General features: G+C 39.0%; 1 protein-coding gene across 1 annotated transcript; it reads left to right on the forward strand.

Annotated features, from left to right (window-relative positions):
* Nucleotides 1-18,295: 18,295 nt before the first annotated feature.
* On the forward strand, nt 18,296-108,696 carry LOC128636572 (major histocompatibility complex class I-related gene protein). The gene is made up of 7 exons (XM_053689567.1): nt 18,296-18,437; nt 22,736-22,999; nt 27,155-27,424; nt 33,065-33,337; nt 53,682-53,770; nt 107,955-108,300; nt 108,629-108,696. Exons 1-7 carry the CDS (start codon nt 18,389-18,391, stop codon nt 108,694-108,696), a joined length of 1,359 nt encoding a protein of 452 aa, XP_053545542.1. The 5' UTR covers nt 18,296-18,388.
* Nucleotides 108,697-144,179: the final 35,483 nt, after the last annotated feature.

A 144,179-nucleotide genomic window follows, 5' to 3' on the forward strand; every position in this document is an offset into this window, starting at 1 on the left:
AGTGGTGCCAGTGTATGTGTGTATCCTCATCCCTAGTGGTGCCAGTGTATGTGTGTATCCTCATCCCTAGAGGTGTCAGTGTATGTGTGTATCCTCATCCCTAGAGGTGCCAGTGTATGTGTGTATCCTCATCCCTAGAGGTGCCAGTGTATGTGTGTATCCTCATCCCTAGAGGTGTCAGTGTATGTGTGTATCCTCATCCCTAGAGGTGTCAGTGTATGTGTGTATCCTCAGCCCTAGAGGTGCCAGTGTATGTGTGTATCCTCAGCCCTAGTGGTGCCAGTGTATGTGTGTATCCTCATCCCTAGTGGTGCCAGTGTATGTGTGTAACCTCATCCCTAGAGGTGTCAGTGTATGTGTGTATCCTCATCCCTAGAGGTGTCAGTGTATGTGTGTATCCTCATCCCTAGAGGTGTCAGTGTATATGTGTATCCTCATCCCTAGAGGTGTCAGTGTATGTGTGTATCCTCATCCCTAGAGGTGTCAGTGTATGTGTGTATCCTCATCCCTAGAGGTGTCAGTGTATGTGTGTATCCTCATCCCTAGAGGTGTCAGTGTATGTGTGTATCCTCATCCCTAGAGGTGTCAGTGTATGTGTGTATCCTCAGCCCTAGAGGTGTCAGTGTATGTGTGTATCCTCATCCCTAGAGGTGTCAGTGTATGTGTGTATCCTCAGCCCTAGAGGTGTCAGTGTATGTGTTTATCCTCATCCCTAGAGGTGTCAGTGTATGTGTGTATCCTCATCCCTAGAGGTGTCAGTGTATGTGTGTATCCTCATCCCTAGAGGTGTCAGTGTATGTGTGTATCCTCATCCCTAGAGGTGTCAGTGTATGTGTGTATCCTCATCCCTAGAGGTGTCAGTGTATGTGTCTATCCTCATCCCTAGAGGTGTCAGTGTATGTGTGTATCCTCATCCCTAGAGGTGTCAGTGTATGTGTGTATCCTCATCCCTAGAGGTGTCAGTGTATGTGTGTATCCTCAGCCCCAGAGGTGTCAGTGTATGTGTGTATCCTCAGCCCTAGAGGTGTCAGTGTATGTGTTACAAAGAGAATGAAGGTGATTAGAAGTAAACTGGAAAGTAGTTTCAAACAATTGTATGTTCTACCTAAATCATGAAAGATAAAATTAGGGTTTCATGTCCCTTTAAGAAATACATTTGCAGTTGCTTTGTAAGGAAGGATAAAAACTAATAGAGAATAATGTGTTACTTAAAGGGATAGGAAAAAACTTGAATGTTTGAGATAGAGCAGGTCATTTTAAGACACTTTTAAATTCACTTCTATTATAAAATGTGTTTTGTTCTCTTAGTATCCCTTATTGAAAATTAATACACACATATCCTACACTAGTTGCTAGCTGATGATTGGTGCCTGCACACTCTTGTGATTGGCTAACTAGATGTGATCAGCTAGCTGCCAGTAGTGCAATGTTGCTCCTTCAGCAAAGGATAACAAGAGAATGAAGCACATTTGATAATAGAAGTAAACTGGAAAGTTGTTTAAAATTGTAAGTTATATCCAAACCATGAAAGAAAAATTTGGGGTTTCCTGTCCCTTTAATTTGTATTTTAGTAGATGAATGTTAATTCATTTTACAACGTTAAAGGAGCATTAAACACAATTTTTTTCTTTCATGTTTCAGATAAAAAATAAATAAAAATTGAACAACTTTACATTTTACTTCTGTTATCTATTTTGCTTTCTTTTTTTGGTATCATTTGAAAAGCATATCTAGGCAGGCTAAGGAGTAGAAATGCACTACTGGTAGCATCTGGTGATTGGTGGCTGCACTTATATGCCTCTTGTCATTGGCTCATTTAATGTGTTCAGTTAGCACCCAGTAGTGCATTGATGCATATCCTTTTACAAAGGATACCAAGAGAATGAAGCAAATTTAATAATAGCAGTAAATGCCTTTGTCGGGTTCATATATGTGTTTCTCTGGCATATCACAGCCAGTGCCTAACCAGCCTCTGACCTCACCGCACGTCACTGAATTAGGGAGCATGTAGGGAGCTTTTTGGGTTAATTTTAGCTTTAGTGTAGTGTAGTAGACAACCCAAAGTATTGATCTAGGCCCATTTTGGTATATTTCCTGCTACCATTTCACCGACAAATGCGATCAAATAAAATAGCAGACATATATGGCTTTGGCGTCGTGTTATATTAATTAGAAGGCCGCTAAATGCCGCTGCGCATAACACGTGTATTATGGCTTGCAGTGAAGGGGTTAATTAGGTAGCTTGTAGGGCGCTTGCAGGGTTAATTTTAGCTTTAGTGTAGAGATTAGCCACCCACCTGATACATCAGACCCCCTGATCCCTCCCAGACAGCTCTCTTCCCTCCCCCACCCCACAATTGTCCCCGCCATCTTAAGAACTGGCATCACTGCAATAACCGGAAAGCGGCTGGAAGCAATCAGGATCACTTCCACCGCTTTCCCAGACGACGTACAGGGTACGTCCTCGGTCGTTAACTGTATTTTTTTAGAGGACGTACCCTGTACGTTGTCGGTCGTTAAGGGGTTAAACAACATTCCAATTTACCTCAATTATCTAATTTGCTTCATTCTTTAGATATCCTTTGTTGAAGAAATAGCAAAGCACATTGGTGAACCAATCACAAAACATTTTCACACTCACTTGATGTTTAAGTTTATTGTGAGACTGCAGAAATTGTTGCCATTACATTGCTAAGACTAAAATGTAGTGCAGAAAACTACAATGTGTAATGCCCCATTAATGACTTATACATACTATGTAGATAATAAACATACTTTAATGCTACTTTAAAAAGGGATAAGAAAGTCAAAATTAATCTTGCATGATTAAGACAGAGCATGTCATTTTCAGATACTTTTAAATTCACTTCTATTTTTAAAATGTGCTTCATTCTCTTGGTATCCCTAGATGAAAAAGAATAATCACATATCCTACACTTGTGGGAGCTAGCTTCTAAATGGTGCCTGCACTCATTTGTCTCTTGTGATTGGCTAACTAGATGTGTTTATCTAGATGACAGTAGTGCAATGCTGTTCCTTCAGCTCAATATACAATAGATTACAAACAGTTACAAGGAAATAGAAATACCTCAAACTGATGTGCAAAATACAATTAACTGATGCTATCTAAAACAAATACTCACCACAAGCTGCATCAGGAACTAGAAGCGATAACAGAAACAGTAATCGCATAGCTATAGCTCCAGGAGTTATGCACAAATATGTTGTAGAATTAAACAAATAAGTAATCTGGAAATTACTAGTGAAAGCAGGAATTCTGCTGATGCAATTTATTGGGACGGCTTAGGATGCCGTTCTGACTTCCTCAGCTGAGTGACAGCTGGACCAGCCAATTAGCATTGCAAGGCATGCTGCGACAGGGTCAGCTCCAGAACAAATGAAATGGGGGGGCATTTTTTTTTCACGAGGGGGCACGCATTTAAAAAGCATGTATGAGAGTCAAAATAAGAGCAGACCTACTGTGGCAGTCCAGGGGTTACATTTATCAGATCTCTAGCTGTGCAGGAGTTAGATTTGTTTATATTTCTGGAAGTGCAGTGGTTACATGTGTCATATCTCAAGGAGTATAGGGGTTACATTTATAAGATGTCTGGCAGTGCCGCAGCAGTTACATTTACCAGATTTATGGCAGTGCATGGGTTACATTTGTCATATCTCAGGAATGTCTCCCACATATGACACAGCCAGTGGACACTGTTTGCATGTGTAGCTCTACCAATGACCCTACTAATGATCAAATAAGCTTTTATGTGACAATAAGTTTGAGTGCCAAGCAGTACATTACTTGTACAGATATTATTAATGATATTTACCAGCACACACACAGTATATACAGTATGTATATACACACAAATTATATATATATATATATATATACACACATATACATATACACACACATATATATATATATATATATATATATATATACACATATACACATATACATATACACACACATATATATATATATATATATATATATATATATATATATATACACACATACACACAGTGTATATATATATATATAAATATATATATATATATATATATACACACACACACACTGTGTATATATATATATATATATATATATATACATACATACACACGGTATATATGTATATACACACATATATATATATACATACAGTATGTGTGTGTGTATGTATATATATATATATGTATATATATATATATATGTGTGTATATATATATATATATATATATATATATATATATATATAAAATAAAACAACCTTGGGGACAAATAGGAGATATTTTGAAACATGTAAATAATAAACATAAGGCTATTTCACTCATTGTCCCACAGCTACGTTTGAAGTGTGTGTATTTGAGCACCTATAATCTGACACACATTTTACACTGATCACTGCAGATAAAGCAGGCACAATGCACACTTGTTTTGTGTGACCTGCAGTGGGGAAACCAAGGAATTCCCAATTTGCTTCTTTATCTGTGGCTGCCAGGATATAAAGCACAATAGGGAAGGGATACTACTCTCACACACACACATTGGTTATACGGCTGTGTTTTCACAAAATTACTTCTGCCTCCCCTCTCACTGACTGTTAGCTTCTCCCAGCACTTCCTGCAGAGGTCTGATGATGTCATCATCTCACTTCAGCTCTGTAGTAAGTGGACTAGCAGGAGGAGGGGCATTGCAAGCCCTAGGTTAACTGTGAGAGCACCAGCAGGGAAATGCAACTTTATTTGTTATCTGGTTGTAAATAGAGGAGAGTAAAGAGATTAGCTGGGCCCTCCAGTGGCTGCAAATGGTTGATGCGACATTTGGGACCCTGGACGTTTCGTCACTTTTAAAATGTAAAAAAAAAAAATTTTTTTTTTAAAAAAAAAATCACTTATTTTGCCCTGGGGGGCACAGCAATCCATTTGGGGGGGCATTGCCCCCAATGCCCCCCCTTAGAGCCGACCCTGTCCTGCGGTAGGGGAAAAGAAGTTCTTACAGTGTCTTGCTGTGTATCACTGTATCATAACGACAAGTACACACTTGGTCCCTGCCGGGGGGTTGAATTGTAGGCCGTAACCCATGTAATGTTCTGGTAGACTAGATGAAGCTCCAGATCTGAAAAATATTGATATCCCTTGAAAGGGCTCTCTCTGCTGTGCGCTTTAATGGTGCGAGTGATACTTGATGGAGCATTAAAGTCAATTTGGTGAGCATATTAAGGCAATAAGAAGGAGCAGCAAACAATCTAGCGACCTGTCATGGCCACTGCCCGGAAGTTCCCCCAAAACTCAAATGTTTTATTTCATGATTCAGATAGAGCATACAATTTTAAACTATTTTCCAAATTACTTCTATGATCAAATTTTCTTCATTCTCTTGCCAGCAGTGCACTACTGGGAGCTAGCTGAACACATTTGGTGAGCCAATGACATGAGCCATATATGTGAAGCAATCAATCAGCAGCTAGCCTATCTGATTGTACTTTTCAACAAAGGACACCAAGATAACACAGCAAATTAGATGAAAACCCTACCTGAATCATGAATTTAAAATTTTCACTTGACTGTACCATTAAGGCAATAACTGGAGGAACATTTAAAATCAAGGGGTAGATTTCTCATACCCTGTGGGGACATGATTCGCTATAGCGAATCATGTCCGTCCTGCATCACTAAATGCTGACAGCATAAACTGTCGGCATTTAATATTGAACAAGCAGTTCTGGTGACAATGCCACCTCCTGCAGATTTGCGGCCGCTAGCAGGGGGTGTCAATCAACCCGATCGTATATGATTGGGCGGATTGCTGTCTGCTACTTCAGTGGCGGCGGACGAGTTAAGGAGCAGCGGTCTTAACTCCAGTTTCCTGCTTGCGCGGAAAAAGGCCCGTTCGGCCCTTAATATCACGGCCCCCAAGTAAGAATGTGCCTGGCATGGTGAAAATGATCAGTGCTGTTTACTGTACTGCAGCTGGAAAGAAATGCCATACATCTAAGCAGAATAGTCAGACTAACAATTGGTAAGCATTTTACAAAACTCAGAAATGCCATCTATCTAAAACAGAAGCAGTAATATGTAGCTGTGTTAAGCCAGGCTGAGAACAAGTCTATCACACTGTGTATATGTCCCCACAGAAATCAGTGGCCCAAATGAATTTAACCCTTTCAAAATACCAGTTATTTACAAAAGGAAAAATATATAGGGTGACAAGGTTGGCCAACAGTTTGCAATAAAAAGCATTGGGCCGGGCTGATAACGCATGGATTCTATAAAGCAGCTTGTGCACTATATATGTCCCCACAGAAATCAGTGGACTTGAATCCTTTCAATATGCAAGCTACTTATTCAAAACATAAGCAACATTGTGACGTTTGTCATTTGCTTATTGAAATATAACATGATTTTTTTTTTTAAATAAAACGTAAGTTTGTTTAGGGAAAGTGTAATATTTAATTTATGAGGACATTCCAACCAAAATTGGAATCTCCATGAATGCATTTCAGCTTTGAATAGAAGCATATACACGTCTTAGCAACAATGCTTCAAATAAAAGCTATAGCTGTTTCAAAAGTGTATTTAAGTATGCTCTGTGCACCAGCATTTTAAACACAGCGCTTGCTCAGAGAGCTTAAGGTGCTTTTATCATCTGGTAATGACTCAGTTTGTTAATTGCTGACATGATACAAGCCCCACTGGCGCTCTGAGTGGCTGCAGTATTTAAAATGCTGGTGCACTAAGCATATCTAGCTATGCTTCACATGCACATGCAGAGAAAAATGCTACCACTAAAACAGTGATAACTTTACTAGAAGCATTTTTGCCAATACATTTATATTGCAAATGTTTTTATTCAAAGATGTAATACATCTATGTGCATTTAAATGTTGACTGTAATGTCCCTTTAAAATAAAAATAATGACGTATGTTTTGTTTGTCAGCTTTATTTAGAAGATAAGAAGCTAACTTCATCTTCCTATTGCAACTGACGTCACGCGCTACTGCAGCTACACATTCTGTGCAATTAGATAAACGTTCACAGCTGCTCTGTAAGTGAGTGAGATAATACAAGCTACAGGCGTGTGCATGCCTTGCAATGCTAATTCCTCATTCGAATGCTAATTGGCTGGTCCAGCTGTCACTCAGCTGAGGAAGTCAGAACGACATCATAAGCCGTCCCAATAAATTGCATCAGCAGAATTCCTGCTTTCACTAGTAATTTCCAGATTACATATTTGTTTAGTTCTACAACATATTTGTGCATAACTCCTGGAGCTATAGCTATGCGATTACTGTTTCTGTTATCGCTTCTAGTTCCGGATGCAGCTTGTGGTGAGTATTTGTTTTAGATAGCATCAGTTAATTGTATTTTGCACATCAGTTTGAGGTATTTCTATTTCCTTATAACTGTTTGTAAAGTATTGTAAATTGAGCTGAAGGAACAGCATTGAACTACTGTCATCTAGATAAACACATCTGGTTAGCCAATCACAAGAGACAAATGAGTGCAGGCACCATTTAGAAGCTAGCTCCCACAAGTGTAGGATATGTGATTATTCTTTTTCAACTAGGGATACCAAGAGAATGAAGCACATTTAAAAGTGTCTTAAAATGACATGCTCTGTCTTAATCATGCAAGATTAATTTTGTCTTTCTTGTCACTTTAAAGTAGCATTAAAGTATTTTTATTATCTAAATAGTATTTATTAGTCATTAAAGGGACATTACACATCGTAGTTTTCTGCACTACATTTTAGTCTTAGCAATGTAATGGCAACGATTTCTGCAGTCTCACAATAAACTAAAACATCAAGTGAGTGTGAAAATGTTTTGTGATTGGTTCACCAATGTGCTTTGCTATTTATTCAACAAAGGATATCTAAAGAATGAAGCAAATTAGATAATTGAGGTAAATGGAATGTTTTTTTAATTTTGTATCCTCTATCTGAATCATGAAAGGAAAATTTTGTTAATGTCCCACCTGGGTGCTAAGCTGTTTTAAGTTTCTTTTAATTTTTTTAACTACTTTTTTTTTTTTCCTTTCAGACCCACAAGACTTACACTGTTGGAAAGGTCTTGGGGTCTGTGGCTGCTTAGATGCCTGATATACAGGCTTCTAAGCAGCATGCCCCCTGCTCCTATACTTAACATTGTTAATGTTAAATAAAGTTGCACGGTGACATCATCACATCATTGCGCATGACGTCACCGCACATAATGCGAAGCGCCGGCGATGCCTGTCACTATGCAGGCCCGATTTCCGGGGTAGGAGCGGGCGGGAGCCCCAGATCTCCCTCAAGTTGGGAGAGTGCTAGCGACGGCTCAGAGTGGTTAAAGGGACATGAAACCCCAAATTATTCTTTGATGATTTAAACAGAGCATACAATTTTAAAAAGTCTTCAGTTTACTTCTATTCATTCTCATAAAATTCTTTGTTGAGGTGATACCTAGGTAGATAGCGTGCACATGTCTGGAGTGCTAAATGCCATCTAGTGCTTTTGCAAATGAATAACATTCTTGCAAAACAGCTGCTATATCGTTCTGCAGACACGTGCACGCTCCTGAGATTGTTTTCTAACAATGAATACCAAGAAAATTTGATAATAGAGGTATATGGGAAAGTTGTTTAAAATTGCATGCTCTATCTGAATCATAAAAGAAAAATTTGAGGTTTCAGGCCCCTTAAACATTTTATATTACAACCTCAAAGTGTTTACTAGGCTTGTGCATTCATTTAGTTACATATGCAAATTGTTAATAAAAGCACGGATATTCGTTTAGTTTTCAAGAAACAAATATCTGTACGAATACGCCAATTAATTAAAAAAAAAAAGAAGAAATTTTGACTAAATTTATCTGTAGTCATTTGTTTACTTTAAATTACCTTTAGAGGTTAGATATTTTAAGTGCATTGGAGAGCTGCGCTAATTCCGACCCTTCTTCACAAAGCCACGGGCCGTGCTAATCAAAGACTTAGCGTAGCGAATCCCAGAAACTTTTGTGCAGACCCTGGGATCCGACACACTTCACCTCCTTTTAGCGCAGCCTATAGGGCTCTGTGAAGAAGAGTCGGAATTAGCGCAGCTCTCCAACTCTCTAGCTGTAAATATAACGCTACAGGTGAGCTTTTTTACCTGTAGCAAAGGAACATTTATATTTATTTAATCAAAACAAATATTAATTTCCCCCGAATATTCAGTATTTGTTTCATTTTAAACAAAACAAATACTGAATAGTGCAGCAGACGAATATATAAAAAAAAACTAATTTTTCTGAATGTTCGTTCTGAAAGATTCGGATGAACCGAACTTTTCGCTAATGCACAAGTGTACTGTTTACTTTCCCAGGGGCGTATTTTGGCTTAGGCAAACAAGGCACTTGCCTAGGGCAGCAATTGGGGGGGGCAGCACTTTTTTAGTCTCTGGTAGGAGCGGCAGGTGACCTAAAGGGACAGCTAATACCAACATTTGTTATTGTTTAAAAAGATAGATAGATAATGCCCCGACCCTCCGGAGCAATGTTCAGAGTACTTGTTTTCAAAATTATTTCTTAATCAAAGTTAGCATCGAATCTCCTTGCTCTAGTTTAAAAAGTTAAAGTGTGTTGTACATCTAACAACCCTCCCTTAACATGTTTTGCAGTGTAGGTTACGGCTTTCTCAAAAAAAATGCTTTGTTGATGTCAGAGATCAGAGGAGAATAGGCAGACTGGTTCGAGAAAGGCAACAGTAACTCAAATAAACACTTGTTACAAACAAGGTATGCAGAATACCATCTATGAATGCACAACATGTCAAACCTTGAAGCAGATTGGCTACAGCAGTAGAAGACCGCACTTGGTGCCACTCCTGTCAGCTAAGAACAGGAAACTGAGGCTACAATTCGCACAGGATCACCAAAATTGGACAATAGAAGATTGGAAAAATGTTGCCTGGTCTGATGAGTCTCGATTTCAGCTGCGACATTTAGCTGGTAGGGTCAGAATTTGGCGTATACAACATGAAAGCATGGATCCATCCTGCCTTGTATCAACAGTTCAGGCTGATGGTGATTGTGTAATGTTTTGGGGGATATTTTCTTGGCACACTTTGGTCCCTTAGTACCAATTGAGTATCGTTTAAACGCCACAGCCTTCCTGAGTATTGTTGCTGACCATGTCCCTCCCTTTATGACTACAGTATACCCATCTTCTGATGGCTACTTCAAATAATCTCAAACTGGTTTCTTGAACATTACAATGAATTCGCTGTACTGCAATGGCCTCCACAGTCACCAGATCTTAATCCAATAGAGCACCTTTGAAATGTGGTGGAACAGAAGATTTGCATCACGGATGTGCAGCCGACAAATCTGGAGCAACTGTGTGATGCTATCATGTCAATATGGGTCAAAATGTCTGAGGAATGTTTCCAACACCTTGTTGAATTTGTGCCACGAAGAAATAAGCCAGTTCTAAATGGCAAAAGTGGGTCCAACCAGGTACTAGCAAGGTGTACCTAATAAAGTGGCTGGTGTGTGTATATAATTATATATATATATATATATATATATATATATATATATATATATATATATATACAGTATATATATATATATATATATATATATATATATATATATATATATATATATATATATATACAGTCTATATAGATATATTAAGACAATATTTATTTGTATATAGTTGATTTATGAAGAGGGGGAAGAGTAGGGAAAATTATGTCAGAGACACGTGCACGCTCCTAAGCATACCTCCTTGCTTTTCATCAAAAGATACCAACAGAAGGAAGAAAAATAATAGTAGAAGTATTAGAAAGTTGTTTAAAATCACATACTTTGGGGCCTATTTATTATGGTGCGAGCGGACATGATTCGATATTGCTAATCGTGTCTGCTGCACATCGAGCATACGCTGTCGACATTTATCATTGCACCAGCAGTCCTTGTGAGCTGCTGGTGCAATACCGCCCCCTGCAGATTCACGGCTAATCGGCCGCTAGCAGGGGGTGTCAATCAACCCGATCGTATTCGATCGGGTTGATTTCTAGCGATGTCTGTCTGCCTCCTCAGAGCAAGCGGACAGGTTATGGAGCAGCGGTCTTTAGACCACTGCTTCATAACTTGTGTTTCTGGCAAGCCTGAAGGCTCGCCAGAAACATGGGGCATCAAGCTCCGTTCGGAGCTTGATTATACGGCCCCATGATCTGTATCATGACCTGCGTCTAACACTCAGCTTTGACAGCAAAGACTGCAGCCAGGGGCAGAAGGCATCTAACTTCATATGGTAAGGAAGAACTAATAGTTCTCCCTTTACAATATGAAGATGGATCACTGATACCGAAAGTCTAAGGGGATCACTACACTGCATGATTTTTTTTTTTGTTTGTTTTGTTTTTCTAATAAATAAACATTACAAAATAATGAAATGTCTATAACCTGTGTAAGGGCAGACAGCTGCCGGTACCTAATATGGCGGCTATTAGTGAGAGGAGGGAGGGTTAGAGAGTTGTTAGGCAGGGATCAGGTGGGAGGGTTGATGAGGGGTCCATATAGTACAAACAAAAAAACAAAACAAAAGTGCTCTAAAACTGCATACAGGTAGACAAGCCTAAAGGAACTTGCCTTGCTGTTATTTTATATTCCCTCCAATAATATTGGCACCCTCAGTAAATAAGAGCAAAGAAGGCTGTGAAAAAGTGTCTTTATTGTTTAACCTTTTGATCTTTTTGTTTATCATTTTTATTGAGGTTCAGTTCAAGGCATACAAATAAAGACATGTCCTTAGAAAATACAAAGGTAAATCATTGGAAAAACATACACCCAATGTAGCAAGAAAACAAACATTGCAGTTTTTATATGACTTCTTTTGAAGAAAGTATATATAATTTCCCCAACAAACTGTATACCATCTATATGAAATATGGGCCACTTATGGGCACCCTTATGATAAAACATTACAATTCTAAAGAGGGTGTTCTTGGACAATAGGAGACCACTTTTGGGTCTCAGATGGTGAACCTCATTTTTTATTTTACTATATATAGTTAACTCTTCCAAACTAATGAAATATAACAACGCAAGTGCATGATTGGAACAGCCAATAGAATGAGAGCTCAATCCTATTGGCTGATTGGAACAGCCAATAGGATTTTAGCAGCTCTAATTCCTATTGGTTGATTGAAATCTTTCAGTCAATAGGAATGCAAGGGACATCATCTTGGATTGCGTCACTTGCATTGAAGATTCAGTATACGGCGGTGACCGTATGAAGAGGATGCTCTGTGCCGGATGTCTTCAGGAAGGACCCACTCCGGCTGGATGAAGACTTCTTGCCGCCTGGATAAGGACTTTGCTGGCTGTTCCAATAAGCCAATAGGATTTGAGCTCTTATTCTATTGACTGATTGGAACAGCCAATAGAATGAGAGCTCAAATCCTATTGGCTGATTGGAACAGCCAATAGAATGAGAGCTCAAATCCTATTGGCTGATTGGAACAGCCAATAGGATTTTAGCAGCTCTAATTCCTATTGGCTGATTAAAAATTTTCAGCCAATAGGAATGCAAGGGACGCCATCTTGGATTGCGTCACTTGCATTGAAGATTCACTATACGGTGACGACCATATGAAGAGGATGCTCCCCGCCGGATGTCTTCAGGATGGACCCGCTCCACACCGGCTGAATAAAGACAGAAGAGGCCGTCTGGATGAAGACTTCTTGCCGCCTGGATGAGGACTTCGCTGGCTGGATGAAGATAGAAGAGGCTGCCTAGATGAAAACTTCTTGCCGCCTTGATGAGGATCCTTCAAGCGGGACTTCAACAACTGTAAGTAGATTGTCAGGGGTTAGTGTTTGTTTTTTTTAAGGGTTTTTTGGGTGGGTTTTTATTTTAGCTTAGGGTTTGGGCTATTCATAAAAGAGCTGAATGCCCTTTTAAGGGCAAGGCAAAAGAGCTAAATGCCCATACAAATGCCATTTTCAGGGCAATGGTTAGCTTATGTTTTTTAAGATAGTTTTTTTATTGGGGGGGGATTGGGTGGTGGGTTTTACTGTTGGGGGTGTTTGTATTTTTTTTTTTACAGGTAAAAGAGCTGATATCTTTGGGGCAATGCCCCACAAAAGGCCCTTTTAAGGGCTATTGGTAGTTTTTTGTAGGCTAGGTTTTTTTATTTTGGGTGGTCTTTTTTATTTTGATAGGGCTATTAGATTAGGTGTAATTCTTTTTTATTTTTGATAATTTGTTTGTTATTTTTTGTAATGTTAGTTTTTTTATTTTTAGTAATTTTAGTGTTTTGCTTATTTTTTGTAATGTTAGGTTTTAGTATAAGGCAGCTTAGGTTTTATTTCACAGGTAAGTTTGTATTTATTTTAACTAGGTAGTTAGTAAATAGTTAATAACTATTTACTAACTAGTCTACCTAGTTAAAATAAATACAAACTTACCTGTGAAATAAAAATAAAACCTAAGCTAGCTACAATATAACTATCTACAGAAGTGTTTAGCTCTTACCTTTGACTACCTCCAAGTCTGTCACAGTGTATTTATGGTTCAGTGTTTTTAGCTTGCTTTGCAGCCGTCCACCATTCGGACCATGAGCAGGTTCACATTCTCTTGTCAGTATAAGCGGGTGAGTATTGTGCAGTTTGATCTGTACCTCTTATACAGCCGGTAAACCCATGTGCAAAATAGAGGAAGGAACAATTAGCATCTGAATGGCAGCCACTATTGGAGGCACATCAATTCCTGTCACATGAATAGATTGTGGTAAATGGATTGCGGTTTCTGTCTCAGATAGAAATCGCTACTCTTGGTACTCTAGTATTTTAGTCAGCTCCTGAAAACAATGGCTAGTGACTTCTGTAAACATTGCCGAGGGTTCTGCCTGGTCGTTAATGGTCTCTGGGTCCTTGCCACCATCTTGAAGGCCATGTGAGGTGGAGAAATTTTCAAGGAGTTGCGCTATTAATAAGTTCAGTCCTCAGAAAAGATCTTCTAAGATCTCACAGATGCCATCCTCAAACATTTGCAGTACTGCATCCATATCCATTTGTAGATATTTTTTTAATTAAATTACTCATTAAATCAGTTGTCTGGGGGTGGGGGGGGGTGGGGGGGGTTATGAGGCAGCTTAAAACCCACGTCCTTAAAGAAAGTGGTGTAGTTTCACTGAACAACATAAGCTAAAGATACAACTCAAAAAGTCTCTCCCGTACTCCTCCAACGTTGTTTTTAAGTAAATCCTCTATAGTTTAATAAATGGTACATTAAAACAATCTGAGTGTTCTTAGAAAATATATATGAGGATCAGGAGTTCTCCAAAGATGCATCCTGCCGGTTCAGCTCTTCGCTCCGCCCCCCATGCTTTTGTAGATTTTATTATTTTTCAAGTGCTGCTTTATCTGCTTCTTTAATATTGTATCACCTTTTGATATTTTGTTCAAGAAATACACAAAAATACTCTACCCTCATGGATATCACACAATTGCAAACACAACACAGGTTTATCTTAAAAACAATAAAAAAAATATTTGTTCAATATATGTGTGGCACAATTATTGGTACCTTCTTATTCAATATTTTGTGCTACCTCCCTTTTCCAAGATAACAGCTGTGAGTCTTCTCCTATAATGTCTGATGAGGTTGGAGAATACATGGCAAGGGATCTGAGATCATTTGCCCATACAAAATCTCTCCAGATCCTTCAAATCTTGAAGTCGACACTGGTGGACTCTGCTCTTCAGTTCACCCCACAGGTTTTTTACAGGGTTCAAGTCAGGAGAAAGGGATGGCCATGGCAGGACCTTGATTTTGTGGTCAGTAAACCATGTTTGTGTTGATTTTGATGTATGTTTGGATCATTGTCCTGCTGGAAGATTAAACCACGGACCATTTTAAGCTTTCTAAAGCGGCAGTCAGGTGTTAATTTAATATCTGTTGATATTTGATAGAGTTCATGATGCCATGTAGCCTAACAAAATGTCTAGGTCCTCTGGCAGAAAAATAACCCCAAAACTTTAAAGAGCCACCACCATATTTATTAGGCGGCATTAGGTACTTTTCCATATGTCTACCTTTCTGTATGCCCCAAACCTACCTCTGGTGTTTATTGCCAAAAAGCTCTATTTTAGTTTTATCTGACCATAGAACCCGATGCCATTTGAAGTTCCAGTAGTGTCTGGAAAACTGAAGATGCTTGAATTTGTTTTTGGATGAGAGTAGAAGCGTTTATCTTGAAACCCTTCCAAACAACTTGTGAATATATAGGTGACATCGGATTGTAGTTTTGGAGACTTTCTGACACTAAGATGCAATTAACTTCCTCTTCAAAATGCATTGAGACAATATAGACACATGTCCTCTTCCAGGTTGATTAATAACATTTCCAGTTGACTGGAGCTTCTTAAGTTATGCCCTGATGGTGCAAATGGGCATTTGCAATGTTTTTGCCATTTTCTTATAGCCTCTTCCCATTTTGTGAAGCTAAAAAACCTTGTGCCACATATCACATCTATATTCCTTGGTCTTACCCATTGTGATAAATTACTAAGGGAATTTGGCCTATGTGTTACCTCATATTTATAACCCTGTAAAACAGGAAGTCATGGTTGAACAAGTTCCTGTTCCTAGTCACCCAGGTGTTCTAAAAAAAATGTAAAACATCAATAGGAATATATTTCAAACATATTTTTTTCATATGAATTCATAGGGGTGCCAATAATTGTGCCACACATATATTTAACAAAGATTTTTTTTAGGGGGGGGGGGGGGATAAACCAGTGTTGTGTTCGATATCCATGAAAGCAGAGTATTTTTGTGTATTTTTTTAACAAAAGATCAAAAGGTTAAACAATAAAGACAAATTTTCACAGCCTTCTTTGTTCATATTTACCAAGGGTGCCAATATTAGTGGAGGGTACTGTAAATAATTTCAGTGAAACCCAAAGTTTGTGAAAAAGTAAACATTTTTTAATATGATCACATTTGGCAGCAAACGGGTTGCATGAAATATACCAAAATAGGATTAAAAGAATACCTTGGGTTGTCTACTGAACAATATATATATATCTTTGACAGGTAAATAAAAAACCAAAACAAAGTCTCTATTTCTGTTTAAATGGAGTAATGGCAAAAATGGTAAAAAATTATCTGGTAATCTTTCTTTAAAATTCCCGGAAGCAAAATGGTTAAAGGGACATGAAACTTAAATGTTTTATTTCATGATTTAGATAGAGTATAACATCTTAAACTATTTTCCAAATTACTTCTATGATTAAATTTTCTTAATTCTCTTGCCAGCAATGCACTACTGGGAGCTAGCTGAACACATGTGGTGAGCCAATGACATGAGCCATATATGTGAAGCAAGCAATCAGCAGCAAGCTCACTATAGTGTATTGGTGCTCCGGAGCCTATCTGATTGTACTTTTCAACAAAGGACACCAAGATAACAAAGCAAATTAGATGAATACCCTACCTGAATCATGAAAGTTACATTTTCACTTGACTGTACCTTTAAGGCAACAACTGGAGGAACATTTAAAATCAAGGGATAGATTTCTCATACCCCGGGCGGACATGATTCAATATAGCGAATCATGTCCGCCCTGCATCACTAAATGCCGACAGCATAAACTGTCGGCATTTAATATTGCACAAGCAGTTCTGGTGACAATGCCACCCCCTGCAGATTTGCGGCCGCTAGCAGGGGGTGTCAATCAACCCGATCGTATATGATTGGGCGGATTGCTGTCTGCCACCTCAGTGGTGGCGGACGAGTTAAGGAGCAGCGGTCTTAACTCCAGTTTCCTGCTTGCGCGGAAAAAGGCCCGTTCGGCCCTTAATATCACTGCCCCCAAGTATGAATGTGCTTGGCATGGTGAAAATGATCAGTGCTGTTTACTGTACTGCAGCTGGAAAGAAATGCAATACATCTAAGCAGAATAGTCAGACTAACAATTGGTAAGCATTTTACACAACTCAGAAATGCCATCTATCTAAAACAGAAGCAGTAATATGTAGCTGTGTTAAGCCAGGCTGAGAACAAGTCTATCACACTGTGTATATGTCCCCACAGAAATCAGTGGCCCAAATGATTTTAACCCTTTCAAAATACCAGTTATTTACAAAAGGAAAAATATATAGGGTGACAAGGTTGGCCAACACTTTGCAATAAAAAGCATTGGGCCAGGCTGATAACTTATGGATTCTATGAAGCAGCTTGTGCACTATATAAGTCCACACAGAAATCAGTGGACTTGAATCCTTTCAATATGCAAGCTACTTATTTAAAACATAAGCAACATTGTGACGTTTGTCATTTGCTTATTGAAATATAACATGATTTTTTTTTTTAAATAAAACTTAATTTTCTTTAGGTTTAGGGAAAGTGTAATATTTAATTTATGAGGACATTCCAACCAAAATGAGAATCCCCATGAATGCATTTCAGCTTAGAATAGAAGCATATACACGTCTTAGCAACAATGCTTCAAATAAAGCTATAGCTGTTTCAAAAGTGTATTTAAGTATGCACCGTGCACCAGTATTTTAAACACAGTGCTTGCTCAGAGAGCTTAAGTGCTTGTACTATCTGGTAACGACTCGGTTTGTTAATTGCAGACATGATACAAATCTCTACTGGCGCTCTGAGCGGCTGCTGTATTTAAAATACTGGTGCACTGAAAATATCTAGCTATGCTTCACATGCACATGCAGAGAAAAATGTTACTGAGCAGCTGCAGTATTTAAAATGCTGGTGCACTGAGAATATCTAGCTATGCTTCACATGCACATGCAGAGAAAAATGTTACTGAGTAGCTGCAGTATTTAAAATGCTGGTGCACTGAGAGTATCTAGCTATGCTTCACATGCACGTGCAGACACAAATGTTAACACTAAAACAGTGATAACCTTTACTAGAAGCATTTTTGCCAATACATCTATATTACAAATATGTTTCTATTCAGATACAATTCATCTGTGTGCATTTAAATGTTGACTGTAATGTCCCTTTAAAATAAAAAAAATGACGTATGTTTTGTTTGTCAGCTATATTTAGAAGATAAGAAGCTAACTTTAGCTTCCTATTGCAACTGAGGTTTCCCGCCACTGCAGCTACACATTCTTGGCAATTAGATGTTCACAGCTGCTGTCAGTGAGTGAGATAATACAAGCTACTGGCCTGGTCGCAGCATGCCTTGCAATGCTAATTGGCTGGTCCAGCTGTCACTCAGCTGAGGAACTCAGAACGACATCCTAAGCCATCCCAATGAATTGCATCAGCATTAGCAGAATTCCTGCTTTCACTAGTAGCTTTCCGACTACTTATTTGTTTAGTTCTACAACATATTTGTGCATAACTCCTGGAGCTATAGCTATGCGATTACTGTTTCTGTTATCGCTTCTAGTTCCTGATGCAGCTTGTGGTGAGTATTTGTTTTAGATAGCATCAGTAAATTGTATTTTGCACATCAGTTTGAGGTATTTCTATTTCCTTGTAACTGTTTGTAAAGTATTGTAAATTGAGCTGAAGGAACAGCATTGAACTACTGTCATCTAGATAAACACATCTGGTTAGCCAATCACAAGAGACAAATGAGTGCAGGCACCATTTAGAAGCTAGCTCCCACAAGTGTAGGATATGTGATTATTCTTTTTCAACTAGGGATACCAAGAGAATGAAGCACATTTAAAAGTGTCTTAAAATGACATGCTCTGTCTTAATCATGCAAGATTAATTTTGTCTTTCTTGTCCCTTTAAAGTAGCATTAAAGTATTTTTATTATCTACATAGTATTTATAAGTCATTAAAGGGACATTACACATCGTAGTTTTCTGCACTACATTTTAGTCTTAGCAATGTAATGGCAACGATTTCTGCAGTCTCACAATAAACTAAAACATCAAGTGAGTGTGAAAATGTTTTGTGATTGGTTCACCAATGTGCTTTGCTATTTCTTCAACAAAGGATATCTAAAGAATGAAGCAAATTAGATAATTGAGGTAAATGGAATGTTTTTTTAATTTTGTATCCTCTATCTGAATCATGAAAGGAAAATTTTGTTATTGTCCCACCTGGGTGCTAAGCTGTTTTAAGTTTTTTTTAATTTTTTTAACTACTTTTTTTTTTTTCCTTTCAGACCCACACGACTTACACTGTTGGAAAGGTTTTGGGGTCTGTGGCTGCTTAGATGCCTGATATACAGGCTTCTAAGCAGCATGCCCCCTGCTCCTATACTTAACATTGTTAATGTTAAATAAAGTTGCACGGTGACATCATCACGTCATTGCGCATGACGTCACCGCACATAACGCGAAGCGCCGGCGATGCCTGTCACTATGCAGGCCCGATTTCCGGGGTAGGAGCGGGCGGGAGCCCCAGATCTCCCTCAAGTTGGGAGAGTGCTAGCGACGGCTCAGAGTGGTTAAAGGGACATGAAACCCCAAATTATTCTTTGATGATTTAAACAGAGCATACAATTTTAAAAAGTCTTCAGTTTACTTCTATTCATTCTCATAAAATTCTTTGTTGAGGTGATACCTAGGTAGATAGCGTGCACATGTCTGGAGTGCTAAATGCCATCTAGTGCTTTTGCAAATGAATAACATTCTTGAAAAACAGCTGCTATATAGTTCTGCAGACACGTGCACGCTCCTGAGATTGTTTTCTAACAATGAATACCAAGAAAATTTGATAATAGAGGTATATGGGAAAGTTGTTAAAAAAAACTGCATGCTCTATCTGAATCATAAAAGAAAGATTTGAGGTTTCAGGGCCCTTAAACATTTTATATTACAACCTCAAAGTGTTTACTAGGCTTGTGCATTCATTTAGTTACATATGCAAATTGTTAATGAAAGCACGGATATTCGTTTAGTTTTCAAGAAACAAATATCTGGACCAATACGCCAATTAATTAAAAAAAGAAAGAAATATTGACTAAATTTATCTATAGTCATTTGTTTCCTTTAAATTACCTTTAGAGGTTAGATATTTTAAGTGCATTGGAGAGCTGCGCTAATTCCGACCCTTCTTCACAAAGCCACGGGCCGTGCTAATCAAAGACTTAGCGTAGCGAATCCCAGAACCTTTAGTGCAGACCCTGGGATCCGACACACTTCACCTCCTTTTAGCGCAGCCTATAGGGCTCTGTGAAGAAGAGTCGGAATTAGCGCGGCTCTCCAACTCTCTAGCTGTAAATATAACGCTACAGGTAAGCTTTTTTACCTGTAGCAAAGGAACATTTATATTTATTTAATCAAAACAAATATTAATTTCCCCCGAATACTCAGTATTTGTTTCATTTTAAACAAAACAAATACTGAATAGTGCAGCAGACGAATATATAAAAAAACTAATTTTTCTGAATGTTCGTTCTGAAAGATTCGGATGAACCGAAATTTTCGCTAATGCACAAGTGTACTGTTTACTTTCCCAGGGGCTTATTTTGGCTTAGGCAAACAAGGCACTTGCCTAGGGCAGCAATTGGGGGGGGGGCAGCACTTTTTTAGTCTCTGGTAGGAGCGGCACGTGACCTAAAGGGACAGCTAATACCAACATTTGTTATTGTTTAAAAAGATAGATCGATAATGCCCCGACCCTCCGGAGCAATGTTCAGGGGCAAACGATGATAGTCTTAGCTGTCGGACTTCAGTGTTTGGTGTAGGCTGCAACTGCGCACTCCGTAGACTTGCTCAAAACTTGCGCCTAGGAGTTAAGTAAGGCAAAAGTCTCAGTACGCAGGTTGTGCAAATTGCCTAGATAGTTCCTCTGTGGTTCAGGATTGTGTATATCAGAAAATCCAAGGCTTTTTTATTCTTTGTAGGTGTTTTAAGCACGGAGTGCGTCTGCTCAGCTCGGCAGTTAACTCCGCCCTCCCACATTTTTTTTTGTAGCCTTTTACAACAGGGGCCTTCTAGTTCAAGTGTGCTATATTTAAATCTTTTTACTCTCTCCCGTGAGTTGTGGTTGATACTGCACTAATTGGCTAAAATATAAGTCAATAGATAATAAATAAATAAATAAATAGTCATGTGATCAGGGGGCAGTCAAAAGAGGTCTTAGATACAAGGTAATCAGAGAGGTTATAAGTATACTAATATAACCGTGTTGTTTATGCAAAACTGGGGAATGGGTAATAAAGGGATTGTCTATCATTTTTAAACAATAAACATTTTGGAGTTGACTGTCCCTTTAACTAGTGCTAGCTGTCTGTATTATATATATATATATATATATATATATATATATATATATATATATATATATATATATAATTACTAGTCACATGTACACTGTATACATATATGCTAATTCAACCCACCTGAGTGTAAAACATTCCATGAAAAAGAAAGTTACATTACACCCTGACAAAAAATTGTAATGCCTAAGGCAGCACACATTCTAAATATGCCACTGACTCTCCCTTTGATCCTCACAAATAAAAATAAATAAATAAAATGCATTTTTACCTTATGATTTCACAAGCTCCCCTTGTAGCTAACAGTGTAGAACTTTATCTGTTTCCAGCAATTTTTCAAGCTATGCCTGGGTTGCAAGGTGTCCAGTTTTCAACTGGACAGTGAATTATTTTAGCAGGCTGTCCAATTAAATCTTATAAAAATACTGGACACTTTAATGTCCATTTTTTTTATTTTTTTAAAAGTCATAGTTAAATTTAAAAAGGACTCATATGCCTCAATGCATTACAGAAAATAAGTCACAGAGGTCATTTAGCTACTGTGTTTTTTGTGTGGTAGAGATGGGCTAATATGGTGAAAACACAGTTCACTTTGTGGTACAAGGAATAGTCTTGTGGACATTTGTTTTGGACAATCGAATATTGATAAAAATTCAGTAACCAAAGTTTATTTCTGTTTTTTACGAATGTTACTTTCAATTTTGAATGTTGATAATTAGATTGAATATCCACATTCAAAATTTCGAATGAAACATTCGATTTAACAAATGTTATTCAGAAGTTCAATAGTCCATGTTGTAGGGAATTTCTAAATTGATAAACAATAGATACAAATATATAAATTCTTATTTTTTTTTTTTTCTCAATATTGCATAATTCGAATATTACATTTAAAGGAAGCATTAGAAATACTATTAAATGAATCTTAGAATGTGGTACAAACATTCAAAATGAACAAAAGTGTTAAAATTGGTTTAATTTTTCAATTTTTGTCAAACATTTGCCCATCCCTAGTTTGTGGTAAAGCAGCTGAGGAGGTAAACTGGTTGATTTTTGTAAACTGGTTGATTTGTATTAGACATGTGCCTTCTATCTATCTATCTATTTATCTATCTATCTATCTATTGTCTGTCCATCTACACAACGTGCTGGAAGTTTCTTCTAGTTAGAAATTGCAGTGGATTATTTAATAATGTGCAAAATCTTTTAATATACATACATTCTACTGAGCATGTGCAAGAATTCATGGAATATACATATATGCGTTTTGGGATTGGCTTATGGCTGTCACATGATGTAGTTGAGAAGGAAAAGGCAGAATATTTAAATATTAAAATCAGAATATTGTTTTCTAAGTGGTTTTGCATTGTCTTTTTATCAAGCAGTTATTGATTATGATATTCTACTGTGTTACTGGTCATTTAAATAAAAATATAAGTCTAGACATTACTGTTTGATTTTTTTATGCTAAAGCTTAACAAATAAAGTTATTAATGCATTGTCTTTTTGATAACTTTTTTTAGACAGTCACAGACTTCAGTATTTTGTCACCACAGCCCCTGTACCTATACCTGGGCTGCCTAAGTACTCCATTATTGGATACATTGATGACATGCCGTATGCGAAATATACAAGTGAAACACAGAGTGCTGAGATATTTTATAAATGGTTGGATGAAAAAACTGATCCTGAACACTGGAAGGAGATGACTCAGCGAGCACAAAACTTTGAAAGATATCACAGAGATATTACTCGCTTGATAAGAGTTCTGTTTAACCAGACAACTGGTAAGTGACATTACATAAATTTCATTAAAGGGACACTAAGGTAAAACTGTTTTTTTTTTATGATTCAAAGAGAGCAAACATTTTAAAAAAATAAAAAATCTTTCCAATGTATTCATATTAATAAATTGTGCACATTATTTTTATATGCACACTTTCTAAGGCACCAACTACTACTGAATACGTGCAAAAGTGTATACGTATACCTGTCTGTGATTTGCTTACAACTGTCACATGTAGGGATGGGCGAATGTGTTTATATTCGAATTTGAATGTTAGAACAAATGTTATTGTAGAAATTCGATTTACATAATAGAATGCTGATAAGAACGAATATTCTTAAAAATTCGATTTTCAAATTTTATTTACAGTTTTCGAATGTCACATTCGAATTCGAATGTCACTTTCGAATTTGAATATTACATTTATAAAACACAATTATAGACTAGAAACACTATTTTGAATGTCACATTTGAATCGAATATCACATTCGAATCGAATATCACATTCAAATTCGAATATTACATTTATTAAACACAGTTGTAGACTAGAAATGCTATTTGGAATTTGAATGTCACATTCAAATATTACATTTCGAAATTGAATGAATACATAGCTAAACATTTTATTATTCTAACAAATATTTTCGAATTTTATTGAAAAATTCGAAAATGAAAATTTGAAAATAGAATGTTAGAATGTTATATAAACATTCGAAATTCGATTTGAACGAATGTATAAAAATTCGTTTTAAATTTTGAATTTTTAGAAACATTCGCCCATCCATATTCACATGATACAGGAGGCGGAGTAAGTGCTACAACTTTTTCATTTTATATCCATTTGTTGTCTATGCAATTCTACTATATTTAAGGTTCCTTTAACCACTTAATAGTAAGATAACTTTCATTAGCCAAAACTGTACAGCCAATAAAATCACTGAACTGATAAATCTTCTTACATTTTACTAAAATGTTTATTTTTATTGTTATAGGTTAACATTAGACCAAACCCCGGTACTTAGCATTAAATATCAATAAGAGACATCACAATCCAATTAATAAACATTATCAGTAGATTTATTTGAGACTCATTAAAGGGACACTTAACTTAAATTAAAGGGACATGAAACCCACATTTTTCTTTCATGATTTAGAAAGATCATGCAATTTTTTTACAGCTTTCCAGTTTACATCGATTATCTAATTTGCTTTATTCTCTTGATATTCTTACTTGAAACACATATGTAAATAGGCTCAGTTGCTGCTGATTGGTGGCTGCATATAGATGCCATGTGTTATTGACTCAACCAATGCGCATTGCTATTTCTTCAACAAAGGATACCTAAGAATGAAGCAAATTAGATAATAGAAGTAAATTGGAATGTTATTATAAATTGTATTCTCTATCTGAATCATGAAATATTTTTTTTGGGTTTCATGTCCCTTTTTAAACTTTCAGGATTCAGAAAGAGCAGGCAAATAAAAAAAAAATAAAAAAAAAATTTTCCGATAAACTTCCACTACCAAATTGTGCCTTTTTTTTATATGCATACATTCTGAGGCACCAACTCTTACTGAGCATGTACAAGAGTTCACAATAACTACCTATATGAGTCTATTATTGGCTGATAGCTGTCACATGATTTTGGGGTAGGAAAAAAAGAGGTAAACTTTAAAATTTCTCAAGAAAAATATCTACTGCTCCCAATGAATGTTATAGCATTATCTTTTTAATATAAATTAGTTATTTTATGTAATTTTACTGTATTTAATGGTCCTTTTTAAGTCTAATATTTTAATAAGATCTTTGGGTGAAGTCAGATAATGTATTCTGGGGATCTCATGCTACAGGCCCCGCCCCATCCTGATCTTAATTGTGCAGCAACCATTTTGCAAAAATTATAGGGACATAAAATTACTTCACATTTACGTAGCATGGTATACCTGCAAATCCCGCTGTTGGTAAACTGCCTTTAATTTTCTGTAGGTAGTGGATAAACAATGATGTGGCTATATTCACCTTTCTGTCCCTCCACATTGCTCCCTTTTTCTAGAGGAGAATACAGGTCACAAACCAAGAGCCATTTGACTACATTTGCCATAACTTTTGCGCTTACCTATGTCATGTGCATTAGAGAGTGACTGTCATGTGCACATGCAACCTTTAATCGCATACGCATTGCCTCTCATTACCACTCTTGAAAGACGATCCCTCAAGAGTTGATGCAGGACACAGATTAGGGGGGTGGATCAGGCTACTACTAGTAAAAATAAAAAGAGAGAAGTGCTCAACCTGGGAACGAACAATAGCATAATAGCTTGTTCTATGGCTAGTTACCACCCAAGAAGCGGCCTCTTTTTGCTCAACATATGCCTTTCACTGAGAAGAACTTTTCTGAAGCATATCAGTCTGATCCTGACTTCACAGTACAGTCCAGCCCCGAAATACCAGGCAGTACCTCTCTGAACGAGAGAAACAGCAAAACCCCAGACGTACGTTTCGGCCTATTGTGGGCCTTGTCAGTGAGGTGCAACCATATCCCTCTAGGCACACTGAGCAACGGGTCCACGTCTGGAAGCAGCCTCTTTTTGCTCAATAGGCCAAAACATAAGTCTGGGGTTTTGCTGTTTCTCTCATTCAGAGAGGGATTGCCTGGTATTTCGGGGCTGGACTGTACTGTGAAGTCAGGATCAGACTGAGATGCTTCAGGAAAGTTCTTCTCTGTGAAAGGCACATGTTGAGCAAAAAGAGGCTGCTTCTAGGGTGGTAACTAGCCATAGAACAAGCTATTATGCTATTGTTCGTTCCCAGGTTGAGCGCTTCTCTCTTTTTATTTACTACTAGTAAAAGCCCAATGCAAGTAACTTTATTTAAAAAAAAAATACTTATAAGGCATTTTTTAAACATTTTTCTTCACAGACCTTTATTGCTTCTTTTTAATGAATATAAAAATAACATTATTTTATAACAATATTTTGATAAAATTTGAAATACAGTATGGATTTTATAGTATACAATGTCACTTTTTTATGGTGTACATAGCAAATAGAAACAGATGTAATTATTTCCTAAAAATGTCAGAGATATTTTATGATCTCATTCTTAAAGAGACAGTCTACAATTAAGTCATCTTAAAGTCTTACCTTAGATAAAGCGGCAAATAGCCTCCTCCACATTTTCTATATCATGCAGCAGGAACAGTAAAAAAGTTATTTTAAAATTAATCTTGTGTCTGGCCACTTTGAATTGGCTGCCAAGCTCTGCCCACTGATGACATCATGATCTGGACTGCATCTAGGCACTCTGCTGAATAGCATTGATAGCCTGTTGAATCCAACCAGTGAGCCTATTGTGATTGGACACTATATGCAGCCCATATTGTTATGTCATCAGTGGGCGGAGTTTGCCAGCCATTTCAAAGTGGCCAGGAACAATATTAATTTTAAAATAACTTTTTTAACATTTCTGCTGCATGATATAGAAAGGGTGCAGGAGGCTATTTGCAGCTTAATCTAAGGTAAGACTTTAAGATTAATAAAGTTTAGACTGTCCTTTTAATCTCAATTCACCTTAAAGTAACTAGTGCCTGCTATCTCCCTGGGCTGCTAACATTAAAAAAAAAAGTGCATTCCTATTGGATTGTGCGCACTTTCACAAGTCATGTGCGCTATGTTGGGAAAAGGTGCGCGCAAAGGGAATAATGTAGTGCATGTGAAAGGGACACTGAACCCAATTTTTTTTCTTTCATGATTCAGATAGAGCTTGCAATTTTAAGCAACTTTCTAATTTACTCCTATTATCAATTTTTCTTCATTCTCTTGGTATCTTTATTTGAAAAGCAAGAATGTAAGTTTAGACGCCGGCCCATTTTTGGTGAACAATCTGGGTTGTTCTTACTGATTAGTGGATACATTTACCCACCAATAAACAAGTGCTGTCCATCGTCTGAACCAAAAAATCGCTGGCTCCTTAGCTTTAGCTTAGATGCCTTCTTTTGAAATAAAGATAGCAAGAGAACAAAGAAAAAATAATAGGAGTAAATTAAAAAGTTGCTTAAAATTGCTACTCTATCTGAATCACGAAAGAAAATAATTTGGGTTCAGTGTCCCTTTAATCTTTAAATAGCATAATATATATTGTTTAATTTTCATGCAGATAAACACATACTCCAGGTAAAGCTTGAATGTGAATTACATGACGATGGCACCATTAACGGAGGACTAGAGTTTGGTTATGATGGGGAGGAAATCATTGCGTTTGATAAGGAGAGAGTCATTTTTATTCCTATGCATCAAGAGGCTCAATACATAACACAGAAGTGGAATATTGATGGAATGATAAGAAATAAGGATCTAATTGAACGTGACTGCATAAGGTGGATAAAAATGTATTTCAGACTTGGGCAGAATAAGCTGGAGAGGAAAGGTGAGAGGTCACAATATGTAATCTTTACACTGTAACTATGACATAGTTTAATGTCTGTTATTTAAAGGGAAATTCCGGTCAAAATTTAAATGCAGATACATTAAAGGGATAGTAAACACCAAAAATATTTTTATTTAAAAAGATAGATAATCCCTTTCTTTACCATTCCCCAGTTTTGCATAACCAACATGGTTATATTAATATACTTTTTCCCCTCTGTAATTACCTTGTATCTAAGCTTCTGCTGACTGCCTCCTTATCTCAGATCTTTTAACAGATTTGCATTGTAGGCAATTAGTGCAGATTTTTAAAATACTCCACGTGTGTGAGCACAATGTTATTTATATGAAACACATGAACTAACACCCTCTAGCTGTGAAAAACTGTCAAATGCATTCAGATAAGAGGCGGCCTTCAAGGACTTAGAAATTAGCATATGAGCCTTCTAGGTTTAGCTTTCAACTAAGAATACAAAGAGAACAAAGCAAATGTAATGATTAAAGTAAATTAAAAAAAGTGTTTTAAATTACATGTCCTATCTGAATCATGAAACTTTAATATGGATTTTACTATCCCTTTAACTACATTTTTTATTAGAAACATATTTACTATATACATGTATTTACAAAAAAATGCTTCTAGTAAACGTTATCAGGGTTATAGTGTTAGCATTTTTCTCTCCACGTGCATGTGAAGCATAGCTAGATATTTTCAGTGCACCAGCATTTTAATTACTGCAGCTGCTATGAGCACCAGTGGGACTTGTAGCATGTCAGCAATTAACAAATATACACCTAGATTACAAATTGTGCATTTGTGTTTTAACACTGAAAAAATGGTCATTTCAGTGTTAAAACAGCACCGCAGCCATTTCAAAGTCTTGTCAGTATAGCTGTTTCGCAAGCCTTTTAGCCTGTAATGCAACGTCAGTCCCGCACTCGTAAAAATTAAGTTTTTTCATGGGACTTCCATAGCGCTGCCCTTACGAGTTTTGCGGTGAGGCTGAAAAGCTTGCATTCCAGCCTATACCAACAAGATCCGTCTCGCAATCTAAAAGCAGTAGTTATGAGTTTTACGCTACAAAACTCAAAGTGCACTAAACACCCATAAACTACCTATTAACCCCTAAACCAAGGCCCTACTGCATCGCAAACACTATATTAGTTATTAACCCCTAATCTGCCGCTCCCGACATCGCCACCACTATACTAGTTATTAAGCCCTAAACTGACGCCCTCCTGCATCGCAAACACTCTTTAATTATTAACCCCTAATCTGCCGTCCGCCCACATCGCTGCTACTATACTAAAGTTATTAAGCCCTACACCGCCGCCATTATAATAAACCTATTAACCCCTAAACCGCAAGCCCCCACAACGAAATATACTAAATTAAACTATTAACCCCTAAACCAAAAGCCCTCCACATCGCAATAAACTAATTTAAACTAGTAAACCCTAAACCTAACGCCCCCCCTTAACTTTATATTAAAATTACAATTTTCCTATCTTAAATTAAATCTTACCTGTAAAATTAAAAAAACTAACAAACTAACTACCAATTAAATAAACGTTATTACACATTAAAAAAATCCTAACGCTACTCCAAAACTTACAAACTATCTAATTACAAAAAATTTAAAAAGACAAAATTATCAAAAATAAAAAAGAATTACACCTAATCTAATAGCCCTATAAAAATAAAAAAGCCCACCGAAAATAAAAAAAGCCTAGCCTACATTAAACTACCAATAGCCATTAAAAATGCCCTTTGTAGGGCATTGCTCTAAGTTAAACAGCTAAAAATAGACCCCCAACAGTAAAACCCACCCCCCAACCAACCCCCCAAAATAAAAACCTAACTCTAACAAAAACCTAAGCTACCCATTGCCCTGAAAAGGGAATTTGTATGGGCATTGCCCTTAAAAGGGCATTTAGCTCTTTTGCATTGCGCTGAAAAGGGCATTTAGCTTTTTTACGAAAAGCCCAAACCCTAAACAACAAAAAAAACACCCAAATAAACTTAAAAAATCCTAACACTAACCCTACGAAGATCCACATACAGTTGCTGAAATCCCGCTTGAAGGATTTTCATTCCGGCGGATTTATCTTCATCCAGGCGACAGGCGGCTCCATCTTTATCCAGGCGGCTCCATCTTCATCCCGGCAGCATCTTCTATCTTCATCCCGGTGGCGCGGAGCGGATCCATTCTGAAGAAATCTAGCGTGGAGCATCCTCTTCATACGGTCGCAGCCGTACACTGAATCTTCAATGCAAGGTATGCAATTCAAAATGGTGTCCCTTGCATTCCTATTGGCTGATTTGATTTTGGAAATTCAAATCAGCTAATAGGATGAGAGCTACTGAAATCCTATTGGCTGTTTAAATCAGCCACTAGGATGAGAGCTACTGAAATTCTATTGGCTATTCAAATCAGCCAATATAATTTCAGTAGCTCTCATCCTATTGGCTGATTTGAATTTCCAAAATCAAATCAGCCAATAGGAATGCAAGGGTGTCAGGTTCTGGTGTATATGCGCTCAGGACACAGACCCTCTGGGCAGTGGTAGGGAATTGGAGACACCGACCCCTGACCCAGGGAAGAGTATCCTGGACGTGGATAGATGATATTCTGTGTTTCATAGTTGCAAGAAGTTATTGTAGAAATCATAGAGAGTAAAGCATATGAATATAATTTCTTCAACGGAAACATAAATTGATACTGTGACTAATCGTTAATAGGAGTAGCTGCAGCATTCATGAGATAAATATAGCAATGTAATGTTCAGGCTTCAGAGTAAACTGGTAAAAGGTTGTGACTCATGGATGCAAAGACTTACTGCAGGTTCACAGTACTTAATAATAGTATTTAGAGCTGTAAGCAGAGTTGCACAGGTAAGTTTAAGGCATTAAATACTGATTGTGTATATATTGTAAAATCACAGGAGAACTGTTTAACTGAACACATAGAAGCAGAGTTCTGAATAGATTAACATGCTTGCAGGAGGATATTTCAACTATGATAACTTGTAGCAGAGAAAAGTTGTAAAGTTTTGAGTATGATGCTGTTGTAGCAATTTGAGAGATTATAACCAATGCATTGTTGTAATTTAGAAATAGTTCAGAGATTAAAGGGATACTAACCCCAAATTTTTTCTTTCATGATTCAGATAGAGCATGCAATTTTAAGCAACTTTCTAATTTACTCCTATTATCAATTTTTCTTTGTTCTCATGTTATCTTGATTTAAAAAAGCAGTAATAAAAGGTTAGAAGCCAGCCCATTTTTAGTTCAGCACCTTGGTAGCGCTTGCTGATTGGTTTGCAACATTTAGCCACAAATCAGCAAGTGCTACCCAGGTGCTGAACAAAAAATGGTCCGGCTCCAAAGCTTACAGTACTGCTTTTTCAAATCAAGATAACATGAGGACAAAAAAAATTGATAATAGGAGTAAATTTAAAAAGGTGCTTAAAATCTCATGCTCTATCTGAATCATGAAAGAAAAAAATTGGGTTTAGTATTCCTTTAAGTAGCAGTGTCCAGGAAACAAAAGGAATTATATGGATACTTGCGATTAGATGATTTTAAGCATAGCTTGAAGGAAAGGCTGTATATGCTGGTAAAATTCATAATGGAAACAGTCACAGACATCTGTTTCTGGAACAAAACTTCAATACTAATGCAATGCACATTGGGCCTGAGAAGATTTAAAAGGAGGCTGAGGGAATCAGGTGCATGAATGATTAGTTAATTTGGCAGGTACGTTGAATGCAGATACTGCTCACACAGTATGAATGTCAGTAGCAGGGAAGGCAGTCTTAAAGGGACAGTGATATCAGACAGGCATATGTTACAAAGGGACGCCATTTTGAATTGGGTACCTTGCATTGAAAATTCAGTGTACAGCGGCGACCGTATGAAGAGGATGCTCAGCCTGGATGTCTTCAGGATGGATCTGCTCCGTGCCGCCGGGATGTAGATACTTCAAGCGGGACTTCAGCAACTGTAAGTGGATCTTCGGGGGTTAGCGTTACGATATTTTTTTTTTTTTTAGGGTTGGTTTGGGCTTTTCGTAAATGAGCCAAATGCCCTTTTCAGGGCAATGGGGAGCTTAGTTTTTTTAGGTAGTTTTTTGGGGGGTTGGTTGTGTGGGTGGTGGGTTTTACTGTTGGGGGGTTGTTTGTATTTTATTTTTACAGGTAAAAGAGTTGATTTCTTTGGGGCAATGCCCCGCAAAAGGCCCTTTTAAGGGCCATTGGCAGTTTAGTGTAGGGTAGTTTTTTTTTTATTTTGGGTGCTTTTTTATTTTGATAGGGCTATTAGATTAGGTGTAATTAGTTTAAATATTTGATAATCTCTTTTTTATTTTGTGTAATTTAGTGTTTATTATTTTCTGTAATTTAGATGAATGTATTTTGTTAATTTAATGTATTTAATTTCAGTGTAATGTTAGGTTTTAGTGTAAGACAGGTTAGGTTTTATTTTACAGGTAAATTTGTATTTATTTTAACTAGGTAGTTAGTAAATAGTTAATAACTATTTAATAACTAATCTACCTAGTTAAAATAAATACAAACTTACCTGTGAAATAAAAATAAAACATTAGCTAGATACAATATAGCTATTAGTTATATTGTAGCTATCTTAGGTTTTATTTTACGGGTAAGTATATGTATTTAGTTTTAAATAGGAATAATTTAGGTATTAATTGTAATATTTATTTGTAATTTATTTTAATTATGTTAAAGTAAGTGGGTGTTAGGTTTAGGGGTTAATAACTTTAGTATGGTGGCAGCGACATTGGGGGCAACCGATTAGGGGTTAATAAGTGTAGTTAGCTGGCGGCAATTTGGGGGGCAGCAGATTATGGGTTAATAACAGTAATGTAGGTTGCAGTGATGTTAGGGACAGCTGATAAGGGGTTAATAAGTGTATGTAGGTGGCAACGACATTGGGGGCAGCAGATTAGGGGTTAATAATTTTATTATATTGTGTTTGCAATGTGGGAGGGCCTTGGTTTAGGGGTTAATGGGTAGTTTATGGGTGTTAGTGTACTTTGTAACACTTAAATTATGAGTTTTATGGTACAGCTTTTTAGCGTAAAACCCATAACTACTGACTTTCAGGTGACGGTACAGATCTTGTAGTTATGGGCTGTACCGCTCACTTTTTGGCCGGACAGACAAACTCGTAATACCAGCGCTATGGAAGTCCCATTGAAAAAGGACTTTTTAAAAAGTGCGGTAGTTACATTGCGTGACGGCCAAAAAAGTGTGCGGTACAGCTGTACCTACAAGATTCGTAATAGCAGCGGTAGTGAAAAAGCAGCATTGAGGCTTTTTCACTTGTAACGCAAAACTCGTAATCTAGCTGAAGGTTATCTATATGGCCCACATGAACTAGCAGTCTCCTGCTGTGAAAAGCTAATTAAAAAAAAGTGATAAGAGGCTGTCTATAGTGGCTTAGAAACAGGCAGACATTTAGAGGTTTAAAGGTTATAAAGTATATTAATATAACAATGTTGGTTGTTGCGAGCTGGGGAATGGGTAGGAAAGGTGTTATCTACTATCTTTTTAATTATTACCAGTGTTTGAGTTGACTGTCCCTTTAAGTGTAATAACTTTTTGTTTTGTTTTTCAGTTCCCCCAAAAGTAGAAATTTTTGATCACCAATCAGACACTGCGACAAAACTTCACTGCCTGGCATACGGGTTTTACCCACGAGCTGTGGATGCCAAGTGGGTGAAGAACAGTAAAGATGATGTTTATTCAGATGTTGCTAAACAAATCCTCCCCAATCCTGATGGGACCTATCAGATTAGAGTCACAGTAGAGGTTATTCCAAAGAATGAAGACACTTACGGTTGCCATATTGACCACAGCAGCCTAAATAACCCTATGATCGTGTTATGGGGTGAGTATCGAAGAATAACTAAAAGAAAAGAGAGGTAGATTAACTTAGTGAAATAAATTAAAGGGACATGAAACCCCCAAAATGTATTTCATGATTCAGATAGAGAATACAATTTTAAACAACTTTCTAATTTACTTCTATTATCTAATTTGTTTCATTATCTTAGTATAATTTGTTGAAGGAGCAGCAATGCACCACTGGTTTCTAACTGAATTCATGGGTGAGCCAATGACAATCGGTATAAATATATGCAGCCACCAATCAGCAGCTAGAACCTAGGTTCTTTGCTGCTCCTGAGCTTACCTAGATAAACCTTTCAGCAAAGGATAACAAGAGAAGGAAGACAATTAAATAATAGAAGTAAATTGGAAAGTTTTTTAAAATTGTATTCTCTGTTTAAATAACAAATGTCTAATTATGACTTTACTGTCCCTTTTAAGACACTTCTTTTTTTTTATGTGATTTAAATTTTTATTAGTATCTAAACAGTGTATTTAGGATTTATGTCACCTTGAACTGACATAAATCTGAAAGAAATGTGTTCACAAAACTAAAGACTAAGGGCTAGATAGTGGAGAGCTAAAGTTAGCGTGCGAAGCAATAAGCAGAATTGCGACTGTGCTAATTTGCATGCAAATTACAAGTTAAAAGTAAACTGTTGCGCTTGACCACAAACAAAATTTGCTCTCGTAGTGTCAGCGTTAGTGATGTCGCGAACCTAAAATTTTGCGTTCGCGATCAGCGAACGCAAACTTCCACAAAAGTTTGCGAACGTGCGAACCGCCATAGACTTCAATAGGCAGGCGAATTTTAAAACCCACAGGGACTCTTTCTTGCCACAAAAGTGATGGAAAAGTTATTTCAAGGGGACTAACACCTGGACTGTGGCATGCCGGAGGGGGATCCATGGCAAAACTCCCATGGAAAATTACATAGTTGATGCAGAGTCTGTTTTTAATCCATAAAGGGCATAAATCGCCTAAAATTCCTAAATTGTTTGGAATAACGTGCTTTAAAACATCAGGTATGATGTTGTATCGTTCAGGTAGTGTAAGGGTTACCCCCGCTTCACAGTGACAGACCAAACTCCCCGTGTAACGCACCGCAAACAACCGCAAACAGTCCATTTGCACAACCGCAAACTCCCCATTTGCACAAGGTTGGATACCAAGCTAGCCATGTCCCGTTCTTTGTCCTCACTGATGTCACTGCGTGTGCAATCACTTCCTGGGGTAACAGAAAATGCTCCACCCACAAGATGCTCCTATTATATTACTGCACTGAGGATGCTGCCTGTATCTGTGTGTCCTGCTCCCTGGCCGGAGAGCACAGGGGGCACCAGGTCAAGCTGCTGAATGAGGCTTCTGAGAAGAAGAAAAACAAACTGAGAAATGTTCTGCAGAAACTGACTACAAAGAGAGAGGAGACTGAGAAAAGAGTCCAGATTCTGAAGAAGCACAGGAGAGGGGTGCAAGAGAAAGCAGCTGGTGTAACAGAGAGACTCACTGCCCTGATTAGAGACATCAGGAAACAGCTGGAAGACCTAGAGAAGCGAGTCCTGAGTGAGATCACCCGGCAGCAGGAGCAGGTTTTACTCACAATCTCTGATCTGATCCAGCAGCTGGGAAAAAGAGAACGATGAGCTAACCAGGAAGATTTGTCACATTGAGGAGCTGTGCAACATGACTGACCCATTAACTGTCCTACAAGAACAGGAATCACACAGAGATGAGATGCTTGGTCGGTCCTCCTACTTCCAAGTTCCAATTTGAGGCACTGCACGTGCAATCTAATGTGCCACAAGATAGGAGTGGTGTGTTAACTAGTACTATTCTTATCAGTTTAATCCCTGTTACGTGCCCTATCAGGGGACGTGTATATGGCATCGATTTCAGGAACCCGGAGATGATTTTAGGAACCTGGAGATGGAAAAAGATGCTTGGTCGGTCCGGCCACGAGATAGATAGATACATAGATTAGATAGATAGATCAATAGATGCAATAGATACATATGATGATAGATAAAATAGATAGATTTGATAGATAAATAGATAGATTTGATAGATAGATAATTTCCCAGACAGAGAATTACAAGACGGGCGGTCTGGGACCCATGGTAAGGTTCCCAGAGGCAGTTGTGGCGCCCGAGGCTCTGATTAGAACAGAGCACTCTGTGTATCTGCCCTCTTCCAATTTCGGCCCATTCTTTAGCTTTCTGCCTGTCGGCCAAATGTCCCTCTGCCAAATGTCCTTCTGCATTTTGTCAGAGCACCGCGTGCAATCTACTGTGCCACCAGATAGGATTGGTGTGTTAACTAGTAGTATTCTAATCAGTTTAATCCCGGTTACGTCCCCTATCAGGGGACGTGTATATGGCATGGATTTTAGGAACCGGGAGATGGAAAAAGATGCTTGGTCGGTCCTCCTACTTCAAATTTGGGGCACTGCACGTGCAATCTACTGTGTCACCAGATATGAGTGGTGTGCTAAGTAGTACTATTCTTAGCAGTTTAATCCCTGTTATGTGCCTTTTTTTTTGGTTTGGGTTTTGAAGCCACAGTGCAGCACCAGAGGCCAGAAAAATTAGGCATGTACACATGCCTGAAAAATTAGGTATTGTTGCAGCCGCTGCTGTAGCAGCGGCCAGAAAAATTGATGTTTGTTTGACAGTTAAAAAGTGCCCTAAAACATTGAGGCTTGAACCCTAGTTGTTGGCGGATAAGTCACGCAAGTCATCCGGCATTCGAAGATAAAATACAGCAGCATGTGGACCATTTTTAGCCCAAGGCAGCTCATCTCATCAGGCCTTTTTTACTCGAATGTATCGCCCAATGTCAGTCCCTTCGGGATCCATCCCTCATTCATTTTAATAAAGGTGAGGTAATCAAGACTTTTTTGACCTAGACGACTTCTCTTCTCAGTGACAATACCTCCTGCTGCACTGAAGGTCCTTTCTGACAGGACACTTGAAGCGGGGCAGGCCAGAAGTTCGATTGCAAATTGGGATAGCTCAGGCCACAGGTCAAGCCTGCACACCCAGTAGTCAAGGGGTTCATCGCTCCTCAGAGTGTCGAGATCTGCAGTTAAGGCGAGGTAGTCTGCTACCTGTCGGTTGAGTCGTTCTCTGAGGCTGGATCCCGAAGGGCTGTGGCGATGCATAGGAGTTAAAAAGGTCCGCATGTCCTCCATCAACAACACGTCTGGAAAGCGTCCTGTCCTTGCCGGCATGGTCGTGGGAGGAGTATTACTTTCACCTCTTCCCCTGTTAGATTCCCGTTGTGCTGTGACATCACCCTTATATGCTGTGTAAAGCATACTTTTTAATATATTTTTGAACTGCGCCATCCATTCCGACTTGCGGGAATTCAGTAACATTTCAGTCACTTTATGCTTATACCGGGGGTCTAGTAGCGTGGACACCCAGTACAGTTCGTTCTCCTTCAGCTTTTTTATACGAGTGTCCCTCAACAGGCACGACAGCATGAAAGACCCCATTTGCACAAGGTTGAATGCCAAGCTACTCATGTCCCATTCCTCGTCCTCACTAATCTCATTGGAGGTATCTTCTTCCCCCCAGCCACGTACAACACCACGGGTACCAGATAGGTGACAACAACGAGCACCCTGGGATGCCTGTTGTGCTTGGTCTTCCTCCTCCTCCTCAAAACCACATTCCTCCTCTGACTCTTTCTCACAATCCTCTTCCTGCATTGCTGCTGGTCCAGCAAGCGATGCTGATAAGGCTGTTTCTGGTGGTGATGGTGACCACAACTCTTCCTCTTCACGCTCATCTACGGCCTGATCCAGCACTCTTCGCAGGGCACGCTCCAGGAAGAAAACAAATGGTATGATGTCACTGATGGTGCCTTCGGTGCGACTGACTAGGTTTGTCACCTCCTCAAAAGGACGCATGAGCCTACAGGCATTGCGCATGAACGTCCAGTAACGTGGCAAAAAAAATCCCAGCTCCCCAGAGGCTGTCCTAGCACCCCGGTCATACAAATACTCGTTAACAGCTTTTTCTTGTTGGAGCAGGCGGCCGAACATTAGGAGTGTTGAATTCCAACGTGTCAGGCTGTCGCAAATCAAGCGCCTCACTGGCAGGTTGTTTCGCTGCTGGATATCTGACAAGTGCGCCATGGCCGTGTAGGAACACCTGAAATGGCCACACACCTTCCTGGCCTGCTTCAGGACGTCCTGTAAGCCTGGGTACTTATGCACAAAGCGTTGTACAATCAGATTACACACATGTGCCATGCATGGCACATGTGTCAACTTGCCCAATTTCAATGCCGCCACCAAATTACTTCCGTTGTCAGAAACCACTTTGCTAATCTCCAGTTGGTGCGGAGTCAGCCACTGTTCCACCTGTGCGTTCAGGGCGGACAGGAGTGCTGGTGCGGTGTGACTCTCGGCTTTCAGGCAAGTCAACCCCAAGACGGCGTGACACTGCCGTATCCGGGATGTGGAATAGTACCTGGGGAGCTGGGGGGGTGCCGTTGATGTGGAGCAAGACGCAGCAGCAGAAGAGGACTCAGCCGAGGAGGTTATGGAAGAGGATGGGGTAGGAGGAGTAGAGGAGGTGGCAGCAGGCCTGCCTGCAAGTCGTGGCGGTGTCACCAACTCCTCTGCAGAGCCAGGCATTCCATGCTTGGCAGCCATCAGCAGGTTTACCCAATGCGCAGTGTAGGTTTTATACCTGCCCTGACCATGCTTTGCTGACCAGCTATCAGTGGTCAGATGGACCCTTGCCCCAACACTGTGTGTCAGACATGCCATTACTTCCTTTCGCACAATCGAGTACAGGATTGCCTTTTGTGCAAAGAAATTTCGGCCGGGTACCTTCCACTGTGGTGTCCCAATAGCTACAAATTTTTTGAACGCCTCAGACTCCACCAGCTTGTATGGTAAAAGCTGGCGGGCTAAGAGTTCAGACAAGCCAGCTGTCAGATGCCCGGCAAGGGGGTGACTTGGTGACATTGGCTTCTTACGCTCAAACATGTCCTTGACAGACACCTGACTGTGGGCAGATGAGTAGGAACTGCTCTGGAAGAGAGACGGATTGGCGGATGGTTGAGAGGGGGCAAGGAGCACAGCAGTGGTTGATGTGGCTGAAGATGCTGGACCAGGAGGAGGATGGCGGCTTTGAGTTTGTGTGCTGCTTGTCCTCATGTGTTCATCCTATAGGCGTTTGTGATGTGAGATCATGTGCCTTCGCAAAGCAGTTGTACCTAGGTGGGTGTTGGACTTTCCACGACTCAGTTTCTTTTGGCACAGGTTGCAAATGGCATTGCTGTTGTCAGAAGCAGACACATAAAAAAAATGCCACACTGCTGAGCTCTGCGATGACTGCATTCTGGTGGTGGCAACAGCATGCGTTGATTGGCGTGCTGTCTGGCTGACCCCGGGTGCCAATGCATGCTGTCTGACTGTGCCACTAGCTCCTTGCGACGACCTCCTCCTGCTTCCAACTCGTCTCCTCCTCCTGCTCCTCTCTGTCTCCCCATCTGAACTTTCCCCCTGTTCTTCTTCTCTTCTACCGGGCGCCCACGTGACATCCACGGACGCATCGTCATCATCAACCCCTTCACTTGTATCTGACAACTCAACAACGGAAGCAGCGGTGGGTACATCATCATCATCATCATCATCATCACACCGTGCGTCGTCCATGTCTGTAATGCTGCCTGACTGAGACATATCACAGTTATCTACATCCTCTGTCAATGATGGTTGCGCATCACTCATTTCTTCACACTGAGGTGTACATAACTCCTCTGACAGATCAAGTGAGGCGGCTGTGGTGCTAGTGCCAGTGGTGGCGGCAGGCAGGCGAGTGGTAAGTTGAGAGGTGCCCGAAGCTAAGCTGGAGGAGGATGGTGCGTCAAGGTTACGAGCGGAAGCTGTAGAAGATTGTGTCCTGTGTTATAAAGTCAACTATTTCATCAGAACTTTTCGTGTTCATGGTACGTGGCCTAACACTGGGCATTATTCTATGGCCAAAGGGAATCACAGCACCACGACCACGATGGCCCCTGCGGGTTGGCCTGCCTCTGCCTGTCATTTTTTTTTCAATTAGTGCTACTATGCGTGCAAGCTACTGTGAGTGGGCACAGTATACGCTGTGAGCCTGACACAAAAAACAGACTGATGTTTCACAGTCAAAATAGTTTTTTTATTTTTAAAATGTACACTTACACTACTATTAAACAAGATAATGTGAGTGGTGGCACTGGACAAGTGGGCACAGTATACGCTGTGAGCCTGACACAAAAAAGCAGACTTATGTTTCACAGTCAATATAGTTTTTTTTTTTTTTTTAAATGTACACTGACACTACTATTAAACAAGATAATATGAGTGGTGGCACTGGACAAGTGGGCACAGTACACGCTGTGAGCCTGACACAAAGAAGCAGACTGATGTTTCACAGTCAAAATAGTTTTTTTATTTTTAAATGTACCCTTACACTACTATTAAAAAAGATAATGAGTGGTGGCACTGGGCAAGTGGGCACAGTATACGCTGTGAGCCTGACACACACGCTGGCAGTGGCAGGCTGGCCTGGCAACTGCAATTAGATTACACTAGCAGACTGATGTAAAAGTTTTTTTTTTTTTTAAATTTACACTACTGTTACACCAGATATGACTGGTGGTGGCACTGAGCAAGCAGGCACAGTATATTCTGTGAGCCTGACACACAGGATGCTGGCCTGGCAACTGAAATTAGATTACACTAGCAGACTGATTTAAAAGTTTTTTGTTTTTTTTAAATTTACACTACTGTTACACCAGATATGAGTGGTGGCAGTGAGCAAGTAGGCACAGTATATGCTGTGAGCCTGACACACGCTGACAGGCAGGCAAATGCAATTAGATTACAAAGAAAAAAAAATGTTCTAGCCCTAAAAAGGGCTTTTTGGGGTGTTGTCCTTACAGCAGAGATCAGATGAGTCCTTCAGCACTGTAGTGGACACTGAATACACTAGCCTAGCTATCAATTTCCCTATTAAATTAGCAGCAGCTACACTGTCCCTCCTCTCACTAGCAATGCAGCTTCAGAATGAATCTAAAATGGCTGCTGTCCATGAGGTGTAAGGGTCTGGGAGGGAGGGTCTGCTGCTGATTGGCTGGAATGTGCCTGCTGACTTGAGATACAGGGTCAAAGTTTAGGCAATGATGAAGAATAGGGGGCGGATCGAACATCGCTTATGTTCGCCCGCCGCTGCGAACAAGCTATGTTCGCCGGGAACTGTTCTCTGGCGAACTGTTCGACATCACTAGTCAGCGTGAGTGAAGACCTAACGTAAAGCGGAAGGGTTTAAAAACACTAAATATATATATATATATATATATAATATATATATATATATATATATATATATATATATATATATATATATATATATATATATATATATATATATATATATATAAATCAAAGAATGCAGGATAGCTCAGGTTGAACAGCTAGTATATACTAATCTAAATCAATAAAGATATTTTATCATGAAAGGTATAAGTCTGCGATCAGTCATACCAATTATAGTAATATAAGAAAAATATATAAATAAGTTAAAAATCAGTTAAAAATATGTGGTAAAATACACAGTCCCAAAAGTTGATAAAAGTGAGGTCAGAAAAATAATCTTCATCAATTTCTCCCCTTTTGGATTTGCACTTACTTCCAGTCTCCTCAATCATATGAGGTAAGAATGTAGCAATATTACTGATGGGCTAGGCACCTCCTGTAGTATGGATCAAGCTGGTCGTGGATCTCTGGAGATTGCAAGGTCTTGTCACTATTTGCTCATGTAGAAATCCAGCACACACCCTTGGTTCTTGTGCTCTCTTAGTGGATGGAAACTTTCAATTCCGGTAACCAATTTTGCAGGAAAAACCAGAAAAAGGTACATAGTGTAAAACTGTTTTTTAATAAGGATACAATAAAAAACACACTAAGTTCCACTCACATTTAAAATCCTCAACTAATGAGGCATGAAGTCAGCACATAAATATGACTAGCAAAGTCCAGCAGCAGTTCGTAATAACAAAGATATCCCAGTTAATACCAGGAGCTCCAGTCATGCAGAGACAAAGCTTAGTCCAATACAAACCCCTTACGCGGGGTTAATATAGTTCAATTCCCTTCTTCATCAGAGGACCTCTGATGAAGAAGGGAATTTAACTATATTAACCCCTTCGAAACGCGTAAGGTGATAATTATAGGGAAGATCATCCTCCTATATTTGTATTGGACTAAGCTTTGTAGCTATCTTAGGGTTTATTTTACAGGTAAATATTTAGTTTTAAATAGGAATAATTTATTTAATGATAGTGTAGTGTTAGGTGTAATTGTAACTTAGGTTAGTTTTTATTTTACAGGTAAATGTGTCTTTATTTTATCTAGGTAGCTATTAAATAGTTAATAACTATTTAATAGCTATTGTACCTAGTTAAAATAAATAGAAATTTGCCTGTAAAATAAAAATAAATCCTAAGATAGCTACAATATAATTATTAGTAATATTGTAGCTATATTAGGGTTTATTTTATAGGTAAGTATTTAGTTTTAAATAGGATTAATTTAGTTAATAAGAGTAATTTTTATTTAGATTTATTAAAATAATATTTAAGTTAGGGCATGTTAGGGTTAGTGTTAGACTTAGGTTTAGGGGTTAAGTAGTTTAATATAGATGGCGGCGGTATGGGGGGCAAGATAGGGGTTAATAAATGTATTATAGGTGGCGACGGTGTAGGGGGGGCAGATTAGGGGTTAATAAGTTTAATATAGGTGGCGGCGGGGTCCGGGAGCGGCGGTTTAGGGGTTAAACAATTTATTTAGTTGCGGCGGGGTACGGGATCGGCAGGATAGGGGTTAATAGGTATTATGTAGGTGGCGGTGGGCTCCGGGAGCAGCGGTTTATGGGTTAATAAGTTTATTAGAGTGGCGGTGGGCTCCGGGAGCGGCGGTTTAGAGGTTAACATGTTTAATATAGGTGGCGGCGGTGTAGGGGGGGCAGATTAGGGGTGTTTAAACTCGGGGTACATGTTAGGGTGTTAGGTGTAAACAGCTCCAATAGGAATCAATGGGATGTCGGGCAGCAGCGAATATGAGCTTTCGCTATTGTCAGACTCCCATTGATTCGGCGGCGGCGGATTGAAAACCAGGTACGCTGGGCCGGAAAAGTGCCGAGCGTACCTGGTAGTCATTTGATAACTTCCAAAAGTAGTCAGATTGTGCCGAACTTGCGTTCGGAACATCTGGAGTGACGTAAGAATCTATCTGAGTCTGGCGGATCGTAGCTTACGTCACAAAATTCTACTTTTGCCGGTGTGTAGGGCTTGATAACTTAGGCGAATCAGCCTCGCCACAAATACGCTGCGGAATTCCAGCGTATTTGAGGTTGACGGCTTGATAACTAGAGGCCATAGTGTGTGTGTGTTTAAAGCCCATAGCCTCCAATAGCTATTTAACTAAGAGAGCTCTTAAAAAGGCCTTTGCATGTGTAAAGTACCAACTGGGAGGTCACCCAAAGCTGACTGATATAATAGTCTATTCACACCTCTTAAAGGGATATGAAACCCAAAAATGTTATTTTGTGATTCAGACAGAACGTACACTTTTTAAAAAGTTTCCAATTTACTTCTATTATCACGAGCCATTTTAAATACAGTCGTGACCATGTTTGTACATAGTCTGTATGGAGGTGAGCTTCCTATAAAACCCCATCATGAAGGAGCAATCTGTTTTGAAGGTCTCCTAGGCAGATACAATGTTGCAAGGGAACTGGTTCACACTTTACAGTTTCAGATTTTTTAATATCCAGTATAAGAAGATATTATTTTCCAAAAAAACGATAGTCATCATTTTGTTTTAAAAACACGACAAAAAGAAAAGGGTAGAAATAAATATTGTAAAACAAATACTTGATAAAGTTTAAAAGCGCACAAATAGTGATTAAAAATGGTGCCAGTCTGCCCGTCATGCCAATACAAAATTGTTATTCAGATGATTTAGCCGTGGTGCAGATAGAAACAGATTACAATAGGTTCTTCTGAAATTCATGATTGTTTTAAAGGTCGGTTATGATGACTCCAATACTGCTAGTAACAGACCCAACAGTGCGAGTGTGACTTAGAATTAAATCTTACAATAAAAATTAAAAACACACAATTTGTAGATATCGGGGTCCTGTGACTTTTCCTGCAGATCCCCTGTACAGGATATCATGTACTCAACATATCTACATATGTAAATGAATGCCCCGTACATTGTATACAGCCTATAGTATATATATAATAATGATACAGAGAGCTTTAAAGGGACAGTATACTAAAAAATAATTTTCCCTTAATGTTTTTCCAATTACTTTGTTTTTTACCAGCTGCAGAGTATAACATTTATGAGATTTGCTTTTTAAGGTTTATTTGTGTTTTGAAGCAACAACCTAATAAAATGGGTTGAGCTTGTAGGTATAATCAGATCTCACTACTTTATCACATTGTGTACATATGCATTCTTCTTTATCTTATATCTGTCCATAAACCAATCACCAATACTTGGAGAGAACAACGGAAAATTAACATTTTATTACATTATCTCTTCTATACCCAACTGGGGGTGTAATTCCTTCTACTGGCTGTATTTACACAGCTTGGCCTTGAGGCCAAAAACTGTCAGGATGGGTGAGGATACCACAGGCTAAATACACTATTTCAAAAGCCAAAATAAGGGTAATGGAAATACTTGTAAACAATAAATACACTCCAGCAGGTAAAGTGGATCATTGGGAACAAATTAAAGGGGAGAAAATTTTAGTAAACTGTCCCTTTTAATAAATCAATACATATGAAATGAGATTGAAAAAAGACTGAAGTCCGTCAAGTTCAACCTATTCAAATCTAATATACTTACAAGTAAGCTCCAGTTGAGCTTTATAAATCCCATTAAAAAGGTGATTTAATACTATTAGTAGATCTTTACAATGTCTCCTGTGGTAATTTCAGAGTGTTATGCACATGTGCAAGATAATAGACTGATTCTCAATAGCCGTGAAATAGTTGTAAAGATGTCCAGAATACGCTTTATCTAGATCCTTGAGGTGTTGAATTGAAAAAAGTCAAAGCTATGTTAAAAGGTGTTGAAAATGGATTGTAAACACCAAGAACTTTTTGGTTTATTAATAAAAATAGGACTTTTAGTGAGGATCCAATAACACATTCGCGGAAAGCAGCCGAAAAAGTGGCCTTTTTGGCCAGAACTATAGTCAAAAAGGCCTCAGTCGCTAGATTGTGATCAAGGCCTTTATTATTTACCTCAAAATTTCCAAATTCTAAATCAATATATGATGATGGGTCAATGAAGGCTAAAGACTAGGTGATTGGTAAAAAATAATTAAAGCCTATTATAATATATATATTTCTTTCATGTAATTGGCAAGAGTCCATGAGCTAGTGACATATGGGATATACAATCCTACCAGGAGGGGCAAAGTTTCCCAAACCTCAAAATGCCTAAAAAATACACCCCTCACCACACCCACAATTCAGTTTTACAAACTTTGCCTCCTATGGAGGTGGTGAAGTAAGTTTGTGCTAAGATTTCTACGTTGATATGCGCTTCTCAGCATTGTTGAAGCCCGATTCCTCTCAGAGTACAGCGAATGTCAGAGGGACGTGAAGGGAGTATCACCTATTGAATACGATGATTTCTCTAACTGGGGTCTATTTCATGGGTTCTCTGTTATCGGTCGTAGAGATTCATCTCCTACCTCCCTTTTCAGATCGACGAAATACTCTCAATTTACCATTACCTCTACTGATAACTGTTTCTGTACTGGTTTGGCTATCTGCTATATGTGGATGGGTGTCTTTTGGTAAGTATGTTTTTTATTACTTAAGACACCTCAGCTATGGTTTGGCACTTTATGCATTTATATAAAGTTCTAAATATATGTATTGTACTTATATTTGCCATGAGTCAGGTTCATGTATTTTCTTCTGCAGACTGTCAGTTTCATATTTGGGTAATATAAACATCTTTTAAAGAAATTTTTTTCTTACCTGGGGTTTAGTCTTTTATCAATTGACTACTTCTTGCAAATTGCGGGCGGCATTAGGCCCGCGGGTGCGTCAAATGCTAAACTTGATTGCGTCATTTTTGCGCGGAAAAATACGTCTATGACGCAACTTCGTCATTTCCGGCGTCATTCTTGACGCTGAGACCTTTCACACGGTTGCGTCACTAGTGACGAGAGTGTGTCATTTCCGATTATTTTTTCATTATTTCAATACCCCATTGATATTTGCCTCTTGATTTTTTTTTTCTCTATCAGAGGTCTATGCTATTTGCTTTTTTCCCATTCCTGAAACTGTCATATAAGGAAATAGATAATTTTGCTTTATATGTTGCTTTTTCTCTTACATTTTGCAAGATGTCTCTATCTGATCCTGCCTCAGAAGTTTCTGCTGGAACATTGCTGCCTGACATCGGTCCTACCAAAAGCTAAGTGCATTTGTTGTAAAATTGTTGAGATTATTTCACCGAATGTCATTTGTAATAGTTGTCATGATAAACTTTTACATGCAGTTAGTGTATCCATCAGTAATAGTACATTGCCAGTTGTAGTTCCTTCAACTTCTAATGTGCATGATATACCTGTAAATTTTAAAGAATTTGTTTCTGATTCTATTTTTGAAGGCTTTGTCTGCATTTCCACCTTCTAATAAATGTAAAAGGTCTTTTTAAACTTCTCATTTAGTTGATGGAATTTTAAATGACCAACAACATAATTTATCCTCTTCTGATGAGGATCTATCTGATACAGAAGATCCTTCCTCAGACATTGACACTGACAAATGTACTTATTTTTTTAAAATAGAGTATATGCATTCTTTATTAAAAGAAGTGTTTATTATTTTGGATATTGAGGTAACCAGTCCTATTGACGTTCAGTCTAATAAACGTTTAAATGCTGTTTTTAAACCTCCTTTGGATTCTCCAGGGGTTTTTCCTATTCCTGAGGCTATTTCTGATATGATTTCTAGGGAATGGAATAAGCCAGGTACATCTTTTATTCCTTCTTCAAGGTTTAAAAAATTGTATCCTTTACCAGCAAAATCTATAGAGTTTTGGGAAAAAATCCCCAAGTTGATGGGGCTATTTCTACTCTTGCTAAACGTACCACTATTCCTATGGAAGATAGTACTTCCTTTAAGGATCCTTTAGATAGGAAGCTTGAATCTTATCTAAGGAAGGCCTATTTATATTCAGGTAATCTTTTCAGACCTGTAATTTCTTTGGCTAATGTTGCGGCTGCATCAACTTTCTGGTTGGAGAATTTAGCGCAACAGGAATTGGATTCTGACTTATCTAGCATTATTCGCCTATTGCAATATGCTAATCATTTTATTTGTGATGCAATTTTTGATATTATCAAAATTGATGTTAGATCCATGTCTTTAGCTTTTTTAGCTAGAAGAGCTTTGTGGTTTAAATCTTGGAATGCTGATATGACATCTAAATCTAGATTACTATCTCTTTCTTTCCAAGGTAATAATTTATTTGGTTCTCAGTTGGATTCTATTATTTCAACTGTCACTGGGGGAAGGGAGTTTTTCTGCCTCAGGATTAAAAACCTAAGGGTAAATCTAAGGCTTCTAACCTTTTTCGTTCCTTTCATCAGAATAAGGAACAAAAACTCAATCCTCCCCCCAAGGAGTCTGCTTCCAATTGGAAGCCTTCCTCAAATTGGAATAAATCCAAGCCATTTAGGAAACCAAAGTCAGCCCCTAAGTCCGCATGAAGATGCGGCCCTCATTCCAGCTCAGCTGGTAGGGGGCAGATTAAGGTTTTTCAAGGATATTTGGATAAAATTTGTCCAAAATCAATGGATTCAGAGCATTGTCTCTCAAGGGTATTGAATAGGATTCAGAATAAGACCTCCTGTGAGAAGATTTTTTTTTCTCTCACGTATCCCAGTAAATCCAGTAAGCTCAGGCTTTCCTGAAGTGTGTTTCACCTGGAGTCTTCAGGGGTAATCATGCCAGTTTCTCCTCAGGAACAAGGTTTGGGGTTTTATTCAAATCTATTCATGGAACCAAAGAAGGAAAATTTATTCAGACCAGTTCTGGATCTGAAAATTTTGAATCGTTATGTAAGAGTACCAACTTTCAAGATGGTGACTATAAGGACTACTCTGCCTTTTGTTCAGCGAGGACATTATATGTCCACAATAAACTTGCAGGATGCAGACCTTCATATTCCGATTCATCCAGAACATTATCAGTTCCAGAGATTCTCTTTTCTAAACAAGCATTACCAATATGTTGTTCTTCCATTTGGCCTAGCAACAGCCCCAAGAATCTTTTCAAAGGTTCTGGGTGACCTACTCTCTGTAATCAGAGAACAGGGTATTGCGGTGTTTCCTTATTTGGATGATATCTTGGTACTAGCTCAGTCTTTGCGTACTGCAGAATCTCACACCAATCAACTAGTATTTCTTTGGAAACATGGTTGGAGGATCAATTTTACCAAAAGTTTATTGATTCCTCAGACAAGGGTCACCTTTTTAGGCTTCCAGATAGATTCAGTGGCCATGACTCTGTCTCTAACAGACAAGAGATGTTTAAAATTGGTTGCAGCATGCTGGCACCTTCAGTCTCAGTCATTCCCTTCAGTGGCTATGTGCATGGAAGTTTTAGGTCTCATGACTGCAGCATCGGACACGATCCCCTTTGCTCGTTTTCACATGAGACCTCTACAGCTTTGTATGCTGAATCAATGTATGACACTCTCTGACATGGTGGATAGATCACCATTGTTTAGTTCAAGGAGCTTCTTTTGTTCGGCCAACCTGGACTGTGATCACAACAGATGCGAGTCTTTCAGGTTGGGGAGCTGTTTGGGGATCTCTGACAGCACAAGGGGTTTGGAAATCTCAAGAGGTGAGATTACCAATAAATATTTTAGAACTGCAATTCTCAGAGCTCTTCAGTTTTGGCCTCTGCTAAAGAGAGAGCCATTCATTTGTTTTCAGACAGACAATATCACAACAGTGGCATATGTCAATCATCAGGGTGGGACTCACAGTCCCCAAGCTATGAAAGAAGTATCTTGGATACTTGTTTGGGTGGAATACAGCTCTTGTCTTATCTCTGCGGTGCATATCCCATGTGTAGACAATTGGGAGGTGGATTTTCTCAGCCGCCAGACTTTACATCCAGGGGAGTGGTCTCTCCATCCAGATGTGTTTTCTCAGATTGTTCAGTTGTGGGGTCTTCCAGAGATAGATCTCATGGCCTCTCATCTAAACAAGAGACTTCCCAGATACCTGTCCAGGTTCAGGGATGTTCAGGCGGAAGCAGTGGATGCGCTGACACTTCTTTGGTGTTATCATCCTGCTTACATTTTCCCGCCTCTAGTTCTCCTTCCAAGAGTGATCTCTAAAATCATCATGGAACAATCATTTGTGTTGCTGGTGGCTCCAGCTTGGCCACACAGGTTTTGGTATGCGGATCTGGTTCGGATGTCCAGTTGCCTGCCTTGGCCACTTCCGTTTGGCCAGACCTACTATCTCAAGGTCCGTTTTTCCATCAGGATCTCAAATCATTAAATTTGAAGGTATGGAAATTGAACGCTTAGTACTAAGTCATAGAGGTTTCTTTGACTCAGAGATTAATACTATGTTACAAGCTCGTAAATCTGTTTCTAGAAAGATTTATTATAGAGTTTGGAAGACTTACATTTCATGGTGTTCTTCTCATAAAATCTCCTGGCATTCTTTTAGAATTCCTAGAATTTTACAGTTTCTTCAGGATGGTTTGGATAAGGGTTTGTCTGCAAGTTCCTTGAAAGGACAAATCTCAGCTCTTTCTGTTTTATTTCACAGAAAGGTTGCTATACTTCCTGATATACTCTGTTTTGTACAGGTTTAAGCCTGTTATTTAATCAATTTCTCCTCCTTGGAGTCTTATTTTGGTTCTGACGGCTTTACAGGTTCTTCCATTTGAACCTATGCATTTTTTGGACATTAAACTACTTTCTTGGAAAGTGTTGTTCCTTTTGGCCATCTCTTCTGCTAGAAGAGTTTCTGAGTTATCTGCTCTTTCTTGTGAGTCTCCTTTTCTGATTTTTTCATCAGGATAAGGCAGTTTTGCGGACTTCTTTTTTATTTTTACCTAAGGTTGTGAATTCTAACAACATTAGTAGAGAAATTGTTGTCCCTTCCTTGTATCCTAATCCTAAGAATTCTTTGGAAAGTTCCTTACATTCTTTGGATGTGGTAAGAGCTTTGAAATATTATGTGGAAGCTACTAAAGATTTCAGGAAGACTTCCAGTCTATTTGTTTTATTTTCTGGTCCTAGGAAAGGTCAGAAGGCTTCTGCTATTTCCTTGGTTTCTTGGTTGAAACTTTTGATTCATCAAGCTTATTTTGAGTCGGGTCAGGCCCTGCCTCAGAGAATTACAGCTCATTCTACTAGATCAGTCTCCACTTCGTGGGCTTTTAAGAATGAAGCTTCAGTTAATCAGATTTGCAAAGTGGCAACTTGGTCCTCTTTGCATACATTTACTAAATTCTACCGTTTTGATGTATTTGCTTCTTCGGAAGCAGTTTTTGGTAGAAAAGTTCTTCAGGCAGCTGTTTCAGTTTGATTCTTCTGCTTTTGTTTTAAGTTTTTTTTCTTTCAAATGAAATAAACTTACGGCTAGATTTAGAGTTTTGTCGGTAACGACCCGCGTAGCTAACGCTGGCTTTTTTCCCCCGCACCTTTTAAATACCGCTGGTATTTAGAGTTCACAGAAGGGCTGCGTTAGGCTCCAAAAAGGGAGCGTACAGGCATATTTACCGCCACTGCAACTCTCAATACCAGCGGTGCTTACGGACGCGGCCAGCTTCAAAAACGTGCTCGTGCATGATATCCCCATAGGAAACAATGGGGCAGTTTGAGCTGAAAAAAAACCTAACACCTGCAAAAAAGCAGCGTTCAGCTCCTAACGCAGCCCCATTGTTTCCTATGGGGAAACAGTTTCTAAGTCTGCACCTAACACCCTAACATGAACCCCGAGTCTAAACACCCCTAAACACTTATTAACCTCTAATCTGCCGCCCCCTCTATCGCTGACACCTGCATATTTTTTTAACCCCTAATCTGCCGCTCCGTACACCGCCGCAACCTACATTATCCCTATGTACCCCTAATCTGCTGCCCCTAACACCGCCAACCCCTATATTATATTTATTAACCCCTAATCTGCCACCCCCAACGTCGCCTCCACCTACCTACAATTATTAACCCCTAATCTGCTGACCGGACCTCGCCAACACTATAATAAATGTATTAACCCCTAAAGCTAAGTCTTGAGCTTGCATTCTATTGGCTGATTGGAACAGCCAATAGAATGCGAGCTCAATCTGATTGGCTGATTGGATCAGCCAATCGGATTGAACTTGAATCTGATTGGCTGATTCCATCAGCCAATCAGAATTTTCCTACCTTAATTCCGATTGGCGGAATTCGAGGGACGCCATCTTGGATGACGTCCCTTAAAGGAACCTTCATTCTGTGTTAGGACGTCGGAAGAAGAGGATGGATCCGCGCCGGAGGTCTTTAAGATGGAGCCGCTCGTCGTCGGATGGAAGAAGATAGAAGATGCCGCTTGGATGAAGATGTCTACCGGTCCGTATCTCCTCTTCTGCCCGGATAGGATGAAGACTTCTGCCCGATGATGGACCTCTTCAGCCGGAGGATTGACGTCTTCAGCCCCCGCTTGGGCTGGGATGAAGACTTCGGAGCCTGGACCGATCGGTGATACCCGGCGTGGTGAAGATAAGGTAGGGAGATCTTCAGGGGCTTAGTGTTAGGTTTATTTAAGGGGGGTTTGGTTTAGATTAGGGGTATGTGGGTGGTGGGTTGTAATGTTGGGGGGGGGGGTATTGTTTGTTTTTTTTACAGGCAAAAGAGCTGAATTCTTTGGGGCATGCCCCGCAAAAGGCCCTTTTAAGGGCTGGTAAGGTAAAAGAGCTTTTCTATTTGTATTTTAGAATAGGGTAGGGCATTTTTTTATTTTGGGGGGCTTTGTTATTTTATTAGGGGGCTTAGAGTAGGTGTAATTAGCTTAAAATTGTAATATTTTTATAATGTTTGTAAATATTTTTTTATTTTTTGTACTTTAGTTAGTTTATTTAATTGTATTTATTTGTAGGTATTGAATTTAATTAATTTATTGATAGTGTAGTGTTAGGTTTAATTGTAGATAATTGTAGGTATTTTAATTAATTTATTGATAGTGTAGTGTTAGGTTTAATTGTAACTTAGGTTAGGATTTATTTTACAGGTAATTTTGTAATTATTTTAACTAGGTAGCTATTAAATAGTTATTAACTATTTAATAGCTATTGTACCTGGTTAACATAAATACAAAGTTGCCTGTAAAATAAATATTAATCCTAAAATAACTACAATATAATTATAATTTATATTGTAGCTATATTAGGATTTATTTTACAGGTAATATTTAGCTTTAAATAGGAATAATTTATTCAATAAGAGTTCATTTATTTCGTTAGATTTAAATTATATTTAACTTAGGGGGGTGTTAGTGTTAGGGTTAGACTTAGCTTTAAGGGTTAATACATTTATTATAGTGTTGGCGAGGTCCGGTCGGCAGATTAGGGGTTAATACTTGAAGTTAGGTGTCGGTGATGTTAGGGAGGGCAGATTAGGGGTTAATACTATTTATTATAGGGTTAGTGAGACGGGAGTTAGGCGGATTAGGGGTTAATAAGTGTAGGTAGGTGGCGGTGACGTTTGGGGTGGCAGATTAGGGGTTAATAAATATAATATAGGGGTCGGCGATGTTAGGGGCAGCAGATTAGGGGTACATAGGGATAACGTAGGTGGCGGCGGTGTGCGGTCGGCAGATTAGGGGTTAAAACATTTTAATAGAGTGGCGGCGATGTGGGGGGACCTCGGTTTAGGGGTACATAGGTAGTTTATGGGTGTTAGTGTACTTTAGAGCACAGTAGTTAAGAGCTTTATGAACCGGCGTTAGCCCAGAAAGCTCTTAACTCCTGGCTTTTTGCTGCAGCTGGAGTTTTGTCGTTAGATTTCTAACGCTCACTTCAGCCACGACTCTAAATACCAGCGTTAGAAAGATCCCATTGAAAAGATAGGATACGCAATTGACGTAAGGGGATCTGCGGTATGGAAAAGTCGCGGCTTCAAAGCGAGCGTTAGACCTTTACCTACACGACTCTAAATACCAGCGGTAGCCCAAAACCAGCGTTAGGAGCCCCTAACGCTGGTTTTGACGGCTAACGCCAAACTCTAAATCTAGGCGTTATATTTTTGGGTTGTGGATTAATTTTTTTCAGCAGATTATGGCTGTTTTTATTTTATTCCCTCCCTCTCTAGTGACTCTTGCATGGAGTTCCACATCTTGGGTATTGCTATCCCATATGTCACTAGCTCATGAACTCTTGCCAATTACATGAAAGAAAACATAATTTATGTAAGAATTTACCTGATTCATTTCTTTCATATTGGCAAGAGTCCAAGAGGCCCACCCTTTTTATGGTGGTTATGATTTTTTTGTATAAAGCACAATTATTTCCAAATTTCCTTTGTTGATGCTTTCTACTCCTTTCTTTATCACCCCACTGCTTGGCTATTCGTTAAACTGAATTGTGGGTGTGGTGAGGGGTGTATTTATAGGCATTTTGAGGTTTGGGAAACTTTGCCCCTCCTGGTAGGATTGTATATCCCATATGTCACTAGCTCATGGACTCTTGCCAATATGAAAGAAATGAATTTATCAGGTAAGTTCTTTCATAAATGTCCACACTTTGACATTCCTGTGGTTTATGGGACAGTTAAGAGATATGTACTAGTAATGTATTCTCCATACATGAGAAAACACAAACACCTGAGAACTTTTTCCATAAAGTTTTAATGATTCAGTGAGTGTGAAATCCTTGTGAAAATCCATATAGACTTTGTACACATCATCAAGTTGACTGCAATAGATATGAATCCTCCTTAGCTATATGAATAGCATCTTTTAATGCACTTATCATATGTTTTTGTCTCCCTACTTGTCTCATTTCATATGAACAGAACCTAACAGGACCAGTATTCTCGTCATTGTAATCGTCATTACTATCCTTGCTGTTGTTGCTCTCTCTGGAATTGGAATATGTATATACAGGACAGTTTCAAGTAAGTGGAGTCAGTAAATGTCTATATTGTGAACTCTAACAAAATAATAAATTTTTCTTATTTCTAAATAAACCAGTATTCTGTTCTGGATACTTACATAACCAATATAAACAAACAGAATTAGTCCAACACAGCAGCGGCCAGGAACATGCAGGTTCACTCAGGAGCTACACTCAGGGCTCCAACAGCATACAAAAAAACTCCAAGGTGAGTGGCAGCAAAGATAAGTTTATTAAAAAACTTTACACAGGAGGTAGCAGCGACGTTTCGGAACAAGTTTCCTTAATCATGCATACAAACAAAGGCCTAGATTTAGAGTTTGGCGGTAGCCGTGAAAACCAGCGTTAGAGGCTCCTAACGCTGGTTTTAGGCTACCGCCGGTATTTGGAGTCAGTCAGGAAAGGGTCTAACGCTCACTTTTCAGCCGCGACTTTTCCATACCGAAGATCCCCTTACGTCAATTGCGTATCCTATCTTTTCAATGGAATCTTCCTAACTCCGGTATTTAGAGTCGTGGCTGAAGTGAGCGTTAGAAATCTAACGACAAAACTCCAGCCGCAGAAAAAAGTCAGTAGTTAAGAGCTTTCTGGGCTAACGCCGGTTCATAAAGCTCTTAACTACTGTACTCTAAAGTACACTAACACCCATAAACTACCTATGTACCCCTAAACCGAGGTCCCTCCCACATCGCCGCCACTCGATTAAATTTTTTTAACCCCTAATCTGCCGACCGCCACCTACGTTATACTTATGTACCCCTAATCTGCTGCCCCTAACACCGCCGACCCCTATATTATATTTATTAACCCCTAACCTGCCCCCCACAACGTCGCCGCCAGCTACCTACAATAATTAACCCCTAATCTGCCGACCGCAAAGCGCCGCCACCTACATTATAGCTATGTACCCCTAATCTGCTGCCCCTAACACCGCCGACCCCTATATTATATTTATTAACCCCTAATCTGCCGCCCTCAACGTCGCCTCCACCTGCCTTCACTTATTAACCCCTAATCTGCCGAGCGGACCGCACCGCTACTATAATAAAGTTATTAACCCCTAATCCGCCTCACTCCCGCCTCAAAAACCCTATAATAAATAGTTTTAACCCCTAATCTGCCCTCCCTAACATCGCCGACACCTAACTTCAATTATTAACCCCTAATCTGCCGACCTAATCTCGCTACTGTAATAAATGGATTAACCCCTAAAGCTAAGTCTAACCCTAACACTAACACCCCCCTAAAAACGAAATAAATTAACTCTTATTAAATAAATTATTCCTATTTAAAGCTAAATACTTACCTGTAAAATAAACCCTAATATAGCTACAATATAAATTATAATTATATTATAGCTATTTTAGGATTTATATTTATTTTACAGGCAACTTTGTATTTATTTTAACCAGGTACAATAGCTATTAAATAGTTAAGAACTATTTAATAACTAAAATAGTTAAAATAATTACAAAATTACCTGTAAAATAAATCCTAACCTAAGTTACAATTAAACCTAACACTACACTATCAATAAATAAATTAAATACAATTCCTACAAATAAATACAATTAAATAAACTAACTAAAGTACAAAAAATAAAAAAGAACTAAGTTACAAAAAATAAAAAAATATTTACAAACATTAGAAAAAAATTACAACAATTTTAAACTAATTACACCTACTCTAAGCCCCCTAATAAAATAACAAAGACCCCAAAAATAAAAAAATGCCCTACCCTATTCTAAATTACAAAAGTTCAAAGCTCTTTTACCTTACCAGCCCTGAACAGGGCCCTTTGCGGGGCATGCCCCAAAGAATTCAGCTCTTTTGCCTGTAAAAAAAAACATACAATACCCCCCCCAACATTACAACCCACCACCCACATACCCCTAATCTAACCCAAACCCCCCTTAAATAAACCTAACACTAAGCCCCTGAAGATCTTCCTACCTTGTCTTCACCATGCCAGGTATCACCGATCGTTCCAGGCTCCGAAATCTTCATCCAAGCCCAAGCGGGGGCTAGACATCCATCATCCGACGGCTGAAGAAGTCCAGAAGAGGGTCCAAAGTCTTCATCCTATCCGGGAAGAAGAGTAGATCCGGACCGGCAACCATCTTCTTCCAAGCGGCATCTTCTATCTTCATCCGATGAGGACCGGCTCCATCTTGAAGACCTCCATCGCGGATCCATCCTTCTTCTCCGACGACTTCCCGACGAATGACGGTTCCTTTAAGGGACGTCATCCAAGATGGCGTCCCTCGAATTCCGATTGGCTGATAGGATTCTATCAGCCAATCGGAATTAAGGTAGGAAAATTCAATCAGCCAATCAGATTGAGCTTGCATTCTATTGGCTGATCGGAACAGCCAATCGGATTGAACTTGATTCTGATTGGCTGATTCCATCAGCCAATCAGAATTTTCCTACCTTAATTCCGATTGGCTGATAGAATCCTATCAGCCAATCGGAATTCGAGGGACGCCATCTTGGATGACGTCCCTTAAAGGAACCGTCATTCGTCGGGAAGTCGTCGGAGAAGAAGGATGGATCCGCGATGGAGGTCTTCAAGATGGAGCCGGTCCTCATCGGATGAAGGTAGAAGATGCCGCTTGGAAGAAGATGGTTGCCGGTCCGGATCTACTCTTCTTCCCGGATAGGATGAAGACTTTGGACCCTCTTCTGGACTTCTTCAGCCATCGGATGATGGATGTCTAGCCCCTGCTTGGGCTTGGATGAAGATTTCGGAGCCTGGAACGATCGGTGATACCTGGCATGGTGAAGACAAGGTAGGAAGATCTTCAGGGGCTTAGTGTTAGGTTTATTTAAGGGGGGTTTGGGTTAGATTAGGGGTATGTGGGTGGTGGGTTGTAATGTTGGGGGGGGGTATTGTATGTTTTTTTTTTACATGCAAAAGAGCTGAATTCTTTGGGGCATGCCCCGCAAAGGGCCCTGTTCAGGGCTGGTAAGGTAAAAGAGCTTTGAACTTTTGTAATTTAGAATAGGGTAGGGCATTTTTTTATTTTGGGGGTCTTTGTTATTTTATTAGGGGGCTTAGAGTAGGTGTAATTAGTTTAAAATTGTTGTAATTTTTTTCTAATGTTTGTAAATATTTTTTTATTTTTTGTAACTTAGTTCTTTTTTATTTTTTGTACTTTAGTTAGTTTATTTAATTGTATTTATTTGTAGGAATTGTATTTAATTTATTTATTGATAGTGTAGTGTTAGGTTTAATTGTAACTTAGGTTAGGATTTATTTTACAGGTAATTTTGTAATTATTTTAACTATTTTAGGTATTAAATAGTTAATAACTATTTAATAGCTATTGTACCTGGTTAAAATAAATACAAAGTTACCTGTAAAATAAATATTAATCCTAAAATAGCTATAATATAATTATAATTTATATTGTAGCTATATTAGGGTTTATTTTACAGGTAAGTATTTAGCTTTAAATAGGATTAATTTATTTAATAAGAGTTAATTTATTTCGTTAGATTTAAATTATATTTAATTTAGGGGGGTGTTAGTGTTAGGGTTAGACTTAGCTTTAGGGGTTAATACATTTATTAGAATAGCGGTGAGCTCCAGTCGGCAGATTAGGGGTTAATGTTTGAAGTTAGGTGTCGGCGATGTTAGGGAGGGCAGATTAGGGGTTAATACTATTTATTATAGGGTTATTGAGGCGGGAGTGAGGCGGATTAAGGGTTAATACATTTATTATAGTAGCGCTCAGGTCCGGTCGGTAGATTAGGGGTTAATAAGTGTAGTTAGGTGGAGGCGACATTGTGGGCGGCAGATTAGGGGTTAATAAATATAATATAGGGGTCGGCGATGTTAGGACAGCAGATTAGGGGTACATAGGGATAATGTAGGTGGCGGGGGTGTACGGAGCGGCAGATTAGGGGTTAAAAATAATATGCAGGGGTCAGCGATAGCGGGGGCGGAAGATTAGGGGTTAATAAGTGTAAGGTTAGGGGTGTTTAGACTCGGGGTACATGTTAGAGTGTTAGGTGCAGACGTAGGAAGTGTTTCCCCATAGGAAACAATGGGGCTGCGTTAGGAGCTGAACTCGGCTTTTTTGCAGGTGTTAGGTTTTTTTTCAGCTCAAACAGCCCCATTGTTTCCTATGGGGATATCGTGCACGAGCACGTTTTTTAAGCTGGCCGCGTCCGTAAGCAACTCTGGTATCGAGAGTTGCAGTGGCGTTAAATATGCCTGTACGCTCCCTTTTTGGAGCCTAACGCAGCCATTCTGTGAACTCTCAATACCAGAGTTATTTAAAAGGTGCGGCCAGAAAAAAGCCAGCGTTAGCTACGCGGGTCGTTACCGACAAAACTCTAAATCTAGCCGAAAGTGATTTACAATCTATATATATAGACAGATACCACAAGGTGGCGCTCTATTGCAAAATTTCTATTTAACCCTATAGGTAACAATATATCCAAGTTGGTATATAACCAGCACAAATATACATAATTCTCCTAAGTTTTGGAAAAGCTTTTACAAAAATAGATATCTAAATAATCTAACATGCATTAGATATATGCAATAAAAACCTTAATCAAGACCTAATTTTATAAAAAAACAGAAAGGTCCCAATCTCTATTGAGACCATTAGGTTCAAGAGTACCTAATTTAAAGATCCAGAAAGCCTTGCGCTGTTTCAACAGCTGCTCCCTATCACCCCCTCTGCGAGGTCTTACTACACTCTCAATAATTTGAAATCTTAACTCATTGATGAGGTGTCCCATCTTAATAAAGTGATGTGCTACTGGCGCTTTTTTATTACCTGTTCTAATACTACTCTTATGTTCTATAATTCTGTCTTTGATGTTTCTTGTCGTCTCTCCGACATAGCCACGCCCACAAGGGCATTTAATCAAATATATAACAAATTGAGTATAGCAGGAAAGGTAACCCCTAATATTAAATTTCTTTCCTGTTGTTGGATGGTAAAAAATTGAACCTTTAGACATATTATTACAGCAGGAGCAGTTGAGGCAACTTGGTTTAATGTGGTTTCTGTGGATGGTGTGTGGTTGATTACACTTATCACATATTGTTATGTGTGACTAGTGAATTTGATGTATCTGGTTTGCTGGTAAGGTGCCGTTCCGTCACTTTTCATGAAAAAACGGTTTACAGGCCGGAACGGGCATTGGAACGTGGTTTCTGTGGATCATTTGTGGTTTATTACACTTATCACATCTAGTTATGTGTGGCTGGTGAATTTGGATTGTATATGTTGCTGGGAAGGCGCCGTTCCATCACTTTTCATGAAAAATCATTTTACAGGCCAGAACCTTTATTGGAACGTGGTTTCTGTGGATGGTTTGTGGTTGATTACACTTATTTTATATAGTTATGTGTGTCTGGTGAATTTGGTCTGTATATGTTGTTGGGAAGGTGCCGTTCCATTACTTTTAATGAAAAAGTGTATTACAGGCCGGAACAGATATCATAAAGAGGTTTCTGTGGATGCTTTGTGGCTGATTAGACTCATTACATTTAGCAATGCGTGACTGGTGAATTTGATGTATCTAGTTTGCTGGTAAGGTGCCGTTCCGTCACTTTTCATGAAAAAGTGTATTACAGGCCAGAACCAGTATTGGAACGTGGTTTCTGTGGATGGTTTGTGGTTGATTACACTTATTTAATCTAGTTATGTGTGGCTGGTGAATCTGGTCTGTATATGTTGCTGGGAAGGTGCCGTTCCGTCACTTCTCATGAAAAAGCTTATTACAGGCTAGAACAGGTATTGAAACATGGTTTCTGTGGATGGTTTGTGGTTGATTACACTTATCACATTTAGTTATATGTGGATGGTGAATTTCTCTGTATATGTTGTTGAGAAGGTGCCGTTCCATCACTTTTCATGAAAAGCGTTTTAAAGGCCAAAATCGGTATTGGATTGTGGTTTCTGTGGATGGTTTGTGGTTGATTACACTTATTTTATCTAGTTATGTGTGTCTTGTGAATTTGGTCTGTATATGTTGTTGGGAAGGTGCTGTTCCATCACTTTTAACCCCTTAACGACCGAGGACGTGCAGGGTACGTCCTCAAAAAAAAAAAGGCAGTTAACGCCTGAGGACGTACCCTGCACGTCCTCGGTGTGGAAAGCAGCTGGAAGCGATCCTGCTCGCTTCCAGCTGCTTTCCGGTTATTGCAGTGATGCCTCGATATGGAGGCATCCTGCAATAACCGTTTGAAGCCATCCGATGCAGAGAGAGCCACTCTGTGGCCCTCTCTGCACCGGAGATCTGTGGCTTACTTCGTTGGTGGGTGGGAGCAGGACAGGGAGGCGGGTGGCGGCCATCGATGGCCCTGGATGATGCGGAGGGGGGCGGGATCGTGGGCGGGGATGTCAGGGGGCGCGCACAGACGCGTGCACGGGGAGGCGGGGGGGGGGGCGCGTGCACGGGGAGGGAGCGGGTGGGAACCGCTACACTACATAAATATTTTATGTAGAAGTGGGGAAAAAGGGGGATATTATTTACAATTTAGCAAGATCGGTATGGCTGGTGGGGTGTTAGTCTGTGGGGGGGAAGCTACACTACAGAAAAAAATAAAATAAAAATAATAAAACACTTTTTTTTTTGCAAACTGGGTACTGGCAGACAGCTGCCAGTACCCAAGATGGCCCCCAATAAGGCAGAGGGGGGGTTAGGGAGCTGTTTTGGGGGGGATCAGGGAGGTTGGGGGCTAAGGGGGGATCCTACATAGCAGCATATGTAAATATGCTCAATTTTTTTTTAAAAGAATATTCAAAGATGCCTTTTATTTTAGTACTGGCAGACTTTCTGCCAGTACTTAAGATGGCGGGGACAATTGTGGGGTGGGGGAGGAAAGGGAGCTGTTTCGGAGGGATCAGGGGGTGTGATGTGTCAGGTGGGAGGCTGATCTCTACACTAAAACTAAAATTAACCCTGAAAGCTCCCTACAAATTACCTAATTAACCCCTTCACTGCTAGCCATAATACACGTGTGATGTGCAGCAGCATTTAGCGGCCTTCTTATTACCAAAAAGCAACGCCAAAGCCATGTATGTCTATTTCTGAACAAAGGGGATCCCAAAGAAGCATTTACAAACATTTGTGCCATAATTGCACAAGCTGTTTGTAAATAATTTCAGTGAGAAACCTAAAATTGTGAAAAATGTAACGTTTTTTTTAATTTGATCGCATTTGGCGGTGAAATGGTGGCATGAAATATACCAAAATGGGCCTAGATCAATACTTGGGGTTGTCTACTACACTACACTACAGCTAAAATTAACCCTAGAAGCTCCCTACATACGCCCTAATTAACCCATTCACTGCTGGGCATAATACACATGTGGTGCGCAGTGGCATTTAGCAGCCTTCTAATTACCAAAAAGCAACGCCAAAGCCATACATGTCTGCTATTTCTAAAGAAAGGGGATCCCAGAGAAGCATTTACAATCATTTATGCCATAATTGCATAAGTTGTTTGTAAATAATTTCAATGAGAAACCTAAAGTTTGTGAAAAAAATTGTGAAAAAGTGAACAATTTTCTTTATTTGATCTCATTTGGCGGTGAAATGGTGGCATGAAATATGCCATAATGGGTCTAGATCAATACTTTGGGATGTCTTCTAAAAAAAAAATATATACTTGTCAATGGATATTCAGGTATTCCTGACAGATATCAGTGTTCCAATGTAACTAGCGCTAATTTTGATAAAAAATGGTTTGAAAATAGCAAAGTGCTACTTGTATTTATGGCCCTATAACTTACACAAAAAGCAAAGAACATGTAAACATTAGGTATTTCTAAACTCAGGATAAAATTTTGAAACTATTTAGCATGGGTGTTTTTTGGTGGTTGTAGATATGTAACAGATTTTGCGGGTCAAAGTCAGAAAAAGTGTGTTTTTTTTTTCCATTTTTTCCTCATATTTTATAAAAAAATTTTTATAGTAAATGATAAGATATGATGAAAATAATGGTATCTTTAGAAAGTCCATTTAATGGCGAGAAAAACGGTATATAATATGTGTGGGTACAGTAAATGAGTAAGAGGAAAATTACAGCTAAACACAAACACCGCAAAAATGTAAAAATAGCCTTGGTCCCAAACGGACAGAAAATTGAAAAGTGCTGTGGTCATTAAGGGGTAAATGAAAAAGTGTATTACTGGCCAGAACAGATATCATAAAGAGTTTTCTGTGGATGCTTTGTGGCTGATTACACTCATTACATTTAGCAATGTGTGACTGGTAAATTTGATGTATCTGGTTTGCTGGGAAGGTACTGTTCCGTCACTTTTCATGAAAAAGAGTTTTACAGGCTGGAACGGGTATTGGAACGTGGTTTCTGTGGATGGTTTGTGGCTGATTACACTTATTACATTTAGTTATGGGTGACTTGTGAATTTGGTGTATCTGTTTTTTTGGGAAGGTGCTGTTCCGGGCTGTTATTTTTGGTTCCAGGCACTATTTTGGTAGTTAAAGGGTTAATTAATTATTATATCACAAAGATTCCTGTTCCTAAAATTGTTCTCAAGAGTCTCTAACACATCCCATTATATTTTAAATCAATTTCCTTCATAAAAAGCCTGTTCCGTTCCGTTCCGGCTTTTACACCGTTCCCAATTAAATCTTACAAATTTACAATAAAAATTAAAAACGCACCATTTGTAGATATTGGGGTCCTGATGTAACTTTTCCTGCACATATTCTGTACAGGATATGATGTACTTAACATATCTACATATGTATATGAACCTAAACATATGTAAATGTGTGACCAGTCCATTATATAGAGCCTATAGTCTATACAATAATGACAAACGGCTAGATTTAGAGTTTGGCGTTAGCCGTCAAAACCAGCGTTAGAGGCTCCTAACGCTGGTTTTTACCGCCCGCTGGTATTTAGAGTCAGTCAGGAAAGGGTCTAAAGCTCACTTTGCAGCCGCGACTTTTCCATACCGCAGATCCCCCTACGCCATTTGCGTATCCTATCTTTTCAATGGGATCTTTCTAACGCCGGTATTTAGAGTCTTGGCTGAAGTGAGCGTTAGAAATCTAACGACAAAACTCCAGCCGCAGAAAAAAGTCAGGAGTTAAGAGCTTTCTGGGCTAACGCCGGTTCATAAAGCTCTTAACTACTGTGCTCTAAAGTACACTAACACCCATAAACTACCTATGTACCCCTAAACCGAGGCCCCCCCACATCGCCGCCACTCTAATAAATTTTTTTAACCCCTAATCTGCCGACCGCACACTGCCGCAACCTACATTATCCCTATGCACCCCTAATCTGCTGCCCCTAACATCGCCGACCCCTATATTATATTTATTAACCCCTAATCTGCCGCCACCAACGTCGCTGCTACCTTACCTACAATTATTAACCCCTAATCTGCCGACCGGACCTCACCGCTACTATAATAAATGTTTTAACCCCTAAAGCTAATTCTAACCCTAACACTAACACCCCCCTAAATTAAATATAATTTAAATCTAATGAAATACATTAACTCTTATTAAATAAATTATTCCTATTTAAAGCTAAATACTTACCTGTAAAATAAACCCTAATATAGCTACAATATAAATTATAATTATATTGTAGCTATTTTAGGATTAATATTTATTTTACAGGCAACTTTGTATTTATTTTAACCAGGTACAATAGCTATTAAATAGTTAAGAACTATTTAATAGCTACCTAGTTAAAATAAGTACAAAATTACCTGTAAAATAAATCCTAACCTAAGTTACAATTTAACCTAACACTACACTATCAATAAATTAATTAAATAAAATACCTACAAATAAATACAATTAAATAAACTAACTAAAGTACAAAAAAATAAAAAAAGCTAAGTTACAAAAAATAAAAAAATTAATTACAAACATAATAAAAATATTACAACAATTTTAAGCTAATTACACCTACTCTAAGCCCCCTAATAAAATAACAAAGCCCCCCAAAATAAAAAAATGCCCTACCCTATTCTAAAATACAAATAGAAAAGCTCTTTTACCTTACCAGCCCTTAAAAGGGCCTTTTGCAGGGCATGCCCCAAATAATTCAGCTCTTTTGCCTGTAAAAATAAACACAATACCCCCCCCCCAACATTACAACCCACCACCCACATACCCCTAATCTAACCCAAACCCCCCTTAAATAAACCTAACACTAAGCCTCTGAAGATCTTTCTACCTTATCTTCACCTCGCCAGGTAATCCGATCCGTCCAGGCTCCGAAATCTTCATCCAAGCCCAAGCGGGGGCTGGAGATCCATCATCCGGCTGAAGTCTTCTATCAAGCGGCAAGAAGAAGTCCAGAAGAGGCTCCAAAGTCTTCATCCTATCCGGGCAGAAGAGGAGATCCGGACCGGCAACCATCTTGATCCAAGCGGCATCTTCTATCTTCATCCGATGACGAGCGGCTCCATCTTGAAGACCTCCAGCGCGGATCCATCCTCTTCTTCCGACGTCCTAAGTCCGAATGAAGGTTCCTTTAAATGACGTCATCCAAGATGGCGTCCCTCGAATTCCGATTGGCTGATAGGATTCTATCAGCCAATCGGAATTAAGGTAGGAAAAATCTGATTGGCTGATTGGATCAGCCAATCAGATTGAGCTTGCATTCTATTGGCTGTTCCGATCAGCCAATAGAATGCGAGCTCAATCTGATTGGCTGATTGGATCAGCCAATCGGATTGAACTTGAATCTGATTGGCTGATTCCATCAGCCAATCAGAATTTTCCTACCTTAATTAGGATTCTATCAGCCAATCGGAATTTGAGGGACGCCATCTTGGATGACGTCATTTAAAGGAACCTTCATTCGGATTTAGGACGTCGGAAGAAGAGGATGGATCTGCGCCGGAGGTCTTCAAGATGGAGCCGCTGCAGATTAGGGGTTAATAAGTGTAAGGCTAGGGGTGTTTAGACTCGGGGTACATGTTAGAGTGTTAGGTGCAGACTTAGGAAGTGTTTCCCCATAGGAAACAATGGGGCTGCGTTAAGAGCTGAACGCTGCTTTTTTGCAGGTGTTAGGTTTTTTTCAGCTCCAACTGCCCCATTGTTTTCTATGGGGGAATCGTGCACGAGCACGTTTTTTAAGCTGGCCGCGTCCGTAAGCACCACTGGTATTGAGAGTTGCAATGGCGGTAAATATGCTATACGCTCCCTTTTTGGAGCCTAATGCAGCCCTTCTGTGAACTCTAAATACCAGCGGTATTTAAAAAGTGCGGGGGGAAAAAAAGCCAGCGTTAGCTACGCGGGTCGTTACCGACAAAACTCTAAATCTAGCCGAATGAGAGCTTTAATAAATCAATACATAGTAAATGATTTAATACGATTAATAGACCTCAACAATGTCTCCTGTGACATTTCAGAGGCCTAGATTTGGAGTTTTGCGTTAGAAGGGGTGCGTTAGCTACGCGTGCTTTTTTTTGGCCGCACCTTTTAAATACCGCTGGTATTTAGAGTTCACAGAATGGCTGGGTTTTCAGTGCGTTAGGCTCCAAAAAGGGAGCGTAGAGCATAATTTACCGCCACTGCAACTCTCAATACCAGCGGTGCTTACGGACGCGGCCAGCTTCAAAAACGTGCTCGTGCACGATTCCCCCATAGGAAACAATGGGGCAGTTTGAGCTGAAAAAAAACCTAACACCTGCAAAAAAGCAGCGTTAAGCTCCTAACGCAGCCCCATTGTTTCCTATGGGGAAACACTTCCTATGTCTGCACCTAACATGTACCCCGAGTCTATACACCCCTAACCTTACACTTATTAACCCCTAATCTGCCGCCCCCGCTATCACTGACCCCTGCATATTATTATTAACCCCTAATCTGCCGCTCCGTACACCGCCGCAACCTACATTATCCCTATGTACCCCTAATCTGCTGCCCATAACACCGCCGACCCCTATATTATATTTATTAACCCCTAATCTGCCCCCCACAAAGTCGCCGCCAGCTACCTACAATAATTAACCCCTAATCTGCCGACCGGACCTCACTGCTACTATAATAAATGTATTAACCCCTAATCCGCCTCACTAACCCTATAATAAATAGTATTAACCCCTAATCTGCCCTCCCTAACATCGCTGACATCTAACTTAAAGTATTAACTCCTAATCTGCCGACCGGACCTCGCCGCTACTCTAATAAATTTATTAACCCCTAAAGCTAAGTCTAACCCTAACCCTAACACCCCCCTAAATTAAATATAATTTAAATCTAACGAAATAAATTAACTCTTATTAAATAAATTATTCCTATTTAAAGCTAAATACTTACCTGTAAAATAAACCCTAATATAGCTACAATATAAATTATAATTATATTGTAGCTATTTTAGGATTTATAATTTACCGCCACTAACCAGGTACAATAGCTATTAAATAGTTAAGAACTATTTAATAGCTAACTAGTTAAAATAATTACAAAATTACCTGTAAAATAAATCCTAACCTAAGTTACAATTAAACCTAACACTACACTAGCAATAAATTAATTAAATAAAATACTTATAATTATCTACAATTAAACCTAACCCTACACTATCAATAAATAAATTAAATAAAATACCTACAAATAAATACAATTAAATAAACTAACTAAAGTACAAAAAATAAAAAAAGCTAAGTTACAAAAAATAAAAAAATTAATTACAAACATAATAAAAATATTACAACAATTTTAAGCTAATTACACCTACTCTAAGCCCCCTAATAATAAAAAATAACAAAGCCCCCCAAAATAAAAAAATGCCCTACCCTATTCTAAAATTAAAATAGAAAAGCTCTTTTACCTTACCAGCCCTTAAAAAGGCCTTTTGCGGGGCATACCCCAAAGAATTCAGCTCTTTTGCCTGTAAAAAAAAAAACATACAATACCCCCCCCCAACATTACAACCCACCACCCACATACCCCTAATCTAACCCAAACCCCCCTTAAATAAACCTTACACTAAGCCCCTGAAGATCTTCCTACCTTGTCTTCACCATGCCAGGTATCACCGATCGCTCCAGGGTCCGAAGTCTTCATCCAAGCCCAAGCGGTGGCTGGAGATCCATCATCCGGCTGAAGTCTTCTATTAAGCGGCGGCTGAAGAGGTCCAGAAGAGGCTCCAAAGTCTTCATCCTATCCGGGCAGAAGAGTAGATCCGGACCGGCAACCATCTTCTTCCAAGCGGTGACAAGCGGCTCTATCTTGAAGACCTCCGGCGCGGATCCATCCTCTTCTTGCGACGTCCTAAGTCCGAATGAAGGTTCCTTTAAATGACGTCATCCAAGATGGCGTCCCTCGAATTCCGATTGGCTGATAGAATCCTATCAGCCAATCGGAATTAAGGTAGGAAAATTCTGATTGGCTGATGGAATCAGCCAATCAGATTCAAGTTCAATCCGATTGGCTGATCCGATCAGCCAATCAGATTGAGCTTGCATTCTATTGGCTGTTCCGATCAGCCAATAGAATGCGAGCTCAATCTGATTGGCTGATCGGATCAGCCAATCGGATTGAACTTGAATCTGGCTGATTCCATCAGCCAATCAGAATTTTCCTACCTTAATTCCGATTGGCTGATAGAATCCTATCAGCCAATCGGAATTCGAGGGACGCCATCTTGGATGACGTCCCTTAAAGGAACCTTCATTCGTCGTCTAGTCATCGGAAGAAGAGGATGGATCCGCGCCGGAGGTCTTCAAGTTGGAGCTGGTCGTCATCGGATGGAAGAACATAGAAGATGCGGCTTGGATGAAGATGTTTGTCGGTCCGGATCGACTCTTCTGCCCAGATAGGATGAAGACTTCTGCCCAAAGATGGAATTCTTTAGCCGCCGCTTGGATCCAGACTTCAGCCGGAGGATGGACGTCACTCTTCAGCCCCCACTTGGGCTTGGATGAAGATTTCGGAGGCTCTTCTGGACCGATCGGGACCCGGTGTGGTGAAGACAAGGTAGGGAGATCTTCAGGAGCTTAGTGTTAGGTTTATTTAAGGGGGGTTTGGGTTAGATTAGGGGTATGTGTGTGGTGGGTTGTAATGTTGGGGGGGGGTATTGTATGTTTTTTTTTCCAGGCAAAAGAGCTGAATTCTTTGGGGCATGCCCCGCAAAAAGCCCTTTTAAGGGCTGGTAAGGTAAAAGAGCTTTTCTATTTTAATTTTAGAATAGGGTAGGGCATTTTTTTATTTTGGGGGGCTTTATTTTTTATTATTAGGGGGCTTAGAGTAGGTGTAATTAGTTTAAAATTGTTGTAATATTTTTCTAATGTTTGTAAATATTTTTTTATTTTTTGTAACTTAGTTCTTTTTTATTTTTTGTACTTTAGTTAGTTTATTTCATTGTATTTATTTTTAGGTATTGTATTTAATTAATTTATTGATAGTGTAGTGTTAGGTTTAATTGTAACTTAGGTTAGGATTTATTTTACAGGTAATTTTGTAATTATTTTAACTAGGTAGCTATTAAATAGTTATTAACTATTTAATAGCTATTGTACCTGGTTAAAATAAATACAAAGTTACCTGTAAAATAAATATAAATCCTAAAATAGCTACAATATAATTATAATTTATATTGTAGCTATATTAGGGTTTATTTTACAGGTAAGTATTTAGCTTTAAATAGGAATAATTTATTTAATAATAACTTAGGGGGGGTGTTAGTGTTGGGGTTAGACTTAGCTTTAGGGGTTAATACATTTATTATAGTAGCGGTGAGGTCCGGTCGGCAGATTAGGGGTTAATAATTGTAGATAGGTAGCGGCGACGTTGAGGGGGGCAGATTAGGGGTTAATAAATATAATATAGGGGTCGGCGGTGTTAGGGGCAGCAGATTAGGGGTACATAAGTATAACGTAGGTGGCGGCGGTGTGCGGTCGGCAGATTAGGGGTTAAAAAATGTAATTGAGTGGCGGCGATGTGGGGGGACCTCGGTTTAGGGGTACATAGGTAGTTTATGGGTGTTAGTGTACTTTAGAGCACAATAGTTAAGAGCTTTATGAACCGGCGTTAGCCCAGAAAGCTCTTAACTCCTGACTTTTTGCTGCGGCTGGAGTTTTGTCGTTAGATTTCTTACGCTCACTTCAGCCACGACTCTAAATACCAGCGTTAGAAAGATCCCATTGAAAAGATAGGATACGCAATTGGCGTAGGGGGATCTGCGGTATGGAAAAGTCGCGGCTGGAAAGTGAGTGTTAGATTCTTTCCTGACTGACTCCAAATACCAGCGGGCGGTGAAAACCAGCGTTAGGAGCCTCTAACGCTGGTTTTGACGGCTACCGCCAAACTCTAAATCTAGGCGAGAGTGTTTTGCACATGTGCAAGATAATAGACTGATTCCAAATGGCCATGAAATTGTTGTAAAGATGTCCAAAATACCCTTTCCTTCTTAATACAGGGAGAGTCCACAGCTTGCATTCCTTACTTGTGGTAAATAATGAACCTGGCCACCAGGAGGAGGCAAAGACACCCCAGCCAAAGGCTTAAATGCCTCCCCTACTCCCCTCATATCCCAATAATTATTTGCCTTTCATCACAGGAGGATGGCAGATAAGTGTCAGAAGATTTTCGGAGTAGTTCCTATGAAGGGTATCTTCCCTTCGATATGGGACTGGAGTTTAAAGTAGTCCTGTCAGCCTCTCAGTGAGAGCATGGGCGAAAGTTAGGGTCTGGAGATGCAGTTAGAGTCTAGTTGCGAAACCATCCAGACTCAGATTAACAGCTCCTTAAGCAATCAGTGTTGACAAGTGTCACTGCCTGCTTTTTCTTCACTCAAGTCCATGTCAGAAGCAATGCTGAGATCTGTCAAACTTGAAGGGCTGTGTTTCTGTTCCACAGCATGTATTCCGTTAAGATCGTTTTGATTTTTACACACTGTTATATGTAATGAAAAAACGCTAGAAGACAGGGTCACAGTGTGACTCCTTTATCTTTATAAAATCAAGGGTTAATATCTCCAGAGGGAAATTATTAAACAGTGGGGTTTAATCATATATTTATTTGATTTTGTGCTGCTTTATGTGTGAGATGTTATTGGGCTCATAGGCTGTTATGGAACGTACAGGTTTCACTTCACTTTGAGAGCTGCACAGTTTATAAGCTTGGCTCGCTTTTTCTCATAGCTGGGACGGTCCTGCATTGTGCACAATGTGACTATAAGGTGCTTTTTTTCTTTGATTAAAATTAAAATCATTTTATTTTTTGAGTCTCATTTAACTATGGAGAATTCTGTTAAACTTAAAGGGCGGGGGCGGAGCTAGCCTTCAAGGGAGCAAGACATGTTCCGGTGTAGCTCCTGACTATATATGCTTAGTAATAGATAACATCCCTATAAATTCCCACTAAGTGTGTCACAAATTTAACTAAAGAAGGGACAACAGCAACTTCTGATCTAAGAGACGACTGGAGGCACAGAAATCTTCAGAAGAGTTAGTTATTTTGTCTGGAGACATCCACGCGGCCTACCACATCATTACCTAGAGAGTTGCTGGGTGCCGGGGCTCGTGGGCAGCAGTGATCTGATTAATGAACATCTGGACAGTGCTACTATAGATATAGCGACAACGTGCAGCATATTAGCTTATAAAGCTAATCACTCAATAGGTCCACTTTACTATTATTGACCTAAACCCATACTCAAGATGGCGCAGATACTCCTACTACTACAACGGCTGGGGGATAAAATGGACACTCACTTTCTCAAGCTGCGGCAGAATTTATATTGCAGCGGACTCCTATAAAAGAGGATCGCGGACCCAGCAGGGAGAACATTCAGATTCAGGACAATTTACCAGCTACCTCCTCCGCCTTTCTATCGCTGGGACCTGAGGATGATTACAACTTTGCTGACTCATGCATGGACACTTGCCAATTCACTCCCTTAGAGGATGATGTGCGGTTCTTATGGCTTTGTCCATCTGGACAAAGCAGCCGGGCTCATTCTCTGATAATAGTGAGCGCTACCCGGAGCCTGCTGAAATAGTCTATCTAATGGATCCCTATGTTCAAGGAGGTAATTACGCCGTCCCCCCAGCTCCTGGTATCAAGGTTTCAGAGTCCAGACAGAGCTTGTCAGTACATATCACTCCAGATGACGACTCCCTTATACAGAAGGCGAACATCGACACGGACAGACACTTGCGTCCAACGGAGGTTCTCCTATATACCGAAGCTTTACGAGACTATTCTTTATTACAAGACTCTGCATATAAAAGAACTCTGATGAACCCCCCAGAACCCTGAGACTGCTGCTTATGGCTCCCTACTCAGGCCTCCTCACCACAGGAGTTGGGTAAAGAACTCAATAGTTTTATGCCTGCACCGTTGAGGACATGTGTCGCAGAGGCTGTATACCCTAGCTTAAAAGTTCATAATTGTTTATTGGTTATCCTAGTTTTATACTACAACACATGGAACTTCCTCCTTGGTACCTTCTGGTTTCTGAACATTTATGGCAAAATTCTCTCTTAATTATAGATTAGCATACAGTTTTTATGTTTTATGAAGAGGCTTTAATATTTATAGCGAACCCTTGATCTTTGACCCCTTATTGTTATTTACTTCAGTTTTTTTTTTTTTTAAATTACCCTGTTAACCCATGAACATGAATAATCCCATTAACTGCAATACTTATCCCTGGGTCTCTATAGTTGCATAAATAAGTATCCTATACACAAACGTTATTAGATAACTAATCTTTGGGCTGTTTCTGGTATTAACTATATTTATTCAATGCTACAACAACTTTCAGCCTCCAATTATATACAGATGCCTTAATTTCAATGTATCTCCCAATAGCACACAATCCTACCTTGTACAGACTAGAGTAGTCTCTTTGATGGCGAGGTTGAAACACGTCGCTCTCACAGAGATTCATTGCATTCTATAAGTCTTTGAGCAACTTGATATTAGTAAATTGCATACACTGCAATATATTATATAGCCACAAGCTAGCGAGGATGCTTCATCACTCTGTATTTCTTGTTACGTCGGAGCTCATAGGCTTTCTTACCAGAGATTACGCATATGGTTACACTCTTTTTTTAGTACCCCCTAAGTCTCTGAGTGCATTATATATAAAAGAACACATTGACATAGTGTTGGCCTTGGTTATATTGCAATGTTCTACACTAGCTTGTATCTGCATTTCATCCTCCAGATTCGGTACATATGTATGGTCTCTGAAACATACTGACATACATAGAAGTCTTAACTCTTTACAATAGGTAGCTCTCCAGATGCATAAGTGTGATAGTTTGTACATGATATTCTGTTCAAGGCCGTATTATTATGGCCTATTCTAAATTGAAGCTAATATCTCTCTAGGCCTATACTATTATAGCACTGGATTATAAAGCTCAACCCTGAAAAGGGAAATCTTGTCATATTTATTGGGAGTAATCCTTATTTGTTTTATACCCAGAAGGGCTAGAGGTCTAAGGGTCCAACTGGATAATCACCCTAACTGGCTCCGCCCCCTCCTTCCCCCCCACCCCTCCTTTATTATCTCATTCAGAGTGGCTCTTTCCAGCTGTATTTCCTTCTTTTCTCCTCTCCAACAAACCCATGAAGCTTACTCCCCGTTATGCCCCAACCTACTCTAAATAGATAAACTACACTTTGGATTTTGTCGCATCTAGGGGACCACTTTCACTCCTAATGAAAAACTGAGGTTTCATTATGATATGCTCCAGACACTCATATTTACCATACATTAGTTTCTTAAGCTATTCATCTTATATTTTACATGCAATATCCAAAAACTTTTAGGTATAGTACCATAACTTGTACCAGATGCTTCTCTCTTATTGTTGAGATTGTTATATTGTATAATTGAAGCTCTCTTTTGTATGTGCTGTATATGGCATATCAGTGTTTTAGGCACAGCAATCATCACAATAGTAATACTTATGCCTTAATGTTTTAGCTAAACTTTATTTTATGTATGAGAACTGTATGATTTGCTTTTATTAACTTCAATTTATGTCTGGACATATCTCTTGTTTTGTTACTAAAGTTTATCACCTCAATAAAAAATGATGATAAAAAAAAAAAAAAAAAAACTTAAAGGGCACTCCCTCTATTACAGAGAGTGATACCTGCATATATAATGTTGTCATGTTTGATATCTCTAAGGGCACCTCGACCCGTGAGGTGCACACCCTACAATCATCTTGTAATACACATGCAGTTTCCCTTTGCACTGTTAATCCTCCATTGGGAGGTGGCCTGTTTACACCAGACGTTACTGTGAACCTTCATATGGCGGCATCTGCGGCCTTTATTGATTTACCTCGCACTGCTAAGCGCAAGCGAAAGGTTAAGTCTTACACTCCTGCCCAAGGAGCATCATGTAGTTTTGTTGGTTATACCCGATCAGTTATCTGAGGATGCGGTTCTCTCTGAGGCTCCAGAGTATGAACTGGCTGGGTTGGAGTCTCTTACCTTTAATCCTTCGACGATGGAGGATACACTTTTTAGATTTAGAGTTGATAGTCTACGCTTTCTTCTCTAGGAAGTTTTGACAATATCGGAGGTTCCTAGGTTCGATAGGCCAGCCGAACCTTTGTATCCTTAATCAGACGGCAAGCTTGAGTCTACCTTTCTGGTTTCCCTATTCCGGGCTCAATAGAGGGGTTGTTTTTCTTCAACATCCAACCTGGCAGACACTATTGTGCGATTGCCAAATGTATTTTTTCCCCGTTTGGAGATAATTCATTGTATTTAGAGCTGCTGGATTTAAGGGTGGAAACACTTTTTTAAAAGATGTTTTATTTTAAGGGATTATTTTTACTGATGGCGTCTGTTGCCGAAGTTGCTGGAGTGGTTACCTATTGATGCATTTCCTTCTCGAATGTGTCGAGGTGATCCCTCGTCAAGTTCTAGATAGAATTATGGCCTTGCAGTTTATAATTCTTTGTTATACATTTATGCAGATTACTAGCCCAAATCTAGGGCTTAAGGTTTTTTCTGCTCAGGCTGTGAGTCGCTCTGACAGACATGCCTTCTGAGTTTAATCTCTTTCCTTCTCTTTATGGGAAGGATTTGATTTGGTTCTTCTACCTTTACAGTTACAGTCCTCTTTCCATTTGAGAAGAGAACATTTCTGAGGAATTCGGCCCAGCGTCAGAGATTTCCGCTAGGCCAGAGCAACCCAAGAGTTCTGGGAAGCTGGCTCAATCCCGGATTAAGTCCAAGCAGGGCAAGAAGCCCACCGATTCCAAGTCGGCACGGAGGCATGGCCCCCAATCCTTTCCTGGATGGCGTAGGGGGCAATCTACGCTCCTTTCATTTGCTTGGTTCAGGTATATGCAGTATCCAAAGTTTCCGCAGGTCATAGATCAGGGTTTGCTTTTCTCAAGTCTGTCTCCTAGACCATAAAGAAGGGATTCCTTTCTGGGTTGTGTGTGGGATATGTCCTCCCTAGGACTCATTGTCCCACTTCCTATTGCAGAGAGAGGTTGGACAAACCTTCTTTTGGTCCTAGAAGGGGAAAGGAACCTTCCGTCCTTTTCTGGACCTACAGTGATTTAGCAACTTTTCTGACTGTCACCTCGTTTGAGATGGAGACAGTAAGGTCTATTTTTCCCTTAGTAAACGAAGGGCAGTTCATGACCTCTATTGATCTGTAGATTGCCTACCTTGTGATCCCCGGCTACCCCGACTGGGTAGCTCCACCAAAGGGGTCCTTCCACTGCCTGGAACAAGCTGCTATGTAGCCCAGGAAAGTGACTCTAGCAGGAACCCACCTAAATGACTAGACAGACTATCATTCAGGTGAAATAAGAACTGACTTTATTGGGACACACATCTTTTATACATACAACTCATCGTAATAAGACATGAGACAATGCCACAGTTTTCCCACCATTCCCGCCCCTCCAGACAGGCTAGCGCCGGCCATAGCAACCTACAGATTCCCAGTACCCAGGGGTGGCGGTTTTCAGGGTGATCCCGGGGGAGCTGCGGCGGCACTTCCAGGGTGTCATTTTAAAGCTCTCAGTCCCCAAAATCTACAGTGGCTGGGGACCGGAGTTATGCTGGTTTAAATGTCCACCTGGAAGTCCAGGGAGAATAGGGGGAACCGGAACCCCTGGTTCCCAAGGGAGCTCCCTTCAGGCAATCACCCCACCTCTGGCCCACCCTGAAAGACAGCAAACCCCAGAAGAGCGGAGCTCTGGGACAAAGGGCCACTGGAGTGACCTGGGTCAAAGGGCACCAATAATCCTGGATGATGCGGCCGACCGGTAGTTCCAAGGGCCTGGCCAGCCGAAGGGGAAAGTGGCAGTCAGCGACCAGCTCTTCCAAGATGACATTCCATAGGCAAAACAACGGGAACAGAGGGTCTGGGGAATCACGGTTGCTCTGAGGAGCCCAAAACCACTGAGAGACAGCAGGGGTGAGGCCATAGGGGGGTAAGGGATCAATCCCGGCAGCCCAGTATCCGTGACAACTCCCCCCCTCCAGTTCGGCAGACCTGGCTAGATCCACATACGAGTTGGCCTGGGGATGTCCAAAGAATTTATGCCACTTCAGTCCGCCGGGAAAGTCCGTCAGCGTTCCCATTGCTTTTTCCTGGATGGTACTGAATGTCAAAGTTGAATGGCTGCAGGGCTAGGCTTCACCTCAACATTCTTCCGTTTTCCCCGGAAACTCAGTTGAGCCATACAAGGGGATTATGGTCAGTGAGGATGGTGAAGGGTCTTCCATATAGGTAGGGCTGCAACTTCTTCAAAGCCCCTACCAGCGCCAGACACTCTTTCTTGACCGCCACGTAGCCTACTTCCCGTGGTAGCAGTTTTTGACTGATGTAGGCAACGGGGTGATCCTGTCCTTCTTCCTCGTCCGCCTGGCTTAGTATGGCCCCCAACCCAAACATAGAGGCATCTGTGTGGACAGAAAAGCGTTTGGCTAGGTTAGGAGCAGCCAGTACTGAAGCAGAGTTTAAAGCTGACTTAATACTCTGGAAGGCTTTTTCACACTCGGGGGACCAAAGGACCTGTCGGGGAAGTCGTTGTCAGGTCAGTCAGGGGTTTGGCGAGGGTACTGTAATTGGGGACAAACCTCCGGTAGTAGCCTGCAGTACCCAGAAAGGCAAGGACTTGGGTTTTGGTCCTGGGGGTGGGCCAGTTAGCCACTGCCTCTACCTTGCTTACCGCAGCTGACATGGTGGCCCAAGTACTTGGTCGTGAGTGAGCTCGTCTCAGGTGCAGTAATATAGAGGTCCAGACCAGATATTTATCAAACAAGGGCTCACCTCAGGAGAGGTCATCTTTGTTACACTGTTGCAACATTGTCCCAGCACAAAAACACAGCAACGCAAGACTAACACATTTTCATATACATGCATTTTTATACTATTACAGTTCCTTACAAAGCAGAGTGCTAATTGGCTGATAATGATTGGCCAATAAATCTCACGTGATTAGTGGTTACTAGGAAAGGGGAAAAAAAAAAAAACAGGTCCTCTATGTTAAAATTTGGGAGATATGTTTTCTTGGAATGTGACCAGAGGCTAGTTGGCTAATTGGATTGAGAAGTTGATACTGTACAGAGAAGCCTTGGATTTTACCTTGAGTTTCAGATATTTAGAAAACTTTGTATGGGAGAAACCATAACTTTAAGATGTACTGATACATACTTATTAGGCTAAAAGTAAGTTGTTAAAGATACATCACTTATTAGAAAATACAGAAGTAATATATCTGCAGTTTCAGAGAAGAGTTCAGTAAAAGAAAAGGAAAAGTTTGGTTAAACATATAAAATAATGAAAATATAATAAGCAGCTCATAACATTCCCCCCTTTGATCGCAAACGTCAAAGTGCCGCGATCACAAAAAGTAAATGTGACTCATGGCGGTTTGACAATCACAATGCTATTAGGACATGGGTGCTCGCGTCCAAGATGGTTCACAGGATTACAAGAGGGTAAGCAAAAACAAGGTAGGAGTGAAGTTATTAGGTAGTAGGCAATTCCGCTATTACCGGACGCTAGTCGCCATCAGGTGGAGTAGACAACTACCTAAACATTCCTATGCTGTATATGTGTGTGTGGCATGACATAGTGCAGAAACATCCCCTCCCAGATTTATTAACAATCCCCATCATTCTTGCAGAGTTGATGGCGAATAGTGGGTTGTCAGGCAGTATCATGGCATGTTTGGGAGGTGAAGGAATTCTGCACCTGTGAAGGAAATATAGAGAGTGTAAGTATAAGGTAATGCAATATGAAAGCAAAATAAAACAATACAGAAAGACAATGAAGAAATAGAAACCACCAGGGAGGGAAAAAGGAGTGGGTTATGAGTATACAGGCTACGACCGGGGTGGCCATCAAGGTAGATGATGGTCCATGGTCTCTCCGTGGCCAGTTTCCCAATGTAGGAAAGTTCTAGACGATCCTAGGGACGTAGTGCATCCTGCATAGGGATAAGACAGGGAATTTTAGGGCACAGCTGGTGGGTAGGCAATAACATTGTAAGATCAAGAGGTCAAAAGAGACATAGAGTAGGAGAGAAGTAGGTGAACTCAGAAGAAATCAGGGTCAAGAGAGACCTCAACATGGTGGGGAGATTCAAAACGGATAGAGGGAAACAAGTATTTGGGAGAAGAATGAAACACAGTGAAAACATTCTTGCATGTAGAGATTAGACCAGGTACACATTGTATACAGCAACACATCAGTATAAGGCATACTATAATAACAATGCCATACAGAAAAAGGGAGTGTAACCATCCCAAATTGGGTAGTCAATCAAAGAGATGGTTAAAAATACCGCCAAGGCCAAATTTGTCATCAATCACATCTTGGACATCCTGGGATAGGGACCTAATAACTGTGAGATGGTGACTCAAATTAAGTGATTGATCAGTAACATAGGTACAACATTCTTTGCTCACAAGACTACACCCCCCCTCCCCTCCTTGGGATGCCAGGAGTTAATCAAGGGCCATCCTATTCTGCAATGCTAGTTGTCTAAGCTGTTTCAACTCTTGGGCCACACTCTGAACAACTCCTGCACTCTCATTCATGAAGGTCTGTAGTATCACAGATAACATGATGATGTCCTGATGATTCAGGTAGACACCAACGGCCGGGAGGATAGCTCGACCAGTTGAATCTCCAGCATACTGTTGGACAAGGGGGAGCAGCGAGCTTCCAGATTCATGTTTATTGTGAATTGGGCCCAAGGGCAGCGTGGGGACAACACGGATGGCTGGGGTTACCACACCCAGGAAGCAGATGGCTGTATAGTTACCAGGGAGGACTGACACCGCTGTCTGTCCACATATCCAATACAACCCAGGGGGTGGTCTGCTGAGGAAAGATTGTACAAGGGATGGGGAAACAAAAGTACAATTGGGGCCCTGGAGGAAACAAAAAAGTGCAGTGAGATTATAATTCACAGTTAGGACCATACCAGAGGAATTTACCAGCCAGAAATGAGTGCCATTACTGGAGATTACATACTCACATAGGGAGGCACCCAACCGCACCGTACCTTGGCCAATTTCCCTGCAGATAGTACCATATGAGGTGCCTCCCAAAGAGATAAAATTACCTGATAGGTTGAACAATGGTGTACCTGGAGGAATAAAAGTAGACAAATCAAAGGTAAACAAATCAACATTAATACCCATAAGAGGAATACCCCCCTTATGATGAGTGGGAATGCGAGCACAAATATAACAATTGCCCTCGGTGTGATTGGCTATAGTTTGGAGTAGGACAACGTGTGAGTTTAGTCCCCATTCACCTAAAGAATAGTTCTCTTTGGACAATTGGGCATTAGGTAAATTATCATTATGGGGGAAAGAATCATGGGGGTAAATAGGGGTTGTGGCAGAAGTAGTTACAGGGGAACGTCAAGCAAGAAGGGGTGACTTTAGTTTCTCAGCTACCCACTTCATAATTTTCAAACCACATTCACTAGTGGGGCTATGCAAATAGACTGGATAACAAACCCCTTAGGACCTTTAAATACGAACTTTGAGTATAATTACTTGAGGGCAGCTAGTAGTGGGAGGGAAAACTGCCACAGATACAAGGTTACCAGAACAAGATTATTTAGTAAAGGGGTTAGGACAAACACACTGACCAGGAGACACATATTGGGAAATAGAGTAAGAGAGCATGGTCAAAAGTGTGACACAAAACAAAGGAGACATATTGAGGGATGTTACTCAAGATATCAACAGAGTAGTGAGACAATGAAAATAAGAGTTAGAAATACAGATCTTTCAGTTTCACTCATTCAGCTAGTGAGATTTCACTATTTCTGGTTAGTCTGAGTTTCAAACCCGGAAGGGTCTGAATTAACCAATCGTCGTCAGGGGTCTTGGTTACCCCAGCTTCTTCTTTCTTTGGCTTGTTGCAGGCTGCTTCTTTGTCTGGGCTGTATCTTTTACACCTGGAGTAGTGGATCCAAGAGTCGACCTCAGCAACTTTGATAGCTGTTGGAGTAGTCAGCAAAACCAGGAAGGGACCTTTCCAGAGAGGCTGCAGTGGCTTTTTTTTTATAGGTCTGGACTAAAATGAAGTCACCTGACTGGAAGGGGTGTGCAGTCACATCCAATGGTAAGGGCTGAGAGAGAGAGGCATGTCTGTGGAGAGAATGTAATTGCTTTTGCAGTTGCAAAAGATAGGCAGTTAAAGGGACAGTCTACACCAGAATTTTTATTGTTTTAAAAGATAGATAATCCCTTTATTACCCATTTCCCAGTTTTGCATAACCAACACAGTTATAATAATATACGTTTAACCTCTGTGATTATCTTGTATCTAAGCCTCTGCAAACTGCCCCTTTTTCAGTTCTTTTGACAGACTTGCAGTCTAGCCAATCAGTGCCTGCTCCCAGATAACTTCTCGTGCACGAGCACAGTGTTATCTATATGAAATACATGAACTAACACCCTCTAGTGGTGAGAAACTGTTAAAATGCAATCTGAAAGAGGTGGGCTTCAAGGTCTAAGAAATTAGCATATGAACCTCCTAGGTTAAGCTTTCAACTAAGAATACCAATAGAACAAAACAAAATTGGTGATAAAAGTAAATTGGAAAATTGTTTAAAATTACATGCTCTATCTGAATCATGAAAGTTTATTTTGGCCTAGACTGTCCCTTTAATTATACATCACCTACTGCAAGGTCAGGCAGGTGTAAGGTGTTGGCACTATACAAAGGAGGTGGCCTACCAAACAACAGTTCATATGGTGAGAGCTTGAGGGTCCCCCTATGGTTTGTGCGATTTCCCAACAGTGCCAGGGGCAAAAAGCATCTACCCATTTAAGGCTTGCTTGAGAACAAATTTTAGCAATAGTCTGTTTTTGGGTCTGGTTCTTTCTTTCCACTTGGCCTGATCTTTCTGGATGCCAAGGGGTATGGAGATGCCAAGTAAAGCCTAAGGCTAATGTCAGTTGCTGAATAATATTACTTGTGAAATGTGTTCCTCTGTTAGATTCAATTACTCTGGGAGGCCAAACCTGGGTATGAGTTCTTTTAGCATTCACTTGGCAACTTCTTGGACTTTCACAGTTCTTGTAGGAAAGGCCTCGACCCATCCAGTAAGTTGGTCCACTATCACAAGTAAATGTTTGAAACCCCTACAGGGAGGTATGTCAGAAAAGTCAATTTGTAAACATTCAAAAGTTTGAAATGCCCATGGGCATCCGCCTGGTGGGCCTTTAGGTTCCCCCCTTGGATTGAATTGAGCACGTCTCACAATTCAATAGAACCCATTTTGCAGCTTGATGGGGGGGGGCAAACCACTGTCTGTTAAGGGTTTCAGCAAGTTGTGTGGTACCTCAGTGTGTTTGGTTATGCAGAAAGGATAGCATAAGAGAGAGGTGTGGTTGAGGTAGAGCAGGGCATCCATCTGGAGTGGACCAGATACCAAAAGAGTCACAGGTAACACCAAGAATAGTCCAGAGGTGAACAGTTTGTTTAGGAAGAGAAGTGTAAAGAGAAGACAATGTAGTGTCAAAAGGGTGAGGTTTGTGAGTGGGGGTGAGAGAAGGATAAATGGCAGAGAAGCTGCATGCTAAGCAATTTGATTAGCATAACTATTACCAAGTGAAATGGGTTCCTGTGAGTGGGTGTGTGCTTTGCAATGCATGACAGAGATGGAAGTGGGTAAATGGATTGAGTCAAGGAGTGCAGAAATTTGTGGTGCATTGGCAATTTGGGTACCAGCAGAAGTTAGAAAACCCCTTAATTTCCATAATTGACCAGTGGCATATACAATCCCTAAAGCATATTTACTATCAGTGTAAAAGTTTACTGACCTGTCCTTTGAGAGCTGACAAGCAAGTGTGAGTGCATGTAGCTCAGCCGCTTGGGCACTGTAGTGAGATGGGAGGGGCTCGGCCTCTATAACAGAATCTGTCATGACTACACCAGAAACATTCACCATCCTCAAATTTCCATCACAGAACAGTGTCCAATCCAGGCTAGGTAGAGGCACATCAGAGAGGTCATCCCTTGGTTTGGAGGAAAAGAGAGATACAGATAAACAGTCATAGTGTGGGGTACCATCATCAGGCAGAGGTAACAAAGTTGCTGGGTTGAGAGAGGTACAGTGGATGATAGTGATATTAGAAGGTACAAGAAGCAATGTCTCATACCTAGTGAGACATTGGTTTAAAAAAATGTTGTGTATTTGTCTGACTGAGTAAGAGGTGTACTGCGTGTGGCACATAAATGTGTAAAGAATGTCCCTGTACAAGCTCCTATCCTCTATTTTGGCATTTGAAATAGCTGATTTAGTCTGTGGTATACCCACCTATAGTAAAAGTTTTATACTGGAGTCTCATCTATCAATCAGCCTAAGTAAACAAGCCAGTAATAAGAAACCACACTCACAGGGGTGCAGGATAGTTAAAGGGACAGTTTACCCAAATTAAGAATAATTTTTAATTGAAACTGCTTGACATAGTTAAATATACTAGTGCTGAGCATACAATAAACCTTATTTTCTTTCTCTGTAAATATTTTTTTTTTTAAATCTCAGATTTTATATCAGTTTGCCTATACCCCTTTAAATATTTTTTTTTCCTGCCTTCTGTGCATAGCACTTGCTCCACCCCCTGACTCGGTGTTGAGCAGTGAGCAGTTTTTTTTTTAGAGCCTGAATACTTTCAGGTCAGTGATATCTCTCAGTTTGCAACTTATTTGAAGAGAAAAAGAAAACGTTTGCAACATGCAATTCCACTCCTGTATTAGAATAGACTTTTACACAGACCTGTATGTATTCAACTCAGAAGTCAAATCCACATCGGCATGAAGCCTCAATCAGCTGGAAAGCAAATGTAACTCTGCTAGTCTCACGGATTTTATATTATACTGTGTATATATATATACAAGGAAAGGTCTGCACAAGGTGATTATGTAAGCAAACTATTGTAAAACAAACTAAAGTAAAAATATAGAAAATCATCCAGGTCTTATGCAATTATTATGCTCCCAGAGACAGGACCAGTAAACACAGCAGATTTGCATAATCAACAAATGCAAGATAACAAGACAATACAATAGCATTTAGTCTGAATTTCAAATGAGTAGTAGATTCTTTTCTAACACATTTCTAAGTTATGTATATTTCCACTCCCCCTGTACTATGTGATAGCAATCAGCCAATCACAAATGCATATACGTATAGTCTGAGTTCTTGCACATGCTCAGTAGGAGCTGGTGACTAAAAAAAAAATGTAAATATAAAAGACTGCACATTATTTTTAATGGAAGTAAATTGGAAAGTTGTTTAAAATTACATGCTGTATCTGAATCATGAAAATGTTATAAAACCTTGGTGTCCCTTTAAATGTAAAGTGTGGGGAGTGATATTTAAATTTATTTTGTTAGCTGCTGATTGTGTGTGCACATTGGAGGTTTACTGCCTTTAGCATATCATTTACTAAAGCACTTTGATTGGCCATGGGGTGGGGTAATAGAGCATTGCAGCAATGCCCTTTTATCAGGGCATTCCAGGGACATTTAGCTGAACTGCAAAGAAGAAGATAAAAAATGTAAAAAAAATAATATATTTTACATTTTGTGTATTATCTTCTTTTCTTGTTAATCCAGTGTTATTGCTACTCATGAACCCCTTTCCCATGAGTGAACTGGTCCTTTAAGTAATAAAAATGACAATTTTCCATTGCTCTGTCTAAGCACTGAGCTGTGATTTTACAGACAAATCTAAGATAATGAGATATTCTTATTATCTAAAATTCAACCCATTGCAATCAACTGTGTTTTGAAAGCATAAAACCAGCTACTTCATATATATACAAATAAACTTGCAAATGCAATTTCTCCTATATTTAATACTATGCAGCTTGCATAACAAGTCATTGAAAATACATTAATATAAAAACAATTTTACAGTGTACTGTCCCCATAAGGTCTGACCATTTATCATGTATATTACATATTCAACCTTATTGTCTTATTTACCATTAAAACTCCACCTCCCAACTGCATCACAACCTGCATATACTTAAATATTTATTGCAAAAGAAACAGACCCAAATACTTTATATACATCTAATGACACACAGTCCATAATACAGCAAAGAAGCAGAACTCCAATGGCAAACAAGACACGTTTTTTTACCTTATTATCTTTCCACAAATATACTTAACCCATTAATCATATACAAGAAAAACTCTCATATTTACTAGAGCGTGACAAAAATGACACACACCATCGCAATTTCAAAGTCCTTAGTTACTGCACTTGCATATATTTTATATGCCTCAAACAGATGGAAACACTTTAAATCTCTTATCAGCCCATACATAAAATAAATATCACTTAAAACTAAAAAAAAATGCTATTATTGGCACACAAAATTAAGAACATACATATGACTTTAAAACCAAGTTACAGCAATAACAAGCAAATCCTTACGTCATCAAATTTCTTAGCTAAGAATCCCTGATACACACACACAGCTCCAGCCTGCATCAAACATCAAGGCCAGCTTTCTTTTGCAGCGATCGTACACAGAATTCATATCAACTCGCATACCTCAAATATTTCACTCCCAGCATTTATTCTAAAGCAATGTTAACATACATGAAACTTTTAGTAATACAGAAAACACATTTTCATTTGGGTTTTGACGTCCGCAACCCTACTATTCTCAAACAGATAATAGTAGTCCATCTGGTCAGGGCATATATCAACCAGAAGATTGCGGAGGGCAATTAATTTAGAGAGCTCAAAGGACCCAAATCTCGGCCACCTTAATTCAGGATCAAGGCTGAGGGTATAGGAAACTCAGAGCTCTGTGCACAAAGTATAAAGTCTAATTTTTTTATAACCAAGCAGTACTGAGTTTTCCCTAATTTGCATATACTTTAGCAAGGGGAGAGTCTTTGTCTACTTTAGACAGCCGGGATCCCATTATTATATCCCTGTTCCTTAAAGTAAATGTAAATTTTGATGACAAAGTGCCCAGTCTACAAAAATTCAACCAAAAACAGGGGCACTTTAACTCCTCAAAATCCACACCTCACCTTAATCCCTAATCAAGTCCCTGCAGTTTTCGGACGGACATTTCCTTAACGTCGCTGCTTAGCGGGAGAGATTAGCACTATAGTCCAGTCAAGTCCCTGCAGTTACCGGACGGACACTACCTCAACGTCCCTGCTTAGCGGGAGAGATTAGCACTATAGTCTCAAGTCACAATATGTCTTGGATCACTATTTCTGCCTCTGTAAAATCCCTACCACCTGAAACTTTATTTTATAGTGGGCTGGCACCCTAATGGTGTTTAACTGCCAGACAGATGTCCCACTGAATTTAATAGTGATCCAGTATATAAAACAAAAACAGGGTAAAAGACCCACAACATATATTACACGTACATGAACACAAAAGACAAGAAGACACTCAGACTGGTCCAAGGGGTAGATTGTGTCCGTTTGTGGTCTGTTCCTCAGGACGTACTCCCTTATCGCCCCCCGGGACTCCCTGGCCAACAAGACAAAACCTCCCACAGGTAAGCTATAGACCTGAATCAGATGGGTGCGCGCAGATGTTGGTACACAGCCAGGGAGGCACGGAAAGGTCGACCTGAAGCACATCCCACCAGAGTCGCCAAGTTCCTGTCGTGAGTGAGCTCGTCTCAGGTGCAGTAATAAAGAGGTCCAGACCAGATATTTATCAAACAAGGGCTCACCTCAGGAGAGGTCATCTTTATTAAACTGTTGCAACAGTGTCCCAGCACAAAAACACAGCAACGCAAGACTAACACATTTTCATATACATGCATTTTATACCATTACAGCTCCTTACAAAGCAGAGTGCTAATTGGCTGATAATGATTGGCCAATAAATCTCACGTGATTAGTGGTTACTAGGAAAGGGGAAAAAAAACAGGTCCTCTATGTTAAAATTTGGGAGATATGTTTTCTTGGAATGTGACCAGAGGCTAGTTGGCTAATTGGATTGAGAAGTTGATACTGTACAGAGAAGCCTTGGATTTTACCTTGAGTTTCAGATATTTAGAAAACTTTGTATGGGAGAAGCCATAACTTTAAGATGTACTGATACATACTTATTAGGCTAAAAGTAAGTTGTTAAAGATACATCACTTATTAGAAAATACAGAAGTAATATATCTGCAGTTTCAGAGAAGAGTTCAGTAAAAGAAAAGGAAAAGTTTGGTTAAACATATAAAATAATGAAAATATAATAAGCAGCTCATAACATACTGAACTTCCGAGCTCCCAATGGTGCACTTATCTGGCTTCAAGGTTAGGCCAGTGGATTGAAGGCGATCTAAAATGACGCCATAAAAGAACGCAACAGATGGTCCTCCCAGGTCTCGCTATAGATGGCGATGTCCTCCAGATATGCACAGGCATAGTCCTGGAGGCCATCTAACAGGCGGTCTACCATTCTTTGGAAAGTGGCTGGGGCGTTCTTCATTCCAAACGGCATGACCTTAAACTGGTATAAGCCAAAAGGACTAATGAAGGCAGACTTGGGGATGGATTCAGGGTCGAGGGGGATTTGCCAATAACCCATGCATAGGTCAAGGGTGGTCAGGAAGTGGCCTTGGGCAATTCGATCTAACAGGTCATCTACTCTGGGCATGGGATTGGCGTCAGTGGTGGTTCTGTCGTTGAGTCTATGGTAGTCAACGCAGAACCGGGTAATTCCATCCTTCTTGGGCACTAACACCACCAGGGAGGCCCAGGGACTGTTGGATGGTTAAATGACACAGAGGTCCAACATTCCCCAGAGTTCCCGGTGCATACTTTCCCTGACAGCCTCTGGGACCCTGTAGGTCACCTGTCACAGGGGGGTCTGTCCTGGGGTCTCCACCCGGTGGATGGCTGTGGTGGTAAACCCAGGAACAGTAGAGAACATGTCACTTCTATGTTCCAGGAGTCGCCGGACCTGCTTTTTCTGACCGGGCTCTAACCGGTCCTCTAGGGATATGTCATCCACCCACTGGGGGGCGTCAGTAGGTCTGGGAAGCTCCGGCATAGGAAGACTTTCAGAGTCCTCCACTGCCAGTGCACAGATACTGGCCACATCTCGGGGTCTTTCTATGTATGCCTTCATCATGTTCACATGAAAGGTCCGACGGATCCTTTCATCTGAACACTTCGCTACCAGGTATGTGGTATTGTTCAGTTGTTCCACAACCCGGTAAAGTCCTTGCCAAGAGGCCTGTAGCTTGTCTGTTTTGACAGGCTTCAGGGTGAGGACCTTCTGTCCCACTATCAGGGTTCGGGTATGGGCATTGCGATCATACCATCGCTTCTGCTTGTGCTGGGAGGCTTGAAGGTTCTCACGGAGCTGGGCAGTCAGGTCCTGCAGGCGGTCCCTGAGCTGGAGTACGTACCTCATGACAGAGTGCTCTTTCCCTCCTGTGGATCCCTCCCAGTGGGCTCGTACCAAATCTAATGGGCCCCTAACCTTTCGACCATACATAGAAACATAAACATAGAAACATAGAATTTGACGGTAGATAAGAACCAAAAAGGCCCATCAAGTCTACCCATATTACATGTTACGTTTTCCTTAGGATAGCCTTATGCATGTCCCAGGCATTTTTAAATTCCTTTAAAGTCTTTGTGTTTACCACCTCAAATGGAAGTTTTTTCCATGAATCCACCACCCTTTCTGTAAAAAATGCTTCCTCAAATTTCTCCTGAATCTGCTACCCTCTAACTTTAGATTGTGACCCCTTGTTTTGGCATTTATTTTTTGTGAAAAATGCTTTCAGCTTCTATATTATTAAGTCCCTTCATATATTTGAAGGTTTCTATCATGTCACCTCTTTCCCTTCTATCCTCTAAACTATACATATTTAGATCATAGAGTCTTTCTTTGTACGTTTTATATTTTAGACCATGTACCATTTTAGTAGCCCTCCTTTGGACAGCTTCTAGTTTATTTATATCTTTCTGAAGATATGGTCTCCAGAACTGTACACAGTATTCCAGATTTGATCTAATTAATGATCTGTAAAGTGGCATAAGAACCTTGCTATTTCTGCTACTAAAACCTCTTCCAATGCAACCAAGCATTTGACTGGCCTTGCTGGCTGCACTGCGGCATTGTGTACCAAATTTTAAATCATCTGAAATAATAATTCCCAAATCCCTTTCTTCTTTAATTACAGTCAGTAATGTACCATTGAGACTATAATTGGCCTTTGGGTTTTTGGATCCTATATGCATCATTTTGCTCTTGGTAATATTAAATTTCAGATCCCATTTATTTGACCAGTCCTCTAGTTTATTAATATCACAGTTCATTTGATCAACTCCTCCTGGAACATCTACCCTGTTACAAATTTTTGTATCATCAGCAAACAAGCAAACCTTCCCCTTAAGCCCACTTCCAATATCACTTATGAACATGTTAAACAAAACAGGCCCAAGAACTGACCCTTGGGGAACACAACTAGTAACTGATGCCTCATTTGAATGTACTCTATTAGTTGAAACCCTCTGTCATCTATCTTTAAGCCAGCATTCTACCCACTTAACAATCTTAGCATCTATTCCAAGGCAATACATTTTGTGAATAAGTTTGTTGTGTGGGACGGTGTAAAATGCTTTGCTGAAGTCTATATATGCAACATCTACAGCTCCTCCCTGGTCTATTATTTTAGTTACATGGTCAAAGAAATCAATTAGGTTAGTCAGGCATGATCTTCCAGCAGTGAAACCATGCTGTCATTTGTCTTCTAAGTTGTTTGTCTGAATGAAAGATACAAGTTTTTCCTTTAAAAGAGTTTCCATTAATTTCCCTGCAATTGAGGTTAAACTGACTGGCCTGTCAAGGTATATGTAAGGTTAATAAATATATATATTTTAATCATATATTTTAAGGATATGCAATACAATTATATTTATTCAGATCTGACTGGTCAGTAGAAATGATTCATTTCTGTCAGACAAACTGACTTCAATCATGTGTAATTAAACCCCCACTGAACAGGTAAGGTTATTCAAAAGGCAACATTTGCTCTTAATTGGAAGTGCAAACTCATTGTTCAGCTCTTCCCCAATTTAGTATGTAAAATTATTCTAAAACACCCCATTGAGGGAAATAAACATTTGGCTTGTTAAACTTTGACAACAATTTCAGGATACCATTTGTCTTTGAAGCTGGAAAGGTGTGATAGCATTTCCAAAGTGACATGTTTTGTGAGAATTTCAGCATTACTCTCAGATGCAAAAAGACCCCATGTGGTGAATAAGAGACGAAGAGTCTAGGGAGGATAACACAGAGAAAACACATGGCTCACAATGAAATTTTAAAACTATGTTATAGGCAAGTAGGATACACTTCAGCAATATAAGAATATATATCTATTTTTAATGGATATGTGACGGTCTTTTATATGATAATAAATATAAACACATGAATATATATTGAAATTAAACACATTATATTAAATAGATAATTGCTGCATGGGATATTTAAATAGGAAATAAATTCAGAATTAGTATAGATTAAATAACCATTTTAATAATCCCATATTTGAAGTGCATATATATAACATAAATTTTCTATTTTTCAGATGGATCATAGAGGAATGCATGCAGGCAGAACTATTGGAAATGTGAAATAGGCTGAAATTGTGTAAATACATATATGACAGATGTTTAAATGCCATTAATTTCAAAATAATTAGCAGCATAATTCTTTTAATATAATGTAATATTAAAAAAAAAAAAATGATGTTTCATATCAAAACGATCAGGGAATTGATCTGATGCTGCTCCATCTATAATTAATATTGGGAGAGATTAATACAAGAAATTATGGCAGTTATTACATAGTTTAAAGAAATATTTTTTTTTTTACTGTCTAGAAATATTGCATGTATTGCTGTGCTGTGCTGTCTGCTGCCACCCAGTGTTATGATGCGAGAATTGCAGCCATGAGATGATTGGATGTTGCAAGGATACATTTCCTTGACCACATACATTCCCAAATTAACCAATCCATGTTCAGTTGCAAAGAACCAATCCGAGACAAGGTTTCCGTGGGGCGTTTCCAATACTCACCAATGATAGATAATGATCAAAAAAGGGGAGGGGTGAAATCAGATGATTTAACCCCAAGCATAGAGACTGAGAAGGAGGCTGCTGGCTAATCCTGAAGGAATAACTACTGTGGTTATTATTAAAGCACACACCTACTCTTGGACTCCATATGCAATATCCCCAATTTTGAAATTCTGAGGTGAAATTGAATCTGTTGAGAAACATTGGAAACCGGATATCGATTGGTTTATTTTGTAAAGTATACAAGGTTATTGGTAAGATAAGTTATATGCATAGTCACTACAGTTAAATTATAATAAGCAGATTTAAAGAAGTAGTTTGTATTCCAAGATAGTATTTCATAAACCTATGTATTGTTTAAATTTGTACCTGGTAGACTAAGTAACTTATCTGTGCAATTCCTGATGTTTTAATAGAAGTGTATATTGTATTATTGTTTAAATTAGCACTGTAAATCATATTGCTGAATGTTTGTAGCTGCTACTTTAAGTCTCATTGTAATATTTTAAATGCAGCTCTGAATGAAAGGTTGGTTTTAAAGATAAATTTTTCTGGGTTTTGTAAGAAGGATAGCATATCTTAATAGTTGTTTTTAACGTGTATAATAGTGTTTCATATTCTGGTATTACAAGTATATTTCAATATGTTCATGGATATTAACTAAATAAAAGAATTCAGGTATTTATATTAATTGTATGGTTTCTAGTAGATGCATGTTAGTTAAGGGTTTCTATTTTTAAAGATAATTATTATTTGTTTTGTGTTATAACCCTGCCATAAGCTGATATATTATTTGGAGAACACTACTTAGATTTTCATAAATATACTCACAGGCCTATAGTTAGCAGAATCTTCCCTACTACCTTTTTTATGAAAAGGGTCTACATTGCCAATTTTCTAGTCTTTTGGAACAACTCCTGTTAGAAGTGACTGATTAAATAAATCAGCTAATGCAGTAGCTATTACGGATCAAAGTTCTCTTAGAACCCTTGGATGAATATTATCTGGACCCACAGACTTATTAACTTTTATTTTTGATAAAGCCCTTGAAACCTCTTCCTCTGTAAAAGGAAAAGTACTACTCACATTATTATTTACAGTAACATCCCTTAATAGAATCTCACTATCTTTATCATCTGTTGTAAAGACTGAACAAAAGTAATAATTTAAACAGTTTGCTATTTGTTTATCTTCTTTTACTACTCTATCCTCATTCTTGAGTCTAACTATTCCTCTGTTAGTTTTTCTCTTTTCACTGATATATCTAAAGAAGGTTTTGTCACAGTTTTTTTACAGATTGTGCTATTTTCCCTTCTGCATCAGCTTTAGCCTTTCTGATTAACTGCTTTGTCATCTATTGATGGGTTCTCCATTTTTCTTTATCCTCTTCTGAGCCAGTGAGTTTGAATTTTTTATAGACTGTCTTTTTTGTCTTAACTGCATGTGCTACTTCTCTTGAAAACCATAATGGTTTTCTTTTTCTTTTACTTTTTCAAGCAAGCCTAATATAGTGTTTAAACTAAAGTTATAAACTTTGCTCAGGTCTACTAATAATCTTTAAGACTTAGGATATTTAGTAATATTGGTGCTAAGGTATTAAACTAACTAATCAAAATTGCAAAAGAAAAACAGATACCTCACAACAGCACTCTTTGTCTAATAAAGAAATATTTATTGATATAGTTAATTATCCTATACCAACCCTACTGTGCACAGTTTACAATTATCTAATGTAGCCTATGGCAATTGAACAACAAACATATTTCATACTTAATGCACACAATAATAAAATAAGGAAGAAATCAAGCACTTGAGATAAATGCACTTATTCAAAAATATCTGCATTTGCAGAGCTGAGAAAGGCACAGTTCATACTGGATTATAAAAGGTACTTATCGTTCAGTATCCTGGGTGGTGTAAGCAGGTAATCAAAACACAGAATGATCCACAGCAGGAGAGGTTTAGTTCTTCAAACTCCCAGAGTCCTGTTAAATACACGTAAGGGATTTTGGAAGGCCGCTGCAGTCATATCACACGGCTAAAGACAGATCAGTCCTGCATAAGAAAAGCCGTGAAGACCGAAATCCAGTAATACTGGATATCGGTCTTCACGGCTTTTCTTATGCAGGACTGATCTGTCTTTAGCCGTGTGATATGACTGCAGCGGCCTTCCAAAATCCCTTACGTGTATTTAACAGGACTCTGGGAGTTTGAAGAACTAAACCTCTCCTGCTGTGGATCATTCTGTGTTTTGATTACCTGCTTACACCACCCAGGATACTGAACGATAAATACCTTTTATAATCCAGTATGAACTGTGCCTTTCTCAGCTCTGCAAATGCAGATATTTTTGAATAAGTGCATGTATCTTAAGTGCTTGATTTCTTCCTTATTTTATTATTGTGTGCATTAAGTATGAAATATGTTTGTTGTTCTATTGCCATAGGCTACATTAGATAATTGTAAACTGTGCACAGTAGGGTTGGTATAGGATAATTAACTATATCAATAAATATTTCTTTATTAGACAAAGAGTGCTGTTGTGAGGTATCTGTTTTTCTTTTGCAATTTTGACTAATATAGGCCTAGATTTGGAGTTTGGCGGTAAAAGGGCTGTTAACGCTCCGCGGGCTTTTTTCTGGCCGCACCATAAATTTAACTCTGGTATCGAGAGTTAAAACAAATGCTGCGTTAGGCTCCAAAAAAGGAGCGTAGAGCATTTTTACCGCAAATGCAACTCTCGATACCAGAGTTGCTTACGGACGCGGCCAGCCTCAAAAACGTGCTCGTGCACGATTCTCCCATAGGAAACAATGGGACTGTTTGAGCTGAAAAAAAACCTAACACCTGCAAAAAAGCAGCGTTCAGCTCCTAACACAGCCCCATTGTTTCCTATGGGGAAACACTTCCTACGTCTGCACCTAACACTCTAACATGAACCCCGAGTCTAAACACCCCTAGCCTTACACTTATTAACCCCTAATCTGCCGCCCCCGCTATCGCTGACCCCTGCATTACACTTTTAACCCCTAATCTGCCGCTCCGTAAACCGCCGCAACCTACGTTATCCCTATGTACCCCTAATCTGCTGCCCTAACATCGCCGACCCCTATGTTATATTTATTAACCCCTAATCTGCCCCCCACAACGTCGCCGACACCTACCTACACTTATTAACCCCTAATCTGCCGAGCGGACCTGAGCGCTACTATAATAAAGTTATTAACCCCTAATCCGCCTCACTAACCCTATCATAAATAGTATTAACCCCTAATCTGCCCTCCCTAACATCGCCGACACCTACCTTCAATTATTAACCCCTAATCTTCCGATCGGAGCTCACCGCTATTCTAATAAATGTATTAACCCCTAAAGCTAAGTCTAACCCTAACACTAACACCCCCCTAACTTAAATATAATTTACATCTAACGAAATAAATTAACTCTTATTAAATAAATTATTCCTATTTAAAGCTAAATACTTACCTGTAAAATAAACCCTAATATAGCTACAATATAAATTATAATTATATTATAGCTATTTTAGGATTAATATTTATTTTACAGGCAACTTTGTATTTATTTTAACCAGGTACAATAGCTATTAAATAGTTAAGAACTATTTAATAGCTACCTAGTTAAAATAATAACAAATTTACCTGTAAAATAAATCCTAACCTAAGTTACAAATAAACCTAACACTACCCTATCAATAAAATAATTAAATAAACTACCTACAATTACCTACAATTAACCTAACACTACACTATCAATAAATTAATTAAACACAATTGCTACAAATAAATACAATTAAATAAACTAGCTAAAGTACAAAAATAAAAAAGAACTAAGTTACAGAAAATAAAAAAATATTTACAAACATAAGAAAAATATTACAACAATTTTAAACTAATTACACCTACTCTAAGCCCCCTAATAAAATAACAAAGCCCCCCAAAATAAAAAATTCCCTACCCTATTCTAAATTAAAAAAGTTACAAGCTCTTTTACCTTACCAGCCCTGAACAGGGCCCTTTGCGGGGCATGCCCCAAGAAGTTCAGCTCTTTTGCCTGTAAAAAAAAACATACAATACCCCCCCCCCCCAACATTACAACCCACCACCCACATCCCCCTAATCTAACCCAAACCCCCCTTAAATAAACCTAACACTAATCCCCTGAAGATCTTCCTACCTTGTCTTCACCATCCAGGTATCACCGATCCGTCCTGGCTCCAAGATCTTCATCCAACCCAAGCGGGGGTTGGCGATCCATAATCCGGTGCTGAAGAGGTCCAGAAGAGGCTCCAAAGTCTTCCTCCTATCCGGCAAGAAGAGGACATCCGGACCGGCAAACATCTTCTCCAAGCGGCATCTTCGATCTTCTTCCATCCGGAGCGAAGCGGCAGGATCCTGAAGACCTCCAGCGCGGAACATCCATCCGGACCGACGACTGAACGACGAATGACTGTTCCTTTAAGGGACGTCATCCAAGATGGCGTCCCTCGAATTCCGATTGGCTGATAGGATTCTATCAGCCAATCGGAATTAAGGTAGGAATTTTCTGATTGGCTGATGGAATCAGCCAATCAGAATCAAGTTCAATCCGATTGGCTGATCCAATCAGCCAATCAGATTGAGCTCGCATTCTATTGGCTGTTCCGATCAGCCAATAGAATGCGAGCTCAATCTGATTGGCTGATTGGATCGGCCAATCGGATTGAACTAGATTCTGATTGGCTGATTCCATCAGCCAATCAGAAAATTCCTACCTTAATTCCGATTGGCTGATAGAATCCTATCAGCCAATCGGAATTCGAGGGACGCCATCTTGGATGACGTCCCTTAAAGGAACAGTCATTCGTCGTTCAGTCGTCGGTCCGGATGGATGTTCCGCGCTGGAGGTCTTCAGGATCCTGCCGCTTCGCTCCGGATGGAAGAAGATCGAAGATGCCGCTTGGAGAAGATGTTTGCCGGTCCGGATGTCCTCTTCTTGCCGGATAGGAGGAAGACTTTGGAGCCTCTTCTGGACCTCTTCAGCACCGGATTATGGATCGCCAACCCCCGCTTGGGTTGGATGAAGATCTTGGAGCCAGGACGGATCGGTGATACCTGGATGGTGAAGACAAGGTAGGAAGATCTTCAGGGGATTAGTGTTAGGTTTATTTAAGGGGGGTTTGGGTTAGATTAGGGGTATGTGGGTGGTGGGTTGTAATGTTGGGGGGGGGGTATTGTATGTTTTTTTTTACAGGCAAAAGAGCTGAACTTCTTGGGGCATGCCCCGCAAAGGGCCCTGTTCAGGGCTGGTAAGGTAAAAGAGCTTGTAACTTTTTTAATTTAGAATAGGGTAGGGAATTTTTTATTTTGGGGGGCTTTGTTATTTTATTAGGGGGCTTAGAGTAGGTGTAATTAGTTTAAAATTGTTGTAATATTTTTCTTATGTTTGTAAATATTTTTTTATTTTCTGTAACTTAGTTCTTTTTTATTTTTGTACTTTAGCTAGTTTATTTAATTGTATTTATTTGTAGCAATTGTGTTTAATTAATTTATTGATAGTGTAGTGTTAGGTTAATTGTAGGTAATTGTAGGTAGTTTATTTAATTATTTTATTGATAGGGTAGTGTTAGGTTTATTTGTAACTTAGATTAGGATTTATTTTACAGGTAAATTTGTTATTATTTTAACTAGGTAGCTATTAAATAGTTCTTAACTATTTAATAGCTATTGTACCTGGTTAAAATAAATACAAAGTTGCCTGTAAAATAAATATTAATCCTAAAATAGCTATAATATAATTATAATTTATATTGTAGCTATATTAGGGTTTATTTTACAGGTAAGTATTTAGCTTTAAATAGGATTAATTTATTTAATAAGAGTTAATTTATTTCGTTAGATGTAAATTATATTTAAGTTAGGGGGGTGTTAGTGTTAGGGTTAGACTTAGCTTTAGGGGTTAATACATTTATTAGAATAGCGGTGAGCTCCGATCGGAAGTTTAGGGGTTAATAATTGAAAGTAGGTGTCGGCGATGTTAGGGAGGGCAGATTAGGGGTTAATACTATTTATGATAGGGTTAGTGAGGCGGATTAGGGGTTAATAACTTTATTATAGTAGCGCTCAGGTCCGCTCGGCAGATTAGGGGTTAATAAGTGTAGGCAGGTGTCGGCGACGTTGAGGGGGGCAGATTAGGGGTTAATAAATATAATATAGGGGTCGGCGGTGTTAGGGGTAGCAGATTAGGGGTACATAGGGATAACGTAGGTGGCGGCGCTTTGCGGTCGGAAGATTAGGGGTTAATTATTTTAAGTAGCTGGCGGCGATGTTGTGGGGGGCAGATTAGGGGTTAATAAATATAATATAGGGGTCGGCGGGGTTAGGGGCAGCAGATTAGGGGTACATAAGTATAACGTAGGTGGCGGTCGGCAGATTAGGGGTTAAAAATTTTAATCGAGTGGCGGCGATGTGGGGGGAGCTCGGTTTAGAGGTACATAGGTAGTTTATGGGTGTTAGTGTACTTTAGGGTACAGTAGTTAAGAGCTTTATGAACCGGCGTTAGCCAGAAAGCTCTTAACTCCTGCTATTTTCAGGCGGCTGGAATTTTGTCGTTAGAGCTCTAACGCTCACTTCAGAAACGACTCTAAATACCGGCGTTAGAAAGATCCCATTGAAAAGATAGGCTACGCAAATGGCGTAGGGGGATCTGCGGTATGGAAAAGTCGCGGCTGTAAAGTGAGCGTTAGACCCTTTAATCACTGACTCCAAATACCAGCGGGCGGCCAAAACCAGCGTTAGGAGCCTCTAACGCTGGTTTTGACGGCTACCGCCGAACTCCAAATCTAGGCCTAAGACTTTTGTTTTACTATGGTTGCTCAGTACCTTTGCCTGAATATTAAACCATACAGATTGATGATCACTAGAGCCTAAGTTCTCACCCACAGACACCTCAGATACTATATCACTGTTTGTAAGTACTAAATCTAATATAGTTCCATTACATGTTGGTTCTTACAGTACAGTAGTTCAAAAGGGGAAAAGCCTGTGGATTCCTGAGGCACCTCTCGATATGCAAAGAGGAGGTGCAGCAGGAATCTTTCCCTGTCCTTGTGAGTGGCCGAGAACGTCTGAAGCAGTGGCTTCAGGGTCCTGTTAAACCTCACACAGCCCATTCATCTGGGTATGGTAAGGGGTGCTGTGCTGGGGTTTAATCCCGCACAATTTCCAGATTTATTGAGTTATTTCCGCAGTGAACTGTGTTCACTGATCTGAAACTACTCCACAAGGGAAGCCTACCCTAGTGAATATCCGGAGCATCACAACTGCTATGGTCTTCGCCTGGATATTGGCCAAGGGGATTGCCTCTGGGTATTGGGTGGCATAGTCTACCACTGTAAGGATGTATCTCTTCCCTGAGGGGCTGGGCCATTCTAATGGACTGACAATGTCTACTGCCACTCGGCTAAAGGGTTCATCAAAAATGGGCAGAGGATGGAGGGGGGATTTCGTATGGTCTCCCATCTTTCCTACCTTCTGGCAAACCTCACAGGATTTACAGTATTCCTTGATATCCACTGTAATGCCTGGCCAGAAGAAGGTTTGAGTCAAGCAGTGGTGGGTCGTTTGCTTGCCTAAGTGACCGGCTAAGGGAATGTCATGCCCTATTTTCAGCAGGTTGGACCGAAACTTCTTCGGTATGACCAGCTGGTGTTTGGGCACCGGTCCTTTTCTCCTCTTGGAGATCCGGTACAGGAGCTCTCCCTCCCACTGGAACCGTTCATCGCTGGGGCCCTGGGCATCAGCCCCTACTCGGTCTTGGTAAGGGGCTAGGGTCAGGTCACTCATGGTCTCTTTGGCAAAGTCGGAAATGGTTGCCCAGGAGGGGGTGTCGGCAGGTTTGGGGTTAGTGGGGATGAGCAGTCGGAGTAAGGTTGGAGTCAGGCTAGTAGGTCTTACCTGGGTCCCCAGAGTTGGTGAGGTGACTTTGCATCTGGTCTGATGGCGGGTAGTCACTGGGCAGGTACCCGGCAGGGTATACCCCACAAAGGCAGAGACAAGGTGGCCGATGTCGTTTCCAAACAGGATGTCAGCAGGGATGTGTTGCATAACCCCCACTTCTACATTGCGGGAGTTGGTTTTCCAATCCAAATGGATTCAAGCTGAAGGAACCCTCAGAACAGCACCTGCCACTACCCCCACAGCAAGGGTCCGCCCAGTGCAGCCAGAGGGGGGAACGAGGTGAGGCTGAATCAAAGTAACGGTGGCCCCATTATCTCTTATTCCTTGAGCCGCCTGCCCGTTGACCCAGACATCTTGCCAATGTTGTTGTCGGTTGTCTTGGCCCACTGAGCTGACATGGTGCAAGACACCCACTTCTTCTCCTGTCCACTCAGCATAGGGGTTAGAGCTCGCTGTATGCGCACAATGGGCAGCGGCCTGGTAGGTGCGGGCTTGAGGAATCCCACACAGAGTTGGTGCAGGGTTCCTTGGCAGCTGGGCTGGGGGGTTTCTTTGTCTTGTTGGGCAGTTCCGTATAACATGGCCGGGGTGTCCACACCCATAACACCCCCGGGGATTGCTGTCTCCGGCCGGGTAAATAGGGGGCGACTGGGTCTGGGGCTGCCGAAAAACTGTTGTGGGTTGAGCTGGGGCTGGAGCGGAGTGGGTTGCTGGCCGGAGGTCTGTGGCCACCAGACGCCAGGCATCCACATACTGATTGGCCAGGGCGGCGGCTTGGTCAGCTGTTCTGGGTCCTTTACCCAGTCCCTTATCTCTGCTGGGGTGCGGTTGCAGAACTGCTCCAGGAGGGTGAGTTGAACAGCTTCGACTAGGGTCGTGATGTGGCACCCAGTAACCCAGGAGTTCAAGGACCAAGCTAAGCGGTGGGCAAACTCGGTATAAGGCTGCTCCTCTTGTCTTTGTACTCCCCTTTGTAGTCCCTCCGGTGTGAGTCCATACCGGGCAAGGATGCGTTCCTTCACCCGGTCATAGTTGTCTTGATCTCTGGAGGGGACAGTGTGGAAAGCCTCTAGGGCCCTACCGGACAGTTTCCCAAATAGGATAGTAACCCTATCGGCATCAGTGACCCCATGCATCCGGCACTGGGTATCGAATAATTGTAGGTAGCGGTCAATATCCTCGCTCTCATCATCCTGGAATGCTTGGAAAGCCCTGTAAGGTAGTTTCTTGGGCCAGGAAGGGGGGTCCAGGGGATCTGGCATCACCCCCCCATAGACTTCTGAAGCTCCAACATATGTACATTGGTGGCTTCAGTCACTATCCGAGTAATGATCTCCTTGGGGGGGTTGGATCCATAGAGAGCCAGTTTCCACTGTATCTGCCGCTGAAGGTCGGACATTGTAGTCCCTTGAGTGGAGGCTGTACTGGGCCATCCCCCACTTTGGTCGCTGTCCGACTCACCAGCCTGCTCGCTAGCCTGATCGTCCTCCATCAGTTCGGCTAGGAGCACTGCTTTTGTCTTGTTGCCAGCAACTGTCCCTCTTGCCTGCAGCAAAGTTCTCAATTCTTCCTTCTGGAGCCCATGGTACTGCTCCATCCGGCAAGATTTTCAGTTGGTGGTTTGGACGTTCCAGGTAGACTGAAGCATCCCACCACTGCCATCCAATGTGACGGATCCCCGGCTACCCCGACTGTGTAGCTCTGCCAAAGGGGTCCTTCCACTGCCTGGAACAAGCTGCTATGTAGCCCAGGAAAGTGATTCTAGCAGGAGCCCACCTAAATGACTAGACAGACTAGTATTCAGGTGAAATAAGAACTGACATTATTGGGACACACAACTTTTCTACATACAACTCATCTTGATAAGACATGAGACAATGCCACAGTTTTCCACAATTCTCGCCCCTCCAGACAGGCTGGTGCCGGCCATAACAGCCATGGTCCTACAGATTCCCAGTACCCAGGGGTGGCAGTTTTCGGGGTGATCCTTAGGAAGTGGCAGCACTTCCAGGGTGTCATTTTAAAGATCTCGGTCCCCAGAATCTACAGTCCAAAAAGCGATGTGATCCGGAGTTATGCTGGTTTAAACGTCCACCTGAAAGTCTGGGGAGAATAGGGGTTATAGGGGGAATCAGAACCACCAGTTCCCAAGGGAGCTCCCTTCAGGCAATCACGCCACCTCTGGCCCACCCTGAGAGGCAACAAACCCCAGAAGATAGGAGCTCTGGGACAAAGGGCCACTGAAGCGACCTGGGTCAAAGGGCACCGGTAATCCTGGATGATGCGGCCGACCGGTAGTTCCAGGGGCCCGGCCGGCCAAAGGGGAAAGTGGTGGTCAGCGACCAGCTCTTCCAAGATGACATTCCATACACAAAACAATGGGAACAGAGGGTCTGGGGAATCTCGGTTGCTCTGAGGAGCCCAAAACCGCTGAGAGACAGCAGGGGTGAGGCCATAAGGGGGTAAGGGATCAATCCCGGCAGCCCAATATCCATGACACAAGCGAAAGGTTAAGTCTTACACTCCTGTCCAAGGAGCATCATGTACTTCTATTGGCTATACCCGATCAGTTATCTGAGGATGCGGTTCTCTCTGAGGCTCCAGAGTATGAACTGGCTGGGTCGGAGTCTATTGGCTTTAATTCTCCAATGGTGGAGGATACACTTTTTAGATTTAGAGTTGATAGTCTACGCTTTCTTCTCAAGAAAGTCTTGACAATATCGGAGGTTCCTAGGATCAATAGGCCAGACGGCAAGGTTGAGTCTACCTTTCTGTTTTCCCTATTCCGGGCTCAATAGAGGGGTTTTTCCTTCAACATCCAACCTGGCAGACACTATTGTGCGATTGCCAAATGTATTTCTTCCCCATTTGGATATAATTCATTGTATTTAGAGCTGCTGGATTTAGGGTGGAAACACTTTTTTTAAAGATGTTTCATTTTAAGGGATTATTTTTACTGACGGCGTCTGTTGCCGCAGTTGCTGGAACGGCTACCTATCGATGCATCTCCTTCTCGAATGTGTCAAGGTGATCCCTCGTCAAGTTCAAGATAGAATTATGGCCTTGGAGTTTATAATTCTTTGATCTGTTATACATTTATTCAGATTACTAGCCCAAATCTAGAGCTTAAGGTTTTTTCTGCTCAGGCTGTTAGTCGCTCTGACAGACATGCCTTCTGAGTTTAATCTCTCTCCTTCGCTTTATGGGAAGGATTTGATTTGGTTCCTCTACCTTTATGGTTACAGTCCTCTTTCCGTTTGAGAAGAGAACATTTCTGAGGAATTCGGCCCAGCGTCAGAGATTTACGCTAGGCCAGAGCAACCCAAGAGTTCTGGGAAACTGGCTCAATCCCAGATTAAGTCCAAGCAGGGCAAGAAGCCCATTGATTCCAAGTCAGCATGGAGGCATGGCCCCCAATCCTTTCCTGGATGGCGTAGGGGGCAATCTATGCTCCTTTCAGTTGCTTGGTTCAGGTATGTGCAGTATCCAAAGTTTCCGCAGGTCATAGATCAGGGTTTGCTTTTCTCAAGCCTGTCTCCTAGACCAGTGATTTTTAACCTTTTTTTTGCCGTGGCACACTTTCTTACATTAAAAAATCCTGTGGCACACCACCATCCCAAAATTTTAAAAAAATCACACATTGTAGCCTAATACAGCATATATATATACATACACACAAACACACACATACTGTATGTATTGTGCTGTTATGCCATGCCTCCTACAAACTACCCCTGCACTGGGAGTAAAAAACAAGCAAAGTTTAAAAAATATGTCACACTGTTGTCAGTCTGCCGTGGCACACCTGAGGATCTCTCACGGCACACTAGTGTGCCACGGCACACTGGTTGAAAAACACTGTCCTAGACCATGAAGAAGGGATTCCTTTCTGGGTTGTGTGTGGGATCTGTCCTACCTAGGACTCATTGTCCCACTTCCTATCACAGAAAGAGGTTGGACAAACCTTCTTGTGGTCCTAGAAGGGGAAAGGAAACTTCCATCCTTTTCTGGACCTACAGTGCTTTAGCAACTTTTCTGACTGTCGCCTCGTTTGAGATGGAGACAGTAAGGTCTATTTTTCCCTTAGTACACGAAGGGCAGTTCATGACCTCTATTGATCTGTAGGTTGCCTACCTTTATGTTCCAACCCTCAATGGACACTTCCAGTTCCTGGGCTTTGTGTACCTAGACCAGCACTTTGAGTTTCATTTTGTCTGGTTTAGCTACTGCTCCAAGATTTTGTATGTGGGTTCTAGGGGTCTTGGATGATAATATCTTTAAAGAATCACTGTTTCATCTAGCAGAAGACCATTCAGAATCTCTCCTCAGGGCACAATCCTGGGTACTATACTATGTCTTTATATGAGAATATATATATATATATATATATCAGGAGCAGAGATGCTAGCTTTAACATGTCGTGTCTTCCAGACCTCCTTAAGGCCATCTTTGGCTTAGTTTATGTCTTTTCCTTTGTCAGTTTCCAGCTCAGGCCGTTACATTGGGGGATGATAAGTCAGTGGAATGACGATCATTCAGATCTGTCTCAACAGATTTCTCTGGACATCCGGTCGAGAGATTCAATCTCCTAGTTGCTTGGTCTGGATCTCCGGTCTCGTGGGACATCTTTCTTAGGGCCATCCTGGGTGATTGACTACGGAAGCAAGTCCATCAGAATGGGGGGGCGTTTGGGCTGCCAAGAGGCACAGGGCCTGGGTTCTCAGGAGGAGAGCTCTCTCCCGATCAACATTCTGAAACTTTGGGCAAGCTTCAATGCTCTGAAGGCTTGGCCCCTGCTGGATTAGTCCCAGTTTATCAGTCTAATCAGACAAATACACTCAGTGGCCTACATCATCCACCTGGGAGTACCAAGAAGCTCCCTAGCAATGAGGGAAGTATCCTGGATTCTGGAATGGGCGGAAGCCCACAACTATTCGCTGTCAGCAATCCACATTCTGGGTGTGGACAACTGAAAAGCAGATTTTCTCAGCAGACAATCCTTTTTATCTGGGGGAATGGTCTCTCCATCCCGATGTGTTTGCGGAGATTTGTAGCAAAATGAGGATGCCAGAAATAGACCTAATGGCATCCCATCTCAATACCAATCTACCCAGATATGGGTTGAGGTCCAGGGATCTACAGGTGGAGCTAATAGATGCATTAGCGGTGCCATGGAGTTTCAACCTGGTTTCTCTGTACCCGCCAATTCTACTCCTCTCTCGGGTGGTGGCTCGAATCAGACAGGAGCAGGCGTCGGTGATACTGATTGCCTCATTGTGGCCACGAAGAACATAGTTGAGTATGTCATCTTCTCCTCCGTGGAGGTTACCATGTCGGTGCCTTCCTTCATCAAGATCTAGATTCTCTGAGGCTGACTGCATGGAGATGGTACACTTAGTCTTAGCCAAGAGAGGTTTTCTTTGAGAGTTATTGATACTTTCATTCAGGCTTGTAAGCTGGTTACTCGTTGCATCTACCTTAAGGTGTGGAGAACCTATTTATTCTCCTTTTTTTCTCCAGGATGGTCTGGAGAAGGGCATTTCTGCTAATTTCTTGAGGGGACTGATTTCAGCTTTGTCTGTTTTACAACATAAGAGGATTGCTGAGCTTCCAGATGTGCAGTTCTTTGTTTAGGTTCTGATTATGATCAGACCTGTCTTTAAGATCCAAGATTCCTCTTCAGAGTTTAAATCTTGTTCAAGTTTTTTTGCTAGGGCTCCGTTTGAGCCTATACATGATGGTGACCCTTAGTTATTTCTTGGAAGGGTCTGGTTCGACTGACTATTGCTTCAGCTCTGTTCTGCAGTCTCTGAGACTGCTGTCCTGCAGTGTGACCCTCCTTATCTGGTGTTCCATGCCGTTAGGTCCATCTACAAACTAATTAGGTTCTCTTCTTAAGGTTGTGTCAGTCCACAACATCAATCAAGAAATTGTGGTCTCTTCCTTATGTCCTGACCCTTCTTCATCGAAGGGATGTTTACTGCATTATCTGACTTGTGCCTTGAGGTCTATATTCAGGCTACAATGGAGTTGAGACAGACTTCTTATTGTTTGTGGTCTACCTGGTAAACGTAAGGTAACAGTCCAGTATTGGGATAGCAGCACCAAAGGGTTCTTTGTTAAGTGCACGTATGGCTGATAACAGTGCTTTACTCCATATCCACATGTAAATCACAAATAGCCATCAGCACAGTAATCTTCTAAAAAACTTTATTGGAACAATCTGTCAGCGACGTTTCGAGGTATTACCCTCTTAATCATGCTAGTAAAATGATCGCTTCATTACATTTAAATACTCTCTCAATGGCGCCAAACTGACCTCTCAGGGACCTAAGGTCGCCATCTAGTGGCTAAATAACACCTACACCATTTAAAAACAGTTTTTTAAGTAACAGTATTAAAATTAAAAACATAGGGATAACATAACATTTGTAACACTTGTATCAATATATATAACTTTTCTTGTTCATATATGCCTTATGTGAATTATAATGTAGCAGTCAATTTAATTAGTTTTTAACTTGTGTAATTACAGAGCATTATTAAATGTTGAATATTAAATATTAAACATTAAATATTAAACATTAAATAGTTGTAAATCATGGAATTTAGTGGAATAGTTATTTTAGTTATTTCAAATAGGGACAGACTATCGAAAACATGATAAGTCAAAATCCCTATTTAAACCTCTTGGGATTAATGTGTCAAAGTGGTGTATCCACCACATTTCACGCTGTTTTAACAATGTTTCTCTGTTTCCTCCATTGCGTTGAAAATTAATGTGCTCAATGATTTGCCACCTAAGCTGGCTGATTGCATGATCCTTGTCAATAAAATGTTTTGACAAGGGAGCATCCAAATTCTTTCTTCTGATGTTTGATCTATGTTGGCTAAGTCTTTCTCTTATTAATTGGGTGGTCTCCCCCAAGTAAATTTAAGAGCACGGACACTTGATTAAATAAATGACATAGCTACTATTGCATGTGTGGTACCCTGTAATATTATATTCTTTCCCATTGTGAGGATGATAGAAGCTCTTGCCCTTTATCATAGAGTTGCAGCTGGCACAATTTAGGCAAGGAAAGCAACCCTTATTTTTACACCCAATATATGTCTGTTTTATTTCTCTGGCCGGACCCACATCTGATCTAACTAATTGGTCTCTGATGTTACTAACCCTTCTAAAGGCCATTAAAGATGGTTCCTTGAATTCTTCTATTGAGGGATTGCAATCTCTTAATACGTGCCAATTTCTTTTAATAGCTTTGCTAATAATCTCACTGTGAGGATTATATTGTGACACAAAGACCAATTTGTTGGCTTTCTTTCCATCTAATTGATGTTTTCTAATCTCAGGATGTTCTACTTCCCTAATTTTCTCCTCTACTAACTCACGTGGGTAACCCCAAGTAATACATTTATTATCCATTTCATTTAATCTTTTTTACAAAGTGAATCATTGTTAACTATTCTTTTTACTCTAACGAGCTGACTTTTAGGGAGTGATTCAATCAGTCTCTTAGGGTGAAAACTTTTAAAGTGTAACAGTGTATTTTTGTCTGTTTCCTTTGTATATAAGTCTATGTTACGGTTGCCTCCAGGCTGGCTGGAAGTTGGACCGTAGAAAAGGATGCTCCTAGCGCTCACCAAAGGATCAGCAGCACCGTAGACACTATAACTACTGCGTAGCCACCATACGTAATGCAGACTTTACGAACCACCGCTGCTGGGCTGGTATCTCGCCATCTGCTCTGCGCCCTGGACCTACGACCAGGCTCCAGTAGGTGAACCTCTTCCTTCTGTACAGCGAAGCAGGATCAGGAACAAGAGCTCTTACAGGAGCTCAGTAGCTAAGGGAGTATATAGAGCATAGCAATCCCTGTAGTGATTATAGCTGTCCCCTACAAACATGAGTCAAAGCTGCAAGTTAGAGGGTCAGAATAGGTCTGATGTGCTGGAACACACAGCCTGCTTTTTAGTGAGGTTACATGCAAAAAGGACACTCTCAGGGGGAGGCATAAAATCCCCAATCACACATTTGATACATTTAGATAGAGACAACGCCCTTTTACAGGCCATAGTAGAATTACATTTCTTCAGCAGATAACAATTTAGCACACAAGAAAACAATGCAGTCCACCTTATCACTAGCAGTCTGATTAGACAATGGGAATGTTTATCCCTAAACTTAATTAGAGCTGATCCCAGCAAACTTGTATTTAGAATTGAACAAAATTAACTCTTAATGGCACACAATGAAAACTAATGTTTTTGTAATAGTGCTCCCTTTCTGTGGAACACTCTGCCTGTGTGGTACTTGGTTCAGTAAGCCCTATTTACTGAACCAAGTGGGAGAAAGCCAGGGACAAGTTATTTTACAGGTCTGGGGACATAGTCTTAAAGGGGCATTGTTCACCAAAGTCACAATATGTCCCCAGACGGTTCTTAAAGGGCCATACACACCCAATAAAAGTTAATGTTTTCAGGGGCACAATCTTCCAGGGGCCATAGTCATGAGGAAGGAGGCTGGCAAATAGGCTTCTCCAAAATCCAGGGAAGCAGGGCAATTTTCCATTTAAAGGGCCAGTTACAAATAGCAGTTTGTAACAGTCTACATTAAGGACATTATTTCACTTTGACACACTTGTATCCAAAAAGGTAACTGTTTGTTCACTATACCGTAAACTGAAGCCCTCTCACCTTAGAGTTCAATTCACTCACAAACTCCAAGAGGCTCTCAACGTTGCCCCACCACACGCCAAAGACGTCATCTATATATCGCCACCAGATGGCGCCATATCTCTTATAGAGTTCACTTTCATATACATAGCGTTCTTCAAATTCGATCATGTACAAATTGGCGTATGATGGGGCAACATTGGAGCCCATGGCTGTTCCCTTCTTTTGTCTAAACCACTGATCCTGAAACAGAAAAACATTCCAAAATAAAATCAATCTGAATAAATCTTCTAGAAATTGGCACTGAGGTATAGAGTACCTGCTGTTCACCATGAAAGTCTTTTTAATTACGGCTATGCCTGTCTCATGTTTTATCGACGTATAGAGACTTTTGACGTCCATGGTGAACAGCAGGTACCTATCTTTAGGAAATTCCAGTGTTTTAATTTTCATAAGGAAATGTCCTGTATCTTTGATGTAACTTGCCATGTTGGCAACCTCTGGCTGTAGTAGTCTATCCAAATACTTGGATATGTTTGTAAAAACAGACTCTACACAGGCCACTATGGGCCTCCCTGGTGTTCTAATGAGATCCTTATGGATTTTTGGTTTTTAATTTGAATACTGTTACTTAAAAACTGTTTTTAAATGGTGTAGGTGTTATTTAGCCACTAGATGGCGACCTTAGGTCCCTGAGAGGTCAGTTTGGCGCCATTGAGAGAGTATTTAAATGTAATGAAGTGATCATTTTACTAGCATGATTAAGAGGGTAATACCTCGAAACGTCGCTGACAGATTGTTCCAATAAAGTTTTTTTAGAAGATTACTGTGCTGATGGCTATTTGTGATTTACATGTGGATATGGAGTAAAGCAGTGTTACTCAGCCATACGTGCACTTAACAAAGAACCCTTTGGTGCTGCTATCCCAATACTGGACTGTTACATTACTATTTCACTGCAGGGTACGTGCACACTGGGAATCTTTACACAATATGGAACCCAACCGAGATAACATTATCATAACAGATGTATTTAGCTTGCACAAGTAAGTGCTCTGTAAACAGTTATCCTGCAGCTACTGTCAGCTTCATTATTGCTGAGGAGGGAAATAACATGACTTGCACATGCCAGATGCAAGCTCCCTTGCAAGTCCTGGGACTAGCATCCTTATTGGCTGCTAATAGTGCATTTATAGTAGAATTTGGCTACTAAGAAAATTTTGAGGTAAAATATCTTTCTTTTTTACATAGAGCTAGGTGATATTTTCTAGTCAGCTTCAACATTTGGGTATCATGCCCCTTTAACAGACATCAGCAAAAATGTGTTTTCAATAAACATTTAAAAAACAAACTAATTTAAACTAATTGTATCCAACATTCGCTCTGACTAATAAAAAATGTGTTGTTATTCATTTAAATTCCACCATTTAATATGGAAGAGTAAATGATTAACAAATGAACTATATTTTTTACTTGTTTATTAGTTTCTTTAGTCAGTGACCAAATTTCAGACATATTTCATTCAAATTCATTAATTTTGCAAATGAATAATAAAAATGCATAAAAATTGCATAAAATGCATAAAAATAATAAAAATTTATCTTGCAAGCCTCTTTCCAGAAATATTATTTTGGAAATTATTGTTTTCTCTTCCATATTGGAACCTAGGTTTTTTCTTCTGTTGAAGGACAATTCATGAAAAGTATAAAACAGGCAATAAAAGAGACTGTTTTCTGTACTTGTTTGCAAAATAAATTAACAAAGTTAAACTCATTTTTTTCAAAACAAATTAAGCAAATATAAAATGTGTTAACTAATTAGTTTTCTTTTGTGATTCAGACAGAACATACTATTTTAATAAAAAGTTTCCCATTTTCTTCTATCATATTTGCTGCCCTCTATTGCTCTTGCAAATGGCTAACATTCTTGCTGAGCTTCTGCCATATAGTGCTTCAGACATGTGTGTACGCCTGAGCTTACAACAAAAGATACCAAGAGATTGAAGAACATTTGATAATAAATTAAATTAGAAAGGGGGCGGAGCCAGCTATCAAGGGAAATGGACGTGTGTGTGAAGAGCTCCTGGCTTGAATATGTTTAAAAAGAATGCTTAATAACCCTTAATAACCCTAAGCACATTATAAGGAGACATCTTCTACTTTTAGAATAGCTGGAGCTATTTGCACTTATTGTATGGACATTTTTGGCTCTAACAGCTAGTTTGTGAGACTACCATCATGGAGGCCTTGATCAACTGGGAAACGGCAATGACGCAGCTTCTAAATGAACACTTCACCAGTTTGACTGCGACACTGCGTGAGTGTTGTAAAACTACCGCAGTAAGAGATGACATGCTTCCACAAAAAACGGATTGGTGTACCACTATTGCTATAGAGAATGTTGATGCTCTCACAGACCGGGACAAGGGTGTAGAACCTTCTAATTCCTGGGACCTGTGCTGTCGGGTGGTTTCCCCCCAGCGAGCGGACGCTTCCATTTGTCTCGATAGAGATATGATGAGCCACACTCTACCGGATCGTATAGAGGAAAAGCACCCTCATGGTACAAACTCCCTCTTGCCCATTTCAATTTTACAGCCATATATCGTGAGACAGGGACATACCTTACCATTCCTAAGTTGGGCTGCAGTGGATATGCCGGTCTCATGTTCCTGTTGCGCTTTGGAGGCTCCTTTTTTGCCTTGCATGCATGGAACTGTGGTCAGTGAACAGGGATTGCGGCAAATAAATATCGCAGATGAACTGCATAAGCTGGGTATTGGCTGAGGTGGAAGGACTTATGCTGTATGGGTCTTGGTGAGAAATATGGACACAAGAAGATTTGATATAGGGTGATAAGACGGTTATATGTCTGTTTCTATCTATTGCAGCCTACGTTGGAAAAGTGCATACTCTGAACAATACATATTTACCAAGTGACCTACACTACGATATATGATCTTGCTTTTAAAATATGTTCAAAGTGGGCAAGGTTTAAAAATTTAAGTTGCAGATATCTCTTAGCACTGGGGTCTTTTTATGATGGCAACAATGCCGGATGTATTGGTTCCCTGGTCAGTACGGGACAGTTACTTTGATCTAGGTTGTTTCTATATCAATCAAGTTATATGTTATATGATGTGCCTAAATTTATCCATATGTCAGACTTTAAGTTATGTATGCTACAAATAAATATTTTATTGTTTAATTAGTTTATAGGCATGTTAAATATCTGTATATGTTCTGAGTGTTAGTCTAACAGTAAAACTTCCCGAACAATATGTAATGGCCACTTTCAGCCACTAGAGGGGAGTCAAAGCCCAGTTATAACTTGATCTGCACGGCAACTTCTGTGATCTTGCAACCTCAGTTACTTATCCCTATCTGCCTCGAGACTCCCTGTCCTGGGAAGTGAGATTTGTCTCTCATAAACATAGTTAATAAGCCTAGATCTTGGTCATTTCTGGGAACTCTAGAAATCCTCCTCAGGCATCTGGAATCAGCATATGGTATCTATGACTGTATGTATTACACCCTGTTTCTCTGCTTCTTATTGTGTTCTTCTTGCTATTCCATTTATGTATTAACTTGGTTAAATGTTTTAATTTTAGAGCTATTAAGATACTGTAACCATATACTGGGATCTGATGTTGTATTTGTGCCCTAAATGTTATTCTGTGGCTCTCTCATAGCATACTACATTTGTATTTAACTATATATACCTTTAACTATTACATTTCCATCTGCAATGTTTGCTTAATAGCTAGGGCCTAAGCAATATTTAATCGCCATATCTTTTAGTCTACATTATCCACCATGCCTAAATGACCCCCCCACCATTTCTATATAATGTACCTCCCTGTTTGGAAGGGCCACTTAAGCGGTCTATCTTATTTGTACCGCAACCTTAAATTGACTTCCCTTTATTTCATTTATGCTGTAACATAAGTTATATATGTCAATTTTTTTTTTCCATTGCAAAGCTGGTTATGCATGGCTACAGAATGTTTCCCCTAAGTTTTACAAGTATTGATATAGTTTATCTCGGATTTATTTGTGCTGTATTACAAGTTGTAGATTTTCATAGAATGTTTCAAGATGTCAGGGGACCCCTTACCTCTCTCTGTTATAAAAGTAGTCATGCATATCTGTAGATTGTTTTAAAGCAAAACTAAATCTGAAAATGTGAGGTGTTTATCCTGTATGGTTAAATTTTGTCTGTGATACAATGGCTATGACTATATCCCTAAATGTATATCAGATATGATTTTGCTTTTTGTTCTTTACTGTATTGGTATACCTCTTGTAACATAGCATGTATGTCATAGTCTGTTCTCAACCTCAATAAAATATTTATAAAAAAAAAAAAAAAAAAATTAAATTAGAAAGATGGTTTAAATTGCACGCTCTATCTGAATCCTAAAAGAAAAATTCAGTTTGATGTCCCTTTAAATAGTGACACTAAATAAACAAATGCTGTATTCATTCATTAGTTTATTTACATACGGCTAGATTTAGAGTTTTGTCGGTAACGACCCGCGTAGCTAACGCTGACTTTTTTTCTCCCGCAGCTTTTAAATACCGCTGGTATTTAGAGTTCACAGAAGGGCTGCGTTAGGCTCCAAAAAGGGAGCGTAGAGCATAATTTACCGCCACTGCAACTCTCAATACCAGCGTTGCTTACGGACGCGGCCAGCTTCAAAAACGTGCTCGTGCACGATTCCCCCATAGAAAATAATGTGGCAGTTTGAGCTGAAAAAAAACCTAACACCTGCAAAAAAGCAGCGTTCAGCTCCTAACGCAGCCCCATTGTTTTCTATGGGAAACACTTCCTAAGTCTGCACCTAACACCCTAACATGTACCTCGAGTCTAAACACCCCTAACCTTACACTTTTTTAACCCCTAATCTGCCGCCCCCTGCATATTATTATTAACCCCTAATCTGCCGCTCCGTACACCGCCGCAACCTACATTATACCTATGTACCCCTAATCTGCTGCCCCTAACACCGCCGACCCCTATATTATATTTATTAACCCCTAATCTGCCCCCCACAACGTCGCCGCCAGCTACCTACAATAATTAACCCCTAATCTGCCGACCGGACCTCACCGCTACTCTAATAAATGTATTAACCCCTAAAGCTAAGTCTAACCCTAACACTAACACCCCCCTAAGTTAAATATAATTTAAATCTAACTAAATAAATTAACTCTTATTAAATAACTGATTCCTATTTAAAGCTAAATACTTACCTGTAAAATAAACCCTAATATAGCTACAATTTAAATTATAATTATATTGTAGCTATTTTAGGATTAATATTTATTTTACAGGCAACTTTGTATTTATTTTAACCAGGTACAATAGCTATTAAATAGTTAATAACTATTTAATAGCTACCTAGTTAAAATAATTACAAAATTACCTGTAAAATAAATCCTAACCTAAGTTACAATTAAACCTAACACTACACTATCAATAAATTAATTACCTGAAATACCTACAAATACAATTAAATAAACTAACTAAAGTACAAAAAATAAAAAAAGCTAAGTTACAAAAAATAAAAAAAATAATTACAAACATAATAAAAATATTACAACCATTTTAAGCTAATTACACCTACTCTAAGCCCCCTAATAAAATAACAAAGCCCCCCAAAATAAAAAAATGCCCTACCCTATTCTAAAATTAAAATAGAAAAGCTCTTTTACCTTACCAGCCCTTAAAAGGGCATTTTGCGGGGCATGTCCCAAAGAATTCAGCTCTTTTGCCTGTAAAAAAAAACATGCAATACCCCCCCAACATTACAACCCACCACCCACATACCCCTAATCTAACCCAAACCCCCCTTAAATAAACCTAACACTAAGCCCCTGAAGATCTTCCTACCTTGTCTTCACCATGCCAGGTATCACCGATCGTTCCAGGCTCCGAAGTCTTCATCCAAGCCCAAGCAGGGGGCTGGCGATCCATCATACGGCTGAAGTCTTCTATCAAGCGGCAAGAAGAAGTCCAGAAGAGACTCCAAAGTCTTCATCCTATCCAGGAAGAAGAGGAGATCCGGACCGGCAACCATCTTCATCCAAGCGGCATCTTCTATCTTCATCCGATGACGAGCGGCTCCATCTTCAAGACCTCCAGCGCGGATCCATCCTCTTCTTCCGACGTCCTAAGTCCGAATGAAGGTTCCTTTAAATGACGTCATCCAACATGGCGTCCCTCGAATTCCGATTGGCTGATAGGATTCTATCAGCCAATCGGAATTAAGGTAGGAAAAATCTGATTGGCTGATGGAATCAGCCAATCAGATTCAAGTTCAATCCGATTGGCTGATCCAATCAGCCAATCAGATTGAGCTCGCATTCTATTGGCTGATCGGAACAGCCAATAGAATGTGAGCTCAATCTGATTGGCTGATTCAATCAGCCAATCAGATTTTCCCTACCTTAATTCCGATTGGCTGATAGAATCCTATCAGCCAATCGGAATTCAAGGGACGCCATCTTGGATGACGTCATTTAAAGGAACCTTCATTCGGACTTAGGACGTCGGAAGAAGAGGATGGATCCGCGCTGCAGGTCTTCAAGATGGAGCCGCTCGTCATCGGATGAAGATAGAAGATGCCGCTTGTATCAAGATGGTTGCCGGTCCGGATCTCCTCTTCTTCCCGGATAGGATGAAGACTTTGGAGCCTCTTCTGGACTTCTTCTTGCCGCTTGATAGAAGACTTCAGCCGGATGATGGATCGCCAGCCCCCGCTTGGGCTTGGATGAAGACTTCGGAGCCTGGAACGATCGGTGATACCTGTTATGGTGAAGACAAGGTAGGAAGATCTTCAGGGGCTTAGTGTTAGGTTTATTTAAGGGGGGTTTGGGTTAGATTAGGGGTATGTGGGTGGTGGGTTGTAATGTTGGGGGGGTATTGTATGTTTTTTTTTACAGGCAAAAGAGCTGAATTCTTTGGGGCATGCCCCGCAAAAAGCCCTTTTAAGGGCTGGTAAGGTAAAAGAGCTTTTCTATTTTAATTTTAGAATAGGGTAGGGCATTTTTTTATTTTGGGGGGCTTTGCTATTTTATTAGGGGGCTTAGAGTAGGTGTAATTAGCTTAAAATTGTAGTAATATTTTTATAATGTTTGTAATAAATTTTTTTATTTTTTGTAACTTAGCTTTTTTTATTTTTTGTACTTTAGTTAGTTTATTTATTTGTATTTATTTGTAGGTATTTTATTTAATTAATTTATTGATAGTGTAGTGTTAGGTTTAATTGTAGATAATTGTAGGTATTTTATTTAATTAATTTATTGATAGTGTAGTGTTAGGTTTAATTGTAACTTAGGTTAGGATTTATTTTACAGGTCATTTTGTAATTATTGTAACTAGGTAGCTATTAAATAGTTAATAACTATTTAATAGCTATTGTACCTGGTTAAAATAAATAAAAAGTTGCCTGTAAAATAAATATTAATCCTAAAATAGCTGCAATATAATTATAATTTATATTGTAGCTATATTAGGGTTTATTTTACAGGTAAGTATTTAGCTTTAAATAGGAATAATGTATTTAATAAGAGTTAATTTATTTCGTTAGATTTAAATTATATTTAACTTAGGGGAGTGTTAGTGTTAGGGTTAAACTTAGCTTTAAGGGTTAATACATTTATTATAGTAGCGACGAGGTCCGGTCGGCAGATTAGGGGTTAATACTTGAAGTTAGGTGTCGGCGATGTTAGGGAGGGCAGATTAGGGGTTAATAATATTTATTATAGGGTTATTGAGGCGGGAGTGAGGCGGCTTAGGCGTTAATAAATTTATTATAGTAGCGGCGAGGTCCGGTTGGCAGATTAGGGGTTAATAAGTGTAGGTAGGTAGCAGCGACGTTGGTGGCGGCAGATTAGGGGTTAATAAATATAATATAGGGGTCGGCGGTGTTAGGGGCAGCAGATTAGGGGTACATAGGGATAACGTAGGTTGCTGCGGTGTGCGGTCGGCAGATTAGGGGTTAAAAAAATTTAATAGAGTGGCTGCGATGTGGGGGGGGGCTCGTTTTAGGGGTACATAGGTAGTTTATGGGTGTTAGTGTACTTTAGAGCACAGTAGTTAAGAGCTTTATGAACCGGCGTTAGCCCAGAAAGCTCTTAACTCCTGACTTTTTTCTGCGGCTGGAGTTTTGTCGTTAGATTTCTAACGCTCACTTCAGCCAAGACTCTAAATACCAGCGTTAGAAAGATCCCATTGAAAAGATAGGATACGCAAATGGCGTAGGGGGATCTGCGGTATGGAAAAGTCGCGGCTGCAAAGTGAGCGTTAGACCCTTTCCTGACTGACTCTAAATACCAGCGGTAGCCCAAAACCAGCGTTAGGAGCCTCTAACGCTGGTTTTGACGGCTAACGCCAAACTCTAAATGTAGCCGTTAATAAACACATTACAGAGAAAATTTGTTTTGCAAATGAATAACGACACAAATTTTTGCAAATCTAATTTAAATGTTAAGTTTAATTTTCTGTCAAATAATGGCCACCACTGTGTTGTAACTTAGGTTTCCAATTTGTAAAAGTGTGTAATGTTATCTTATTATCTCTGCTGACGTCACTTAGGGACAGACAGTTAATGTAATCTGACAGGTTTGTAGCCTCTCCCTATAACTCCTGATTTATATCCTATAACTCCTCATTTGTATCCAGATAACCCTAAATCTCCACCTATTGGTCCATATGACTGCAGCGTATAGCTCCTCCTACTGTCGCTATAACCTCGCTCCAGCTCCACATAATCTAACCCTGTAACTACTTATTTTCTTCTTCAGGTCAATACCAAAGAGTGAACATGCAAGCAACATAGTAACGTTTGGGGTCATCAACACTTCTACTCTTTATATACATATAATTCATGGTATATTTTTATAGTGGGGATGGAAGTTTTAAACATTCGATTATGACTTTACAAATGTCTATTATAATGTGATGGCTGTAACAGCAGAAGATATGTGGACTGGTAAAAGGAAACTCTCAGTGCATATACTGAGCGGAAAATGATTAGACATTTCCTACCAATGGATCTTAAAGGAGAGTATATACTTAAACGACTGATGTCATGGGACAAAGGGATTTATGGCTTTACAAAAATGTGCTGCTTTTCTGCAATGTATTCTCAGCTTTAACTCCTGAACACAGAAGTGAATGTCCAAGAGAACAGTACGGAGGCTGACAAAGGACAAAAATTGTCAAAAATATTGTGGAGTTCTGAAAAAGTTCTTAAATATTTATTGAGAGAAAGAACAAATATATTTTTAAAAGAGCTTTAAAAATGTTAATAAATAAGCTAGTATTTAGTTAAAATGTAGCTCACAAAAGGCAAACTAATTGTAATAACTTTTATTATTTTCTTTATCTCTATCCCCTCTCTCTCCTCTCACACCTGTGATTAATGTTTTATTGTCTTTTAAATCAGCATAACTATAAGACCAACATAATAACTGGAGACTGTTTTCTGGCAGAAAGAGTTTAACTGGAAAGTTTATTCTTTATTCATGCAAGGAGGGGAAATGTTTAAACTGAAAATGTATATGAAAGACACCATAAGTTCTAATAGGTTTGCCATCTCCATTGTGTCATATTTATTTTATATTTATTTAGTGTAATTCACAGTAAAACAGCAACTTACACACTAACAGGTGTAAGGCAGACATTTTATTTGTTTCTTTCTAATTATCTGTCCTTCATTTATCCATCATCTATTGATCTATCTGGGTATCAATGTATCTATTATTTATCTATGTATTATCTATTTATCCATCTGTGTGTTATCTATCTATATCTAATGTTCTCTATCATCTATCTAGATCTATCTATCTCTCTAGCTATATCTAACTACTCAAATTAACTTAAACATTTTTTTTTTCTTTCTTTCTTTAAATCTCATACTACTGCACTGATATATTCATTGAATTTTTTTAGCCAAGTCTACTGTTTTTTTGTTGAGGACAACTTTTTAATTTTCTATACAATAAACTGTTACTTAAAAAGGCTTTCATTTCAGTCAGTACCACAGTGTCTCTAGTACAAACCTAGAAATGTGTATTATAGTTTCATTATGTAATTGCAAGTATTGCCACTAGATGGCACATTCAACTTTCTAGAAACTAAATTCAGTTGCTGAATTACTGAATTTGCTTTTTCACTGCAGATAAACATTTGCTTTGTTAAAACATCAGGCTGTAATCAACAACTATAACTCTATACCAAAAGTGATCAAAACATACAAATATAAATCCTCCCACTGGATTTAAATGCATTTTTTTAATATTATATTTTTCCTTTATTAAAGTTTTCAAAATAACATCATTGCAAAAAGAAAAACAATATATATTTAGATTCTCTAATACTTAACAACTTGCTTTGAAAACAATTTCCTTTAAACATATAACCATTAAACCTTTTAGTTTCTAATATATTTTCAATTTCACATACGAATCCTCCTTTGAGCTTATCTATAACATATATCCTATAGGAAGGGATGGGAGTGGGGTGGGAGAGAGGGGGAAAAAAAAAAGGGAAAAGAAAAAAGGAGGAAAAATAAATATTTACAGAAAATCAGTAAGAGACTGAAAAAAAGGGGTACAAATGTAGCACTCAGTGAACGTGTTTGTGTAACACAGGAGGTGAAAAAACATTAAAATGTAACTTTTATTAGATCAAGTTAAAAACAGGGGATTAACAAACATTTTTTTAAAAAATGAAAATTTGGATCCACTACTTATTCGCCAGATAATATCACTACTGGCTAATAGAGACACACACCCACGTTAGGTTAATGTGTGGTCTCCTTATAAATCAGATGACAAGGCTATCCCTTGGTATATTATTCTGAGTAAAGATAGTCTCTTATTAGAGTGGGTTTAAATAAATACTCTAGCCTTGCAAAACTCAGTGAGTTATAATTTTGGATAAATACTGTATTACCCACAATACTATAAAGAGTAAAAAATCTTATAGACTCTTTATTATTACCTGTTAATACCACACAAAATTAAACTTGAGTTTCCTTAAGTATTGTGGTAAGGAGTCAGTTTGTTAAACTCTAATATTGGGTTGCCTATTGTTACCGTTTATATTATCACTGATAAATATCTAGGTTACCTTTTATTACCGTTTTTTTCATCACTGATTAATATCTAAATCCATAGTGGTAAATATTGTAATACCTACGATACTATAGAAAGTAAGAAGTCCGATAAACTCCTTGTTTTACCTGTTAATACCGTGATAGATTATACTTTGGTTTCAATGAGTATTATTATAAAGAGTTTACTAATAAACTCCAACAGTAAGCTACCTCATTTAAACCGTTTATTGAATATCACTATTTAGTATCCAGGTTCAAGGAGATCAGGCCTTTGTGTAAATATTGCCTTATAGATACCACTTGTAATACCGTAAATAAAGTAAACCTTATCTTTTTACCACTATTGCTTTATAAATATCTTTGGTAATATATGGATCATATGAGTAATCAAAGTTTATAATATAGCTTGTATGGCTAGAGGCTTACACTAGACACCGCTAATGCGGCAAACAAGATTTTTATACCATTATTGCGTTGTCATTAAATAAGGTAGTGAGTCAACAAATTAAGTTAAAAACAACAGATAGGGAAGAACCAACCAACAATCTAATAAAACTATTTTGGAGTGTCTAAAGGGATAGATTAGTTGATCTATCTCCTCTTGGGGGAAATTCTTAATGAATGTGGACCATTTTTTAAAGAAAGAAACTACCTCTCTTTCAGAAGTTAAAGTTGTGTCCATTTGCTCAACAATGCATTGTTTTTTCATATAATTTTTAATCTCTAGAATACTGGGAACCGAGGAGTCTCGCCATTTCTTGAGGATTAAATTTCTTGCTGCCAATATTGTCACATTTTTAGCTTTTTTATGTTCGGGAGCTAAAGGGGATTCTCTGAGGAAAACAACCTCTGCCAATGAGAGAGGGAGAGAAGGTATCTTCAGTGCTTTGTTGAGCCAGAATTGTATTTTCTGCCATAACTGTCTTATCTTAGGGCATGCCCAAACCATGTGAATTATATCAGCTGCCAAATATGCACATTTCGGGCATATATTAAAATTATGGTTATGCCATTTAAATCCCTTTAATGGGGTATAGTAAGATCTATAAAGTAGTTTAATGTGTGACTCTCTCCAACTCGCAGATAATGTAGTCTGAGCTATTGTAGCTATGGACTTCTCTACTTGATCAGCCTCAATCCTTAATTCTGGTGACAAAAAGTTCAATTTTTGTGATATCTGTTGCAAGTTAGATTCTCCGTGTTGACTAATAATCAGCTCATACCAAGTAGAGATAGAGGTTAGATCATTTTTGGCCAGGATGGGCCAGTTATCTAACTTGCCCCAAGTCCAAGACCAACCAAATTTCTCAGTAAGTGAGAAAAAATAGTGCCTGGCCTGAAGGTAAGCAAAGAAGTCCCTGTTACTTAGATGAAAGTCATGAAAATTAAGCCCTTCTCATGCCAAGTGTAAAATATTTGAGAGTGAGAGCCTCCTTGAAATTCTGGATTACCACACAAACATTGGAATTTTGGTATGGAGAGATCAACACCTAACTTCTGCCCAAATTTTTTCCAAGCCTGTATTATCATATATATGGAGCTAAAGCATTTTACTTCCTTCGGAATTAAATGAGTCGGGCAGTGGATTAAAGCTAAGGGGTTATAGGGATATAGAATATTCCTTTCAAGCTTACTATTTGTATAATAATCTTTATTCACAATCCAATCTATCTCAATGCGGGAAAGAAAAACTAAACTATATTTGCTAAGATCAGGGAGAGTATCACCTTATATAAAAAATAGATGTCACCTTATATAAAATAGATAAATGAGCCAGTATTAATATAAAATCGCAATTTTAATAATCTTATAAAAATAAAACCAATCAATGACTAAAACACACAATTCAGATATAAGATCGAGATCTCACAAACGGCTAAAACTTATATATGTCATTACCAGATAAACATTCACACTATTCTTTCAACATAACAATCTCTCAGAATCGTATGACACATGACATGTGTGGCGATAATATATAAATGCCAGTATCGTAAATGTCCAGCAGTTACTGTCTCTTATGGGGATCCCCAACTAAGATTCTTATAGATTCTGAAGTCAATATGGGCTTGATTATCTACAGTTCTCCAACACAAGTTATTTGTATGTGTGCCCCCGGCTGTCAGCGTCCTCGCTTCACCTTCGGTAGCTCCTATTTAATGCGGCTACAGTTCAAGGTGGTTTATCTCCTTCCCTTACCGCTGTATAAGTGATTGAAACAGTCTATGATACTGAATGGAGCAGGGAGGCTCTCTTACCTCCTCTAAGTGTCTACTTGTCGGCCTCCTCACGTGACCCGACACTACGGCTTCTCCTTCGGTCTCTGGCGTTCAAATCTCCATTAATGACGTCACCCGGTTCCCGGATCCTAGGTGACTACTTGTGCAAGTACTTCCACGGATGTATCCAGACAATCCTCTGCACTTCAGTACACCAGGGTACACAGAGTTCAGCTTAGCTCAATTTCAAACAGCCCACAGTAAATGGCAGGATAGTCCTCTACGCGTTTCAACCCCTTTCAGGGTCTTTGTCAAGATACCATTTCCTGCATCTTCAGTCCTTAAATACTCTGTCTATACAGGTGATTCGCTGTTGCTCCAATACCTTTTCAGCAGGTACGTATTTCCTGGGGGGAAAAAAGGTTGCCACACATGTAGTTCTTTCTTCACATAACCATCTTCGATACACCTAATATCAGTCCCATATTATTGGAATTGCTAATATCTGAGTTGAATCGCTAATATCAGTTGAACGAGATTTGTAGGGTAATCAATAAACATTTCAAGATGTTAGCCGCCGATGAAGACCTTTTTTAGTAGAAAAAGGGTGCAAGTTTTCCTATAGAAGGGGTGTCACGATAGGAAATATGGTTTCACTCACTGCTCTGAAATCCATAAAACCCATAACCAGCTCATGGTTGACTATGAAAGGTGTCTATAGGTGCCAGAATCACACATGTGAAGTCTGTGAATATGTATCATTAGGAGATAGGTTTAAATGTGAAGTGACAGGAGAAACTTTTATGCACAACAAGTGCTACAATTGTAGAGCATCACACGTAGTCTACGTTTTGACATGCATGGAATGTAAAGTTCAATATGTTGGCATGACTACAAGGGACAATAGAATGAGGATAAGGGAACATATAGGCAACATCAAATCAGGCACACTGACCACACCACTAGTTAGACACTTCAGAGATTTTCATCAGAAGAGACCAAATACACTTACTGTAGATGGACGATAATAGATCAGGTCCAGTTTGGAAGCAGGGGAGGAGACAGAGATAAAACACTTGCCAGAAAGGAGATCTTTTGGATCTTTAAGTTAAAGACCAGGACTCCGAATGGTCTTAATTCGGAGTTTGATTTAATAAATTTCTGGGAGTGAGAGGTGGATGAAAGTATCTAAGATAAGATACAATAATACAATAATAAAATGAATATCAGACACTGGACCGAATAGAAACCCCCCTCCACCTAACATTACACTGCCTATTATTCACAACTAGAATTACTATCTGTGTATGGTGGTACAGCCTAACATGGATATATAGGGTAGAATTATGGACAAGGAGGAAAAATAGAGTGGGAGGAAGTGGGATAAGAAACAGGGGGGGGGGGGAATGGAAACAATTTTTGGATTTTTGAATGGTGTATTAATGGTTAAGGAAAGTTAGTTGAAGAGCACACTTAGCATTGTGGGACTCACAAGAAGGAAGGGCTTCACTAGTTTATAACTAAATTTCCCACTATGTATATGTGTATATATATATATATATATATATATATATATAGATAGATATATCCATATGGTGTTCAGATAATTCTTTTACCATATGCTTTGCCATCATAAATGTTTTGCTATTGAGCGTTTAAACCAATGGGTATTGATGATGCAAGGAACAACTACACATATATATATATATATATATATATATATATATAAAACTTAAAGTAGTATAATATGTAGTTATAACTAATACCCAGGGGTTTAACAGGTAGAGACAATAAAGGAGAAAATAACAATAATAACACACAGCAGAGAGTTAACATGAGCCATTGGTCTATGGTAGGCTATCACAGGGTTAACCATGTAGGCGTGGCCATATTTTGTTTTAATAAAACCTTTTATCCAATTATAGCCCTGGAGTGGCTATATACATAGGGTGTGACTTGAGTTCTTTAGCTATGACTACGGCATAACAGCCGAAACACCTCAGCAGACCCCACAGCCACAGCCTACAAATGTGCTTTGTCTTTGTCTGTGTGACTTTTAACCAACTCAAATAAAGGATTACCATTTTAACACTACTCCAGGGACTCCGTTGTTCTTTTTGATGTTTTGATATTTGATTAACACCTGACTGCCTCTGCCAGAACGCTTAAAAGGGGCAGGACAATGATCCAAAACATAAATCAAAATCAACACAGAAATGGTTTACTGACCACAAAAACAAGGTCCTTCCATAGTCATCCTTCTTTGCTCATATTTACCAAGGGTGCCAGTATTAGTAGAGGGCACTATGCATGATTATATATAGGTATAGATATATACAGATATATATAGAAATATCTTTTTAAAAATACTTAGAACATATTACCCTATGTGCAGAACATTGGAATGTGAAATATTTACAGTAAATACACAGTATAACACTTTATTAAAAATGAATATTTCATAAATATGCTTTGACATGTTTTCATCTACTTAACTGCAAAGGGCTCCAAAGTACTTCTATATATGTCTATATAAAGTGGGGCAAAAAAGTATTTAGTCAGCCACCAATTGTGCAAGTTCTCCAACTTAAGAAGATGAGAGAGGCCTGTAATTTTCATCATAGGTATACCTCAACTATGAGAGACAAAATGTGGAAACAAATCCAGACAATCACATTGTCTGATTTGGAAAGAATTTATTTGCAAATTATGGTGGAAAATAAGTATTTGGTCAATATCAAAAGTTAATCTCAATACTTTGTTATATATCCTTTTTTGGCAATGACAGAGGTCAAACGTTTTCTGTAAGTCTTCACAAGGTTGTCAAACACTGTTGCTGGTATGTTGGTTCATTCCTGCATGCAGATCTCCTCTAGAGCAGTGATGTTTTGGGGCTGTCGCTGGGCAACACGGACTTTCAACTCCCTCCAAAGGTTTTCTATGGGGTTGAGATCTGGAGACTGGCTAGGCTACTCCAGGACCTTGAAATGCTTCTTACGAAGCCACTCCTTCGTTGCCCGGGCGGTGTGTTTGGGATCATTGTCATGCTGAAAGACCCAGCCCGTTTCATCTTCAATGCCCTTGCTGATGGAAGGAGGTTTGCACTCAAAATCTCACGATACATGGCCCCATTCATTCTTTCATGTACACGGATCAGTCGTCCTGTTCCCTTTGCAGAGAAACAGCCCCAAAGCATGATGTTGCCACCGCCATGCTTCACAGTAGGTATGGTGTTCTTTGGTTGCAACTCAGCATTCTCTCTCCTCCAAACACGACGAGTTGTGTTTCTACCAAACAGTTCTACTTTGGTTTCATCTGACCATATGACATTCTCACAATCTGCTTCTGGATCATCCAAATGCTCTCTAGCATACTTCAGATGGGCCAGGACATGTACTGGCTTAAGCAGAGGGACACGTCTGGCACTGCAGGATCTGAGTCCCTTGCGGCGTAGTGTGTTACTTATGGTAGCCTTTACGTTGGTCCCAGCTCTCTGCAGGTCATTCACTAGGTCCCCCCGTGTGGTTCTGGGATATTTGCTCATTGTTCTTGTGATCATTTTGACCCCACGGGGTGAGATCTTGCGTGGAGCCCCAGATCGAGGGAGATTATCAGTGGTCTTGTATATCTTCCATTTTCTAATTATTGCTCCCACAGTTGATTTCTTCACACCAAGCTGCTTGCCTATTGCAGACTCAGTCTTCCCAGCCTGGTGCAGGTCTACAATTTTGTTTCTGGTGTCCTTCGACAGCTCTTTGGTCTTCACCATAGTGGAGTTTGGAGTGTGACTGTTTGAGGTTGTGGACAGGTGTCTTTTATACTGATAATAAGTTCAAACAGATGCCATTAATACAGGTAGTGAGTGGAGGACAGAGGAGCCTCTTAAAGAAGAAGATACAGGTCTGCGAGAGCCAGAAATCTTGCTTGTTTGTAGGTGACCAAATACTTATTTTCCACCATAATATGCAAATAAATTCTTTCCAAATTAGACAATGTGATTGTCTGGATTTGTTTCCACATTTTGTCTCTAATAGTTGAGGTATACCTATGATGAAAATTACAGGCCTCTCTCATCTTCTTAAGTGGGAGAACTTGCACAATTCGTGGCTGACTAAATACTTTTTTGCCCCACTGTATGTATACATATGTATTTATATGTGTGTATATGTCTGTAAATACATATATACACATATAAATATATAAATACATATATACACATATAAATATATATATACACACATACACATATATAAATATACATATTTAGATGTATGTATGTTTTATGTTAAAACCCTTTGCAGCCTTTATTTCTAACACCTGAGACCTCATATCTTTGAGCTCTATAACTTTTTTGTGCAATGTTTTTTTAAAATATTTTTTATTAGATGGTGTTATTATGATTATAACAGTTTAACAAACAATGTAGAGCACTACCAAATGTACTACAAATCAAAACAAGAGCAAAATAAAGTGAATATGTCTCAATAATATATTAAACTATTATAATAGCAGCCGTTATAAAAAAAATCACTAGATAAATAAAAAAAAAACAAAGAAAACAGCGCTATAAAATCATACAAAATATTTATTCCAAATTAAAATGACTAACAATCAGTGAAAGAGTCTATAAAAGACATAATGAATTTAAATATTTATGTCCGTGAGTTCAGACAGTGTGGGGTACCATATATTATTATTGCAGGATCTCTTGTTTGAGCAAAATTTCAACAATTTAAAAAATGTCAAGGTATCGATACAAGCAAACAATAGGTGTATATAAAATATGTTTATACAATAAGTCAAATGCAAGACACATTAAATGCTGGCGATATATATATAAAGTGCTAGGGAAACGCACTAATTACTGACAGCGTGAGTAGTGTGCATATCAATAGAGGAAATGAAACATACAAAATGCTAGCAGTGTATCAAACAGTAAACATCAAGATAGTACTAAAAGAAGAATGCACTAGTTACTAGCAGCATACGTTATATTGTATATATTCTGATGCAGAAAGTAAAACATTCAAATTGCTAACAGCTTATCTGATAAAATAAAAAAACAGAAATAGGACACTAAAAAATGCTAAACAAAAGCTAAAAAGCTGTGAATAGTAACACTTGCCTGGCCAGACCACACTTCCACAACGCGTTTCAGGGACACACCCCTTCATCAGGTGAACTGATCTCTGGTTAATTTCCTGAGCACTAATGTCTCAATGAAAATATAGATTTGACTGCATTTAATTAACCAATACATATAGCATCCTTCTTTTACACTTTAAGTTGAGTTTAGAGTTAGAGGGATCGGATGAAGTATGATATGTTTGATCCGTATACCACATATTTATATGTATGTTTTCATATATTGTCAGTTATTGCCAAGATTTTTAGGTTTTATTGTTTTTATTGTTATTTTGGTAAAGTTTTAGATCATGTATCACTATCAAATAAAAACGTTTTTGTATCACTTTGCAGATATTAGGTTTTGCAGATATAAACAATTGATTGTTATTTAGTAATACATTTTTGATTTGTATAATTAGTGACAGTATATTTTTGGGATATTTTAATAGAGAGTGTAATATAATTTTTTCTCCACTAGATGGTGATGTTGGATATGATATGGTCACTCTGATTTATATATGGCATAAATTTTATTAGCAGGTGTAATATTTTTAGTCCTTCACTAGATGGTGATATTGGATATGATAGGGTCACTGTTGTTACATAGAATTTTATGTTTTAGAATTGAGCATGATTGATTATTATTTTATGTGGTGACCTTTTACCATCAAGGTATTCTCTTATTTAATTGGTTTATGTAGAATTTGTGACCAGGTTTGATCAATACTTGGTCACATGACTAGCGTGTTGACAACGTAGGTCAGGTGACCGTGTATAGTTACATCACTAGGTTGGGCTAGTAGGCATATACCTAAAAGGTATCTCGGAATAAAACATTTGGAGTTTACAGCAATCGGTCATTTTCTTATGTTTTAGATGTTTGAGTGGTGGGAAAATGATGTCACCAATATGGCGGAGAACGCCCATACTAGGACTACTACACCGCTACTAAAGGATACCCGTAATGATAGTAAAATTTACTGCAGGTTTCCTAATAGTAGATGCACTTTATTTAGAGCTCATTTATCACTTAAATGATTGTAATATATTTTATGTGAAATCAATTAATGTTAATGAGTTAAAGGGACATAAAACCCAACATTTTACTTTTTGTTATTTTTCATGATTCAAACAGAGCATCTGATTTTAAACAACTTACCTATTTACTTCTTTTTCCAATTTGCTTCATTCTAATTGTATCTTTTTTTTGAAGGAGCAGCTATGCACTATTGGGAGCTATCTGAAGACCTCTAATGAACCAATGAAAAGAGGCATTTTTGTGCAGCCACAAATCAGATACTACCTTCCAGTAATGCATTGCGGCTCTTGAGCCTATCTAGATATGCATTTCAACTAAGGATACCAAGAGAATGAAGCAATTTAGATAATGGAAGCACATTGGAAAGTTGTTTAAAATCACATGCTCTGTCTGAATCATGAAAGAAAAATGTAGGTTTCACGTCCCTTTAATATCATGATTATGTATGTGTATATATTCTGCTTAGATGAATGTTTGTATTATGCTGCTTGAGGAATCAATATTAACTTGCGAAACGCGTTAAGCATGGTTTTTAAAACATGTGTTAAACATACAATAACCTATACGTAAGCTTGGGAGAGTTTTTAAGGATCAAGCTGAGTCCTGGATGGTGATTTATTGTCACGCTTATCACTGGGGGACACAGTATTGGCAGTAAACCTGTTGCAGCTCTGGATCCATTTGAGACTGGAGGAGAGCTAGTGGGTGAGCTCTTGAATACCCAAACCGTTATAAGTGTACTTTGAGATAAGTGTTTCCATTTTGTGAGTATCCTTCATTAGTGAACCTGATGCTCCAATGGTATTGTGCCATTGGAGCGCCGTCTTTTCTTTTTGTTTGTTACAGTTTATATTTTATGATGTTTGAAACCAAATGTGATACAATATTGGATTTGCAATGTGCCTTTAATATAGATTCAGGTCAAAATTGCATGATTGTTTGATTTTTTATTTTAGTTCTTTTTATTGAAAAATATGTGATGTCTTAAAATATCTTCTGTGTTCTTCAATTATTGTTGAGGTTCAGCTATTTAATTATGTTTGAAACCACATGTGACACAATATTTGAAGTTTTGCAACGTGCCTTTAATATATATCCAGGTCAAACATGCAATCCTGGGTCCCCCCACTCTTTTTTATTATTCAAATAATCATTTGTTATTTCATAAATAAGAAAGTTTCATAACTGTATGATTATTCTTTACTTTTTTTTATTTTTTTTAATACTGTGTTAATGTTTCCAACATATCTTGCAGAACAATGTTGTAATTTTGTATCTTTATGGATTTCATGCTTAAGAGTGGAAGATGATTTATTTTGGGATGTATTTATTAAAAATTTATTTTGCTGTTGTTTCTTGATGTATTTAATTGAAACCTTCAATATAATATATATTTCCTCACGCAAAAATGGCATTCCATCTCTATCTCCTGGCTAGGGCGCATTGCAACTCTTAAAATTAGTTATCTTCCTAATTTGACACTAAAAAATGCTAAACAAAAGCTAAAAACCTGTGAATAGTAACACTTGCCTGGCGGGACCACACTCCTACAACGCGTTTCAGGGACACGCCCCTTCATCAGGTGAGCTGATGTCTGGTTAATTTTCTGAGCACTAATGTCTCAATGAAAATATAGATTTGACTGCATTTAATTAATCAATACATATAGCATCCTTCTTTTACACTTTAAGTTGAGTTTAGAGTTAGAGGGATCGGATGAAGTATGATATGTTTGATCCGTATACCACATATTTATATGTATTTTTTCATATATTGTCAGTTATTGCCAAGATTTTTAGGTTTTATTGTTTTTATTGTTATTTTGGTAAAGTTTTAGATTATGTATCACTATCAAATAAAAACTTTTTTGTATCACTTTGTAGATATTAGGTTTTGCAGATATAAACAATTGATTGTTATTTAGTAATACATTTTTGATTTGTATAATTAGTGACAGTATATTTTTGGGATATTTTAATAGAGAGTGTAATATATTTTTTTCTCCACTAGATGGTGATGTTGGATATGATATGGTCACTCTGATTTATATATGGCATACATTTTATTAGCAGGTGTAATATTTTTAGTCCTTCACTAGATGGTGATGTTGGATATGATATGGTCACTCTGATTTATATATGGCATACATTTTATTAGCAGGTGTAATATTTTTAGTCCTTCACTAGATGGTGATATTGGATATGATAGGGTCACTGTTGTTACATAGAATTTTATGTTTTAGAATTGAGCATGATTGATTATTATTTTATGTGGTGACCTTTTACCATCAAGGTATTCTCTTACTTAATTGGTTTATGTAGAATTTGTGACCAGGTTTGATCAATACTTGGTCACATGACTAGCGTGTTGACAACGTAGGTCAGGTGACCGTGTATAGTTACATCACTAGGTTGGGCTAGTAGGCATATACCTAAAAGGTATCTCGGAATAAAACATTTGGAGTTTACAGCAATCGGTCATTTTCTTATGTTTTAGATGTTTGAGTGGTGGGAAAATGATGTCACCAATATGGCGGAGAACGCCCATACTAGGACTACTACACCGCTACTAAAGGATACCCGTAATGATAGTAAAATTTACTGCAGGTTTCCTAATAGTAGATGCACTTTATTTAGAGCTCATTTATCACTTAAATGATTGTAATATATTTTATGTGAAATCAATTAATGTTAATGAGTTAAAGGGACATAAAACCCAACATTTTACTTTTTCTTATTTTTCATGATTCAAACAGAGCATCTGATTTTAAACAACTTTCCTATTTACTTCTTTTTCCAATTTGCTTCATTCTAATTGTATCTTTTTTTTGAAGGAGCAGCTATGCACTATTGGGAGCTATCTGAAGACCTCTAATGAACCAATGAAAAGAGGCATTTTTGTGCAGCCACAAATCAGATACTACCTCCCAGTAATGCATTGCGGCTCTTGAGCCTATCTAGATATGCATTTCAACTAAGGATACCAAGAGAATGAAGCAATTTAGATAATGGAAGCACATTGGAAAGTTGTTTAAAATCACATGCTCTGTCTGAATCATGAAAGAAAAATGTAGGTTTCACGTCCCTTTAATAACATGGTTATGTATGTGTATATATTCTGCTTAGATGAATGTTTGTATTATGCTGCTTGAGGAAGCAATATTAACTTGCGAAACGCGTTAAGAATGGTTTTAAAACATGTGTTAAACATACAATAACCTATACGTAAGCTTGGGAGAGTTTTTAAGGATCAAGCTGAGTCCTGGATGGTGATTTATTGTCACGCCTATCACTGGGGGACACAGTATTGGCAGTAAACCTGTTGCAGCTCTGGATCCATTTGAGACTGGAGGAGAGCTAGAGGGTGAGCTCTTGAATACCCAAACCGTTATAATTGCACTTTGAGATAAGTGTTTCCGTTTTGTGAGTATCCTTCATTAGTGAACCTGATGCAAGTGATATTGTGCCATTGAAGCGCATTCTTTTCTTTTTGTTTGTTACAGTTTAAATTTTATGATGTTTGAAACCAAATGTGATACAATATTGGATTTGCAATGTGCCTTTAATATAGATTCAGGTCAAAATTGCATGATTGTTTGATTTTTTGTTTTAGTTCTTTTTATTAAAAAATATGTGATGTCTTAAAATATCTTCTGTGTTCTTCAATAATTGTTGAGGTTCAGCTAATTAATTATGTTTGAAACCACATGTGACACAATATTTGTAGTTTTGCAATGTGCCTTTAATATATATCCAGGTCAAACATGCAATCCTGGGTCCCCCCACTCTTTTTTATTATTTAAATAATCATTTGTTATTTCATAAATAAGAAAGTTTCATAACTGTATGATTATTCTTTACTTTTTTTATTTTTTTAATACTGTGTTAATGTTTCCAACATATCTTGCAGAACAATGTTGTAATTTTGTATCTTTATGGATTTCATGCTTAACAGTGGAAGATGATTTATGTTGGGATGTATTTATTAAAAATGTATTTTGGTGTTGTTTCTTGATGTATTTAATTGAAACCTTCAATATAATATATATATTTCCTCACACAAAAATGGCATTCCATCTCTATCTCCTGGCTAGGGCGCATTGCAACTCTTAAAATCAGTTATCTTCCTAAATTGACCTACTTATTCAGGTGCCTTCCATTTCGAGTACCCAAACAAATTTTATTACAGTTCCAAAATGGATGCACAAAGTACATATTGCATGGTAAACCCCAGCGTATAGCTCATAAAATTTTATAGTATCCTAGACTACATAGAGGTATTTCCTCCCCATCCATCGTAAGATATCATGAGGTGGCAATGCTCACTCATGTTTCTCAGTGGGGAGTCAAGGACTCCCAAAGTAAATGGAGAGACATTGAGCAGGCCTTATTACTCTCTAATATTTACTTATGCAAACTCATTTGGATCCCGCCACACTGTCACAGGAATTTGTCTATTAATAATCTTATAATTAGAGAATGCCTCTCTTCCTGGGATTAGATTAGGCACTATAAATCAATAGTCCCCCATCCCTCCCCCATCACTGCTGTTTAAGGCCTTCTCACGGGCATCACCGATTCTCACCCTGGAATGTGGACACGATTAGGGTTTGAAAGAATCTCAGACTTATGGTCCACCCCCTCACAAGGTCACTTTGTTTCACTAGACCAAATCACGGAATCCACACCTATGCCCTATTTCTGATATTTGAATATTCTCGAGTAATCAGCCTACTCTGTCTCCAGTTGGGGATTTAAGCCTATGCCAGCAAAAACTATGGGAATCTAGGTGGCAACTAGTGCTTCGGAATCTGTTGGCGCTCTACAAATACCTGTTAATTATAATAATAATAATAATAATAATAATAATAATAATAATAACAGGGATATTGATTAGGTAAACCCTTGTCAAGTCACTATAGTTTAATTGAAGGAGCGTCGCCTCTTGATAAAGCTTCACATATAAGAAAATGGGAACACAAATTAAACATATCTATCCCCATCCAGGTCTGGCAATGCACACTCTTATTAACTTAAAAAGCCATCTACTGTATAACCATGTATGAGACATACTTTAAGCTTCTCACACACTGGTACTACGTTCCAACAAGATTAGCCAAATTGTTTCCTAATGCTTCTCCTAAATGCTGGAGAAACTGTGACCTCATTGGGGATATGACGCATATATGGTGGGGCTGCCCGAAACTCAAACCTTTGTGGAACACGTTTCACCACATTGTCCAGATTTGGGATCTCCCTCTCTAAGACACTGGAAGTGGCCCTGTTTCTCCTGGGTTCCTGCAGGTTACCCAGGCATCAAGGATACTTGTGCATTTACCTATTTTCAGCTATAAAACTGTCCATCGGCAGAGCATGGAAAAGAATAACCCCTCCCACCTGACCAGAAATAGCTAAAGTTATGGCGTATATTTATTCTATGGAAAAAAGTGTTTTATTCCCTAGGAAACTCTGACCTTTTTGAAATGATTTGGGCAGACTGGAAAGCTATGTTTAACACTCATTGGCTTCCTAATCTGGACACATAAAGAGACTTCCCTCATTCCTTGCCTGACTCTTCCCCCTCTCACCGTACCCCACTCCTAATAAATTCATCATTCCATAAACCTACACCACACTAGTTACCACCATTACCCAGTCTTTCCCCATTCCCAACCCAACTCAGCTTCCTACTGATATAGAACGCTCTACTTACCAAACCAATGTTTAATTCCCTTTCTGTGTTGACATATGTGAGTACTGAGGGTAATGTGTTTATTTGTATGATCTTTCTGTGCTGATGTGTACATAATTGTGCACCGTTGTATCTTTCATTTGTAAAATAAAAAAATATTTTTAAAAAATATATATATTAAAAAAATTGCTTTGTACTCATGTTATTTTTTGTTGAAGAGATATCTAGATAGGTAAAGTGCACGTCTGTTGTACAACATGACAGGAAAAAGTGCTGCCCTCTAGTGCTCTTGCTAATGTATAACATTGCTGCAAAAGTGCTACCATATAGTGTTGAAGACACATGCACACTCTTGAACTTAAAGGGACACTGAACCTACATTTTTTCTTTCGTGATTCAGATAGAGCATGCAATTTTAAGCAACTTTACAAATTACTCCTTTTATCAATTTTTCTTCATTCTCTTGCTATCTTTATTTGAAAAAGAATGCATCTAAGTTCTGTGGACAGCACTTTTTTATTGGTGGATGAATTTATCCACCAATCAGCAAGAACAACCCAGGTTGTTCACCAAAAATGGGCCAGCATCAAAACTTACATTCTTGCATTTCAAATAAAAATACCAAGAGAATGAAGAAAATTTGATAATCGGAGTAAATTAGAAAGTTGCTTAAAATTGCATGCTCTATCTGAATCACGAAAGAAAAAAAAAATTGGGTTCAGTGTCCCTTTAACTGCTTTTCAACAAAGAATAATAAGAAAACAAAGAAAATTTGATAATAGAAGTAAATTGGAAAATTAATTAAAATGGTATGCTCTATCTGAATCATGAAAGAAAAATATTGGGGGGTTTTCTGCAAGAGGAAGTGGTTTAACTGAAAGTTTCTATCAAAGAAAATTAGAAGTAAAATGTTTGATAGAGTAAAGATTCAAAGTTATTCATGTAGTACAACAGCTGCTTAAGCACTAACAGCTGTGACAATATTTCTGCACACATTACATATTTGTCATGATGGGAATACAGATTATTGTTTTCATTATTTGTATATTAATTCACAATTTGTGTCCTTAGCCATCAGGCAAGTGTTTGCCAAAATGCTTTATTTTTTTTATACATAGTTGCAAACTCTCTTGTCAAAGAGTGTCTGTAGCATTATATTGCAGCTGTGTTTGCAACTATGTATAACATTGCTATAAACATTGTTACAAACACTGCTGCCAGATGGCTAAAGACACGTGCACACTCCTGAGCTCAACTATGATTAGACTTTAGCAAAGAATATCAAGAGAAATATGTTACATTGATGATAGAAGTAAATTGGAAAGTTGTTTAAAATGCCATGCTCTAGTCAATCCATTTCAGGGTGTAATATTTGTAGTAAATGTCTGTCAAAAAAGGTCCTAGAGGCTGAGAAATGGCTAATAGAAACACTGTCCAAACATGCTGGGTGATACCCAAGATAAGACTCTTCGTGGTTAACTAAGGTGAGAGTAAAGGATAGTGTAGAAAAAGCAGCAGACTCACATAGCAGGTAGGTACGGTAATCGCCAAAAGAAAGTTCTGAGACAAGGTCGGCCAAGTGGGGCACCAAATTATCAGATGGAGGGTAAACCAGAAATAGGCAGAGGTCAGGGTCCAGGCGAGCTACTGAAGGTACCAAGTCATAATCCAAAGAGGGTAGTCAAGACAATCCAAAAGTCAGGGCAGGCAATAAAAGCCCAGTAAACCATCAGAAGTTAATAACGGCAACACACAGGAACAAGTAGTACCAATATACGGGCAAGGAAGTAAACCTGAAGAATGCTATTTAATGCAGGTGAAGTGAAGTGTAACATTGGAAAAGCACGGCAGAGCACTCTCAACATCCGAAGTTCGCTAGGGGTCATGCAGACGAAGGGTTTATGCTCGTCAGGAATGCTCGTCAGGAATGAGAAAGGAGATGTATTGTGTGCGTGTAGGGTCTGGCAACTTTGTTGCAGGTGATAGGGAGGGACTTACCTTCCAGGCCTCTCTATCCCTTCCTGCTGAAGACTATTGCTGTTTAACCTGGTGTTTCAAAGTTTTAAAATGGAGACATAGTCAGTTAAATGATATAAAGGGATATTTGTTAAATGGACATTAAAACTAGAGATGTGCATTCAGGCTTTGAGTGTTTGATACACCAACTGCCAAATACATTATTGGATGAAATGGACAAAAAAAAAGAATAATTGCTTGATGAAATCGATTTGTTCATTCAGAAAAGGGTGGAGGAGTTATATTGTTTAGTTAATAAGCTCCTTTGTTTGCAATGATGTACAAAGGTTCTGACCATTTCTTTGTCCATCATCCCCTGTCCAATCCTACCATAATATTACTAATACATACAGAATGATAAGCACTCTCTCAGTAATGAACAACAGCAGCCTCTTTTAGTCCAATTTTGTTTTTCATAGAGAAGAACTTTCCTGAAGTACATTAGTCTGATCCTGTCTAACAAGGTCAGTCTAGCCCCGAAATACCAGGCAATTCTCCTCTGAACAAGAGATTGTCATTTACCGAGATATATTATTGCAATTATAACGTGTTAGAAATTGTAAGACCTATAGATTATCCAGCTATAGCGTTTTTTATCAATATAGGCACGATACTTGTGTTTTTTTCTAAGGTTGTTTTTAGGCACAATAGGTGTCATATATTAAATCATTTTTAATTGATGACCGGTCATGTGTATATGCTTATATTAAGCTATAGTTTTACTATTTTATTTCATTAAATATTAGTTTTTGTAATATATCAATTTCATGTTATTTGTATAATATACATCTAGTTCATATACCCCGTAGCTGCAAGCGCACATATACTACCTTCTTTTTTAACACTATTACTACTTTTCTGTTTTATGGGAACAGTATTGTATTTGTGCAGGGGTTAGATCAGCGTACCACTTTACAATTTTTTCTAAATACTAACTCCTCTGAACAAGAAACATGGCAACCCCAGATGATCATTTCGGCCTTCTTTGTGCCTAAACAGTGAGGTGCATCCATATTCCTCTAAGCACATTGGGCAAGGTGTCCATGTCTGGTTCCCCCATTACTCTTAGCCAGACTTCCCTGGGGTCATATTGCAAATACACACAGAAAGCAAATCACTCTCTCAGGAACAAACAACAGCTCATTAGCTTGTTCTCTGGAGATTCACCACCTGGGAGCAGACTTTTTTAGCCTAACTGTGCTGTGAAGAACTTTCCTGAAATATATCATCATCAGTTAGTTGCAGCCATATTCCTCTAAGCACACTGGGCAAGGACTCCACACCTGGTTCTCCCATTACCCTAAGGGAGACTTTACTAGGGTCATATGCATCTGCTTCAAGACCATGGAGGATTTACCTCAGTGTAGTCTGGTGCACCCTAAAGCTTGTAGTCCCCCAAACTCTTTAACTTGATAAATTGTATAAACAGTGTAAATCCCAGAATTAAGTATTGAAAAAAATGCAAACTTTTTGAGCTGCATTTAGGAGGCAGATAGTTAAAACAAAAACCTAAGGCGTTCCGGTTACATGGGCATATTTATAGGTTATATACCCACCCCACCAGAGACCATGTTTATTAAGACCAATACTCTGCAATTGTTCAATTAAAATGAACTATCATTCAACCGTTAATAAGACAACCACCTTTGTCCTCAAAGAATTGGTGTAATTAACAAGTCCTTATAAATCCTATACAAACCACTTATAGCATAAAAAAGCTTTTAACTCTGGTCAATTGTGTCAATTTGTCTACTTACTGCATGAAAGTTATTTAATAACTATAGCAAAGTATAATATTACAAAAATAACACAATATAGCCATTTACAGTAATTATGAATAATACTGATATAATTGTTTTAATATTTGTTGGAATTATTCCCAGTAGTTTATACCCTGAGGGGTTTAAGTTGTTCATTTAAATTTCCTATAAATGTCCTGTTTCTCTAGAACGTTTTTGTCTGTTACAGCACTACTAGGGATTTAATTGCTTCTAATGAATTCCATTTTAAAAGTACTGATCTTTTTCATATGAATACCAATAAAATGTTTGGGCAGGGCTGAAATTGAAACAACATTTTAATGTTGTTTGTGATTCCATCTTTTCATTTGTTTTTTCCATGGTGTTTTACTAGATTAGGTCAATATTAAACACTAAGGCCTCTATTTATCAAGCCGTCAACCGCAAATACGCTGGAATTCCGAAGTGTATTTGTGTTGAGGCTGATTCGCCATATTTATCAAGCCCTTCAGACTGGAAAAAGTAGAATATAGTGACGTAAGCTATGATCCGCCGGACTCAGTCCGACACAGATCGATTCTTACGTCACTACAGATGTGCCGAACACAAGTTCGGCACTATCTGACTACATTTGGAAGTTATCAAATTTCCAGCAGGTACGCTCGGCACTTTTCCGGCCCAGCGTACCTGGTTTTCAATCCACCGCCCTGGAGGTGGCGGATCCCATAGGAATCAATAGGAGTCTGACAGCAGCAAAAGCTTATGTTCACTGCTGCCCAATATCCCATTGATTTCTATGGGAGATGTCTACACCTAACACCCTAACATGTACCCTGAGTCTAAACACCCCTAATCTGCCCCCCCTACACCGCCGCCACCTATATAATACTTATTAACCCCTAAACCGGCGCTCCCGGACCCCGCTGCAACTAAATAAACTTATTAACCCCCATGGCCCACCGCATCTAAATAAAATGTTTAACCCCTAAACCGCCGCTCCCGGAGCCCACCGCCACCTACATTAAACTTATTAACCCCTATCCTGCCCCCCCTAAACCGCCGCCCCCTATATTAAACTTATTAACCCCTATCCTGCCCCCCCATACTGCCGCCACCTATATTAAACTTATTAACCCCTATCCTGCCCCCCCTATACCGCCGCCACCTATATTAAACTTATTAACCCCTAAACCTAAGTCTAACACTAACACCCCCCTAACTTAAATATTATTTTAATAAATCTAAATAAATATTACTATTATTAACTAAATTATTCCTATTTAAAACTAAATACCTATAAAATAAACCCTAAGATAGCTACAATATAACTAATAGTTACATTGTAGCTATTTTAGGATTTATATTTATTTTACAGGCAACTTTGTATTTATTTTAACTAGGTACAATAGTTATTAAATAGTTAATAACTATTTAATAACTACCTAGCTAAAATAAATACAAATTTACCTGTAAAATACACCCTAACCTAAGTTACAATTACACCTAACACTACTCTATAAATAAATTAATTCCCTAAACTACCTACAATTACTTACAATTAAATTAAATAAACTAAAATACAAAAAACAACAAACACAAAATTACAGAAAAATAAAAAAAAATTACAAGAAGTTTAAACTAATTACACCTAATCTAAGCCCCCTAATAAATGTCAGATGTCTTGAAGATGGAGCCGCTCCTCGTCGGAAGGATGAAGATAGAAGATGCCGCTTGGATGAAGACTTCTGCCGGATGGAGGACCTCTTCTGCCCCGATTGGATGAAGACTTCTGTCGGATGGAGGACCACTTGTGCCCGGCTTCTTGGAGGACTTCGGCCGGCTGGGTGAAGACGGCTCAAGGTAGGGTGATCTTCAGGGGGTTAGTGTTAGTTTTTTTAAGGGGGGTTTGGGTGGGTTTTAGAGTAGGGGTATGTGGGTGGTGGGTTGTAATGTTGGGGGGTTGTATTTCTTTTTTTTTATACAGGTAAAAGAGCTGATTACTTTGGGGCAATGCCCTGCAAAAGGCCCTTTTAAGGGCTATTTGTAATTTAGTATAGGGTAGGGATTTTTATTATTTTGGGGGGCTTTTTTATTTTATTAGGGGGCTTAGATTAGGTGTAATTAGTTTAAAATTCATGTATTTTTTTATTTTTCTGTAATTTAGTGTTTGTTGTTTTTTGTACTTTAGTTTATTTAATTTAATTGTAAGTAATTGTAGGTAGTTTAGGGAATTAATTTATTTATAGAATAGTGTTAGGTGTAATTGTAACTTAGGTTAGGGTGTATTTTACAGGTAAATTTGTATTTATTTTAGCTAGGTAGTTATTAAATAGTTAATAACTATTTAATAACTATTGTACCTAGTTAAAATAAATACAAAGTTGCCTGTAAAATAAAAATAAATCCTAAAATAGCTACAATGTAACTATTAGTTATATTGTAGCTATCTTAGGGTTTATTTTATAGGTATTTAGTTTTAAATAGGAATAATTTAGTTAATAATAGTAATATTTATTTAGATTTATTAAAATAATATTTAAGTTAGGGGGGTGTTAGTGTTAGACTTAGGTTTAGGGGTTAATAAGTTTAATATAGGTGGCGGTGGTATAGGGGGTCAGGATAGGGGTTAATAAGTTTAATATAGATGGCGGAGGTGTAAGGGGGGCATATTAGGGGTTAATAAATATAATGTAGGTGGCAATGGGCTCCAGGAGCGGCGGTTTAGGGGTTAAACAATTTATTTAGTTGCGGCGGGGTCCGGGATCGGCAGGATAGGGGTTAATAACTTTATGTAGGTGGCGGCGGTATAGGATGCGGCAGATTAGGGGTTAATAGGTATAATGTAGGTGTCGGCGGGGTCCGGGAGCGGCGGTTTAGGGGTTAATATATATATTATAGTTGTGGGGGGCTCCGGGAGCGGCGGTTTAGGGGGTATAACAGTACAGTAAAGTGTGGGTGCTTAGTGACAGGGTAGCAAGAAAGCTGCAAAGAAGCCGAAGAGCAGTGAGATGACTGTTAGTTAACAACAGTCCGCAGCTCATCGCACCGTACTTGGAGCGCGGCTTTTTGACAGCTTTCTTGATAAATTTGGTGAACGTATTCAGGTCCGCGGCAGCGATGTTAAGCGATCTTAGGCGGGCGTATTGGGACCGGCGAATGCAGGTAAGTACGGAGCTTGATCACTAGAGGCCTAAGGGGATGATTATAGTCCTTTAGCAAAAGATTTCATACAATCTATCTGCAAAAATCCCTATAGAATTTAATGGTGAATTTAGTAAACATGGATTGTGATAGACCCCTAAATCAGGTCTACCCAAATTATGGCCCATATACCACACCCAAACCTCTAAGGGTTTTGTTTGGCCCTCAGCAACACTGAACAGAAAAAAACCCCATCAGTAATTTGTTACGGGAAAAAGCCATTTCTTACTTCTCAATGTTTATAAAGACATTAAACATTTATTTATTTATTTTACATTTTTGTGCACAATTATAGGGACATGAAACCCAAAACTTTTCATTCATTCTTCAGATAGATCATTCCTCATTTACTTCTATTATATCATTTTCTTTGTTCTTTTGGTATCTTTTGTTGAAAAGCAGGAACGTGAGTTTAGGAGTTTGCACGTATCTGCAGAACTATGGCAGCCATTTTGCAGGAATGTTATCCATTTGCAAGACCACTAGATGGAAGCACTATTTGCTGCCATACAGTACTCTAGATACCTACCTAGGTATCTCTTCAACAAAGAATAACAAATTTGTAATAAAAGTAGTATATTAGTAACTTTGTAAAATTGTATGTTCTGTCTGAATCACAAAAAAATATTTTTTTGCTTTCATAAAACTTTATTCTGTCAGCATCCAGAATGAGAAAACAATACAGTACAGTCAAGGGCACTAGAGATTTGGTTGCGGAGCTAATGATTGGTTTATGATTTGCAAACAATTTTGTAACAAAAATACTGGGGCTGAGAGGCGTGGCATAAAGGGGGCCCATTCATTGGACAAAATCTATTTCATATCGACTGCACAAAAGACAAGTCACAGATTACTCTTTTTAAATGACGCCCACACTGCACAATAATGTAAAAAATAATTACTGCTCCTTTAATTAAGCACGTGCCGTTACATCTTATTTTGTAACTTTAAAGGGTTATGAACCCCAATGTTTTCTTTTGTGATTCCGATAGAGCATGACAGTATAAACAACATTCTTTCTTCTTTCTGACGCACTATATGTGTGTTTTTATAATAATTATTTTATTAAAGGGATACTAACCCCACATATTTTTCTTTCATGATTCAGATAGAGCATGCAATTTTAAGCAACTTTCTAATTTACTCCTGTTATCATTTTTTCTTTGTTCTCATGTTATCTTGATTTGAAAAAAGCAGTAATAAAAGGTTAGGAGCCGGCCCATTTTTAGTTCAGCACCTTGGTAGAGCTGCTGATTGGTTTGCTACATTTAGCCACAAATCAGCAAGTGCTACCCAGGTGCTGAACAAAAAATTATCTGGCTCTAAAGCTGACAGTACTGCTTTTTCAAATCAAGATAGCATGAGAACAAAGAAAAATTGATAATAGGAGTAAACTAGAAAGGCGCTTAAAATATCATGCTCTATCTGAATCATGAAAGAAAAAAAATTGTGTATAGTATCCCTTTAACAGTTACTTATAATGTTATATATGTTATAGTTTAATATGTATAATTAACTAAATAATAGTAATAATATATGTGTCCTTGTGTGTATCCATGTGAGTGTATATCAATGGGTATGTGTGCATGTGTGCTTGCATCTGTGGGAATGCTGATGCTCCATTGAGTTTCTTTTTTTATAGGGGGGCCCAAAAAAAATGTTTTTGCACCAGGGCCCTCTGTTCATCTCAGCTACTTGCAAGAATGTTATCCATTTGCAAGAACACTAGAGGGCAGCACTATTTCCTGCCCTGTAGTGCTCTGGCTGCTACCTAGGTATCTCTTCAACACAGAATATAATGGCAATGGAGCAAATTTGATAATAGAAGTAAATTGGAAACTTGTTTTAAATTATATGCTCTGTCTGAATCATAAAATACATATTTTGGGTTTTATATCCCTTTAAGTTTTATTTACAGTTAATTTAAATTAATTAATAGTAACTTATTTTTTTATTTTTACTAAAAGTAGGATTATAATCTAATTTTAGGTAAGGCATATTTATTGAGAGTATAAAGTAATGTGGTCCTCAGCAAATCTCACCATTAGTGACCAATCCTCCTATTTGGGTATCTCTGCTCAAAATTATTATCCCCATAAAAATGTTTGTTATGTTGATAAGAGGTAGGGCCTGGGCCTGATTATCTAAAGCTCTCCGCTCAGGTGAGATGATATAAAACGATCCTCCAGCACTGCAAGATCTTCTTAAAAGGCAGATTTGTATTTACTTCTCCAAGGGGCGTTCCCTGCATTTCTGTATGTGAAGGGGAGACAAGCCCAGTGCAATATGGCACTGCATGACATGAGAGTTCTGCTGCATTTACTCTTTGTGCTTTGTATTTTATATGAGGATAATAATTTTACAAATTCTGATTATGCTTTCAGAGATTCTGTGTAACTTTAATACATGACATGGCAATATGTATTTTGTCTAATTAAAATAAAATGGAAAAGTGACAGGTTTAGTTTTGCAGAGAGCTTCATTATTTTTTATGGGAACGATAAGCAAAGATTCTTGAAATCATAGAAATTATAGTGCATGCTTCACAGGGGCTGAACTCACTGAATTCTATAAGAAAAGGGGCAGAACCTGGAAGTCCCATAGAGATGAGAGATGCCTTCCATAAAAAGTAATGAAGCTCTCTGTGATACAAAATGTAAAAGGGGATAGATAAGGTAACCTGAGAAAACCTGGGACTGGTATAAAGGCTCAGTTTGCATCAATTACAAATTAAACTGAAATGTTTTCACTGCAATTTACCATGCTTTGGTCTATAGTTTAGTATATATTCAGTTTCGGTTAGTTAAATAAGTGTATTGTGTATTTTGATCAAACATCACCTGCATACAGCTGGAGAGATAATTAAGTGAAACCAGCTTGTATAAAATACTTTTCAAAGCATTTCACAAGAATTGTGAGAGAGCTTCAGCCATACCCTGGGAACTCCCATGTTCAGCCCAGTGAATTCCCTTGCCCCTCCCACTTTCTAGAGCTGTCAGTTTTAATATACAATATAGCAAATACTAAGTGCAATGCAATTTGTAAAAAAAATACACAGAAATATACAAAGTATGATACTAATTTTTTAAAGTGACAAAAAGACTTTAAAAACATAATTAGAACTTGTAAAATTGTTACTGTAGCTAAATCAAACACTAAAAGTATTAAAATATAAAATAGAAAGTGCAAAACTTTCATGTAATAATACTGAAATGACCCAAACTGAAGTGAAAAGTAATATAAAATACAAAGCACAAAGTGTAAGTGTAACAGAACTGTAATGTCATGTAGTGCTATATTGCACGGTGCTTGTCTCTCCATCACATACAGAGATGCAGAGAACACCCCTTAGAGAACTATAGCAAATTTGTGGTGCAATCCGATATATAGCACAGGCTTTGGCGCAAGCGTGGAAACCCACGCCACCCGTAATTTCACTTCGCACATCGGGCGATTACATATATTTCGCCGGCATTTCTTAAGTGCCGTATGTCGGATAAACTAGCCATGTCCAGAAATTAGCGTAATTTCTGGAGTCGCCAGTGACTTACGGCACTTTAGAAACTGCCAGCGCCTAAGGAAACTAACTAAAAGTTTAAATCTCCCGTAACTGTCTAACACGCCTCCCCAAATAAGCCTGACATGTATACCCCTATATCCGCAATACCCCCTCTCACTCCTAATAATAAATGTATTAACCCCTAGACTGACAACCCCCCACAATGCCTAATTATTAACCCCTAAACCGCCATAGCCCACAACTCAATAAACCTTTGCTAGTATTAACCCCTAAACCGCCATAGCCCACATAGCATATTAAATATATTAATATATTAATTAATTTAATATGCATAATAAATATATTTATATTTATTAGGGGGCTTAGATTAGGTGTAATTAGTTTAAACTTCTAGTATATTTTTTTTTATTTTCTGTAATTTAGTGTTTTTTTTGTACTATAGTTTATTTGATTTAATTGTATTTAATTTTAGGTAATTGTAGGTAATTTATTTAATTAATTTAATGATAGTGTAGTGTTAGGTGTAATTGTAACTTAGGTTAGGTATTATTTTACAGGTAAATTTGTAATTATTTTAACTAGGTAGCTTTTAAATAGTTATTAACTATTTCATAGCTATTGTACCTAGTTAAAATAAATACAAAGTTGCCTGTAAAATAAAAATAAATCCTAAAATAGCTACAATGTAATTATTAATTATATTGTAGCTATCATAGGCCTAGATTTAGAGTTTGGCGGTAGCCGTGAAAACCAGCGTTAGAGGCTCCTAACGCTGGTTTTAGGCTACCGCCGGTATTTAGAGTCACTCAAAAAAGGGTCTAACGCTCACTTTTCAGCCGCGACTTTTCCATACCGCAGATCCCCTTACGTAAATTACGTATCCTATCTTTTCAATGGGATCTTTCTAACTCCGGTATTTAGAGTCGTTGCTGAAGTGAGCGTTAGAAATCTAACGACCAAACTCCAGCCGCAGAAAAAACCCAGGAGTTAAGAGCTTTTTGGGCTAACGCCGGTTCATAAAGCTCTTAACTACTGTGCCCTAAAGTACACTAACACCCATAAACTACCTATGTACCCCTAAACCGAGGTCCCCCCACATCGCCGCCACTCGATTAAATTTTTTTAACCCCTAATCTGCCGACCGCCACCTACGTTATACTTATGTACCCCTAATCTGCTGCCCCTAACAGCGCCGACCCCTGTATTATATTTATTAACCCCTAACCTGCCCCCCACAATGTCGCCGCCAGCTACCTACAATAATTAACCCCTAATCTGCCGACCGCAAAGCGCCGCCACCTACATTATAGCTATGTACCCCTAATCTGCTGCCCCTAACACCGCCGACCCCTATATTATATTTATTAACCCCTAATCTGCCGCCCTCAACGTCGCCTCCACCTGCCTACACTTATTAACCCCTAATCTTCCGAGCAGACCGCACCGCTACTATAATAAAGTTATTAACCCCTAATCCGCATCACTAACCCTATAATAAATAGTATTAACCCCTAATCTGCCCTTCCTAACATCGCCGACACCTAACTTCAATTATTAACCCCTAATCTGCCGACCGGAGCTCACCGCTATTCTAATAAATGTATTAACCCCTAAAGCTAAGTCTAACCCTAACACTAACACCCCCCTAAGTTAAATATAATTTAAATCTAACGAAATTAATTAACTCTTCTTAAATAAATTATTCCTATTTAAAGCTAAATACTTACCTGTAAAATAAATCCTAATATAGCTACAATATAAATTATAATTACATTGTAGCTATTTTAGGATTAATATTTATTTTACAGGCAACTTTGTAATTATTTTAACCATGTACAATAGCTATTAAATAGTTAAGAACTATTTAATAGTTACCTAATTAAAATAATTACAAAATTACCTGTAAAATAAATCCTAACCTAAGTTACAATTAAACCTAACACTATACTATCATTAAATTAATTTAATAAAATACCTACAATTACCTACAATTAAACCTAACACTACACTATCAATACATTAATTAAATACAATATCTACAAATAACTACAATGAAATAAACTAACTAAAGTACAAAAAAAAAAAGAACTAAGTTACAAAAAATAAAAAAATATTTACAAACATAAGAAAAATATTACAACAATTTTAAACTAATTACACCTACTCTAAGCCCCCTAATAAAATAACAAAGACCCCCAAAATAAAAAATGCCCTACCCTATTCTAAATTACTAAAGTTAAAAGCTCTTTTACCTTACCAGCCCTGAACAGGGCCCTTTGCGGGGCATGACCCAAGAATTTCAGCTCTTTTGCCTGTAAAAAAAAACATACAATACCCCCCCCCCAACATTACAACCCACCACCCACATACCCCTAATCTAACCCAAACCCCCCTTAAATAAACCTAACACTAAGCCCCTGAAGATCTTCCTACCTTGTCTTCACCCTACCAGGTTCACCGATCCGTCCTGAAGAGCTCCTCCGATGTCCTGATCCAAGCCCAAGCGGGGGGCTGAAGATGTCCATGATCCGGTCGAAGTCTTCATCCAAGCGGGGCAGAAGAGGTCTTCCATCCGATTGAAGTCTTCATCCAGGCGCAATCTTCTATCGACATCCATCTGGAGCGGAGCGGCAGCATCCTGAAGACCTCCGACGCGGAACATCCATCCTGCCCGACGACTGAACGACGAATGACGGTTCCTTTAAATGACGTCATCCAAGATGGCGTCCCTCGAATTCCGATTGGCTGATAGGATTCTATC

This window comes from Bombina bombina, chromosome 7 (genome assembly GCF_027579735.1).
Source record: "Bombina bombina isolate aBomBom1 chromosome 7, aBomBom1.pri, whole genome shotgun sequence".
NCBI lineage: Eukaryota > Metazoa > Chordata > Amphibia > Anura > Bombinatoridae > Bombina > Bombina bombina.

Bases quoted from the DNA above. Each gene is read 5' to 3' on its own strand.
- LOC128636572 (XM_053689567.1), top strand. From the start codon at position 18,389: ATGCGATTACTGTTTCTGTTATCGCTTCTAGTTCCTGATGCAGCTTGT. The intron at 18,438-22,735 runs GTGAGTATTTGT...AACTTTTTTTAG, and splicing joins AGTTCCTGATGCAGCTTGTG to ACAGTCACAGACTTCAGTAT. The intron at 53,771-107,954 runs GTGAGTGGCAGC...TGGCTCTAACAG, and splicing joins GCATACAAAAAAACTCCAAG to CTAGTTTGTGAGACTACCAT.